We start from the raw sequence: 117,035 nt of genomic DNA on the forward strand, positions 1-117,035 counted from the left end.
CCTATGGGGTGCAATTATTGGGTTGCACTAAAACATCAAATCAACTAATAATTCAGCGCTGCCAAAACAATGTTCCACAATTAATTATCAATGATTTTCGCTACGTAACCTACGAAGAGCTACACTATTACCTCGAAATCAATGTATTTACGAAGTGATTCGCGTTAAAACATGAAATAATGTTGCTAAATCAAGCAATTCAGCTACTAGACAACACGCAAGAAATCAGAAGATTGAAGCAAACCAAACCACATAAACTTGTATCGGTCTTACTATTAACTTCAGCTTAAGTAGTTTAGTTTTATTTTAATATTCTTGTGCATTAATTCAAATAAAACAGAACAGTAGTAATAAATTATTTTGTAAATTAAGCATATCTAATGTAAGGTGTAATTAATTTTAAAAAAATTATTGCAACTTGTAAATTAGTTTGAATGGTTATGGAATAGGTTGTGTTGTATAAACCATATTTCCACTATTTTAGAATATATCAGCAAAAAGCGTCTTTATCGTAGTCAGAAGCTTCAAATATTTTAGATAGTTATCAATAGTTTTTTTTTCAGATTGTTGTATACCATCTTCGCAAAAGCTTTAGGACTAGATTATTTAACTATAGATGTTGTTACTGTCAACATCTGATCTTTTGATCAAGATTAATTTTTGTATATTATCTTGAAAGTCGACTACCTTACATAATTATTTTAATGCTTTCTTCTTACTAAAGTAGATACGGTCTTAACAATTGGAATAACATGCAGTTTTTCATATTGTAATTGTTTTTACCGTGGTAATACATAATTTTGTACCAGATCTTTTAATAATTATGTTGACAGTTTTTGAACATATTACTCACTAGTTTTAAAGCTAGATAAAATATTATCAAGAACTTTCCGATAGCCTTTATAAGATTTATTGGTTACCATTATTGTTATACCATTTATTGGTTACTGGAAACATTCTATGGTTAATAGAGTGCTGAATATCTTTTTTTAATGAAGATAAACACTAAAATTAGTTTTATTTTTTAACGATTATTTAAGTTTATGAAGGTAACAGGTCAATTAAAAAGTCTCCGGCCTACTATAGTAAAACATTTTTTTGACAAAATTAGTGTAGATTATATTGAATAATTCCCTTCAAGGGTGATACACAGATTATAGCGACCCTTCAACTTTTCCATACCATTTTTGTAGTACGATTTCCCTTTGCTTCAAAATAGGTCTCGGTTTCGGCGATCACCTCTTCATTCGACGAAAATTTCTTCCTAGCGAGCATTCTTTTGAGATCTGAGAACAGGAAATAGTCGCTGGGGGCCAGATCTGGAGAATAGTGTGGATGAGGAAGCAATTCGAAGCCTAAATCATGGATTTTTGATACGGTGCATTGTCTTAGTGAAGCAGCACTTTCTTTTTCTTCAAATGCGGCCGGTTTTCGGTGATTTCGTTCTTCAAATGGTCCAATAACGCTACGTAATAGTCGCTGTTGATGGTCCTTCCTTTTTCAAGGTAGTCAATGAAAATTATTCCATGCGCATCCCAAAATACAGACGCTATAACCTTACCAGCCGATTATTGCGTTTTCCCACGCTTTGGAGCAGGTTCATCGTGTGCAGTCCACTTGGACGACTGTCGATTGGACTTCGGAGTGAAATGATGGAGCCATGTTTCATCCATTGTCACATATCGATGCAAACTCGGGTTTATTACGATTGATAATCTTCAAACACTGCTCCGAATCATCAACTCGTCGTTGTTTTTGGTCAAATGTGAGCTTGCGGGGCACCCACTTTGTACAGAGCTTTCTCATACCCAAATATTCGTGAATGATAAGATGTACATGTTCAGTTGATATCTTTAGAGTGTCTGCTATTTCATTCAATTTCAATTTACGGTCATTCAAAATCATTTTGTGGATTTTTAAATGTTTTCGTCGGTAATAAGCTCTTTTCATCATTTCACCACGTCTAAACTTAACATACCAGTCCTTGATGGTCGATATTCTTGGGGTAGCGTCCGGAAACTCGGCGTATACATCCATTTTTTTCACAATAACAAAAGTTGCTTCACTCAAAATGCTATAATTCACGAACTAATGATCCGACAGCTGTCAAATTTATACACGCATCATTTGAGGGTTAGAGCTAACTAAAAACATATGGATTTAATTCTAGTAACGCCATCTATGTGTCCGACCGGGGACTATTTTATTGCCTCTTATATATAGACGAATGTAAGTTAAAAATGTGAAAGGGTCTTGAAAACAAAACTATTGATTCACTTTAAACACAATCAAAGAAGGAAGCGGCAACTTGTTGAATGCCGATACAAGACGATACTGAGGGTTTTTATCTTTTAAAAAACAGACCAAATCCATCTCACTCGTTCACCTTTTATTAAAACTTATCACTTTATCACTGTATTAAAAGATCATATGGTTTCATTATCTGGTGTCTATATCCTCTTTTGGTGTCTAAGAGTTGCAAAACTTCGATATTAATATGAGAATGGAGTCTCTCCTTATATTTCCTTTCGATTCTCATGATTTCCCGACGGACAATCGGTATGTAAAGGTTTCCATATAAGTAATCATTCCTATCGTCTCTAGGAATTTCTTCTGAAAAATTTGTATTTTATTTATGTTACTATTCACGGGCATGATCTCAACACTTGGATACCACAGGTCCATATCGGTTTTAGATTTTGCTTATATAACAGCAATTTATTACGTGCGAATAACAAATTTTATTCCAGATGATGGAGGTATTTTTTTATAATCCACATCCAGCTATTTTAATTGTTTTAATGAGCTTCTTCCAAGAGGTCTATCTCACAATACTTAACATAGTGCTATGATGGATGGATGGCAGATAATTCAACATGCACCGATTTTCTTTGGTTAATTTTAATTCTCCACGTCTTGATATAGTTTTTATTAATAATATTGTTATTCGTATGTTACAGTAAGTTTTGGTGACTTCTTTGCTCTTGTGTCCAACAGTGAGTATTGCAATAGCAAATATTGGTGATATTTTCCATTTGTAGAATATTACATGTTTAGAGTAGGTAAAAGAGTGACACCAATATACTTTTCTATGGCACATCTGCTTTAGCTTCTTTTATTGTAGAATAGACTTCCTCTTGTTCGACTCTGAACATTCTATCTGAGATGTCCGGAGGGTTGTCCAAACGTGTCCACGGGTCAAACCTTGTTGAAGCATTGAGCAACATCTAAGGATGTGTCTGATGGCTGAGCAGATTTCTTATCTTCGAGGGCTTTTTAATAACGTCTGTAATCCTATGTATATAATTTATTTCAATCTTTTCATTAGGAGTTTCTCAAATACCTTCTGATTCGTGTTTGTCGAATGTTTTAGTCTCTATGTTGGAAGATTTTAATTCACTTGGCCGTTTCCTTATTTTTTGGTTCATATAACGTTTTAATCATGTTCCAAATCCTCTTGGTAGATTTTGCTACACTTGTTCGGTTATTAAATCATAATCTGTTATGGATTTTTTTGGGTTGAAATCCTCGTATAATATTATTCATTTACTTTGAATGAATTGAATTTGAATTTCGGTTCAGTTGGAAGGCGTTAGTCCAAAACTCACCCTAAGCAACGAGTTAAACTTGAAAGCTCATATAGTAAATATTTCATTTTTATCTCACATGAGCAACATTAGCTAAAATATTACTTCTTATCTTGAAATAAGTTGGCCTTGATATATCTTCCAAAATTTGTATAAATGGATTTGTTGCGTCTAAACTATATATATTTGTTTGTGTTGCTATTCAGCGAAAAAATGACCAGCCGAGTCGCAGTCGCAAATAAATTTTCAAGAAGATGAACGAGACAGAAAAACATCCGTCAGCAATATTGGATTTCGAATGAGCGTTGTTATCACAGCGGCATCTTTTTGAAGGTTTTAGACTAGTTCGGAGGTTTTAATCGGCAACTGGTGATAAATCTTAAGTAATAAATTAAATATATTGCATATATAACAAGGTCACTTTGTTATAAGAAATAAGGATATTAAATATTAACGATTTTATTTTTTAACTTATATACTAAACTAATTGAAAAAATCGATGTTATTTTTTAGCAACGGTTTTTGGTGTAAAAGTAAGTTATTTTGGTATATTATTTTCAAAATTAATCTTTAATTTTATCAGAACTGGGATTACCGGCAAATAAATAACTTAACAGCAACCTGAAATATATCCATGTGAACAATATTATCATTAATTTTAACGGCATTAAAAATGTTATGCATTGTAGATATCTTGTAGCGATGGTCACCTATTTATGTGTGGGGCTTAGACTGCACCTCTCAACACATTTATGTCTCTTTCTCAATATTTCTTTTTTGAATTTCTTCTTCTATATATTAGTACCTAGTTTTTTGTTTGTTTTGTAAAAATTGTTTTTGAAAATAGTATGTCAAAATGATCGCACAATAACTACTAGAGCATTTAAAATAAATTAACATATTATATTAATTAACATATAAATTATTAAATAACATTAATAATCTTGAAAAATATCGTTCCAAAATTCTGCTATATTAATATACAATATATTGTTATTTACAAGCAAACTACCAAAAAAATCATAAAACTGTATATATTATATATAAACCTATGTAAGTATAAATTGGGTACATTTTTGTGAAGGTCGCGGCTAGGACGACAGAGCCTGAATTTTAAAAATCAGTCGAATGAAACTAGCAGAACCAAAAATAATAACTAAAAGTACACGACTGAAACAGTCGATAGTAAATAGTAACTAAATCAGTCGGACCGAAAATAGCGGCTGAAAACAGTCGACTGAAACGGTCGATTGTAAAAAGTAGTCAATTATTAAACAGTCAATAGTCGATTTCACTCGATAGTTCCCAACACTATTTAATAAATTATATATTCTAACCGTTGCTTAATCAAAGTGGCCGGTAGTTTTAGTCAATACTCAAGATTTTTAGTTACAAAGTAACCAAAAACAAAATCGATTCTTTGTGATAGTGAAGCTATTGATTACGGTGACAGTGGCACTTTGTATGGGAACACAAAATTGTTGTTTTTATTATTTTCCTTGCAATTATTCAATATTTTCTCACTTGGACTTCCACAAATATTGCAAAATCAAAATTGGCTCAATTGATTCAGCCAATCTCGAATTTTCGAGAGATGAATATCAATTAATTCTTATATATAATATATTCAAAATAACAGTGAACTCACTTGATAAAGATTTAATGTTTTGCCTGCCGCAATTTGTAAATTCGTTTTAGAATCAGACAATATCTTCCTTCTCATTTTATTCTAGTTAAAAAGAGACATGATTGGTGAGAATGTTGATACGTTCGGACATGTAACCGATACAGCCTGAAAGAGTCATTCAATTGTCAAATTTATGCAAAATTCTTCAACACGTTAGTGACAAGAGGTTATAAATTGGCAGACGTTGTTTTAACGCTTTGCTTGTTTTGATAAATTTCAAGTTGCTGCTTATTATTACCCTGATTGAAAATGTCGAAGCCAGACAGAACAGATTGCGTCTCTAATTAGTTACTTCGAACAGGAATGACATAATAGAGGCCCTCTCTTGCCAGTAAATTCCGCTAAACATTTTTATTATAAAATGTTAAGTTGGTGCGGTTTTTATTGAAAATATTTTTAGTGCGTTGCAGCTATACTGAATATTAGTATGGACATGTTCACTGAAATATCCCAAAAATGAAAAAATAATCTTGGATTCACCGAAAAGAAGATTTCCTCATACAAAGCGGGACGACAAATCAAGATAAGCTTGATGTTAACTCTATCAGAGATGGAATATAGTTTTTTCGAAGTTTTTTCAATGCAAATATAATATAATACAATTATTTTAGAGGCAATTGTTAGTCTGAAAAGTATGCATAGAAAGCTTGGAGTTATGCAGCTCTTTAAGGGATGTAGAACATCCTTTCATACACTGTTATGTAATATAGGACTTGATGGTGTAAAGATAACCTACCAAGAGATGGAACTTCGAGACATTGCCTTTAAAAGAATACAATTTTTAAAAACGTATAATAAAATTAAGAAAGACTTATTATTTTAATTTGTGTATTTTGATATGAGTTTTGATGGATATTTCAGAATGGGACCAATATACCCAATGGTCACTCATGGCAAGACGATAATAAGAAGAGTTTTAATACAACAAAAGTTGATGGAAAAGGTAAACATTACAATAACAGTTGATTAGGTTGTATTAGTCTTAACATTTATTAATAATTCATTGTAAATATATTGTTCTTCATGCTGGAAACAGGAATAGTTAATAATACCTTCGCTTTGAATGAATTCGGTTAGACATATTGACCAAGAAATTGACAAATGATTGAATGGTGAACAAATGTTAGATAGATTGGACATTAACAGCTTAATTATTCTCTTGAATGAAAATCTCTGATTATTATTTATGAATGCTGACAATTTTCAAAACATGGTGATGAGGATGGAAACAACTAAAGGTGAGTAAATAATTAATGTACGATAACTGTAGGAAATCTTTTGTAGTGTGTGAAAGATTTATGTGCAGAATATAGATGAGCATTTGCTTTATGTGTTTTAGGAGAGAAAGAATACTGACTGTTTTGCAAATATGGCAAATGCATTAGGAGAATGTAGTTAATCACTGCACTGAATCTAGTTTTATCAAGAAAGATGTTACAGGTAATGACATAATAAAATAAGGAGCAATACAGTTATATCAAAATGAGTTTGCAAGGAAACACTGTACCGAAGGAAACAATAACTAATCATAAAAGGTAAATATGCTTCCTAATGAAACTAAAGTATATTACCTAGATATACAATTGTTAATTAGGTGTTAGTGAATATATACTAGGGCATACAACTTCGTGTTTTATTGAACGAACATAAATTATGATATATATGAAATTATACTTTTGGATATGTTATAATTTATATCATATTGTCATTTTTTCTTGTTATTGAAACTGATACGAGACCAACCAAAATAAGCGAAGAGGAACACATCCGAATTTATGTGATACAGCGTTACCACATTCATTTCCCTCGCTAAAATTAGCTTATCCCGTTCAGATCCTGATCTGGAGTAGATAAAGCGATCTATTTGGATGATCATTAGCGAACTTGGCTCAGGTAGATGGGGTGATGAGATGCGGTAGGACGACGCCCGTCGCGCCTCATAAATCGCCGCTCTAATATGAATTATTTGGCGCAGCTCACGTGCGGCTGCCGACTGGTCGAAATGTGGCATGGCGATCTTCGCCATGGATCAAACGTCGTCCGACTTACCCGTCTAATTACCGACTCCCGCCGATCGTTATCGGTAATAGATGAAGACGGGAACTAGGATCCAGATATCAGTCGATTATTTTTAAATTTTAATTTATAATCTGCGGAATTTCTCTCCGCGATTTTTTCAGTTCATAGATGTATTTCTTTGAACAATATCTGTTATGTTTAATGGGTAAATATTTATTGGTGCTTCATAAACATAACCTGTTTTATTTAGCCCGGTCAATGTAGGTATTTGAATTTGCCAAAATAGCCCGAAATCAGACATATTATTAACATAATTATTAGAGTACCGGATATTAAAAATGATCAAAATGAATGCGCTCGATGCAACGATGAAAAAGCTGAATTATTCGCAGAACATTTAACTAACGTGTTCCAACCGAATGATATAGAATCTTAAATAGATATAAACGCCAATCATCTAGCTTTAAATTTGATTTCTGCAATGGAAGTTGCCACAAAAGTTGACAACAACCTCAATCCAAAAAAGGCTCCTGGAAGTGATGATATTTCACCAGGGCTTTTAAAAGAGCTGCCACGAAAAACAGTAATCATGTTGACATATAACAGGTCAATTGAAAAGTCCCCGACCTACAATAGCAAAACACATTTTTTTCCAAAATTAGTTTTTTTATCAACATAATTCCCTTCGAGGGTGATACCATTTTTGTAGTACGATTTGTCCTTTGCTTCAAAATAGGCATCAGTTTCGGCTATCATCTCTTCATTTGACGAAAATTTCTTCTTAGTGAACATTCTTTTGAGATCTGAGAACAGGTAATAGTCACTGGGAGCCAGATTTGGAGAATACGGTGGATGAAGAAGCAATTCGAAACCCGATTCATGGATTTTTGCCATCGGTTTCCCTGACTTGTAACACGTTGCATTGTCTTGGTGAAGCAGCACTTTCTTTTTCTTCAAATGCGGCCGTTTTTCGGCGATTTTGTCCTTCAAACGATCCAATAACGCTTTGTAATATTCGCTGTTGATCGTCTTTCCTTTTTCAAGGTAGTCAGTGAAAATTATTCTATGCACATCCCAAAATACAGACGCCTTGCCAGCCAACTGTTGCTGTTTCCCACGCTTTGGAGCGGGTTCATCGTGTGCAGTGCACTCGGATGACTCTCAATTGGACCTCGGAGTGAAATGATGGAGCCATGTTTCATCCATTGTCACATCGATTCAAAAACTCGGGTTAGGTTTGATCATCTTCAAACACTGCTCCGAATCATCAACTCGTCGTTGTTTTTTCGTCAAAAGTAAGCTCGCGCGGCACCCACTTTGCACAGAGCTTTCTCATACCCAAATATTTGATAATATTTTCAGGGTTAGGGTTAACTAAAAAACATCAAGACAAGTAATCTATGTGTCAGGCCGGAGACTTTTCAAATGACATGTTAGTGGATCTATATTTTACTTATTATAATACACTGACAAAATAAACATATTATTAGTGGTGGAAACAAATGCATCACCAGCTTCGAGAAAGACTTGTTCTAGAATATATATAAAATTTTACATCTTCCGACATCTTTAAGATGTTGCAAAACTATTTTATGAATTTTCATGAATATAATTAAGGTAGGTTTGATGTCATGTGATGTTTACTAGTAAATTTGGTTTAAATCTATTGTAGCGGCTTTGAGGCATGTCGAATTTTACATCGTGGTATAACGGTCAACAAAGTACCCAGAAATATAATCCTAGATGTTGAACACGGGCGGGGTGCCAGCAGCGGCAAATAGAACACGATAACGATTAGCTGGCAACCCCGAGATATTTATCTGGGTGTCATTGAAGGGTATTTCGATCATTCAGTAACCGACCATCGTTTGGTTCAGACATGACACCATCGACTGTATTTTGTATTTTCCACACTTTTATATTACTTCAATAAATAAAGGTCACATAATATAAACACCACTGTTTCATTTAGTTTTATCTCCATTCACCGAGCCATCTAATTTACCCTATATCTACCATTTTTAATATGTTTTTCTTTGAATATGTGTAGTGTTTGTTTCTGGATTTTGTGAATGCGGATCGCTGATGTTTTAAATCATTACTATTTTGGTTAATTTAAATTATTTGGTTAGTTATTTATTACATTTCAATAAACGTAATAAGTGAGATAATTCGTCTACTATAAATAGAAATTCAAATGGTATATTGCGGTTGGTCGATTAAACATAGTTTATTGATGGTCAAAAAGATTCTTGAAATTGGATAGTGGTTTGATAAGTTTTGTAGACATTTTTTTACCACAATATTCCTGGTTAAATATTACTTGGAAAAAAAAAGTTCAGGAAATATTTTGGGAAAAATATGTTGTCATTTGATTTCTATCAATTGTCGTTTTAAACATTCCAGAAGTTTGCTAGTATGTACCATTTTTCATTAAAATGTGGGCATAACGGTAGTGTATTTGCTCATACTGACCAAAAGCAGTCAATAACAGTTAGTAATAGCCATTCTAAACGATTATAAATCTAAAAGTTGGCTTATAACAAAAGACTTAATGTATTGAGGAAGATAATACTATTATTAGTATATATATTTCATATCATTATGGTATCTATTGATAGTTGAAATCAATAAAAAAACGATTTTACTGTGTCACAAGCCGATGAAAATGCTTAGGAATAATAAGAATCTTGATAGGGATCCACCGTATTCTCCAGACCAGATTGCTAGTGGTTATTGGGTTTTTATAGACCACGAAAAATGTCTCAGGACTTTTAGTGATATTACTGGTGGTTTTGCGAATATGAAGGGCCCTGGCAGATTGTCAAAGTGAATCATTTACTCTTCAGCTGATCCATTAACCTTAACAATAGGGTGAAGTCTGCTTAGAGAATTGTAATACACACCGAGTATAATAAAAAGTGATGTTTATGATATTTCAGATTGAAATACGTGTAGTTATACTTTAGCTGACGAGAATAAGTGCTGTAATTAAACATTATGAAAGAGATAATAAGTATAGAAGAAAAAAGTAATATTGAAAAGTAAAATAGCGGAAACTATTATATCGGGATATAGAATAATTAATATTTGAGGAAGTAAAATAATGAAATGGAGGAGATGAAAAAGTATTATAGAGACAACAAAATCTCAGATAGTGTCCTTGAATAGAGGTGTAATAGATTGAAAATGTGGAATCGTTACGAAATAAAATACATGAGGAAAGACAAAAAAAGATAGTTAAGATCAATTATATTAATGTTAATTTTAAAAGCAAGAACAATAGAATTACTGAAAAATAAAACATATTAATGTAAAAAGATGTAAGATATGAATCCAAAAATATCTGCACAAATAAACGAAAGAGATCTAAAAATCATTCAATTCAATATATGAATTTTGCGTTGCGATGAGACAACAATCTAATTATATCACTTGGCGGATACCCTATTTCTCAAGCAGAATCATCGAAATATCATGACATCTAACTCGATGGCGGTTTAAATTGAAAACATCACATTAGAGCAGATTAGATTAATGAATTGTACAGGTTAGTCTAAAGACACTCCAACCATATTTGATATATTGAATTGAATATTAAAGAGATTGGTTCATCGGTCAATTATAAAGTTTTTTTTAATTTTGAAATTTAAATATGTTAATTTAAATATATAATTTTAAATATGTTTAAATACTGTTTAAATATGACACTAAAACATCAAACCAACTAGTAATCCAATGCTGTCAAAACAAAGTTCTTCGATTAGTTACTAGTACTTATCTCTTCGTAACCTATGAAGAACTGCTCGATGACCTTGAAATCAAATGGATTTAAGTATGGTTACAAGATCACAGCAATGTAGAATCAAACAAAACTGAAGCGAACCAAATCACATGAACTTGTATAGTGTATAAGTGTCTACTATTGAATTTAGGTTCAAGCAGTCTATTCATTTTAATTTGCGAAATACATAATGATGTATTTATCTCGCACTAGTTTTGCTTCTGAATTAATTAAAATACAACAGAACAATAATAATAAAATCACTTTCAAAAGATTACGCATCGAAGCTGAAAAATATTCGCAGATTGGGATATGCTACGTCCATTGGAGTGATATTCTTAATATCAATCTCAATATTCAACTTCAACTCCAACATTTAATTCGATTAAGTACAACAGAACAGTAGTAATAAATTAATTTTATAAATTAAGACTGTATTAGACATGAGGGAGAATTCGAGAGATAATTATATAAAAGCATAACGAAGATAAGGAAGAACATAACGGAAACACAGACGATAAGAAGAGAGAATACTATAGAGACATAAAATTAAAAAATAAACAAAATAAATTAAAAGCATTAGTGTGATAAAAATCTCGTAAAAATTGTGTCATAGAATAAAATATTAACTAATCAGAGACTAATTAATACAAAAGATCTATAGTCTATTCAAAGTTATTTTGTACATACGTCATCTAAATCGGTGACGTCAAAACGTCACAATGTTGCCGCATCAACTCGAGATTTAATTCAGTTTGGCTTTAACATACAACAACATTCTAATCTAAATAAAATAATGTTATCTAAAAAGAAAAATATTATCAAATATAATTTATTTTAGCATTATAGTACATCTAAAAACCACAGTTAATTATCTAGTCATAACAGTTTATAGGTTAGAGTTATAACCTCTTATCACTATTGCTTTCAAGAATTTTGCATACGTCTGACAACCGGACGACTCTGTCAGACTCATTCGTTTACGCGTTCGAACTAATCTGACAGCATTGCATCTCTTTTAACTAGAATAAAATGAGAAGGAAAATATTGTCTGATTCTAAAACAAATTGATAAATTGCGGCGCACAAACATCTTCACGGCGTGTATACAAAAAAACTTTGAATAGAATATAGAAATAATCTTTACAAGTGGCGATATCACTATATGGCGAACTAAGCTGTGATTCTTTCTACGAATAATTAAATTAGTTTGATGAGAGAAAACTTATAGCTAACAATTTTAAGATAAGTTCTTTATGCCAAACCTGGTCGAAAGACTTGTTGATACCTAGAAAGAGTAAAGTTTTCTAACGAATGGAAAAAAGATATTGGTAAATATCTTCTTCTATATATTAATTGGCTTAGCGAATATTTTTCCTCTCTTTTTAAGGAAAACGTTAAAAGTTATTTCGAGTAATAATTTTTAGGCCTAAATTTTGTATAATATATTTTTTTATAACATCTTTATTAGATACGCTTAGTACAATCTTAATTTACAATTAATTTATTACTACTTTTCCTATGTACTTGGATTAATTAACAAGCAAGACGAGAGTGCGAGAAAATACATCAGTATGTATTCCTATTTTTTTTTGTATAATATGCGCTATAAATAAATAAATTCCAATGAAAAACCAGGAATAACCGTCAGATCAGTGGCCCAAAATATATAAACACATACTTTAGGCTCTGACCGACGCGTTGTCAGCTCCTACTTTTTTTTGTTCCAAAATGACCAGCTCAGGAATCAAATGGTCTTTTGCTGATCTCGCCTTGCGGGCGACAGAGATCCTGGGTTACGATTGGAATTGTCGTAGTGGGTTATCTACCGAGGTTTGTCGATGGGTAGGGACTTTATGAAGATGTCGTCGTGTTCTAAGGCGCCTAGGGAGAACCTTACACTGAGCAAGTTCGTGAAACTCTTCACGAAAGGGATGCCTGATTCGAGGTGAGTGTTGACTTTCCTCATAAACCATGGGGCACTGAATAACGCGCGGACTTTTTGGATTGGAACACTTGAAGTAGTGCATGTTGTCTCTCAGATACGTACCTGTATCATAACTGTGCTCCGAAGAGACAGACTGGACGGACTAGCATTTTGCACGGAGTCGCTTTTTGGGGTATTAGGACTTTTTCTGCAGAGGAGTGTGAAGAGTAGACTGTACATGCCATTGCCTTTGTTATAGCGTGCTGTATTTGGGCTGACCATTGGAACCTGCGGTCGAACTGGAGACCGAGGTATGATACCTTCTGGAGCTAGGGGATAGGGACATTATCGATTTGGAGGCGATAGGCGTGGAACGCCTTCTGGCGGTTGAACGGAATATCCCGAGTTTCGCTCAGGTTTATCTGCAGTCACCAGAATTTGTACCATGCAATCGCCTGGTTCACTTGGACTTGGAGTCTGTCGCGAATAGCGTCGGGATTGTAACCGGTTGTGAAGAAAACTGTGTCATCTGCATAAATTGTTGTGGAGTGGGAAATCAACCATGTAAAGGTTGAACAGAGCAGAGCCTAATGGAGCATCTTACGGGATACCTGCGGATGTTTGTTTTCGAGAAGAGACTGCGTCACCGATCCTCACTTGAAAGAAATTACCGTCCAGGTGTGAATCTATTAGGGAGATTAGGTCATTCAGTTGACCAAGTTGTTTTGCTTTGAATATAAAACCGTCGTGCTACATTTGATCGAAAGTTTTGGACCGATCTAAAATGATTGGCCCCAGTTTTTCGACCTTTTATCAATGCCTGGCGCATTGTTTCTGTGACGCGAGCAGCTTGATAAAGGCTTGAGTGTTTGGCACGGAAACCGAATTGTTCGTTCGGGATTAAGTTGTGTGCGTATGTGAGACTAAATTTGGAAAGCTCCTACTCTTATACGGTAGCTCATTCGTCGTTTTCGTTGTACGTAAATCATCTACAATTATCCTAAATCTTGAATTTGAAACGATATTAAATGGAGAGTAAGTTTGTTAACACATGATTAAAGGAAGTTATTTACTTTTAAGTTACTTTTTATTATTTAAAATTTTGTGTTATTTTTGTTTATTGTCGTATTGTTAGAACTACTAAAGAGTCAGAGCAAGTGATGATAAAAATCTATTGAGAATGGTATCATCACGTAAAATTATATTTTGAATTTTTTATAGAGAGAACAAATGACGTGTCTGCTTTATCGGAAGGTATATACAGCTGTGAAAGAAAAACCTGACATATGCGAGAATTTTATCAAAACATAGGTTCACGAAATTCGAGACTAACAAGAATCGTCTGTTCTCTTTGTTTATATAATATTTAAAATTTCGAAATCAGCTTTTGATTTAATTTGATGTCTGATGAACAGAGAACAGCTAAGAGACATTGTTCTTGTCTAAGGACTGATATAGTTGATATGGTTCTGGAGATATAATCATTGTACTGGAGATAATTCTAAAGATTACTAAGATTTTTCTGTAAATGTTAGTGGTATTTACTACTGATACCTCTCAGGTTTCACTAACCGAATATTGCAGGTAATAAATATGTTAATTTGTGCATCAAGAGTTAAAGTGAATATTGCAAAGAATATTAACAATTATAAAATAGCGTCATAGAATTTTAATTCCTTGATTGTTGGTAAGTTTTTAGTTCCTATGTGGGACATAAGACAAAGAAGAAAGCGGTAGATAAACGGAAGAAGCCGAATTAAAAATGAGCTGTCTTCAACGGCGTGATCGAAAAGTAGAATAAATAAGCAACGACGTTTTTATTCGTTTAGATTTTTAAAAGGTTAAGAAATTATTTTTTAATCAGTCTGGTGTATTTATTGTTTTGGCATATATATTTTAGGTGAAAGAGTATGGATTAAATATATAAGACTATATGAATACATAACGGGTCAATTGAAAAGTCGCCGGCCTACCATAGTAAAACACTTTTTTTTTGCCAAAATTAATTTTTTTTAATTCAATATGAGGCCTTCAAGGGTGATACACTGATTATAGCGACCCTCCAACTTTTGGATACCATTTTGAGGTATGATTTGTTCTTTGCTTCAAAATAGGTCTCAGTTTCGGCGATCACCTCTTCATCCGACGAAAATTTCTTCCCAGCGAGCATTCTTTGGAGATCTGAGAACAGTCGCTCGAAATAGTCGCTGAGAGCCAGATCTGGAGAATACGGTGGATGAGGAAGCAATTCGAAGCCCAATTCATGGATTTTTGACACGGTGCATTGTATTGAAGCAGCACTTTCTTATTCTTCAAAGGCGGACGTTTTTTCGGCGATTTCGTCCTTCAAAGGGTCCAATAATGCTATGTAATAGTAGCTATTGATGGGCCTTCCTTTTTCAAGGTAGTAAATGAAAATTATTCCACGCGCATCCTAAAATACAGACGCCATAAACTTGCCAGCCGACTGTTGCGTTTTCCCACGCTTTGGAGCGGGTTCATCGTGTGCAGTCCACTCGGATGACTGTCGACTGGACTTCGGAGTCAAATGATGGAGACAATTGTCACATATCGACGCAAAAACTTGGGTTTATTACGCTTGATCATCTTCAAACACTGCTCCGAATCATCACCTCGTCGTTGTTTTTAGTCAAAAGTGAGCTCGAGCCCACTTTGCACAAAGCTTTCTCATACCCAAATTCTCGTGAATGATATGATGTACACGTTCAGTTGATATCTTTAGAGTGTCTACTATTTCATTCAGTTTCAATTTACGGCCATTCAAAATCATTTTGTGCATTTTTTAAATGTTTTCGTCGGTAACAACCTCTTTTGGGCGTCCACTGCGCTCACCGTCTTTGGTGCTCATTTCACCACGTCTAAACTTAGCGTACCAATCCTTGATGGTTGATTTTTCTGGGGCAATGTCCAGACACTCGGCATGTGGCTCAAGCCAAGTTAATGCTTCAACTGTATTTTTTCCTTTCAAAAGCAATATTGTACCAACATGTAAAATTCCTTTTTATCTATTTTTTTTACAACAGAAGTTGCTTCACTCAAAAATGCTATAATTCACAAACTAATGATCCGACAGCTGTCAAATTTATACATGTATCTTTTGAGGGTTAGGACTAACTAAAAAACAGGTGGATTTAATTCTAGTAGCGCCATCTATGTGTCTGGCCGGGGACTTTTCAATAGACCTGTTAAATGAAATACTGAAAATATGCAGCAGTTAAACTGGAACTAACTACATAATTTGCATAGATAGACTAGATAGGACAAGTAGAATTAAATATTAATTATTAACAGTAAATTTCTAAAGGTTTTGAAGCATTAATAAATATTAAGGTGCTTGACGACTAATGTTATAAAATATATGTTTATATAATATTTTATTCTTTGCAGTTTTGAAGAAAAATCAATAGTTAATTTATTGATTTTAAACACATTCCTTCAACATACATTTTTAAATTTAAAAAAAAATATCTAATTGTGTTCCTTATTGTTTTAATATACATACAAATGTCAAATATCAATTTCAAAATTTTTTTATTGATAAATTCTGTTTTAATATTATTTTATTTATTATTCCATATCTATGGTTACCAAACGAAAGTAAATAATGATCATGTATAGTTATTGTAATATTTAATGTTTTAAAGTTGTTACAGTTCTGAAAATAATCTTATATACTTATGAAACTTTGTTATAACGGTCACTGGTGTAGTAATCTAGACTTATCAATGCTTTGTTTATTATCGATAGTTAATTTAAGTTAGATTTAATTAAATGTCATTAAAACATTCTATTGAGGGTTAGTTCTTTAAGGGTTTTAGTAACACATCATTTTTAAATTATTCAAACTGTATTTATTTAAAAAATTGTGGTGGAATTTCTACCACAGGGCGATCACTAGTAGTAATAAAAACGTAAAAGGTCATCGATGACGGTCGATCGCGAGATATACGGGTTTCACATTCGTGTTTATGTACGCGTATTAATTAAATTAGCATCATTATCTACGTCGGCCGGACACCACGTAACAAATCTCCCGATTTCATCGAGAAAACCTGCAGAGAGCGGCAATTAAGGCACGAAACAAAAACGAACTGACCAATCGAACTGCAAAGGCGGACTTAAGACGGATCTCGGCCGAACCATTGGTCCTTCGCGGTGGCTCAGACGCGACAGAGACCGTCTCCTCTATTTCCGTCCCGTTCTGGCAGGCGGCGGCACGTCGGAGATCTGGTGCACTGCGACGTCGGTTTAAAACACTCAAAAACCGTCGGTGAAAGACGGTCTTTCATTCCCGTTCGAGTCGCGGTAGGCGCTGCAACGAACGTCACTGTCACAGAAGCTTCAATTGTTTACCTACTACTACTATTACAACCAGTACTGGATCAACAGGTGATACGCGGGTTTCATTCATAAGTTGATCGTGCGATAGTAATAAAGGGCTCAGACAATATGTTGTCGCGTGGTACGACTGCGCCCTCGGTCAGCGTCGTAAAGGGTTTGACGGATAAGAATTCGTCGGCGGATAGCACCACCAACGAGCAACAGGGTCAGACGCTGGACAAAAGTGAAATCAACGATGCGGTTACCAAAGTTTTACAAGGGTACGATTGGACTCTGGTTCCTATTGCTTCAAAGTAAGTCACGTTTTTTATTTATTAGTTATTTTGAACAAGTTTCATACGACAATCTTTAACCAACGTTCTAAAAACGTAGTTGTAGATAGTGTCGGTAATATGACACGAACAACAAGAAAGATGATCAGATTGATTGTCGAAATATTCCAATTAGCGGCCGTGGCCGCCCAGATTGTTTAAATTAAATTTGAATAGTTTTAGACGAAGTCTATTAACTGTTTAGTTAAAATATTGTCGCTCAGATATACTGTGAAATGCCCTGTGGTTCCCGAAATTCGACCACAATTTATAAAGTTAATCATGTTTCTCTTATAACAGACTAAAGAGAATTACTTAAAAATGAGCCGTTAATATTACCAAAAGTTGTTTTGAGAATATTTTCAATATAAGATCCGAAATATATTTAATATAAAACATTAATTGCAGTAACATGTTTGTATATTAAAATACTTTTTTTAAATGGCAATTAATTAAATCTAATTTCCGTATAATCAACAAAGTATTAATAAGTTTAAATTATTACATGAGTTGGATTATTTTTGGAACTGTAACAACTTTACACCATTATATGTCCAACCAAATATATGTTTATATGATTTTTATTTCCTTTTATGATATAATCATAAAGATGGAATATTAAATGAAGTAATACATACATATTATACATATTTTTATGACTTCATTTGTGTTTTAATATAATTTTTATTTTTATACCTATTTCTCTCCTAAAATATATACTGAAAAACAATAAATTTAATAAAAAACCAAGCTTATTTGATAAAAAAATAATTTTTGACATTATTTAACATTAATAAATATTTTAAAATAAAATTGCATCGTTTTTTAATTTATTTATTTCAAACTTTATCCAAACTATATTCACTTTATCCAGTATTTTGGAATCTCAATGTATTTATCTGATGCAAAAATTAATATATTTATTACCTTCAATATTTGGTTACGGCTTTACTTTACGTTACTAGTCGTTTCCGACTAATATACAATTTGTCTTTATGATAACTTAAATCTAGGTATATAACTAGGAGGACTCATCGGCCCTATCTCAGTCTCTGGTGAAATAATGTTTATACACATTACTGTTGTAATTTTTATTAAATGCACCTCACTACAGAACACTTCACAAGATCAGATGGTTTGATTCGTTGGAGTCCGTGTTCTGCTCTGATGGTATCCAAAAGTTGCAATACTCTTGACTGACTGTGGGTATCTGAAGGTCTCGATATAGGTAGTCAATTCTGCAGTATTTGGGTGCGCCTACAATACTTCTCAGAACTTTGTTGATTTTCTTCCAATTAGCCAATACATTTTCTTATATTTCAATTCCAGTTCTTTTCTTTTCTTCTTTATATGTTCCATCCAGTGAAGTTTTGCATCAAGATTCATTCCGAAACATTTAGCGTTGTTGCTATATGGAATGATAGTATTATTTAATGTTATTGGTGCTTGTACGGTTTGATCGTAGGTGAACTGCACATACACAGATTTACTTTCGTTATTTTTTTGTCCAATTATTTATATTGTCACTTGCCTGTTGTAATTTTCGTGTGGCTTCTTCACTATTGTCTCCGAAAGCTATAATAGCGGTATCATCAGCAAATGTAGCTATCATAATATTCATAGCATTGGCCCAGTACATTTCCTTGTAGTACACCTGCTTTAGCATCTTTTATTCTAGAGTAAGCTTCGTCTTGTTTAACTCTAAACATTCTGGCTGTAATGTACGATTTTAATAGTTCGGTTGTGTTGTTTTGGTAACATTTTCTGTAGTTTATGAACATGGCCTTCGTGCCAAATCTTATCGAAGGCTTGTGCTACATCTAAGAATATAGCTGAGCTTACTTTTTTACTTTCGTAGCCTTTTTCACTAACATGTGTTATTCTGTGGACCTGGTCAATTATTGAATGCTTATTAATAAACCCAAACTGGTGTGTTGGTATTGAGTTTTTTTATCCATACTAAATCTACTCTACTAATGAAACCTGAAATTGATTAAAATACCAATAAAGTTAATACCAATAAAATGTACAGAGAAATCTTAACACATTTATATGTTATGTCTCCAGCATCTTATCAGATACTTACCAGTTCTTAAGAAAAACCAGTTTTTCTTAGCTGTTTTATTTTTACCGAAAATCCGAAGAAACTGCTTGCCGAAAATCTAAATACCTTTTATATAGAGCAGCTTGTTATTCTAGAATTTTGTTAATCAATATGTCGTATTTTTCTTCTACAGCTGAATATACCATCCGATAAAATGGACACATTAATTTATTGTCCCTACAAGTAATGTAAAACGTAACTTTAAATGATCATGCTTTTCTTAATCGTTAAATAATAACTAGCATATTTCGTTAATAGTTCCAATAATGCGTGAATAATCACAAGTCATGCAAAATCTTAAACAACATTGCTTAAAATTAAGGTCGGCTAGATCCAATGAAAATAGAGCCTAAAATATTTGTTCATATATTATGTGTCACCGATCTGACGACTCTTCCTGGTTGCTTGATTTGGGCGCATTTCGTTTTATTGGAATTTAGTTATTTGTAGGGCATATTACATATAAATTTTAGGCCTAAAACTTCTTTCTTCCTCCGCATAAGCTTTAACCGTGCCAAATATTTAGTCTCTCGGTGTTCCTGTTTTTTTTCTCAAAAAGGGAGCCAACATTTATTCATTCGTTAAGTCGATTAATACATAGGTAACGGCGTCAATATGTTCAACAGATTGTTGGAAAAACTTGAAGGTAACGTATTCGCACATTTACCATGTCTTTTTTGATAATAATTACATATCTTACTTGCTAGAAGTTATCTTAAAGTATTCGTTAAGTATTAGTTTTTCTCAGACGTTAAAATAATTCAATTTATTTTGTTTTATATTAGAAGCAGTAGTTGGTGACTCCAATATTTCATCATCATTTCGAGACATCATCATTTTCGACTCCAGAGTGTCAATAAACAAAATATCATTTGATTTTTGACTTCTTTAGTACTAAATTACATTTAATTTAATAATGATATTTATATTTACGCAAGTACTACATATTTTTATATATCTTGTTTTAAGTCATGTTATAGCAATCTTTAATTTGTCTCAGACGTTATAATAATTTATAATATCATTAGTCGATTATGTTACATCATTCAGCTCATGTTATGGCGGACCCAAAAACATTTGTTGTTAGAAATAGTTATTTTCGGCTTCAATATTTAATCATCATCTTTTAATTCTTCGAAACATTATTTTTAACCGACTTCGAAAACGAGGAGGTTCTATGTTCGGCTGTATACTTTTTTTTAATGTATGTTCGCCAATTTTTTCATCAATTATGGGTCTTTAAAATCGACTTTCGAATTCTTTTTTTATTCAAAAGAGTGCACTTACGAGGTGGTCACATTGGAACCAAATTAGGATCTGTTGGGTGGAGGGGGGCGGGGAAATCTAGGGAAAAGCCCGAATTTCAAACACGTACAAAATTATCACATGTTTTTTATCTAAAATAATCAGTTATTTGGGTATAATGTTATTACTGAGCTGATGTGGCGAAAAAGCAGAAGTCTTTCAGTGCAAAAATCATTTAATTTGCTTTTTAAGCACCAACTAGAGCATATGAGACCTTGTAGAAATATTTTAGAGAACTGCTTCTATCGTCAAGTCACCTAGGTATCGGACCCCGGGGTCTGAAGCGCTCCATATTTTCATTGTTTCTTTATTCCTATTTTTCCTTATACGGGCTGCACCTTTACTTGACCTACTCGTTGTAATATTAACTAAAATAACTGCGTAATTTATTGAGTAAATATCTAACGCTAAAAAGAGAAATAAAAATGGCGTTAAAAATCTTAAATATTTTTTAGTTTTTAGTGAGTTCCTTGTTTATTTTTTGAAGTCGGTTTAATTTTTTTTGTTAAAAATATTTAATTTGTTTTACTATATCTACGATTCTTTACTGCGACTACAATTTTGGCACGCATCATTACAAGCAGAAATATTATTTTAAAGATGTAAATCAAAAGTGGACTTTGAATGAATCGCGTCAAATCGCGTCATCGTAGTGATGATAATTCTTTTATGAAGTAGTCATAATATGTATGCCATATCTTTATTCAGCACTGTGTAAACAGTAAATAAAATAAACTACGTTAATAATACCGTATATGTTTTTAATAAGATAAAACTACGAATAAATATTAAGTGCCAACATCGATACAAGTTGAAGTTAAAGCGTGAAGAACATATAGTCAGGTTGCATTTTGGAAGCCCCCCCAAACATAGTAAATAAACCGTGGGAGTCTACCTGCTCTATCGCAGTGCAAAGAACCTGCTATTTATTTTTCTCATGCTAATTATTTGACGGTTCAAACTAACCGCCGGAGTAATATATAGTTCAGTTCCTGTTTTGTTGAATACACCTGTTGAACGACTATGTTATTTGCATCCTTCCATCTAAGAAGATATTTGGGTGGCCTTGTTCTAGCAATGTCGGCTACCGAGTAAAATATCGATATTTCGATATATGGGAGAATAAAAATTATAGCTATTTTTTTACAATATATATTGATATTTTTTAACCGACTTCGAAAAAGAAGGATCGAGGGAAACGCCAAACTTTCAAAGGCACGTACAAAGTTTTCACATATTTTTTATCTAAAATAATCAGATATTTGTTTATAATGTTATTGCCGAGTTGATGTGACGGTCGAGCCGAGCTCAAAAAATACTAAAATAATAATATAATTTTGTGGCATATACAAAAAATTAAATTTATTTAATTTTTTATATATAAATTAACCCTTAAATTTAGGTACCAAATATACTAAACCTTTAAAATAAATACATAACACAAATAAGTATAGCCGACTTGGTGGTGCAGTGGTAAAGGCGAAGGAACGGTTTTCCTACTGTTGCGATAGCCGCGGGTTCGAATTCTGCTGGGGTATGGTCGTAAATGTATGTTTGTGATTGTTTAAAATTTGTGAATGTTCTAGGCAAGAGGGTAAAATCAGATAAGAAAAATGATCCCAGTCACGCCAGTAAACAGGCTGGGTAAGAACGGATGTTTTCTGGGATGATCTCTAAAGTTGGTCACTCGTCAGTCGGTAGGCTTAATGCTAAGTACCGTGCTTCGGAGCCCACGTTAAACTTTAGGCCCAGTACAGATATACCCATAGTTGGTAAAAGGAGACTTTAAAATATATACGAAAAAAAAGAAATATTAATAAATAAAGCATTAATTTTTAATGTAAGAAAAGAAGTTACTAACAGAACAAATAAGTATCAATTTAAAAGGTTTACTAAATAAAATAAATATTTAAGAAATGTATCTATTTTATTGAAAAAATATCAAAAAATATCCACTTAGAAAAATATCGATATATCTATATTTTTTCGGCATCCCTAACTTGCTCGCGACGAACATTTAATTGAGGGCGTGTTCACTGTTATTTTGATTGATTAGTAGTTTTTAATCGTTCTTCAAGCTATTTGATTGAAACGACTCTTTTACCCACAATATTATTTATGTTATTTAATCAGATCAAGGTAATATTTGTATCAGCACCACGATATCTTTCAGTGTGAAATTTGGGTCATGCATTTGTATTGATTTATTGAAACATTATTGAAAAACTACAACTATGTGTGTTAAGTAATACATTTGATGTAGATAAAATATTATTAGGTTACTGAATTGAGATTTAGATAAGTCCTCAACAGATTACCATAGTAATATATGAACAAGTTGGAATAATCATTATTGTAAGTAACCTTTTTACACATATATTTTCTGTAATGTTGTTTATATAAGAAGAACCTACTGCTAAAGCCCACTGAGTGTTTGCCGATGTGTTTTAAAAGCCCACTGAGTGTTTGTGATTTAGAATTAAAAATATTATTTAATTGTAATGGTTAGAACGGAGAGCTCACTCGCTGAGGTTGCGGATTCAATACCCAACAAGGTAGCAATTTTTTATTCTAGTTTGATTGGAACATTTGTCAAATACCTAGACTAGGTAGGGGACCCCAGGACTTCAAAACGTTTCTTGTCTTCAACCATTGTTTCTTTATTCCTATTTTTCCTCACACGGACTGTACTCTTAGTTGGGTTATCCATTGTAATAATCAATAAAATAACTACTTAATTTATTGAGTAACTATCTAACACTAAAAAGAGAAAAATAAAATATTTTTAACCAAAACATAGAACCGACTTCAAAAAATTAATAAACAACTCACTAAAATATAAAAAATAATCAAACTTAGATTTTTAACACAAATGAAACGTTTTAAAATAAAATATGTACATCAATCAGTTTTTCAAATTTGGGTCATGCATTTGTATTGATTTATTGAAACATTATTGAAAAACTATAACTACGTGTGTTAAGTAATACATTTTATGTAGATAAAATATTATTAGGTTACTGAATTGCATATTGAGATTTAGATAAGTTCTCAACAGATTACCATAGTAATATATGAATAAGTTGGAATAATCATCATTGTAAGCAACCTTTTTACACATATATTGTCTGTAACGTTGTTTATGTAAGGAGAACCTACTACTAAAGCCCACCGAGTGGTTGTTGACGTGTTGATACAGTTTTCTGCGGTAAACATATTGGTGTGGTACATATTCATTTGCTGATCAAAAAGCTTTTCATTTGTTTATTGTTTAAAAATAATCTTGCAATGTTTGTGACAAGTGATGGAAAATTAATGCCTTGTTGATTTTAAGCTTGTCGAGTTTGAACTGAATTGAATAATTTTTTTTGATACCATCTTTATTAGATATGCTTAGTATAATCTTAATTATAAATTAATTTATTACTACATTTCATTTGTACTTGGATTAACAAGACGAGTGCGGGAAAATACATCAATATGTAATCCTCAATTATAAAATTATAATAACTTAAGCTATAGTTTACACTAAAGGTATACGCTTCATATAAGTTCGTATGGTTTGGTTTGTTTCAATCTTCTGATATCCTGCGCGTTGTCCAGTAGTTGTATTGCTTCCATGTTAGTACGATTTAGCAATCTTCTTTTGTCTTAATACGAAATCTTGGATAACTTCGCAAATCCATTTGATATCCAGGTCATCGTGCAGTTCTTCGTGGGTTACGTAGCGATAGGCATTGGTAATTAATCGAAGATTTTTGTTTTGGCAGCGTGAATTGAATATAGCAAGAAAATTAACTGAATTAGAATTTTCTTATTTGTAGGGCAAACCACGCAAAAATTTTAGACCTAAAACTTCTTTCTTAGTATAAGCTTTAACCCGCTAAATTTCATGCCTCTCGGTACTCGCCGTTTTCCTCAAAAAAGGAGGTAAAATTTTCTCTAAGCCGATTAATATATAGATAATATACAGATAACGGCTTCAATATTTTCAACAGATTGCTAAGAAAACTTGAAGATAACCTATTGCCGTATATAGCATATATTTTTTATCATAATTTAATATCTTGCCAGGAATCATTCAAAAGAAAAAATATTGGTTGTTGAATAAAAAGCTTTTCACCTGTTTATTTTTTAAAATGAAACTTCTTGCAATGTTTGTGATAAGTAATATAAAATTAATACCTGGTGTTAAAAATTACGTTTAAAAGTGTCCAGTTTGAACTGAATTGAATATTGAAAGAAAAATACATATTCATCTACTAAATACATTTTATAGTATTGTTCTGACAACGCGATTTTATTTATGTATACGCAGTTAGCTGTTGTAAAACCTGTGAAAATTAAATTGATTTGTTCTTATATTTTACAATCACTACTATTCACTCCCATCAACGATATATGCTCAGAGTGGCCATCAGTTTTATTCTAGGCTTTAAAAACATGAAAATTACAAAATATCAGTAATTTTTTTCGATATGGAATAGAAATTGTTTTAATGATGATATGATGCACCCCAGTAGTGTGAAAAAAGTAGTAGAAAATAAACTAATTGAATTATACTAATTCTAAACTAAAGACAAATACTAAAAGAACTAGAAAGAACTAGAACTACAAGTAGTAGTGAGACGTTTTACGACTTTCTTTATGAGAATTAAAATATAAAATAAAATTTTAATTTAGTTTAAATTTAAAATATTATTTGTTTTCATTCGGCAATTCTTTTTGTTTATATCGGTTGTATGTGTATATATGTTTTAAATTTATTGTTTTATATTATAATTGAAATGGCCTCAGAGAATTTCCAATTCGTTATTTTAATATTTAACTACTGCTAAGAAAAATGTCTTTTTACAGTATGTAGGTTCATATAAACATAAAACGTAGTTTCATAACAACACTGAAGTGTAAACTCATCTTTTTGGGCGATTTTATTTCTATGAAATGTTATAACAACATTTGGTTTATTAATTTTGTTTTGTTTAATATTCCTGTTAGTTAAGTAGCAAGAAATAGTATAGTTAGAAGTTAAGTATCTGTTCTTGATGTTCTTATACATTTTGTTTGATTACCACATCTGCAACCATATATATCAGCATCTAGGTCTTCCGTTTTTATCTTATTAAAAAACTCAGGTGCACTCACTGTTTTTTTAGTTTGATTATATTACTTAGTTGTAATTAATAATGTTCTCAAGCCGATTTCGTTGCCACAGTGGTCAAGGCGACAGGATAGTCCTCCTACTGTTGACATAGCCGCAGGTTCGAATCGCGTTCGAAAGCCAACAGTGGAAATCTCGATAAGGAATAACCATCCCATTTATGCCACTAACTAGATTGGGTAAGACCGGATGTCTTTTGGGATGGTCTGAGTTGGTCACAGGCCAGTCGGTAGGCTTAATGCCGAGGGCAGTTCAGGTAAACCGTCGTTTGTAAAAAGGAGTCTTAAAACGTTAACAAAAGTGTTCTCAAGCTTATATCCAAATTCTAGTAGACTATATTGCTTTGCAGTAGTTTTAGTCTGGTTTTAGTGGCTTCACACCATAAAATGCGATGTTTGTGTCCGGAATCCACGGAATAGGGGTATTTTTTTATAGCAAAGATTTTTCCTCATTGTAATAGTTTGTAGGTTAGGGCCTTCGAGTACCCGAGATACCTTTGTCCAACTATACCAAGGAATGCTTTGAGTGACGGCGAAACGATTGCAAATCCTGTCAATATCAATCTGATTAGACGATTTCAAAAGAGAACAGCCTTTTCATCTCTTCGGAATGCTACCAACTGCGCCAGTATTTACAGAATGAAGTAGAGACTCAACAACAACACCCTCCAATTTAGCTCCGTTTTTCCTGTTGGTGATTGCTACGCTCTCAGTAGAAAACAACATAAGGGATTATCTCAAATTTTTCATAAAATATGTGACCGTTTGTTATTTGCAATCCCCACCGCATGTAAGAGGACTGCAGAAATACCACCGTGGCGCTACGCACATATGACTATTGGCTTGTCCGTGCAAGCTCTACATAAAGATGCGGGCGGCTTTTCTACATCGCATCATCTTTTCCGCCAGATCTATACTGAAAGCTACTTTAATCATTTGGCTGTCTACACGTACACGTACAATATTCGAGATATAGGAAGACATAAATTGATCATCTTCTCTCGACTAAGAATCGGGCATTGCAGACTGACCCATGAATATTTTCTAAAAGGGGAAAGACATCCTATGTGTAACGAGTGTAAGTACGGGCCCCCCAGACAGATACTTGGAATGGCGGACACCATGGAACATTTGGTCCAACTGAAAAATCTGAATCAACTAATCAACTACCTTGCAGCCGCGGATATACTCCAGCTTATCTAGCCTTATCAAAATTATGTTAAGTTTGTTTATGCCATTCTATGTAATCATGTTAATTGCATTGTCTGCTTACATACTTTTGTCTTTGTTTACTTAAAATTTTATTCATACTCTCTATGTTTATACATCTTGCGTTCTGTTATTAATTGTAATTAAATCTGTACTCGGCCCTAAATAGCCCAAGAGGCTGATGGGTCATAAAACAAAAATAAATAACAATTAAAGAACAACAACACCGAGATGTTAAATCACTCATATCGTCATTCAGTCTAAACATAGTCTTTCGAATACAGTCTTCGTTAAAGTCAATTTCTGTTTAGACAATAGTGAGTATACAATAGTCAATGCGTAGTGCTGTGGCCAAAATTCTTAAAATAAAATTCCGTAGTTAAATAAATGGTCAGTACAACTTTGACTTTTAACTTCCTTTGATGTGGTTTCTTCGGTCTGGATTTGTTTATCTATAGCGCGATGATCACTTGATTAGTCGACAGTTTCGGGATAGACAGACTGCGTAAATCCATGCCGCATCTCCGACAATGATGCGCTTCATGACGTCTTTGTGACGAGTTTACGGTTTCTTTATCACGTTTTTTTATCGAATGATTTGGGTGTTTTTGGTACCAAATAAGAGTTGGTTAATTTATTTGTTGGTCTCTTAACGGCTTTTGAGAATCATTTTTTTTATATAGATAGAGGTATTGCAATGATGACTAGACCAGAATATTACTTTATTTATTATTTTAAATATTAGGGTAATTTAGAACCAGTTGTAAAATAAAATTCAAAGTAACTTCTTTTCTCACATTAAAAATTAATGCTTTATTTATTAATATTTCTTTTTTTTATATATATATTTTAAAGTCTCCTTTTACCAGTTATGGGTTTATCTGGATTGTGCCTAAAGATTAACGTGGGCTCCGAACCACGGTCGTCAGCATTAAGCCTACCGACTGGCAAGTGACTAACTTTAGAAATCATCCCAGAAGACATCCGGTCTTACCCAGCCTGGTTACTGGCTTGACTGGGATCATTTTCCTTGTCGGATTTTACACTCTTGCCTAGAACATTCACACATTTTAAACAATCACAAACATACATTTACGACCATGCCCCAGCAGGAATCGAACCCGCGGCTATCGCAACAGTAGGAGGACCGTCCCATTGCCTTTACCACAGCGCCACCAAGCCGGCTTTATTAATATTTCTATCCTCTACTGTTTACCAAGTTTTATGTCAATAGTATCGCAGAATTTCGAATATTCTGCAATAAACTTTGCCACAGTTTGGGATTAGCCGCCACCATTCGGGCTTCGGACAATATTATTAATCTGCTATATGTCAGATTGCTTTCTGTGATCTTGATCTGTTGTCTTTTTCGGAGCCTTTCAACACTGTCCTAGTCTGGAAGTGCCATACAGAAGGATTAGTAAGATAAGCGTTTAGAATTTTAGTCTTGATTGTGAGCCGTGATTAAATATTTCTCTTTTCTATACTCTTGCAGCTTGGCCGATGCGGCTTGTTATTTCAGCAATAGATGTTGCCGTTTTTTTAGTAATTCATATAATTATCTCACAGCAACATAACATTATTGCAACAAACTTGTATTTAACGTGAAATAGCAATGTGGTAAGGATGTCGACCGCCGTGAAAATTATTGATATCAATATTGATATTGTACAAAATATATATCGATATTTTTAAGACAAACTAAAAATATATTCACATTCTCTAAACATTTTAAAAAGTAAGAGGTTTAAGGTTTTAAAATGTTTAAGATATATCTTTAGCGCGCATTTAAAACAACACTATTTCAAACAATTTTTTTCTTTCACATCCACTTTATTTGCAGATGTAATTTATATTCCCAGTAAAGTAAATATAGTCCGTTCAATAAAAGTTATGTTGCCGCATCAATTTTGAGTTTTAGTTCATTTTGGTTTTGACATTCAACAAAATTCTAATCTAAATAAAATAATGAAACAAAAATACTGTTTTCAAATATAATTTATTTTAACATAGTATATCTAATACATATATTATCGAAGGTCTTAAACTACAATTGTTTATAAAGTTATAATAGGTTGTAAGTTAGTGTTGTGTTTTACCATACTTCAATTGAACTCTTTTCTACACTACCTATGAGTTAGAGATCTAGGTGCATTTTTTTATGTAGTGGTATCCCCTAATCCACCCAATTAACAATTGCATATCCAAGTAATGCATTTTACTTTCAATGTGTTATAATGTTTCGAAGGTGTTATTAACCATTCCTTTTTCCAGTATGAAGAATAATAGATGTTAATTAATTTTGAAATAAATGTAGTCATCACATAAACCCCAATCAGTTGTTATTCCAATGTTTACCTTTTTCCATCAACTTTTGTTGTCTTAACACTATGTTTATTATCATTTTGCCATCAGTGACCCAATATACAGATTGAAATAATAAGCCTTCCTTGATTGTATTATTTGCTTTAGAAAATAGTATTCTTTTAAAAGCAATGTCTGGAATATTACATCTAATATTTTGAAAAATTTTGCAGACTTTTGACAACCCAACGACTTTCGTAGACTGATTCGGTTACATGTTCGAACGTATCAGACAGCATTGTATCTCCTTTTAACTAGAATAAAATGAGAAGAAAGATATTGTATGGTTGTAAAACGAATATACAAATTGCGGCGGGTAATATATTGAACATCTTGATGACGTGCTTTCACTGTTATTTTGGGTGTACGTAAAATTGTCATAAAAGGGTTTTTCAACCCTAACTTTTTTCTTCTCTAACAATGGGACTTGGCATCGGGACCGCAAATTTATTAATATGGGTCAGTTCTAGATCCCAAGTCTTATAAATATTTTTTGGTTATTGTATATGAATATTACATATTCAGGTTGTGGCGCTAAGTCACAAAAAGTTCCACAAATCTATTAGAAATACACACAATTTCAAAGATAAAACGCTACCGACAGTTAGGGCCAATTAACGAATCTACCTTAATTAGTATCGCTTTCGAATGGCGGCTCTTCACAAGCGGTGTTAAACCCATCGAATTGTGTGTATAAATATGGCGCGGCTTTGTTCTATTTAAAATTAAGTGGTGATACTTAGCACTTCTTTCGGCGTTCCGACTAGGCTCTAACGGGATTTTGTTTTGACTCTCTCTATTTGCACACGGTATTTGTCTAATTTTTTTGTTTTGTATTGTCTAATTTCTGGAAAAGAATAGATATGAAATAACTAAAAACATTGAGGTACTATATAACTTTGGGAATATGTTTAAGTTTAGATGCATTAAAAAGGCTTTATAACAAATATGAAATTTATTTTAATTACATCTTGCATACTCTAAAGTTTTTTTTGTACATACGTCATCAAGATGTTTAATGTATTGCCTGCCGTAATTTGTAAATTTGTTTTAGATTCGGACAATATTTTCATTTTCACTTTATTCTAGTTAAAAAGAGACACAATATTGTCTGATTAGTTCGAACACGTAAACGAATGAGCCTGTCAAAGTCGTCCGGTTGTCAGACGTATGCAAAATTCTTGAAAGCATTAGTGATAAGAGGTTATAACTCTAACCTATAAACTATTGTAGCTGTAGTTTTTAGATGTACTGTAATGTTAAAATAAGTTATATTTGATAACATTTTTGTTCAATTATTTTATTTAGATCAGAATTTTGTTGTATGTCAAAGCCAAACTGGATTAAAGCTCAATAGTTGATGCGGCAACATTGCGACGTTTTTTGCCACAGATTCAAATGACGACGTATGTGTACAAAACTTTTGTTATACTATATATTATTTTTTTGTCTGATCTGTTTCTTATATATTGGCTAAGTAAACTTAATGAAAGTATTATGCAGGGTAAAAAAAATTAAATGTGGAATGTGTGATAAAATTGCCCAAGATTTATAAACTTACCGTTATTCTATAAAAGAAAAAATGTTTCTACGGAAGTATCAAAGATAGGTCCATAATACTGTGAGAAACCATTAATAAACAGTAAAGTGAAGGAAGTGGTGACAGAAATTCGTCAATTAAGTTTGAAAGGGAATTAGTCGAATAAGGCCTTATTTTGCTTTGGCCAAAAACTCTACAAACACCAATTAACCACCTTGTTCAGCTGACCCTGCTCTGATTTATTTCAAAGTATGGAATGCAATACAATATTTGTTTATATAACAAACATTTTGGTTTCATTTAACAAATACCTTATGAATATTTTCTTACGTTAAGAATATAGTAGTTCTTCATGTATCTTCTTGCAACTTGTAAAGCACTCTAAATATCCACATTATTCTTATTATAATTATACGCATTATTATGCTACCTTTACATTTACCATTACATAACATTATTATATCATCCAATTCAGTTTCTAAAATATTGATGAGAAATGTCATGAGTATCATTATGAAACCATTCGAGAAGAGATTTTTCTTATGATAGCTGCGAAAACAACCTCAACAATCTGCAAATGGTAATAAAACAAGGGAGCCTATTTCTTTTGGTATTTTTAGATATTTGTGTTAACATAATCAGAGGTAGTAGAATAGTTCGGCTTAGAACTTAGGACATTCAGATAAAATTAGTAATAAATGGCAATAAAAAGCGTCACAAGGTGGTCAACATAATTTATTTGTTAATAACTGGCTGAATGGAACTTTACCCATTAATACTCTTTCATATTATGAATATTCATTTTTTTTCTGGAAACTAGCAAATTTAAAGAATGTTGAAACTGTACAATGCTCACAGACCACAACAGATCTGATGTTATTGTGGTGAGGAAGAAAAATTAAATAATCCGAAAATGAAGTAATAGCATTTGTTGGGAAAAAAGTAGTTTCACATTTCTGATACGAATTTATCAATTTGAAATTCCGATGAGTGTGTCGTTTTGTACGCTGTTTAACTTTCTGGGCTAATATTTCTGAGCAAATTATTGACAATGAAACCAAGAGGTCTTCATAAGACCCTTTTGAGGTTACATTTACATCATTAAAAGTATTTTGCAGAGATCAACAGTAAAATAAATGGTAGTTATATTCTGAATTTATTAGATAAATATAATGTGTGGTCTAGAGTTGTTGTAATAGGAACTGACGTCTTTCTTCCTATTCTTCTATATATTTCTTCCTATATAATTTTCTTTTATCAACGATTCACAGATGCAAATTCAGTCAGTCTTAGGCATATAGTTCAAATCTGTTTTATGGCTGATGTTCAGTTCCGCAACGATGTCGCGGGATCAAATGTATTAGTCTACTTCGATAGGTTTTAAGAATTCTACCGTATTTTTTTTTCAATGATTGACCGACCAAAGTGAGGTTTCTTTAACATAACATTAAGATTTTTGAAAGCATAACGAGCAAATCAATTCTGACACAGGCGTCCACTGCCATTGGTAGCATATGTTTCCTAATAACGAGCCAGCAATGGACGAATTGCGTACGGCAATAAAAACATCATGAAGGAAAGTAATAATTTTTAATATTCTGAAAAAATCTTTCACATGGTATAAACTTTCGAATATCATATAAACAAGTCTCATTTTATTTTCAACGAGCTTACGAAGACATAACATTAAATCCATACGTTTTTTAGTTAGCCCTAACTCTCAAAAGAGGCGTGTATAAATTTGACAGTTGTTGGATCATTAGTTTGTGAATTATCGTATTTTGAGTGAAGCAAGCAACTTTTGTTATTGTGAAAAAAATGGATAAAATGGAATTTCGCGTGTTGATAAAATATTGGTTTTTGAAGAGAAAAATACAGTTGAAGCAAAAACTTGGCTTGATGCTGAGTTTCCGGAGACTGCCCCAGGAAAATCAACCATCAAGGATTGCTATGCTAAGTTTATAAGGTGGTGAAATGAGCACCGAAGACGGTGAACGCAGTGGACCCCCAAAAGAGGTTGTTACCGACGAAATATTTAAAAAATCTACAAAATGATTTTTAATGTACCAGAAAATTGAAATTGCATGAAATATCAAACACTCTAAAGATATCAACTGAACGTCTACATCATATCATTCCGAATATTTGTGTATGACAAAGCTCTGTGTAAAGTGAGTGCCGCGCGAGCTTACTTATGACCAAAAACAACGATGAGTTGATGATTAGGAGCAGTGTTTGAAGATGATCAAGCATAATAAACCCGAGTTTTTGCGTCGATATGTGACAATTCAGTCATCAGAGTGGACTACACACCATGAACCCACTCCAAAGCGCGGGAAAACGCAACAGTCGGCTGGCAAGGTTATGGCATCTATATTTTGTAATGCGCATGGAATAATTTTCATTGACTACTTTGAGAAAGGAAGGACCATCAATAGTGACTATTACATAGCGTTATTGGACCGTTTGAAGGACGAAATCGCCGATAAAGAATAGAAAGTACTGCTTCACCAAGACAATGCACCATGTCACAAGTCAGTGAAAACCATTGCAAAACGTGCTCCAGCTCTGGGTTGATGAATAAATGAATGATGATGGCTCATGTACCGTGAGAACATCAATTGAGATATGATTGAGTATGTGACCAGGATAAGTTTGAATAAATATCAAGGGATAATTATTTTGGGAATTATAGCTATATGAATGGAGGTAGGATGAAATAAAACGGCAATAATTGCATAATGTGATCGTTATTTATTGACGTTATATAAAATACAAAGAGATAAAAAAGTCAGCAGCGCAGTGTTATCTAAAGAGACACTTGTGTAGTCGATGGTGACTGAACTGAACGACGGTCAGTGACTGAATGATCCAAAGTACCCTTCAATGATATTCGAGATCAACGTTTCAGGGTTGCCAGATCTTCAGTATCGTTCACTGGTCGTCGTTACTGGCTGGTCCTATTTTGTACATGGCCGATTTCCCAGTCACCTAAACAATCTAACACATCATTTTATGCAGACGACACAGCGTCTTTCACCACCAGATACAGTCCCGATGCCATTCGAAGTCTATCTCATGGCTCTAGTGTCATACCTCGGTCTTCAATTCGACCGTAGGTTCCGATGGTTAGCCCAAATCCAACACGCTATCTGCAAAGGCGATGGCATGTTGCTATACCCACTGCTCTACAGAAAAAGTAAACATCCCATACTCCAGAAAGCGACCCTATAAAATGCTGGTCCGATCAGACTACCTTCATAGAGCACAGGTGTGATCCAAGTACGTCTCCGACAGATAACTTGCACCACTCCAAGTGTTCCAATCCAAAAAAATCCGCGTGTTACTCAGCACTCATCTCGAATCAGGCATCCCGTTCGTGAAAAGCTTCGCCAACATGCTCAGTGTGAGGTTCTCCCTTGGTGCCATTGGCAAACCCTTCCGAAGCGACATCAGCAAAAGACCAATTGGTTCTAGCTGGTCAATTTGATAAGATGTAAAATTCGACATGCCTCAACTATGCCTTAGCTACAGTCTAAATCACTGTTGGTGACAGTAAATCTAAAAGGAGCCACTGCTCAATTGCAACCGAATGTGGAATAAATTACGAATTCAACTATTCGTTCTGTCCCAAATTGTTTTGTGGTCTGGAGGGCGACTAACTGACTGACTGACCATCGCGTCAAACGAACGCGAGGTCGCATATGCTGATTACTCATTGGTCCTAGCCTACCATAATTGCGTTATCGTATATGATTACAGATCATAATTCTTTTAAAAAGAAACTGCTGCTATGTTATGACGACGCTACTTGCCACAACAACCGCAATTTATCTCGGTGACTAACGAATTATGGAAATGTTTTCAGAAGTATGTATCTATATATATTTATGGAAAGATAAATATATATACTGTGCGGTTTTCTGACTAAATAGTTATTTTTTTACCTGCCGGCTTTATATATAAACTCACCGCATACCCGCACACCCAACTGTTGTGTGCGGCCATCTTTCTTTTTATAATTTCATATTGTGTTGTGTCATGGCTGATTTTAATACATTTGATATCTTCATATGTTAGGGTAATAACTTAATTTTACTGAATGTTGATCAAGCTTTTAATTCAACACCAAAAAAATAATTTTTTTTAAATAAGTAATAAGTAACCTTAATTGTTTAAAATATATTTATCAAACATGCTCATTTTTACTGAGCTAAAGGTTATTGCGCTTTAAAAATAGAGATTCGATATGGTTATTTATGTCATATTTTGATGATTTTTGTCCTTAATAACCGACAAGAGAAAAGTCAACACTGGCCCATTGAAAATTCTATGTTTGTGGTGATCAATTCTTCAGTTTCATCTCGCATAAGACAGTTTGAACTATTTGTTTAATAATTGATTACAAAAGAAGCTTAATACTTCGGTCTCGCTGAATGAAAGAAGCATGTAGAAGACATACAAATGAATGGAGGTGAGTCTGTATTGATGCCTCTGAAGGTCAAGGAACTGTTTAGTGTATTTTAAATGAAATTGTTCATCAAACTCTAGTTGTCAGAATCAAAGCATGCCAAAAAAGGCCAAACAAATATGTCAAAACCATTGTCGTCGAGTTTGCGTCTCTTAATTTGTTTCTTAAATACAGACTGATTGTCGCATCTTAAAAAGACAGTCATTCCTAATACGAGCTCTGACAGATACGTGTAGAATTTTCCTTAAGCATAGCACTTCAAATACCTCAAGATTGCAGATATCAGAGGGTAACAGTGTCGAAGTTTCAGATACATACAGCACGATTGGCAAGATAAACGTTCGGAAGTGACTGGAGGTTGGTTTTGATAGCATTTTGTCTCTTCTACACGCGCCATCTTAGAGAAGTAAAAACTACTTCAGGTTGTTCTATTCGGCTTTTTACTGCAACAATGCTGTTTTGTTTTCCTTATTACTGATTCGAAGTATTTGAACTGGACCCCATTGAGATTTACAATAGCAGCCGATCCGTCAGTTGTCTATACTTTGGTCTTTTCCTTATGAATTCTCATTGCGTTGAAATGAGAATAATATCATAAAAATGAGAAGAAATTCTAGGAGATGATAAGATCTAGAAACTTCATCGTCTTTATCAGAGAATTTGTGGCATTCATTATATCATGAAGGAGTTGGTAGCATCTCTTAAGTTATGCCTGCTTTTAGAATCTTTTCTCATAATTGCATCTACTATGTTCAAAAGTAGTGGAGACGTTATCTCCTTGGAGAACACCGGCTGGGATCTAAAGTGAATTTGTCAAGTCATTTCGTTTATCTTTTCAACAACTAATGCGATTCCAGCAGGCTACTATAAAAAGGTCAAAATTGAAAACTACAGGAAAAATGTTGACCTCAGTCACGACCACACATGGCAGCGTTTCTTTGGTGTATCCATCGTATAGCCTGCACCTTGCTCTGTTCAACTTTTATTTGTTTCGATCTCTATAAAGGATTATTAATGCTCTAAAACCTGCTCCAAAGGAGAGAGAATTCTAGAAGTTGATATAATATAGAATTTAGGTATATTATAGAGGTTGATATCTAGTTCTTGATATAATTTGGTACTGGAAGAAGTGACGAAATGGTTTCAATTAAAAGTGATTATATGTACAATAATCATCGATTATTGTATTAATTGTTATGGATAAATTTGCTATATTAAATATATTAAATATATTTGCTATATACAATATACTATATTAAAACTGAAATAACTTAGATTATTATTATTATAATTCCACCAAATATCGAAATACCACTCTATTTATAAATTTAATTAAAGATAGCTCATTGGTTTGTTTAGCCACCGTCTGATATCAATTGCCGATACACCAGATCACCACAGAACTATTTCAGTTAGCTGTAGTGGTAAATTTCAGTTAGTCATTATGATAATCAGTTCGGGATTTTCCCGTAGTTTTCTCCTAGTCAGCTTTTGATAAAAGGTACGACTCGTTGGCCAGCACGAGTGCAACTCTGTGCTTTTAACTGCGATTTATGCTGCTAATAATATTTATTCGAGTTTCTTCAATTATTTGTTTTATTCGGATAAGTTGTTTATATTTATATTTGTCAAATGTGCGACTCAGCAGTGCAATGTTATCATAATGTTCCTGTAACTTTAACTAGATTTATATATATATGTATATATTAAAATTTAGTTAAAGCTACATGTTAGTACAATACGCCACTAATTGTGTACGCAGATTGGACTGTATTTAGATTTTATTATTAACCTTAGTGGTTCTACAATCTGCCCGATAGGCAATAAGTCTTTAAGGTATCTTATAAGGCTCGGTGAATGGGGGTAAAATTGAATGAAATGAATTGAATGTGGTGTTTACATTATGTGACCGTTATTTATTGATGATATAAAATATTAAGGAAACACAAATAAATGATCGGCGCTGTGTTTATCTGTTGACGAGGCTTAGGCAGTCGATGGTGGCAAGTCTAAACCAAACGATGGTCGGTTACTGAATGATCGACTGATGTCTCGGGATTGCCACTTATTCGTTAACGTATTCTAGTTGACGCTGCTGGCACCCCGCCCGTGTTCAACATCAGGGAGTATTTTCGGAGTATTTTGTAGACCGTTATTCCACGATGTAAAATTCGACATGCCTCAAGGTCGCTACAAGTCTTTCTTACAATAATGATCTCCTGTGTAAAATATCTTATTCTAAATCTTGCTCTAAAATGTTTGAGTATAAACGTTTCAGTTTACACCCGTCACTGTTATCACTCACATTTAGATGGTTGGTATCTTCATTAAGGAACACGCACTCTTTCCAATCCCTTAACACTTTGAATTATAGTTGTTGTGGATTATAGAGAGGTGTCACGCTATATAACTTCATTAGAGACGTAGCAAGGAACATTGCTACAGCACACAACACACTTGGAATCGTTGAATGATTTGTATATTATATTTGCTAGAAGCACCTCATAGTTGCTTATCCGTATTTTTCCAAGCTAGACGTCGACTTAGATGTATGCCCAGATATACATTGCACTTATTCGGGGGACTTGATAGAAGGTAGAAGTTACACGGGTATACTTTGTTTCATTGGCTTCAATACCCATTGTAGGGTCGGAGTTTTGAGGATTGCTGTTTATCGTGAGATACTTGTGTTTTAGTTTGTTGCCACCTTAGCGATGTTTGTGGTCGGTGGATCAGTAGATACGGGAGATACGAATATTAAAGTGACGTAGTTTTGGTTCTACTATTGATGACCATGTAGTGTTCTTCCAAAACGGGAAGATTGATATTGATGTAAAGACGGTTTCTAATTTTTTTTGTTATACTTGTCGGAGAGGTGTTTGATTCTATAGGCGACGGCTGAAATCTCTCTGTTTTCATAAACCTATTTATAGCAAACAAACACTAAATCTTTACATTTGTTCGCAGGGCTGCATCCGATAAACGAAAGCTGCACGTCAAGAGACCCATGAACGCTTTCATGGTCTGGGCCCAGGCGGCTCGAAGGAAACTGGCCGACCAATATCCCCAGTTACACAACGCGGAATTGTCGAAGACCCTCGGGAAATTATGGAGGTAAGTGAACGTGGCTCGACTTGAACCTCGAACGACGACGTATCCATCAGCGTATCCATCCGCCCATTAATGATCTTTTGAAGTGACCAGGAAGTGTTTTTCGCGTCCGAGAAACCTTCCTCAACGCGATGATTCAGCGTAAACTGGTTATTTTTGATTGATTTTTAACACTTTCGTAAATGGTTTTGGCGCGGCAGTACCTCGAACAATGGCAATGTTATTGAGATAAACTTGTGTTTTCAACGCTCGAGGCTACGTTGCCACATTGTATTAAAATAGTTTTCCTTGTAACTGGTATTGGTTGTCAATTAATTTCTGCGCCATAATATGTTATACAATTTATTTAATTTTATTTGCTTTCGAATAAACGTTGTTCAATGTATGCACATAGATACTTCAAATGTTAATTATATATCGTTCTGATCTCATCAATTTTCTAATTTAACCATTTAAGTAACTAAACTTAAGTAAATTTAATTAATATAATTAATTCTTAGAATCTTTTTTCTTTGTTATTCTATATAGTGTCTTTATAGCGTGTTTAACTAATATTTCCAATTTTTATTTCCAATCCTTGTTCAGAAGATGATGTTTTTTAAAATATATTTATTACATTGTTACTAGTCGTTGCCGACTAACCTACGATTTGTCTTTACATTAACTTAAATTTGTGTATATGTAGGAGGACCCATCGGACCTATTTTAGTTTCTGGCGTAATAATGTTTATGCATTAACACTACTGTTTTTCTGTTAAATGCACCTCACTACACTACACTACACAAGATCAAATGGTTTGATTCTTTTGTGATAGTGTGTGTCCTGGTCTGGTATTATCCAGGAGTTCTATTACTTCTATGTTGACATGAGAATGGAGTTTTTCCTCATGTCTCCTTACAATTCTCTTGATTTGACAGTTGGTATCTGAAGGTCTCGATGTAAGTAATCAGTCCTGTAGTATCTTCGTGTACGAACAGTATTTCTCAGGACATGTCTGGCATTCATAATTGTATTCCATATGTCCATATAGGTTTCAATATTTGCTGATATAATAGTAATTTGTTACGTAATGATGATTGCAATTTTCTTCCAACTAACTAATACATTTTCCTATATTTAAACTCTAGTTCTTTCCTTTTCTTTTTTTACATGTTGTTTCCAGCAAAGTTTTGAATCAATGTTCATTCCGAGATACTTAGCGTTGTTGCTATATGCAATAATATTATTATTTATTGTTATTGGTCGTTGAGCTGTCTGATTATACGTGAGCTGCACATGTATATATTTGTTAAATTCATTTGAAGTCCAAGCCAGTGTTTGTCATGGAAATATCGTCTCTTCATTACTTTTCAACATAATGGTGGATGCAATTATGTGAAAAGTTTTAAACACAGACATGGTGTTAAATACGATCTAATGTTTGCTGATGATAGCGTTATATTCGTTGATTCATGGTGTTTAATAAGAATTAACCAAGAATAGACCAAGGTATTGACAACTGACGGATTTCTCGCTGTTGTAAATTTCAACGGGTTCTAGTTAAAGCAATTGCGAGAGTTCTAGTACTTGGGCTTAATAATCTAGGAGTAGATGGTGGCATCTATTGCTGAAGCAATAAACAGAATCGGTCAAGTTGCAGGAGATTTAAAGTCTCTAAGATTGTGTGCGTGGAAGAGATGACGTATCAATATCATGATTAAAATCTGCCTCTTTGGAATGGTTATTTTGCCAATCGTTCTGTATGACTTCGAGGCTTGAACACTGTTACATTTTGACATTTGTAAGCTTGAGTTATTTTAAAAGCGATTCTTACGAATTTTTCAACATGTTTCTCTACGAGATCATATTAGAAATAGTCTTTGGCACCCTTGACCTGAGTCTTAAACAGTGGCATATTGCTTAAGCGTTGATAACGATGACGATAGTAGCACATTCATAGGTCCAGTAGGCGTACCACAAATAACAGCAACACTTTCAGCATCACGTACGTCCCTTAAAATTAATTCACAGTATTAATTTAATAATAACTTTGTGTCGAAAGCATTTTAGCATTCAATCTGTAAAAGTCTGCTGATATATTATATGCCTAAATTTGTAATATTATATATAGCTATAAAAATTATTTTCTTCTTCATTAATGTGATCTATTTTTATCAAAGATAAACTGTTAGTATATTAATCAATGAACTTGTTATCTTTCAACTAGTTATCGTGTCTATTTCGTATACATTTTTTATAATGTAATTAACATTATATTTTTGATAATACATAAATAGAGTTCAGTTCATCCGAAATTATTCGGATTTTATAATGAATATTATGGACTAGGAGTGTTAAAGGCATTGTAATTGATTTAATTGTTTTTGATATTCTTTTGACTACCTGTATATTCTTGAAGTACTACCTGTATTGTATCTTCATAGAGCGCCGGTGGTATTTGAGAAATACCGTCTCTATTCGGCGTCGAATATACTGGCAAGTGCAGTTTGTAAAAATCGTTTTAAACTCGGAGGGGATTTTTACCATTTGATGCGTCGAGACATGTAACCGAATTCAATTTGTGTTAAGTTTGTGTAGAAGGACCCCCTGGTCAAAATATCGTCTTATTCAGCTTAAAAGTTGATTTGGTACATGTAACATAGAACTTTTCCGCAGTTGGAGCTCTGACCTACTTCCTATCAATCATATTATATCATATTAATCATATTTTATAGCTAACATATAATCATCAATCATATAATCATCCAATCCAAATTAAGCTTTTATGTACTTCTTTGATGAGTCTCACGACTGGTCAGCTTATAATTTCCGTTCGCACAAGCGCTTGTTATCAGTTTAACCGATTTTTTAACTATGGTTTTGTGAGATGCACAGTCACATAACCAAAATTGATTTTTGAAGGGAAACAATACAGTTGAAGCAAAAATATGGCTTGAGTTTCCGGACACTGCCCCAGGAAAATCAACTATCAAGGATTGGTATGCTAAGTTTAGACATGGTGAAATGAGCACCGAAAATGGTGAACGCAGTGGACGCCCAAAAGAGGTTGTTACCGACGAACACATTAAGAAAATCGACAAACTGATTTTGAATGACCGTTTGAAAATTGAAATTGAATGAAGTAGCAGACACTCTAAAGATATCAACTGAACGTGTATATCATATCATTCACGAATACTTGGGTATGAGAAAGTTCTGTGCAAAGTGGGTACCGCGCGAGCTCACTTTTGACCTAAAACAACGAGGAATTAATGATTTGGAGCAGTATTTGAAGATAATCAAGCGTAACAAACCCGAGTTTTTGCGTCGATATATGGCAAAGTATGAAACATGGTCCCATCATTTCACTCCGAAGTCCAATCGACAGTCATCCGAGTGGACTGCACACGATGAACCCGCTCCAAAGCATGGGAAAATGCAGCAGCCGGCTGGCAAGGTGGTGGCGGCTGTATTTTGGGATGCGCATGGAATAATTTTCATTGACTACCTCGAAAAAGGAAGGACCATCAACAGCGACTATTACATAGCGTTATTGGACCGTTTGAAGGACGAAATCTCCGAAAAACGACCACATTTGAAGAAAAAGAAAGTGCTGTTTCAACAAGATAATGAACCGTGTCAAAAATCAGTGAAAACGGTGGCAAAAATCCATTAACTGTGCTTCGAATTGCTTCCTCAGTCACCGTATTCTCCAGATCTGGCCGCCAGCGACTATTTCCTGTTCTCAGATTTCAAAAGAATGCCCGTTGGGAAGAAATGTTCGTCGAATAATGAAGTGATCGCCGAAATTGAGGCCTGTTTTGAAACAAAGGACAAATCATACTACGAAAATGGTATCGAAAAGTTGGAAGGTCGATATAATCAGTGTATCACCCCTGAAGGGAATTATGTTGAATAGAAAAAACTAAGTTTACCAAAAAAATATGTTTTACTATGGTAGGCCGTGGACTTTTCAATTGACCTGTTAAAAAGGTTTCCAAACTTATTGGTAAAGTTTTCAAAACTTTTTATTTTTGATGTTTATTATTTATGACGTTATTATGAATTATAAAAAGCCTGATTAAAATACATAAATAACAATATATGCAATAATGTTAATTAGCTAGTGATTAATGATGTAAGTTACTCAATTTTTTTACGATATAAAATGCTAAATTGACCATAACCCACTTGATTAATTTTCAATTACAATGATCATCTCTCACGATGCCAATGGTAATGTCTTGATGCGAAACCTCCGAGTCGGTCGATTTCAAATAGAACAAATTGAAAGTTATATTGTTGTTCTTAAGGCACGATAATTACATTTCGTTAATTTAAAAACGTTTATTTTTAGTGGGATTAAGAAATCAGTGATATTGGAGGTCAGTACGAGAGGTTATACAGATGGGGCCCTTATCTCGGTCATTGATCGACTGTGAAGAATCTCCTGCGTTGTCGGAGATATTTATGCGCTCGAAAAATAGAAAATATTATTATTTCATCGTTTAGTTTCCGAAAGGTGAAAGCCGGTGGGTTTGTGACTATAAGGTTTTGTTGTTTTCATGAAACAACATTGTGGTGGAGTATTTTCAAGTAGAATAGAATACATTTTGCTCACTTTACATTTTGTGTATAAAGTATGTTTCATCTTTTGGTGATAAATCATCGTTATTTGTAAATACGAAACGTCGAGGGAGAACATGAATGGATCATTTGGTACCTTTAAATTGATATTAATTAAATACGTTTAATTCAAAAAGTAAATTCACAAATTACAAAGCAGTTTTATTTGGGAGCAATGCAAATTCTGATGCCATAAAAATGAATTTAGCGATTTTTCGTTCAAGACTACTTGATAATTTGAAAATTTGAGGTTTTAATATACATGTCTTCTGATATATTTTTTTATAACATCTTTATTAGATACGCTTAGTACAATCTTAATTACAATTAATTTATTACTACTTTTCCTATGTATTTGGATTAATTAACAAGCAAGACGAGTGCGAGAAAATACATCAGTATTATAAAATTATAATTATTTATTAATTATTAACTTATAGCTATAGTTTACACTAATATTAAACACTAAATATTCACACAAGTTCGTATGGTTTTGTTCGTTTCAATCTCCTGACATCCTGCGCGCTGTCCAGCAGTTGTATTGCTTCCACGTTAGTATGATTTAGTAATCTCCTTTCGTGTTTTAAGGCGAAATCCTGCACAACTTCGCAAATCCATTTGATTTCCAGGTCATCGTGCAGTTCTTCATTGGTTACATAGCGATAGGCATTGGTAATTGATCGAAGAACCTTGTTTTGACAGCGCTGTATGACTAACTGATGTGAATTTTTAGTGCAACCCCATATTTGCACCCCATAGGTCCAAACTGGCTTTATAATTGTATTATAGATCAACCTCTTTGATTTCAGATCAAGTTGAGAGTATCTTCCGACTAACCAGTATAGTTGTTTTATTTTGGTTCTGACACATAGATAGCGCCACTACAATTAAATCCATATGTTTTTTAGTTAGCCCCAACCCTCAAAAGATGCGTGTATAAATTTGACAACTATCGGATCATTAGTTGGTGAATTATAGCATTTTGAGTGAAGCAATTTTTGTTATTGTGAAAAAAATGGATAAAAAGGAATTTCGCGTGTTGATGAAATATTGCTTTTTGAAGGGAAAAATACAGTTGAAGCGAATACTTGGCTTGATGCCGAGTTTCCTGACACTGCCCCAGGAAAATGAACCATTAAGTATTGGTATGCTAAGTTTAGACGTGGTGAAATGAGCACCGAAGATGGTGAACGCAGAGGACGCTCAAAAGAGGTTGTAACCGACGAAAATATTTAAAAAATCCACAAAATGATTTTGAATGACCGTAAATTGAAATTAAATGAAATAGTAGACAGTTTTAAGATATTAATTGAACGTGTATATCATATCATTCACTAATAATTGGGTATGAAAAAGCTCTCTGCAAAGTGGGTGCCACGCGAGCTCACTTTTGACCAAAAGCAACGACGAGTTGATGATTCTGAGCAGTGTTTGAAGATGATCAAGCTTTTTGCGTCGATATGTGTCAATGGATTAAACGTGGCTCCATCATTACACTCCGAAGTTCAATCGACACTCATCCGAGTGGACTACACACGATGAACCCAATCCAAAGCGTGGGCAAACGCAACAGTCGGCTGGCAAGGTTTTGGAGTCTGTATTTTGGGATGCGCATGGAATAATTTTCATTGACTACCTTGAAAACGAAAGGACCGTCATCAGCGACTATTATATAGCGTTATTGGACCGTTTAAAGGACGAATTCGCCGAAAAACGGCCGCATTTGAAGAAAAAGGAAGTGCTGCGTCACCAAGACAATGCACCGTGTCACAAGTCAGTGAAAACGAAGGCAAAAATCCATGAATTGTGCTTCGAATTCTCCAGATCTGGCCCCCAGCGATTATTTCCTATTCTCAGATCTCAAAAGAATGCTCGCTGCTATAATCAGTGAACCCTCAGTCCCTTGAAGGAATTGGAATTATGTTGAATAAAAAAACTAATTTTTCCAAAAAAAAAAATATTTTACTGTGATAGGCCGGGTGCTTGACTCCAATTGACCTGTTAATTTAATTTGAAAAACTATAACGTGCCAACTGTTTCTTAAATTTTAATTCCTTTTTGTTTTTTATTTTCCTTCTTGATAGACAAATGATAAAGATAAATAATTTTTTTATATACCATCAGAAATGTCCATCAAGCGTAATGAAATACTTATTATTTAAATTCCTTTTGGTCTACACTTTTATCAGTTTGGTAACGTGCTCTTGAAACTAAAACGTATTAGATGCGAAATGACCCACAAAACCGAAATCGTCTTTCATTCATCACGATACAATGTATTTGGCTATTAAGATAAAATTCATTCATGAATGCGAGTAAACAGAAAAATAAATTAAATTTTTATTATTAATTAAATAGATAATTTGTTTTTTGTCACGTTCGAGTCGAGATAATGCTATTCCGCTGAATTTAATAACATTGCAAAATAGGTCGGCGCTTCTTTATTTTAATACTAGCCATGTCTCTGATGATGGGTGGTGCTACGTTGCATGTAACACATACTTCGTTCCAGTATATCGTTCTTAATCGTTTGAATTCTAGTTATAGTCTATTCAAAGTTTATTTATATATGTGTCATCGAAATTTGTAATGTCAAAACGTCGCAATGTTGCCCCATCAACTCTGAGTTGTAGTTCAGTTTGGCTTTGACATACAACAAAATTCTAATCTAATTAAAATAATTAAACAAAAAAATGTTGTGGAATATAATTTATTTTAACATTATAGTACATCTAATACATATATTATCGAAGGATTTAGAACTTACTTATTAGAAGGAAACTATAATGAAGAACACAGGTATAATCGTTTGTAGGTTAGAGTTGTTTTATTAACGTTGAACTCTTTTCCACACCACCCATGTGGTAGGGTTTCTTTTGGGTTGAAATTTTATATAAGAAGGTAAATAGGTTTAAGAAGTAAATAACAGTATTCAGTGACTCGGATTTAGTTAATATATTTCTTTGTATTTTAAAAATATATGTCGTTCAGTAATAAACAGCAGTTAATATTCAATGAATTCCTTCTACCTGGTTGGCATTTGATTCTTGTTAAAGTATATACTGACTTCATGCACACTTGTATGACCTAATAAGTTATATTATATTAAATATAATTTTCTATATTATTAGGTAACTGAAAAAGAAAACATAAAAACTGAGGACTAATATACACAATAAACAAAACAAATGAGGCCTAATGTTAATTGTTATCAACAGTGTTACTTGCCTCTATGTTACGTCAATTATATTCTAGACATAATCGAAGGTACTTAAAATATTAAATACTTTCGTTAGAATGATCTTATTGCTGTGAATAAGTAACTGAAGTTCATACTGTACTGACTGGTTCTCGTTTCACATCTTTTTTTTCTACTTTGGAACGAAAATACACACTCTGTATGGAGTTTTAATATTAATAATTATATTAGGGATCGTCACACCATCTCGATATACATTATAATGTCTAATTACAATTCAACATTATTAAATAATGTTGTAAGACCTGTACCCATACAAACCGTCCAGTACAACCAAAACAACTAAGTCATGTGCAAACTTTCGAGCGCTTTAGCGCGCATTTAAAACAACACTATTTCAAACGTAATTTTTTCTTTCACATCCACATTATTTGCAGAAGTAATTTATATTCCCAGTAAAGTAAATATAGTCCGTTCAATAAAATTTATATTGCCTCATCAATTTTGGGTTTTCGTTAATTTTGGTTTTGACATACAACAAAATTCTAATCTAAATAAAATAATGAAACAAATACTGTTATCAAATATAATTTATTTTAACGTTATAGTTATTGAACTACAATTGTTTATAAAGTTATAATAGGTTGTAGGTTAGTGTTGTGTTTTACCAGATTTCCATTGAACTCTTTTTCACGCTACCTATGAGTTCTAGGTGCTTTTTTTATGTAATGGTTTCCCCTGGAGGCCTAATCTACCTACATAACGATTATATATCAAAGTAATGTATTTTAGTTTCATTTGAGAGCATGTTTACCTTTTTACGTTTAGTTCTTGTTTACTTCGATGGTGTGTTTATTGGTCAAGTCATTTTGGTATCATATGGTATATATTTTATTTATTCTGCTACTATCTGTGTACACCATTCTTGATAAAATTAATCACCGAATGAAGTCTATTGCATTTACCATATCTACAAAACAGTTTACCCTAATGTTTTCACGCCCTACAATACCACTTTCTACAGTTATATTCAATTAATTATGTGCATCCCTTTAGTTGTTTCCACCCCCATCACTCTGTCTCGGGAATTTCCAGCATTGCACAGCATTATCACTTACCCTGAAAGTTTTCTTCAGTCAAAGTGACTGAAGAAAACTTTCCGATTCATTGTCCAATTCAATCACTAAACTGTTAATTTCTAATCTGTCTAAAACATGTTCACGATTTCCATCAATTTCTTCCTCTGTATGTCTTATCGAGTTCATCCAAACCCAAGGTGTTATGGTTGATAATGATTCCTCCCACATATCCAAACAGTTCTTGATGAAATATCCCTCGACCAATATGTGTATTATAATAAGTTTTTGCTGCCCCCATATCAACTCTATTCGATTGAATATACAGTGATAGGGAGGAAGTCATTTTTGTTGAGTTGAAAGTATTTTTTGGTGACATTTGTTATAGTGACCTGGGTACCTTTAATTGAGTTGCTATATAATTCAAATTGTTCTATCCTCTTTAATGTATGAACAAATATTGTGTTGATATAGTATTGTTATCAACGAAAGCATAACAGCGATTGCAGAATTGTTTATTTAGTTCAGAATATTCACTACGGTTTGTAAGTGGGCATTTCATTTCATAGCAACAGAAGCACAAAACAGTTGAACAAACATGTTCAAAAACAGTTAACTTGTTATTCGATGTTAAGTTAAGGGAGAAAGATATATAGTAATTGTGGACTATAATAATGTATATGTGGTTTATATCTGAATATCTTTTAAACAATGCACTGCAGTGTACATGCTTCTAGAAGAATCTCTAAAGTTCTTAGGGAAGGTCAAGATAATTGTGTAACTTTAAAGCTCATTAGACACACAGGTTTATGCTTGCCTATGGTATTAATGCGGATGGTCAAGGTTACGGTTACGAGGCGTTGTTTTTTGAACAAACGTTGATTCTTTACTCTGCTGCTTCACTCACATATAAGGCTTGGAAACTATATAAATGCCTCGTCGTTGATCAACCAGCTTGGAGATAACATCAGTTTTATTGTTATTTAGAAATCAGCATACTGAACAACATTTCATGATATATTTCACACTGTAGTTTCGTACGGCTTGAGAATTGATGAGAACACTAAAATATTGACAATTGACGTATATATTGCTATGTAATGGATCTAAGATGTATTGAAACCAGTTAGAGCAAGTTCGGAATTTCCAGTATTCGTTCATGTCTCTCTCGGAGATCAATTCAGAAATGAAGTCATATGTTTACGATGCGCTCCAGTTAGTACACGGTTGAGAAACAAATTCAGAGACACATATTACAGTATGAACTTGAACACTCCAATGAAAGGTATACGAATTCTTCATAGACTTTTGTAGCGAAATCGATCTTTTGGTATAAGACACACTGCTTCAAAAAAAGGTAAAGATCAAGATAGTCATGGAAAACAGCGGCATATTGATTCAGAAGTGGACACTCTACCCGAACACAACATAATTAATAGACAACACCGTCATTTTAACATCTTACTATTGTTGTTCATAGTAAGAGAAGAACAAAGTAATAGAAATATGGTGGAATCTAAACAATAGCAATGGAGAATCTCCAAGAATTAAAGAAGCAGACCGAGTAATTTTTTATTTGTGTTCGTCATACATGTCCCGTTTCTTCAAAATTATTTTCTTGAAATTTCTTCTACATTGTGAGATCGATACGAGAATGTGCAACATCACTGAACCGAGACGTTATCAATTTCATTGTCGCGTTTTATCTGGGATTCTTAATTACGAGGGAGCGTATTCTACTGAGAAAAAATGACCAATTAAAAGCAGATACGTATAACCTCCAGTCCGGCATGGGTCGATATCGCGTTTTTGTGCATATATATCATTGAAATTATTACTAATAACAATTTCCTGTTTATTTTCAGAGCTGAACTTATATCCGACACTTGGACCTTTTTTTATTTCTTTATTGCTGCCCGATAAGGCAACAATGAATTGTGAAGTATTAATCTTTGTTTGTTCGAAGTTTTGTCGGCCCTGATATCGACGTGCACGTGTACGTAGGTTTTTAGGTCTCGAGTGTCAAAAATAGTTGAATTGAAAAGGGTGAAGACGGTGGGCTACGGGAAAAGTACGAGTGTATGTATTCGAATATTTGCTTAAATATTTGTTTCTTATTTTGACAGCAAACATTGTGCGAGGTAAAAATGTTTACTTGGTTAGTGTACCGGATGTAAGTGAAGGGTCCGCAGTAATGAAATCAGTTGTTTTATTACTTTTTTAATAACCTTGGGCTGTGTCGAATTTTTACTGATCATCGTATCGAGATGACGGGAAGTACTAGTTGGTTGTATGCATTTCTGTTTTGTTAATATTCGTTTGAAATTTTTATTTTTCGTCCCATCGGGTGGTATTGTTCACACCATAATTTCCTTATTTTCACTGCTTAACCAGTTAGGAATTTTTCCTTAAGAGTGTTTTAAAAATCCAAATTATTATAGGAGTCAGAGCTGTTTTAGTGAAGCGGTATCTAAAAATTAAATTTTAAACGCGGTTTTCTCGAAACTGATTTTTTTTGAGATGGTTAACATGATACCTTAAGTTCTACTCGTCAGATTTACTTGACAGTTGGCGTGAGCGTTCTCTATACATTCTTCTATCGCTCTTCATTATATATTTAAAAACACTGTCATTTTAAGTTGTTTTGTACATTTGTGCAATTTGTAAATTGGTTTCAGAATCAGTCAATATTTTCCTTTTCATTTTATTGTAGTTGATAGGAGACAAAATACTGTCTGATTAGTTCGAACGCGTAAACTAATGAGCCTGTCAAAGTCGTCCGGTTGTCAGAGTATTGGAGCTGTCATGAGCAGTCATTATTAGTCTTCTCTTAATTCTTATTTCTCTTATTAGTTAATTAGTCTGTTCTGCATTTTTCTTTTCCCAGATTTAAAAGAGCTAAATATATCAAAAATAACCTTCTGAAATCTCAATTCTTCAAAGAGCAATAACTTTTGACTGAGTAAAAGAAATATAGTGCGTTTTACATGGAATATTCTTGTATTTGAAACGCGAGTAAGTATTAGTGAGATATATACGATATTTTATATATAAGATTAACTTACCTATTAAGACTGATATAAAATGGTACCAAATAATCTGTTAGAAACAATTTTTTCAATACAATTCAACAATTCTGAATATTAATTAATTTCGGTGAAGGCGAAGACAGATTTACACCAATCTTTAGCCTTTATTTTGATTCAGAATTATGGCTGTAGACCCAAGTTATCCTTAATACTCCCCAAAATCTGTTTAATTATTTTCGTTATTAAGTAGTTTTCAAAGTCAAGCAACCGCACTGGTTTGTCGGGATAAACTCTCAACCTGATCTAAAATCCAAGAGATTGGTTTATCAGTCAATAATAAAGCCAATTTGGACCTATGGGGTGCAAATAAGGGATTGCACTACTTTTACTTTTTTTTGAAGATTTTACTAAGCATATGTAATATAAGATGTAATTATAAAAAAATTAGGTCGTTTTACATTTTGTGACACTGTTGAAATGCGTCACCCACCGTACAGGTTGTGCAAGATGAAATGTTGAAATGTACTGTTAGAAAAATAGGTGCGTCGTGAATAACAATATGATTTAATTTTAAACATTATTGAAAACAAAATTGCAGGACTCTATCTTTTCTTTATTTCCTCAAGTTTTCTTTGTCATTATCAAGTCTTTTATAGATACTACAAAACAATTATGCCTTTCCCCTGCAATCGGTAGGGGTTTATGTATAATATTATTTAAAAGACAACAAAATCATCTGTTACATAATATTACACGAGTGCTGGTGTCTTCAATTCAAAATAACGTTAAATTTGTTTCGTCATTCACACAATCACTTGAGTGCGTTCCGTGTTTGTATTAACATAAGATTAACATTTTATGTATTTGCGGATATTTGCTGATGTTGTTTATATATGTGCTTTCTGTGAATTAGGTGATTGTGATTTATATCAAAATAAATTTATATAAGTTCTTTACACTGTATCGTAAAATATATTATGTCAAAAATGTAACGGTTATTGATCAAAGAACTAAATAACTCCTTAAAAGAATTGTTAAGGTTTTTTTTGTACCTTGGTACAACCTTTTGCAGTTGTTTTTGTTTTTTTAAGTTCATCTTAATATTTCGTGATTGAAATAGAATTTTGTCACATCGCAGAACAACTGTTGCAGATATTTTATCAAAAATATGTGCTCATGAGTTAAAGAATGTGAAATAGTTTAGAAAACAAAACTATTAATTTATTTCAAAAATCTGTTTTTACTTAACGGAAAGAGGAAGCGACTTGTTGAATGACGATACAAAGCGATACTGAGGGTAAAAACAGGTGAAAATCACACCGGCTTTTATTTTTAAATATTTCACTCGTAATACCATTCAAAACGGATGGTCTCTCAGATCTCAGTATAGTCCGTGGTCAGAACATATATAATGTATATAATGCATTAAGAAACGGTCTAGTTGAGGTCAAAGAGATTTGCCTTAAATTAAAATTTGTTAAACTGAAGAAAGTTAGGACTGAAAATCTTGAAAAAAAGATTGAGATATTTTAAGATGGCAAATTCTTTAAGGGAGGCCGCATTTGTGGAAAGATAACTCTTGAATTTTGCATCATATTTACGCAACATTTCATAAGGTAATTTTTTTAACTGGAATCTCATCAAATATCGTCGAACAACTACTGTATTCACCTGATATTGTTTCAGTCGACTTCATTATCTTCCTAGAAATTCCGGTTACCATTTATGGCACCTATTTTTAGTCAGAAGAAGACATAAAAGAGATTCAAGATTTTCTTAATTGGCTCATTTTGATAAAAATACAATAAATCTTCATTTAAAAATGAATGTTTTACTACTGTTCTGTGGTTTTTGGCATTAGTACACAAGCTAGATGGGTACGGGAATAATACATCTGTATAGCTGTTGTTATATATCGAAATATTGGATTATTTCGCAAATCCATTTGATTTCGAGGTCATCGTGCAGCTCTTCATTGGTTACGTAGCGATAATCATTGGTACTTAATCGTAGAACTTAGTTTTAACAGCTTTGAATTACTAGTTGTTTTGTTGTTTTACGATAAATCATTCTCTTTGATACTAGATCTAGTTGAGAATACCTTCCAACTAAACAGTACAGTTGTTTTGAGTCTGATCTGCTCTGCTTTTAGTCCAACACGGCGTTTTCAATTTACCAAAACCTACTATTCAGGTGAATGCCGTTGAATGATTCTGCTTGAGGAATCTGGCATCCGTCAAGTGTTGTTATTAGGTTTTTGTAATTTCGCCACAACGCCAAATTAACATTGACCGATTTGGGGCTTTTAAGCTGTATTTTTTAGCGTCTAGTTCATTTGTAGATCTTGTTAACTGCTACTTGTACTTCTTCTACAGCCTTATATAAACAATTTGGATAAATATGTCTTATGCAATACCACTTCAATATTTTTAACGGAATTATTTTTTCTATGATCCGAAATTATTCGTAAACCAACAAATAATAGTAACTAAAGCCGAATAGATGGAAAATCTATTTTTCGAAACATAAATGATACATGGCTCGACAACGTTATAAATAAAGAGTCTTGGCATAGAGCGGTGAATTTCTCAGAGACCATTTAGATGTGCGGCAAGCAGAACGTTTTATCAACGTTATTAATTGGTTTTGGCATATCCATGATTGCAATCTCGAACATTTTTTAAATTAGCATTTGTTTACTGTTGGAAACAGGTTCATCGCCGTTCTACATGACGGCTAACATATTAAATCGTGTTAAAATAGCTCGAACGTTATCCATGTATTAACGATCTGATACCCCATCTTTATATTTTGATTTATTTTTCTAGCCTAATTTCCCTTCATTAAATTCGTTTTATTTTTAGTTCTGGATATTTTAAATTATTAATTCCAATTCAGTTCGATCTAATTCATCTCGTTTAAGTCTATTCGAGAGTTATTAGATGTGGGAGTCAGGATAGTAAGATCTGAGGAAATGTTCAGAGTTAAGACCCATTTATTGGCCAATAATATTCAAATTAATTATTAATACATTTAGTATAGTTTAAGTCCAAGTTGTTTCCGTTTGGCGAGTATATGTTTCTTCCAAGTTAGGCGTCGATCTAGGTGCATACGAAGATATTTATCCGCTTGCGGGAGTTGATAATTATTGATATAGATTGGGGGACATGTTCTTCTACGTAGCGTAAAAGTTATATGACTGGATTTTGTTTCGTTGGCTTTTATGTGCCATCTCTTCAGCTATATTTGAATTTGATTTAGGTGTGTTTGTAGGTTCATTGATACTCTGACTGAATCTTCATAAGGGGCTAAAACTGCCGTGTCATCTGCGTCTTTGCCGCAGTAGTTATTTTTGTTGTAGGAAGATAAGCTGTGTACAGAAGATGTATACAAATGTAACTAGAATATATGTATAAATGATATAAGTATATAAGTAAAAACAAAGGCTAAAAGCACTATTCTACGCAATATAATCAAAATATTGTTCAACAGCTTTTCCCTTTTTCATATTTATCTAGTGTCATCAATTTTATGAGATCTATTGTAAGGATATTTTCTAGTAATATTATACTGGGAACATATTTTTAATGAACACCTAACCCAAAAAGTTCATTTTCTTTACATTTTGCTCAAGAAAATGAAATAATGATGAGCGCTTTCAATGATTTTTCAAGTATATTAGTTGAAGGATATATATTTGTGACCCCATGTACCATAATAAATTCAAAATATATCTAAATGTATCTTAGTTAAGATTCCTTAAGAGAGTGTAATGAGTTGGAAATTCATTCAATATAGGTTCTATTAAGGAAATAAATACCCTTAAAATAGCAATTGCATTTTTAACTCATGATACTGTAACAAATATTTTCTATAACACTTTAAATTGGCCAATGACATATTGTGATCGCAGCGCTCTTTTAACACTTCCCTAACGTCGAATTTCTATTTTTTCTATGCTGGGAGTTGCTGATACTAATACACAAGTTTCCAGTATCTGCACGTCTTCGAAAGATTTGTTGTCCATCTAGTAATTGAACTTTCATTTTCCTTCCCCTCCATGTATTCCATGGAGATGCAGCTTTAACAGCAGATATTCCTAGTCATTATGTAGTATAGTTTTCGTAATACCTTGGACGCTAAAAATAATAATCGAAAAATAATCTTTAGTCCTATAGTAACCTTTTGAATATACCATATACCATGTTTTATAAAAGGTTATGAATTAAATGCATTGCTTAACAATTATTTAGATATTCGTGAATATCCTATTTGGATCTTAATTAATAATAATTGATTAAAATCAAGTCTGCTGAAGGCCTTTTTGGTAGTCATCATTTGTTATTTTTTTAGAAACATAATTCTAATTAATTTCTAATATATAATTTGGGTTTTATTCTCTATTCGCAATATTTTAAATATGTTTCTCGATTCTTTAGCTGATAATTTCACGTAGTTAAATATTCTTAAGCGTAATTTACCTAAAGTGCTGTGCCAAGTTATTTTGTTTATTGTGTATTTGAAGATAAATTAGTATTATTAGATGTTAGTTTTATTTTCCAGTGAAATGTAATAAAACTATAGGCATCCGAGTAAAGAGTAATTGTAAATATACAATCTGTACCCAGTATATTTACTGTTTTTAGTTTTTTACTTTTAGGTACTTTTTTCTTAACCTGGAATGTTCAGTCTTGGATCTGTTATTAAGCTAATAAATTATATTATAAAAATATTATATATATATATATATATATATATATATATATATATATATATATATATATATATTATGACCTATATTTGCAATATTTATTCTTTGTTAATTTTAGTATTTTTTTTTAATGATAAATAACACTATCAATATCAATTCCAATAAATAATTCTCCTAATTTATAAGTTTCAACCATTATCCTAAAGTTAGGTAAAATATGGGATGTAAGTGTGATTTTTACATAACAATATTTGTTTGTCTTATATAATCAACCGAAACAACACAGGGAAGGGTAGGGAGATAATATATGCACATTGAATCTACAGCATGGAATTTCAAGGAAGTTGGTGTCTATATGCAAACTGATTCATCAGATATATATCAGGCAAAAGAAAAGAAAAGTTAGACACTCACCGGAGGGGATTTTTTGAATCAGTCACAAGGTCGCCTGAATACAAACGAGCCATGTTTATTGCATCATTTTAACGTTTATTCTTAGCAAACTGAATAAAATGATTCAACTGTGAATTTGATAAGATATTTGGATGAAGGTAGTGAAATAACTTCGAATATGTTATGTTGAAGACCAAGAGATTTTTCTATTAGAAAAAAATACCAATTTTTAACTAGACCAATGAAAATAAACGCGCGACAAAGTGTGTCATACACAAGCGAAATCCTGACGTATTCTCAGCCTCAGTCATGCTGCCTAATGACCAGTAATGACCGACGGGGTCGCTATCGGCGCATCGACGTCGTGCGCCGCATTACGCAGTTGGTCGGCGTCTTTGATGTGCCTCCCATGGAGGCGCGGCCGTCTCTTTGCCGGTAGGGGGCGCAGCGGGCGACCACCGGTACCGTCATGCCCCGTCCCAACCCGTATGGTGAGCTATTGGATTTCAGCTATTCGCGATTCCGTTTTCGTATGTTCCCAGAAGGATGGTGGGTGCCACGAGATCGGTCAGTTGAATAAATAAACATAACGTAATACACGAGAAATTGTCTTAATTCTTCGGCTTGAATTAAAGTTAAAATTAAAATTATTTTAAATAATTACATCGAGATGTTTTGGTTATGTTACTGTGAATGATGAAATGTTAAAATGGCTTTGAATTTTTAATTTTACTGTAGGAGAATAGATAGTAGAAGTTATTGAACAAACTGTTGATCCTTTGAAGCAAGGGGAATTTTAATTTCAATTTCGATCCTCCTTTATATTGCAGATGTTATTTATGTGATATTTTTTATATATTTTTAAAATTAGAAAGTTTGAAGCTGTAGTAAAATGAAACAACAATGATTTTAATATCTTTCTGGAAGCAATCAGTGCATCTAGTAGTTTCACTTTGTTGACAAGAAGATCTTTTTATTTTATTAATATATAAAAATGTGATATCACATCATTCATTATCATCTTGTGTTTTGTAAAGATATCCTGTAAGTTTAAACATTAGATAATATAGAGTAAATATATCTTAAGCTGTATATATTAGCGATGTCGGCCACCGACAGGAAAAATATCCACATTTCACAAAAGATATGTCGATATTTTTAATGAAAAAAATTAAAAAGTAGCGATATTTTTAACAAACCTTTAAAGTTAAAGTACTAAAATGCACTAAATCTTCAATATTAAGTATCAATTTTAAAGACTTATTAAATATAATTAAATTAAAATGTACAAGGAATTAAATTTTTGAAAAAATATCTATATATCGGCTTAAAATATCAATATTTTTTAAAAATATTTATTAAAGTAAAGTAGGTTATTTGTGGTAATGTACACTTTTTTGCAAAGTAACTGATGTTATAATCTATTCAAAGTTGTTTTGTACATTTGTAAATTTGTGACGTCAAAACGTCGCAACGTTGCCGCATTAACTCTGAGTTTTAGTTCAGTTTGGCTTTGACATAGAACAAAATTCTAATCTAAATGAAATAATTGAACAAAAATGTTATCAAATATAATTTATTTTAACGTTATAATACATCTAAAAACTACAGTTAATTATACAGACACAATAGTTTATAGGTTAGAGTTATAACCTCTTATCACTATTGCGTTCAAGAATTTTGCATACGTCTGACAACCGGACGACTTTTTCAGGCTTATTTGTTTACGTGTTCGAACTAGTCAGACAGCATTGTATCTCTTTTTATCTAGAATAAAATGAGAAGGAAAATATTGTTTGATTCTAAAACGAATTTACAAATTGTGACAGGCAATACATTAAACGTCTTGATGACTTATGTACAAAAAATGAATGTACTTTGAATAGACTATATGTAGCTAAACCTAACTGCTGTCGATTTGATACTCTTATGGTAGTGAGATAATGAGCAGATTAGGATAGAGCATCTCATGAAATACTAACGTAGTAAGAAAGATGTGCACCTATATTAAAGCTTATATAAGTAAATGGGCGGTTTCCTAATTTATTTTCATATACCTGTTCGATTCAGTTATAAAAAATGGTTTTAATTTGTTGAAACATGAGCATGCACTTACATAGTAGCTATTTTAGGCACGAAAGTTTGTGATTAAAAAAGATTACCATTCTACTTAATTCAGGATGGTTTCTTCTTGTGCAGTCATCCATATAGAGAAACCAGAATGTAATCTGGAAACTCGGATCTCGCGAGATATCGGGTATTTCTTGGAACAACTGCGTTGTTTTTATTCGAAAGATGAAAGCAGGATAAAACATGCATGTATGTGGTTAAGTAAGTCACAATACAGTCCTTTATAATAATTTACTCATCCTTTGTTCTCTTACACTCATCTTTTGCTTCGGTCCACCATCTCGCTAACCCAGCCTATCCACAGTTAGTGCGGCTTGGGATACACGCAAAAAAGGTTGTTTCAGAGCCTCTTATAATTCCGTATGATTCTGAGCAGGGTTTAGCCATGTTTAAATGAAAATGAACTGAATAATGTTGAAAGGAATCAAAACGATTTTCATCTGAGTGGACATCAAATGGTGACAGGCCTATTTTGAGTCAAAAGATAAGTAGTTCTACAAAAGTGGTATTAAAATGTTACAGTGGTGCTGAAATCATTGTGGGATAGATTAAGACAATTTTGAACAAAAAAATAACGCGTTTTCTTTGCTACGGCCGTGACTTTTCAGCTCATGTGTTTTGTTATATTTCAGTGTATTGTACGCTTTGCTCTGTGACGCTGTGTTATTAATAATATATACAAAACATGGTCAAATCTCTTCGGTGGACAGGAATAGTGAGCGAAACCCTATGTTAATTAGCGGACAATATAAAACTACCGCAGCAAAAGGGACAATAGAACTCAACACTCTTTTAAGTAATAGTGTTTCGATAAAAACAGTACGAGGAGCTCCATATAGCTGACATACATACTAACGCTACGCTGAAATAGAAATGTTGTAACCTTCATAAAAGCTGTACACTTGATTAGAATAATACGGACAAACGCATCAAATGTAGTCGATAGCGATTTCCATTGATGGTTTTATATTATTAAATATTGCCCAAGAAACTACTAGCGACCGATTACGAGCAATGGGGAAATCCAAAAGATGGGAGGCCCGACGAATATTATAAAGGCTTGTGACTAGATAATATAAAACTACCCCAGCAAAAAGGACAGTAGAACTCAAGACTCATTTGAGCACTATGGTTTCGATAAAAACAGTGCAATGGGAGCTCCATAAAGCTGACATGCAAGAATTGTGGTTACGATCAAGAGAAGTCAAGATCAATCCCAAGAAAACTTGGCCATCGTAATTGCCCGAGGGCGGTAATATCGTGGTATTCAGCTGGTCTTTTCATTCACATCACTGGCCGGATTACTGCGAGTGAATCTCTCAACTTCCTCATTAATGAAATTCTTATTATGACTAACTAGTATATTGCTGGTAAATACTGCCACATTACAAGATGATAATATGCCCATACACACTGTCTAATATGTTCAGTTGTCCTAGTACCAAACATCTTTCCTAGCGATTACAATCGGCAGACCCCAACATAATTGAACAGTCATGAGGTGTCTTGGGGCAGAGAAGGAGGAGCATATTTCCATCTCCAATATTAGTGAAGCTATTGGTGGGTGGTTTGGTAACAAGAATGGGTCAAAATTTTACACAACTTTTTTAAAAGCAAATGTTGGCAAAATAAAAATAAATAAATAAAGCAAAATAAATATTATATATGTATATGTCAGGTGTTCATATTATTTTATCCATTCTCTCAAAACATCTGAAAAACAAACAAATATTAGATTGTTAACGATGCCTTATCAACGGGCCTGGGACATTTGGACTAATCTCAAACTGGTCGCAAATGAATCACAACGATTTTATTTACCCTAGTATCATAGGAGGCCGGGTGATCTCAGGATTTGAGTTGGCCAGCGCAGTTGCACGTCGATAAATCATCGCATGTTCGAAACCTGAGTCAGCGATACTGGCCTCGAACAAAGCGAATTTGATATCGAATCCTGCGACTGATTAATAAAATGCGAACGCGCGATTAAAACCGTTCCGCAGGAAAAAAATCGCCACTAGTTCAGGAATGCCTAAAAGTACGTGCGACAGCAGGAAACGTAAATAACAATAACGACGCGAGATTATACGTTATTTGTCATCCGAGAGTCGCACTTATCTCGGGCATATGCTGCTGGCTATGCGTTTCTAGGAAAAGGCACTAATCGAATTATATGTATCTGGGGCACATTGGGTCTTAATTATGCGCTTATCGAAAGAAAAGCGTATTAATTTTTACGATTTTAATTATATTCAGCAGTCTGTAAGACCGCGCTGCAAAAGTCCCGAGATAATGCAGATAGTGCAACGCGACGGACTTGGAAGTCGCAGTTGGCGGCGGCAGTTTTTTTTTTCGTTTCGGTTCGTTTTATTCCGCTTGCATGTAGTGATGACCAAGCTTCCGTCCAATGATGAAAGAATCTTTCGTTTATTGTAAGCCATTAGTATCGATTTAAATTTGCCAAGGAAATATTTAAGTATCTTGACAATTGGAAACGAGATCACAATTTTCGTTCAGTTTTAACTGATTTACTTTACTTTACTTTTCATCAATTAGGTGACTAAACTTTTTATAATATCGGGCGCTTCTAAAATCTAACACTAGCACGAATATTAAGCCTATAAATTAGTTTTGTATTGTCCATCGATAGCTGCTACTTTTTTCTATCTTGCTGACAATTTACGTATTCTATCTAAAAAAAAACTATGTATAGTCTATTCATTTTTTTTAGTAATGGATCATGGATATTAGTGACGTCGAAATATTGCAATGTTGCCGAATTAACTTTGAGTTTTAGTTCAGTTTGGCTTTGACATACAAAACAATTCTAATTGCTACTGTACTCAACTCTGACATAATGAACGTACAAGAGCTGATGTGTGATGTATGACATGTGCACACGGTACAAAGAGAAGGTAATGCACGACGTATCACTGTATGTCCTAACACAAACAATAATTGCGTGTAATGAGATTAAGGGAAGTAACGCGCGAGCCCTTGCCACTAAATTCTCAAATAAATAAACAGTTCAGTTGCTATCATGCACTCACTTATCCAGCTCCAGCTCTGAAGAACGTGCAATGCGTACAAGGGAAAAAGCCAAAAGCAACACGCTAGATACGCTGCCACCAAGAGCCAGCAAAAACCACTTTCGGTGGCGTTTATGTATTCTTTAAGTTATCTATAGGTCGTAACTACACATCAGTAAGTTTGGCCACTTTGGCGTTAGTTTTTGGTTCGTAAAATAGTTATAATTTATATTTACAATTGCAATCATAAAGCTATTATCTTTGGTTTGCCATCATTTAAGAATTATGGGGAATATACGACGATTCAAAGAAATAATAAAATAGAGTAGAATAAAATAGATAACATTAAATGGATACATAAATAAGTAAGTAGAGGATAATGAATAGAGAAAATATAAAGAAATAAAACTGTCCATGAATCCACCCCTTTTTGGTTTCCTCATAAGAAGTGAAGCACTGCTCAAATACGTCACGACTCGTAGTGTGGAACAAGTAGTAATCAAAAGGAGAAAATTAAGAATACAGCAGACCCATTTTAATATTTCCAAGTATATTTTCACCGGTTTTGTGTGATTCATATATGATCTGATCAAGCGTTGTTATACTGAAGATTAACATTGTTGTGTCTTTATTCGTATTCCGGCCGATTTTTTGGACAATACTCGACACAAACGCATCAATTGTAGTCGATGACGATTTTTGCTGTTCAGAACTCTCTATTTGATATAAAAATCACCAATTTTAAAACGTCTAAACCAATATTCGCATGTTGAAATGAACGAATAATGGTCGCCGTAAGCTTCACACAGCGTTCAATGACCTTTAGCCGCCTATTACTTCAAATTAACAAGTAAAATTTTCCGCAAATGCGATTTGCTCTGTACAAATCAAAATATTTTTGGCGCACTGAAAAAATGTTTATTTTGACGAAATGACACATACTGAAAAATGAATTTGAGGGAGTGAGGCTTCAACATGAAATTGATTACAAACGTACCGGATGTGGTTTAATGTACAGCACCATCTGTTGTACATTCTTCAATATGAATTTATTGGCCGATAAAAAATACTTAGTTATTTTTTTATTATTTAATTATTACATTGTTACTAGTCGTTTCCATTTAACCTACAATATGTCTTTATGATAAGTATACCCATCGTCCCTATCTCAGTCTCTGGTGAGATAATGTTTATACATGTCACTGCTGTATTTTTATTATGCACCTCACTGCACAACACCACACAAAATCAGATGATTTGATTCTTTTCAGTCTGTGTCCTGTTAAGGTGGTATCCAGAAGCTGCAATACTTCAATATTCTCATGAGAATGGAGTCTTTCGTCATGCCCCTTGTAATTCTCTTTATTTTTTAACTGACTGTCCTATAGTATTTAGGTGCGCCCACAATACCTTTCAGGACTTTGTTCTGAAAAATTTGTATTTTATATATGTTACTCTTTGCAGAACATCCCCATAATTGAACTCCGTATGTCCATATAGGTTTTAGTATTTGCTTATATAATAGCAATTTATTATGTACTGATAATTGTGATATTAAAAAATTCAGCAGTGACATGTATACACATTATTTCACCATTGACTGAGTTAGAGCCGATGGGTCCTCCTGGTTATATATCTAGATTTAAGTTAGCATAAAGACAAATTGTAGGTTAGACGGAAACGACTAGTAACAATATATTAGTTAAATAATAAAAAAATGTACTGATAATTGTGATTTTCTTTCAATTAGCCAGTACATTTTCCTACATTTCAATTCCAGTTCTTTTCTTCTTTATAAGTTCCTTCCAAAGATGTTTTGCATCAAGATTCATTCCGAGATACTTAGCGTTGTTGCTGTATGGAATGGATAGTATTATTTAATGTTATTGGTGCTTGTACGGTCTGTTTATAGACTTAGTTTTTTGACACATAGTTCAATTTTTCATTTAATGGAAGTCATTGATATCGATTTAATTTGCCATGTAGAGTGCAATTTATGAATTCAATATAATGATTTGAGTATGTTTACATATTGAATAGAAATGGCTCTAGCTTCTTCATCTTGGCCCCCGAATATTCTCAAAATTCGAACGCATTTATTTGTTAAAATCTATATGAAGTTATTTGGGAAGATTTATGACAATTTTGGTTCAATATTGTATTTAACTGAGCGATTTTTCAGTTCGATCAAAGTTTGTTTTTACGCATTCTCGAATATAATTCTGCACTCTTTAGAATCGAATTTGAACACTTACATTAAATATGTAAATGAACCGAAGATTGTTAATTTCGCAATAAATTATAAGCGTGCCAAATAATGTAAATCATTTAACCTTTTATATAATAAAATGAACTCATTTTTTCAAACCTTAGTTCAGTTTACTTTTTCGTTTTTAACTTTCTCTTATTTTCTACTCTATACCACCATTTTATTTGACCATAGATCCAATGATTGAAGAATATGTTATATTTGGTACATTGTGACTAATTGTTACCGACTAACATAAAATTTCGCTTTGGTATAGCTTAAATCTAATCATTTATCTGGGAGACTAATCAGAAGGACCATCAGCCCTAACTTAGTCTCTAGTCTAATAATGTTTGTGTTTTAACACTACTTTTTTACACAAAATCAAATGGTTTGATTCTTTTGAGTGTGTATCTGTTCCGATGTTATCCAATAGTTGCAGCACTTTGATATTAACCTGATTCTGCCTTCATTTTTCCTCTTGATTCCGTAACTGTCGTTATCTGAAGGTCTCAGAGTAAGAAATCAGTTCTATAGTATTTCGGTGCACCGACTATGCTTCTTCGGACTTCGCTTTTTGTGGAACACCCCATAATTGGATTCTGTATATCTATATAGGTTTTATCATGTGTTTGTATAATATGTATGATTTTCTTTCATTTAGCTAATATCAACGAAGTTTTGCATCAGGATTCAACCCGAGTTACTTAGCGTTATTGCTATATGGAATGATAATATTATTTATTGTTATTGGCGTTTGTGTGGCCTAATTAAAGGTAAACTGCACATGCACAGATTTACTTTGGTTAATTTTTGTTTTCCAGGTTTGGGTCTATTATATTGTCATTGGCCTGTTGTAGCTTTCGGTCTTCTTTTTCGCTTTTGTCTCCGACAGCAAGAATCGTAGTATCGTCAATTAATGTAGCCATCGTAATCTTTTTTATTTGTCCTATATCACATGTGTGAAGTAGTAAAAGTAGGTAAAAAAATGGTCCCAATACACTTTCATGTAGTATACCTACTTTAGGTTTTATTGTAGAGTAGGCTTCCTTATGTTTTAACTCTGATTTTCTGTTGCTTATGGACGGAGCCGTCGTACCAAATTTTATAGAAGTATGTTTAATTCATAGACAATTTTTCAATGACACCTGTTTTAATAAACCCAACCTGGTAAGTTGGTATTAGGGTTTTTCTCAGTATTTCTTTCTAAATAAAAATTAGTACAAATGTATATATTTAACTTTGTAATTAGTATTTTTACTTACACGAATTTGTAAGTGTTATTAAAGAAATATATAATTGATTAACGGAAAACATTATTGAATATATTGTAATTATTTTTTATAACGTCTTTATTAGATATCCTTAGTACAATCTTAATTATAAGTTAATTTATTACTACATTTCATTTGTACTTGGATTAATTCACAACTTACTACAGCTACTTGCTTACACTTAGCAAGACGAGTGCGAGAAAATAGATCAATATGTATTCCTCAATTATAAAATTATAATAACTTATAGCTATAGTTTACACTAAAGGTAAATACTTTATATAATTTCGTATGGTTGGGTTCGCTTCAATCTCCTGATATCCTGCGCGCTGTCCAGCAGTTGTATTGCTTCCACGTTAGTATGATTTAGTAATCCTCTTTCGTGTTTCAAGGCGAAATCTGGGATAACTTCGCAAATCCCTTTGATTTCCAGGTCATCGTGCAGTTCTTCGTTGGTTACGTAGCTTTATAATTGTCTAACCAGTATTGTTGTTTTGTTTTAGTTCTAATGTGTTTTGCTTTTTGTCTAATATGATGTTAATATTGTAATAATTAATAAATAAAATTATTTCGCGTTAAATAGCATTAAATTTTGATCTGCTAGGCGCCGGCACGAGATCTTATGTGACTTTTGAGAAAATTTTTAGAATGTCACAATGTTTATACGTACTTACCGACTTTGACCAAATTTAGGGTGATATGACTGGACTATTTGATTCATTGGGACCTAAACAAGTATATTCGTTTTGAGAATAATTGTTAATTACTAATATAGTTAATAGTTACTGTCATTTCATATTACTAACGTTCTGTTTCTGTTCTTTTCAGGGTGCTCAGTGAAAACGATAAGAAACCCTTCATCGAGGAGGCCGAAAGACTGCGCGTCATCCACAAACGCGAACATCCGGATTACAAGTACCAACCGAGACGTCGGAAACCCACCAAAGCATCAGACCCGAACCAGCAGATGGCCCACGGCCAGAACTCCGCCTTCTCCCGCCCGCTCAAGCAGGAAGATTCACCGTGCAGCCCGAGGAGTCACAGTTCCACCAGCCCCTCCACTTGCTCCTCTCAACCGAACAGTCCTCAAATCAACCCGCATCAATTGCTGAAGTCCTGCGATCCGCACGCCTTGGATTTGGACACTTATCACAGGTTGCCGGATTTGGATGACGGGAGCTACGCGATTTACGGAGCCGAAGAAGGTTTGGACAGCAGCGATCTGGATCAGTATTTACCGTCCGATGTGCCGTATAATTACGCTAGTTGTCATAAAAATGCTCAACATCAGGAGGAGAGCAACAATAATTACAAAGCAAAAAGACTCTGTACCGAAGGGACGGTACCACCTCAGGAAAGCTTTGACGAATCTCATTATAACAGGTATCACGAGCTGCAGTCAACGTCTGTCATCAAAAACGAACGATACGCCCATAATAATTCCTCGTCATCTTATCCTTACCAATCAGGTATTGCACCAAGCGCATATTACGCTGGCAACAGTCAGTACGTGCCTTCTTATCAGTATATGCCGCAAAGATCCTTATTTGGTGGTGGTTCCTTAACAGGTAACTTTAGTTCTTTGGAGGGCAGTGCGGTTACAGACACTTGGACCAATCCCTACAACTTATAAAACGAAATCTGTGATTTTAAGAATCTGTGAATCTGCACAAACGATCTACCAAATCATTTTTACTGTATTCGTTTATATATTCAGTTAAAGAATTACCGAATCGTTAACCAAACTTCACATGAGTGATCACTGACATTCTTTGACAAAATGTTTAATGTGTCATTATAGTTAATTGTAAACAATATAAATAATCAGCTATATGATATAAAATGACACTGCCTAAGAGACAGATCGATACAGAATGTATTTTTCGACAATATATACAGTTTTAACTAATATCATTGTTATAAAAAATGATCTTGTTTAGATGCATGTAAATTTGAACAAAACTTGATAGTTTTTCCTCGACAGTAAAAACATGGAATCTCATTAAAAAGTGACAGATTGATTACGACCAAACTGATTTTTATGGTTCGCTATAAAAGTTTGTAGCGTTTCCCTAGTTTGTGTCGAATTTAAAATAGTGGAAACGTTTTTTTTTATTTTACGAACTCTGTTCATTTATTTCCTTTATTATTATTATGGTTTATTATTACTTCAGTTAGAATCTCTATATAGGTATTGCGGTAACCTATGACTTAAGTAATACACTGTTTTAAGTGTATATCTATATTATTAATTAGTTGTTTAAGGATTAGATTATATTGTTATTATTAAAAATGTAAATAAATATTTTTGTATTTCCATGATATTTGTGTTTATTTTTATATCATTTACATATCACATCACTGTGATAAGTAAAACGTAAAAATTCCTCCCCTGGAACTATAACCGATAACATTTGTTGTTCTTTTCATAATGATAATGTCTTATCAGATATCATTGTTTCGTAGAGACATTTTTACTAAAAGTTCTGTTCTTGTTGTTGATCGCCTTATTTACCTGATTTGGTTCCATCAGGTTTTCTGCCTCCTTTTTAAACTTAAGGAATATATTTGAGTTGATTGATTAGAATAGATCGAATAAGGCCATTTCAGAAACCCTGTTTGAAAGACTTATATTTTTTTAGTTAAAATTAAAAATTTCAAAGAGTTAGGGAAAGTAGAAAACCAATTTATCACCAGTCTATAACTTCTATTTCTTAAAATTTATAGATATACTCTAAATAAATTACGAGAAAGTATTATATAAAGTTGTTGTGAAATGTTTCGAATAGAGAATATAAATAATATATTAACGTTGAAATACTTCTTAAGAAGGTCTATTAAAACAGCGACGTCCCGACAATAAGCGTTGTCTCTACGACGTCTACGTTTATGCATTTTACTTGTCCATCGTTCAGTCTTAAAAGAAACCCTTGCACGTGGCCCTGTTTCTTCGAATATGCAGTCCATAGCCAGTTGTGTAATATATCATAGATACGCCTTCTAATCTTTCTAAATCCAAATTGATATCCTAACCTTTAAACGATATGTATCAATTAACGTTGTGAACTATCGACTGAAAACAGTCGATAGTCGCAAAACAGTCGATAGTTAAAAAAATAGCGACTGAAAATAGTAATTACTATTTTCAGTCAAATGCACGGTTTGACTGTTTATTTTTTACATTCGTGATGTCACACGAAGATGCACGAATTCTTGTCTGTATAAAATGTGAGATAGGAAAGGACGGAGATAAATGCTTGGAGCAGTTAACTTTAAATGTTTTTATATTTCCAATGGTAGTATAAGTGAGACAGAGATGTATATATATTCATTCTCGTAACTTTAAAAAAGAAAAGAAAAAAAATTACTAATTTCTATTATCATGTAACTAATAATATAATTTTAAAGGAAGTAGGATTACTTTTATACTGAATGTTCTGTGGATGTGTAAAAAGGAATGGAATAATAACACCACAAATGTGTTATTGTGTTTTAATATATTAATTGTTATTTTTAAATAACATAGCATAATAAATATAAATAGTACAATAGAACTTAAATAAAAGCTAAGAACTAATTGTTTTTAATAACCATAACTACTAAATAAAATTATATATTATATATATATATATATATATATATATATATATATATATATATATATGTATATATATATATATATATATATATATATATATATATATATATATATATATATATATATATATTGAGTATAGAGGAATATTTTACGTGTAACTGATATAATTCAGGTAGCTTCATATTAGGGGTTTGCTAAAAATCCAATGGGTTTTCTAAACGCCCAATAAATGGAATTTCCAAATACTGCTAAATCTGTAAAGTTGCTGCAGTACTTGGATGTAATTACTTCTTTCATTCTAGCCATTTTTTTATCAAAATATCTCCAGATGTCAATACATCCTTAGTCAGTAGTTCAACATATCGCATTAATTTCTAAAATTGCCAGTCTTTTATTGATGACAGTTAATAGACAATTTTGTCATTTTTTCCCCATTCACTTGTTAATATCCTGGATTTGATGGAATGTGCAGTCCTCTTATTAACCATATAATTAAAAACATTGTTGGGATATCTTTCACCAGATAACTCGGTGGTCATTATTTCAATGGGTTTTAAAAGTTGAACACATAAAAACTGTGGTGCTCTTCTTAATAGTCAACAAAATATGAAAGTAGAAGAGTTTTCCTATCAGAAAATGTATTTATTACAAATATTTAATATACTTTATTCACCTATTTATCGTTAATGCTTTTAAAAGAAATTTAACAACTGCTACTGTAAAAACTCTTCAAATCTTTTGGATCTATGCAATTTCTGAAACCGTTGGAACCCAATTTTAGTTTTCAAGATTTTAGGACAAAAGTTTCGACAAACAAGAGCTTTGGACAAAAATCGTGAAAGTTTATCAAAAAAATATTACTATTATACCAATCCAAAGTATTACCTATTAGGCCAGTTAAAAGTATATTACTATTTATCATTTACAATTTAATTTTTTTGCCCTCGAAAACTAGCGTTCCAAAATGCTGCTATATTAATTTACAATATATAGTTATTCACAGGCAAACTATAAAAAAAAACATAACAGCACATATGTTACATATAAACATATATAAGCATAAATTCGGCGCATTACTTTCAAGGTCGCGGCCAGAACGTTAAAAATCAGTCGAATGAACTAGTAGAACCGAAAATAGTAACTAAAAGTAAACGACTGGAATAGTCGATAGTAAATAGTAATAAAATCAGTCGGACCGAAAATAGCGACTGAAAACAGTTACTAGTAAAAACAGTCGAACCAAAAATATCGACTGAAATAGTCGATAGTAAAAAGTAGTCAATTACTGAACAGTCGATAGTCGATTTCAGTCGATTGTTCCCAACACTAGTATCAATCAATATTTCATGACAATAGCATTTAAATTAAACTTTGCAGTGATTTCTGTAAAACAGCTATTGTTGTTAGACAATGCGGCGTGTCACATTGAGTATTGGGTGTTCACGGATAATAATGCTTCATGGGAAGAGGTTTGGATTAAAATAATAGGTGCTTTTTGAGACTATTTTGAAAATAAAAAATTTTGAAAAAAATAAGAAAATAAAAATTTGAGGAGTTCTGGACTGCATTTATCCCTGAAAGGGTATATAAAGCGATATGCTTATTTGAATCACAGGTCCTAAAGCAAGCCAAATTAAAAATGTACAAGAAATTTATTGTTTTTCATATTTCACTTGACCTCCTCCTAAACCTTGTTCAGACTAGAGGTGTTGGTCACCGAGAAAATATCGATATACCGTTTTCGATATTTTTAAAAAATATTAATATTTTTTAATAAACCCAACCCAATAATAAGTACCAATATAAACACATTTTTAAAATTACAAATTGGAATTGTGTAAGTTGTGTACAGGCCTCCAATGAGTAACACGTTAATAAAACATTCAAGAAAATGCCAATTAAAAGGTTAAGCTAAAATTTGAATGCTAATTAGAACAACCTGAATTTTAATATTTTGATATAAATTTTAAGAATGTAGTCTACATAGTAACAGGTTAATTGAAAAGTCCCCGGCCTACCATAATAAAACACATTTTTAGGCAAAATTTGTTTTTTTTTAGTCAACATAATTCCCTTCAAGGGTGATACACTGATTACAGCGACCCTCCAACTTTTCGATACCATTTTTGTAATACGATTTGTTCTTTGCTTCAAAATTACCTCTTCATTCGCCGAAAATTTCTTCCCAGCGAGTATTCTTTTGAGATCTGAGAACAGGAAATAGTCAGATCTGGAGAATACGGTGGATGAGGAAGCAATTTGAAGGCCAATTTATGGATTTTTGTAATCGTTTTCACTGACTTGTGAAACGGTGCATTGTCTTGGTGAAGCAGCACTATCCTTTTCTTCAAATGTGGCCGTTTTTCGGCGCTTTCGTACTTCAAATGGTCCAATAATGCTATGTAATAGTCGCTGTTGATGGTCCTTCCTTTTCCAAATTAGTGAATGAACATTATTTTATGCGCATCCCAAAATACAGACGCCATAACCTTGCAGGCCTACTATTGCGTTTTTCCACGCTTTGGAGGGGGTTCGTCGTGTGCAGTCCACTCGAATGACTGTCGATTTTATTTCGGAGTGAAATGGTGGAGCTATGATTCATCCATTGTCACATATCGGCGCAAATACTCGGGTTTATTACGCTTGATCAACTTCAAACATTGCTCAGAATCATCAACTCGTCATTGTTTTTGGTCAAAAGCAAGCTCGCGGGGCACCCACTTTGCACAGAGCTTTCTCTTTTCTTTCGTGAATGATATGATGTACACGTTCAGTTGATATCTTTAGAGTGTCTGATATTAAATTCAATTTCGATTTACGGTCATTCAAAATCATTTTGTGGATTCTTTTAAGGTTTTCGTCGGTAGCAACCTCTTTTGGGCGTCCACTGCGTTCACTGTCTTCGGTGCTCATTTCACCAGGTCTAAACTTAGCATATCAATCCTTGATGGTTGATTTTCCTGAGACAGTGTCAGGAAACTCGGCATCAAGCCAAGTGTATGCTTCAACTGTATTTTTTCCCTTCAAAAAGCAATGTTTTATCAACACGCGAAATTCCTTTTTATTCATTTTTTTCACAGTAACAAAATTTGCTTCACTCAAAATGCTCAAAATAATTCACTAATGATTCGACACCGGTCAAATTTATAGACGCATCTTTTGAGGTTTAGGGCTAACTAAAAAACATGGATTTAATTCTAGTAGCGCCATCAATATGTCAAGCCGGGGACTTTTCAATTAACCTGTTAGTTTAATATTTTAGTGTTTTTTACATTGAAGTTTTAATATCCGGAAGTTTAAAATTCTGCTAAAGAACAGTCTTGAATGGCTTCATTGTTTCCTCATCGAATCTTTTCAATATGCAATAATAGCATAGAAACCTCTTTCTCAATTCGTTTAATAAAAGCAAGGAATGCCATTCAAATCGATATACATTAAGCCTGTGTGTAGAATATACATATATGTTTTCATGGCTATAGTCTTTTTATATTACATATCGTCCTTCGTTTATTATGATCAACATAAAATATTCTAAAGCATATAAACTAAGATTGTGGCTTATATAACGCACATTTTGTATTTTTGACAGCATTTACCTATGTTTCAACACTTGTAGCGCCACTTTTATGTTTTGTACCTGTGACATTCAATTGGTTGAATTTTTTTTTAAATATAAACAGGTTTAAAAAAAACAGGTTTAGGAAATCAGGAAAGTTTAGCCACTACTTGTAAGACACACTAACACTATCTGCCGGCTTGGTTGGCGCAGAGATAAAGACGACAGAACGGTCCTCCTACTGTTGCGATAGCCGGCGATTCGAATCCTGCTTGGACATGGTCATACGTTTATGTTTGTGTCTTCTGAGATGATTTTTAAGTTGGTCACTAGTCAGTCGGTAGACTTAATGTCGCGGACCGTGGTTCGGAGCCTACGTTAAACAGTAGGTCCAGTCTAGATAATCCCTCGCTGGTAAAAGGAGACTTTAAAATATAAAAATTTTTCTTTGTTTTTTTTTATCAGTTTTTAGTAAAACTATCTGCAGTAAATCCTCTAGAATTATTTTATAGGACTGATAAATTCATTTAAATGTATAAAGCGATTAATTAAAAATACGGAATAAATATACCAGATCATTAGATACATTCGGTTAGCGACAACAAACAGAAAAATATGTATCGAAGAGGAAAAAAAGAGCCCCGTAACGAACGTGGCCGATGGTTTTTCAGCCGTTGTCAATTTCGAGACTTTATTAAGTCTCCATCGGACGAAACATAAATTTTAATTTGTGAAAGTCATCGAATCGTCGTCGATGCTTCGAGTCGTGATGGCGTATACCGCCGAAAGTAAACAAAACACGTCGAGCCCACACACTTGACCCCTCGCTCCTCCGCCGGATCCGTGTCACTTCATCAACTCTTTTTCTTCGCCGGTCTGAATGGACAATCATCATCATCATCGGGGTGGCCGGATTCCTTCTGATTTCACCCGTTTCCATCCACGAGTCCTTCACCACCTCGCGACGCGGCACGGCACGACTCTCCAGCGTGATTTATGCGTTCTCAGTATTAATATCCTTGGTTTATATCATACGTGAATTAAATTTGAAGAATTGCAAGATTAGATTTTTTTAGAAAAGGGTTGTTGACTAATGAACTATTGTCATAGACCACAGGGAAGTGAACAAGATGTAGTATATAAATGGTTAGTTGAGAGCATGCGCACTTAAATTAAATTAATAATATTTCAGTTTAGTTATGTTATGTAGGACATAATTTCGTTGCTTACAAACTGTTATTTCGTTCAAAAGTTAATTCAACGACATTATTTTTCTTTGAAAAACAATTGATCACAATGTAATTGCGATATCAATATTTTAAGAAAATTAGTGAAGTTGAAAACTTAACTTAAAATTATTTTTAACAATAAAATTGAACCGACTTCAAAAAATAAATAATGAAGTCACTAAAAATTAAAAAATTATCAAACTTAGATTATCAACGCAATAAAAAACATTAAAAATAATGTACATAATAATCGTTGTAATAACTAAATAAAAATAAACAAAAGCCTTGTTTAACCTATCTACTACACATATTTTATATTCTACTATGTACACATAATTTAGCTTAATACCTAACAGGTCAATTGAAAAGTTCCCGGCTTGTCATAGTAAAACACATATTTTTGGCAAAATTAATTTTTTCGGGTTTATTACGCTTGATCATCTTCAAATACTGCTCCGAATCATTAACTCGTCGTTGTTTTTGGTCAAAAGTGAGCTCGCGCGGCAACCACTTTGCACAGAGCTTACTCGTACCCAAATATTCCTGAATGATATGATGTACACATTCAGTTGATATCTTTAGAGTGTCTGCTATTTCATTCAATTTCAATTTACAGTCATTCAAAATAATTTTGTGAATTTTTTAATGTTTTCGTCGGTAACAACCTCTTTTGGGCATCCACTGCGTTCACCGACTTCGGTGCTCATTTCACCACGTCTAAACTTAGCATATCAATCCTTGATGGTTCATTTTCCTGATGCAATGTTCAGAGACTCGGAATCAAGCCAAGTTTTTGCTTAAACTGTATTTTTGCCCTTCAAAAAGAAATATTTTATCAACACGCGAAATTCCTTTTTATCCCTTTTTTTTACAATAACAAAAGTTGGTTTACTCAAAATACTATAATTCACAAACTAATGATCCGACAGCTGTCAAATTTATACACGCATCTTTTGAGGGTTAGGGCTAGCTAAAAAATATATGGATTTAATTCTAGTAGCCCCATCTATGTGCCAGGCCGGGGACTTTTAAAATGGCCTGTTACCAAATATGTTACTTAATAGATAATATGGACAAAGGTTGCACGTTGTGTTTTTTAGAAGTATTGTCAAATAGCCAACCAAAAAATATACAACAATGTGCTTTTTTTCCTCAGAGCAAAGTCCTCTGAAACTGAAAATATAGATCTAAATGGCGATTCCTCAGCTTCTGGTGATACATCTTCCGTTAAAGAAGACTGTCATGTTCTTCTTCATAATCTGATCAATCTTGTTTAAGATTTCCTAAAGATATATAATGGGTTGGAAATTCAGCCAAAATAGATTTCTTTAAGAAAATAAATCCTCTTAAAGTAGCGTATAAATTTTGAATTGTTGGTATCATAACTAACATTTTCTCAACAGGACAGTAAAATCTGGCACTATTTAAATATACAATAGCACTATTCCAATATTAAATCTAAACTAGGTGCTTTTGTGGTCTCAAATTGTAACAGTTTTAATTAGTTTAATGTATGATGTTGAAAATATGAATAAAAGATAAATAAAGAAAACAACTAATAACAGCATCGTCATATTCATATATTATCTAAGTATTTCCTTTTAGTTTATGTAATATTTCCGTTTCATCTGTATATTTTAATTCAATATCTGGCGGTTCGAACCTCATTAAGAAGATCTCATTTAGAAGGTCTTGTTCTTTGCATTCATCACAGTATTTGCTAAAATCCTTAATATTCTATAAAATTTGAAAAATCTCAGAATGAGAGGATAATAGCTCCAATTTTTTTATGTATTGCATTGAAAATAAACAATTAAGTTTTTAGTCTTTTTCTGTAAATTTCCAATTCTGGGTTTACAAGTTACTGACCTTCACTTGCGTAGGAAGTTTTTTTTACTTTTCGAAAAACGAGCTCCAAAACCTTTGAAACCTAAATCTGTTATCTGTACAATATTTTCTTTCATTATTTTAAAATGACAATCACGTTATTCAAACTCAAATTTGAATGTCTACCGAAATACATTTTCTGCATTCACATAATCAAGTAGATTGACTACACCAAGATATCGCGAAAATCGATCGAGGATATACCAAGTATTTTGGACAAAGGACAAAGTCATGATGAGCAGTTGGACCCTAATACGAAACAGATCCCAAGCAGTACAAACGACTCTAAAAGAATATAATGAATTTATTAAATATTTCGGAAATTAGAACTAATTAAAAAAACTAAAGACAAGTGAGTTTCTTTGTAAAGTCATTTTGATATCACTGTATTTCTTCTTGGTTTGTTCTGTTACTACCTGTATACATCTTTCTTGATAAAACTAGATTTAATCACTGCATTCTCTCTAATGCATATCTGTAAAACAGTGAGTATTCTTTCCAAGACCAAGCTGTTTTCGTCTAGCTACTGTTAGATTCTTCTTGTTAGAAACTGGAGAAGTGCCCTCGACAAGGAGGGGAAAGATAATGATCCCGTGTCCGTAGACCTTTGTTAACACTCTGGTCTTTCAGATCAATGGGGTACATTTGGTTCCCTGATTTGTCCTAAATCTCCAATAACATAAACACTAATTCAGCACAAATGGGACTTAGGGTTAATATAAACATCCTGTCGCAGATATATTAAATAATGTGATCTAAGATGACGTAATCAATTTGATTTGTTATATTATATTAACGCTAACAGCAACTATAGTCTATTCAATGTTTTTTTGTACATATGTCATCAAGATGTTTAATGTATTACCCGCCGTAATTTGTAAATTCGTTTTAGAATCAGACAATATTTTTCTTTTCATTTTATTCAAGATAAAAAGAGACACAATGCTGTCTGATTAGTTCGAACACGTAAACCAATGAGCCTGTTAATGTCGTCCGGTTGTCAGACGTATGCAAAATTCTTGAAAGCAATAGTGATAAGTGGTTATAACTCTAACCTATAAACTATTGTGGCTGTATAATTAACTGTAGTTTTTAGTTCAATTATTTTATTAGAATTTTGTTGTAGGTCACAGCCAAACTGAACCAAAACTCAGAATTGATGGGTGAATATTACGACGTTTTGATGTCACAAATTTAGATGGCGTATGTACAAAATATCTTTGAACAGACTATATGTTCTTTTTCAAGTTCAGGCGCCTGTTCAAGATGCATACCAGGATATTTTGCATTCTCGGTTTGGAGAAGTTGGCAATTATTGACATTCGATGATGGGGATATTCTTATATGAAATCAAAATTAATAATAGAATAATAAAAATAATTGAAATAAGGGACTGAATAAAATAGTCGAAATCAGATAGGATTCTGCTGTCGCAAATGTGCAAACCTTCGAGAGCTATCTAATTAAAAACACATTTTTGAGCACGAGCTTGGCATGCATCATAGTTCCCAAAAAAATAATATTCGTGATAGAAAAACAAACGCCGCCGAAAACGTCAGAGGATCGTCTTTTCTTTATATAAAAACGGCACCATTGGTAACCCGAACCTGTCTCGAGACTATGAAATCGAATCCTTTTAAAAACACTGCCCTCTTTTCACTAATAGATAGCAAATGATTTTGTTAAAATGAAAATTGCTGGTAGTATTTTTCTATCTCCATATTTTTAATAATATGGAACTGACAACAGTTTTTTGACACATGAAACTAGTTCATTATTTCGTTGATTTGATACAAAATAACTTGGGATAGACTATATTTAATGTATTATTTTGTAATCTTATTCTTCAGATGCGTTATTAACCTTTTTGTTAATGTTCTTTTTGTATTTTCTTGTTTCTTACTTTTCTGTATCTTTACGTTTTTAATTAGAGCTTATTTCTGTTCATTTTCTTCTTTTAATTGAATTAAAATTATTTCAAAATATTTAATTATGTTTATATATTTTTACAGGTTTTTCGAAAAATGTAGTAATATTTTTTAAAATGATTATTTTCTTATATAAGTGGAAAATAAATTAAATTAAATTTAAATCAAATATACTGTTATTTTCGACATAATATTCCTCACTGAGTCATATGCCATCAGTGAAAAGCTAATACAGTATGTTAAAAAAATGACTAAATGGCTAAACATGTTTTTATTGATAGTTTTTAACCGAAATAGGAACAAATGAGTTACAGTGGTGCTGTTTAGACTGTGCATCAAAATATACTAGCGCCACTGCCAATGCGGTTTTTGAGGGTTAGGGCTAACTAAAAAACGTATAAATTTAATTCTAGTAGCGCCACCTCTGTGTCAGACCGGGGACTTTTCAATTGATCTGTTAATTTTGGTGGACTTTTTGTAGAAAATTTTATTACGTTTCTTTCTTTTGAAAATCAAACAGTTTTTCAACCACTGCATCTGTAGATTTTTTATTCTGTATCTGTATTTGTATAATTTTTCTCAGGGTCAATAATAAAAATAATTTAATATTACATAAAGATATAACATGTAGACGGCTTTGAATTTGTCACAAAGTTAAGTAAATATTGTATTTTCTAACTGGGTCCTTGAAAGTAACTTTTACCTTACGTTACCCCTTTTTAATAGTTAATAACATTTATGTTTAGATAAAGGTGTATGTGGTACGATAAGAATCCAACGATTTATTTTTCTCATTGTATGAGATCACCGCAAGTGACTTGGCCTCCCCATATATTCTCATTCTACCCCTCCGATTAATAGTTTGACAGTTGATTTGTAAATATCTTACTCAGCTATCAAATATTTTTTAAGATTATTTTAATGGCAAGCAAATAGAAGGGGTGAATGTGTATAGAAGTTGACTTTTTTTTTCGAACGGGATTTACACTTGATATCAATGTTACAAGTCAAATAAAGGGAATGGGTTTTGTTGCTCTTTGGTGCTCTTTTATCGGAATTCCAGTTCATGGAATTTTCATAGCATACCGCGTTTTAGCAAGTATTTCAGCCAGTCACGTTTTTAATCAGTTTCATTAAAAATGTTGTTGTAGATAAACGTTGGCATTGTTCGCCATTTACTATAAAGTCAATTATCCAGTTATTCAAATATATTTTAGATGTGAGTAATATTTTATTAGCGGTGGTTTTAATACAATACATTTTAAAAATAAACATTGAATTGAATGCAGCTATTCACTGCTGCCCATAACTGCCATCTCTTAATAGATTACTGTGATATTTTGAGTAAGCTGCATCTCTTAGTCTATGTTTTGTAGTCTATACAAAATGATAGTGAATTCACGTTATCAATATTTTTAATGTGATGCTTATCGATATCTGTAAATTAATTTTAGAATCAGACAATATTTTCCCTCTCATTTTATTGTAGTTAAAAAGTGATACAGTGATGTCTGATAAGTTCGAATATGTAACTGAATCAGCCTACAAAATGCGTCCGGTTATCAAATGTTTGCAATATTCCTCAAAACATTCAGTAAAATGCGTTAGAGAGGTAAGTCTTTGTACTGTTAATGTGTTGGTTTTTATTGGAACTATTTTTCAGCGTTTTGAGACTATTCTGTGACTAAAATACCTTAAAAAATTAAAAACGATATAATCTTGGATTGGCCAAAAAACCGTCCTTATACGAAGCGGGTGACTAATCAAATCTTAGCTATATCAGAGTTCAATTTATGAAATATGTAAAAACAGTGAGTGTTTTTTACAATATAAACATAATTTAATGCAATTACTACAGAGCAAACTGTTAATGTGGAAGATATCCATAAAAAACTTAAAAATATGCAGCTCTTCCAGTAATGTAGAAATTATCTTGTTATGTAGTCGGGAAATATAGTATTTAAATTATGCAAAGATTAAGAAGCAAAACTATGAAGAGGTATAATGGAACTTCCAGGATTTGTTTTTAAATCAATACAATGATAAAAGCAAAGAATACATTCAAGGAAGACTTGTTATTTTAATTTTATGCATTTAGGAGTAGATAAGTAATACGAACTGGCAGATATGACGAATGCTTTACGGAGAATGTAGTAATTAAATATGATTTTATCAGGAAGATGTACACTGACAGTAACAGAAGAAATTAAAGAGAAGTATAGGCGACTAAAATAAATATAGAATTCAAAATGATTTGTTAAGGAAACACTCTAACAAAGGAAACACAAACTAAACGCAAAAATAAAATACAATACATCCAGAGGATACAACTATATAAAAAATATGCCCAAAACTCTACCTCATAGGTGCTGTGGAAAACAGTTTAATGTAAATATAATAAAACACAAATTTAACCTACAAACCATTGTAGCTGTATAATTAACTGTAGTTCAAGTGCTTCAATAATATATGCATTATATGTACTATAGTGTTAAAATAAATTATATTTGATAACAGTATTTTTGTTTGATTATTTTATATCGATTTTAATTTTGTTGCATCTCAAAATCAAACTGAACTAAACCTAAAATGCGGTAACATTTCGACCTTTTGACGTCATAAACTTACATGATGTGAATTTACTTTTGTGTTGAGTGAACTATACATTAATTAACAGTAGATAACCTTTTGAATTAAGAAAAAAACTTTTACCAAAACCAAGGGAAGTCTTGATAAATACTATGGGAACTCTGTACCATCAATTTCAATGGCCCAGAAGTGTTTTACTGACTTCCATTGTGGTCGTACCAGCATAGGTGACGCTGAGGAAGTTCAGGTCTTTCAAAAGAGTTAGATATTGTAAAATTAATGGAATGGTATTGATTGTTGATACTGAGGATGTAGCCATCTCAACTGAAGAGGTACATAAGGGCTATCCTGTGACCTTTTGAAAGGAGTGATTGGCAACGTTCAGCTCCGATGGGAATGAGCTTTTGGGTTATCTCGTAACCGAGTGAAGGCTAAGTTGTATCTGTCGGTTGACAATAGTTCTAGTACCAGCACTTAGTGTCACTCATATTAATTATGCCTTTGGGACATAGTTTTGGGCAGCATAAACTATGTTCTTTCAGCTACTAATTTAAGCGATTTGTTCTGGCTTGTTTAGGAGCAGCTTCGTCAAATCACGTCAATATGTACAAAGAGCAGAGAGAGAGTCTTTAGACATTATCAGCAAGCTTTAAATATGCCGAGAGCTAGAAAATTATTCGATAATGATTTGTTAGCAACGAGCTACGAAGACATACAAGATAATGTTAGACATCCTTAAAGAATATATTGGAAATTGCATGCTAAAATCCTAATTAAATAATGAAAATATACATGCTAATAAGGAATTATCCCAGGCAATCTCCCATTAGAATATTTCTATGTTGTAAGAAGATATTTTTGATCTTCATTAATTTTAAGCTTATTGATATTTCTAGGGAATGAATATCAATATGAATATATTTTTTCAATATATTTTCCATTTAAAATTATTTGTCAAACTATGAGATTCTAAAGAATTGGCGTGATTGGCGAAAGAGTATCTTTAGAAGATTTTTTTCTCTTTAAAATTAAATACCATATCACTTCTAATTAAATTTTTTTACTAAAACACAATTCTCGACATCCTTTAGAGATTTATCTCAGTTTGACATAGATTTGTTATTGTTTACGTCTACTGCGTGAATATACCAACATCTTTCGGCTTGTGGCATCATAACGTTCGAACTATTTTCACTTAATTTTTTCGTTTTTTTTTATTGTTTGCTTGTTTATGCTGTACTGGTTGTCCCTTCTATTTAGGCCCATGTCATTAGCAGCTCGTGAGGCGACGTGAATTGATTCGGATTGAAATTGGTTTTTAAGGGTTTTCGGTTCCACGGCCATAAACGGAACCCTAAAAATTATGGGCAATAAAACATTGTGGACGGCACGACATACAGCCGAAGGCAATGATTAACGGTTTAGGACTCGTGCAGCCAGTAAACGTTAAATGACTTTTAGACTTTTTCATGAAAACTACACCAGACCAACTGTTAATTGACCCGGTTATATATATATATATATATATATATATATATATATATATATATATATATATATATATATATATATATAATTAAAATTTATTACTTAACATTTTATTTGAGAAATATTATGAAAGAATACTGTTTTTTATATATCATTTAAGGGGGTATCTATTTTTTTACTAAATAATGACATTTCAAGATTACGAGATTTCAAACAGTTATAATAGTGACGTGGAGGATAATAAGAATGTTGCTTTGAGCTTGACATGTCATCAACTCTTATAATGTTTTTAAAGAAAATGAAGATATTTTGTGATTAGTAAAGACTCTGCTATTGGCTGTAGTTTTCTTGAATTACTTGAATATCTATATTTGGAGCGTAGCGATCCCTGACCCATATATTGGGCATCCTTAAAAATTTATATTTTCTGCAGATTTCTCAGAGAAGCAAGTTGTCATAGCTTCTTCACAAAATTTTTAGAACAGCTTAGGTTGTTTAACAGTTGTTTACATTAATACTTCATATTTTTACCAATATATTAGGCCTATAAATTAGTTTTAAAGCGTTTATTTTATAATTTTAAGCTCTATTGTTGAAAATCGGTACAGTATATTTTACTCAAATTATTGTCCATCGATAACTGTTATTTCTTGCCATATTTCAGGAAATTTGCGGATTCCATATTGAAAGAACAATTTATCTTTTGATGCCGTTTACCAATTGGCCCATTTTTTGGTATCCAGGTAAGAAGCGAATCGAGCAAAGTCTGAAGAATAATTATTTATCCGTTTTAAAGTTTCCAAGTATGTTTTCATCGGGTTTGCAACGTGTGGTCGAGTGTTGTCATGGTGGAGAATAATATTGCTGTGTGTTCCATTGTAGTAGATAGTCATCCCCATTGATGGTTTCATGGAGCAATACCTTCATAACCTCGTCTTCAAATTATTTTCGCTCTCCAGAACACTCTTTGTTTTCGGTGTCAAAATTACCACTATTAAAACATCGAAAGCAGTATTCACCTGTTTAAATTGATGGAGTGTGGTTACTATAAGCTTTACATAGTATTCAATGGCATTCAGCTGGATTTCTCATCAAAACATTCAGACATTTTCAACACAGTAAAAATATATTTTGTTCAAATTTCGACGAAATGACACATGCTGAAAAGTGAAGCTTATAAGTGAGGCTTCAACATGATGTTCACAACATCGCAATGTTGCCTCATCAACTCTGAGTTTTAGTTCAGTTTGGCTTTGACATACAACAAAATTGTTATCAAAATAAAATTCTACAGTTATATTCTATTAATTATGTGCATACCTTTAGTTGTTTCCATTCTCATCACTCTGTCTCAGGAATTTCCAGAATTATCACATATCCTGAAAGTTTCCTTTAGTCACCTTCACTTTCCGAGCCACTGTCCGAGCCACTGTCCAAGGTCTAAAACATGTTCATGATCCACCATTTATCAATTACTTCCTTTGTATGTTTTATCCAGTTCATCCAAACCGAAGGTGTTATGGTCGACAATGCTTCTTTCTACATATACAAACAGTTTTTGATGGAATGTCCTTCTGGACTAGCATGTCTATTATAATAATTATTTTCTACCCCCCATATCAACTCGATTGGATTGAATATATATTGATAGGGAGGAAGTCGTAATAATATGTGATAATATTGATTAGCGAACTGATTTACTGTTTTTATTTTTTCGGGCTTATTTCTAAAAAAAGTAAATTGCAAAAAACTCAATGAAACATTTCATTTATATTTCATTTACATCTAGTAAGAATTTGAAATAGTTCAGTCCTTAACATAGTCTCTTCAAAACTCAATTCGTGCTTTGAGAGCCATTCCTTCATTACAGTCTTTGTGATGTTGGGATTTTTTCCACCAATGTGCTATGATACGGTACACTGTCCAAAATAATAACTGATGATTCCTCCAGTTTTTTTAATAATTGATTTTCAAACCATAACAAAAACATGTTATGGTTCATTTCTCCATGGTAGTCGCTCTTTGATTTGGAGGAAAATACTAATTCTGCACCAGAAGTAAAACCATTCTTATTCTCTGCATCAATAACAATATATCCGCAATTAATTATTAATAAATATTACGATAACAAAACCTAATCAAATGCTATTGTAACTTTTACCTTTTTCCATCAATTTTTGTTGTCTTTATACTTTGTTGTTACTGTCTTGCCAAGAGTGCCTCAATGACCATTTTGAAATATCCAAGTTTCATCGAGATACACAAATTCAAATAATTTATTTTCCTTGGTCTTATTTTATCTCTTAAAAATTGAATTATTTTTAAGGCAATGTCTGGAAGTTCCATTAAATTTCTTCGAAGGTTATCTTTACACCGTTTAAATCTTATGCCCTGTAAGAGTGTATGAAGGGATGTCTTATATCTCTAAAAAAGCTGCTTGTCCCTAACCCTTTTATGTATACTTTCCAGACTAACAATTTTCTCTGAAATAATTTTATTAAATTATGTTTATATCGATAAAATAGTGATATGATCTATTACGGAGCGATTTCAAATTTATCAAAATAATCAGAGCGCTAAAATAACGTTTTACGGTTTATAACCTCTGGTAATTATAATTAATATTTTGAGTAATTTTGCGTACACAACTGGACACCATCCGGTTGTCAGACGTATGCAAGATTCTTGAAACCAACAGAAAAATCGGTAGTTTTTAGATATACTATAATGTTAAAATAAATTATATTTGATGTGACAAAAGTGTTATTCAATTATTTTATTTATATTATAGTTTTTTTGTATATCAAAGCCAAACCGAACTAAAATTCAGAGTTGATGCGGCAACATTGCGATGTTTTGACGTCACAAATTTTCATGAAGCATATATAAATAAACTTTGAACTATAGTAACAACGTCTCCATTGTAAATCCGTTAAAATTAATTAATAGACCTGATAGTCTTCCTTTCTTTAATATGCCCTACACATTTTTCTCAAGTGTGATATTTAAGGATAAATTTATTCAGACATTTTTGATATTTAAATGGCAATTTAAAACCTCGATGATGATGATGGTGATTGTCTAGATTAAGAGTTTTACAGTTTTGTATGTTTTAAAATTCGTAATTTTATTTTTTGGGTTATAAAATAGGTGGTATAAGGTTATGTAAAGAATAGCACGTTGGGTAACTAACCTTTTAGACTTTGTAAGCACAAACGAGAAGACATGACTCTATTATTGAAATTCTTAATGAACGTTTAGACTTAATTTTTAGGAACCATACGATTTCTCTGAAACCTGCGAGAGTAAAAAGCGTATTGGTTGGAAACTACCACGAAAAAAGGAAACGCCATCACCGTCGAGTGCCAGGAACAGGAGGGCGTTGTCGTCGGGCAGTGTAGCGTTGAAATCGCATTTATTCCACTATAAACCGTTAAAGGCAAATCGACTCGTGTTGATATGCAAACTGCTCGACATCAACGGCCCGTGACATGTAGGAGAATCACTCGGTGATTTACAGGATAATATTACACGTCGAAAAACTGATTTCCTGCCATTTGATTACTAATCGCCGCATACAGTGAGCCATGGGTGTGCAAATATACAAAATATTATACAAATATTAAACGATTTCGTTCTATATTATGTAATATTGAGAGACATTGTCAAAAATTAATGATATTTATAAACAAAAATTTAATTTTTTTTATTCTTTATATTTATTTAATTCTCATTCTTTTGTTACTTAATATCATTATATAAAAGTAAATTAATCTACTTAAGCTAAAGATAAGAATACACTAAAAAAGTTCGTGTGGTCTAGTAGCTGTACTGCTTCCATGTTGCTGTGATTTAGCGACCTTATTTCACGTTTTAATGCGAAATCTTAGATCACTTCGTGTATCCATTTGATTTCGAGGTCATCGAGGCCTTATGATTAACTGATAAACCAATTTTTTTTAAATTTTAGGTTCTTCTTAAGAGTATCTTCCGACTATCCAGTAGAGTTGCTTGAATATGAGTTTAATCTGCTTTGATTTTTGTTTAACCTGATGTTTCTAATATAACCTACCATGGAGATGTATTTCGAGCTGTTTAGCTAATTCTGCTTGAGGAATTAGGTATCCTTCAAGTGATATAATTAGGTTTTTGGACAGGTTTGGAAATTACAAATAATGAGTACTATAGGTAACTATAGTACTGTTTAAAACAATACCTAGGTCCATTTCCGTAGTTTTCCGTTCGTTTTTTCGTCACCTTAGATGATGCATACGTAATTAAAGAATGATATTGTTGATATAACTAATACTTGTTAAGACATAATCACTACTAAGCATAATTTTGGCAATAAATTAAAAAATTGCGATATAGCATCATTCAAAAATGAATTAAAACAGATTCTTGACACAGTAAAATGAGATTTAGATACGCACGCTTCTTTCTGCACCAAGTTGAAGGCGCAGATTCGTCTATTTCAGAAGAATCTGTGGAAAAGTACAAGTTACGACTTTTAGTTTTCAAACCATTCAATTTACGCCCTTCCAGAAAGAAAATCTATTTTCGTACTCCAAATTATTATTGGGGATTCTAATGTGGAGTGATTTTCGCTGACTCTTGATTGAGGTAACGGTTCCATAAATTCAATTATGTATCTTGATGGTAATTAAATATTTACCATTAAAATTGTAATTAGAGGTTGCATCTTGGTTAGGAACTACTCTTCGACATTTGGATCGATAGTTATGCGGTCTGAAATGAAAAGAACGAACATTCCTGTATTTAGGTAGGAGCTCATAAGAGACTAAAGAGAAACAACTACATAAACATGACATTTCAGAGTAAAGTACGGGGAGCAGAAAGAGTAAATCGGTGTTTTCTTCTTGGTCTAAGTTAATCAGCTAGTTCTAGGAATTTTTGTTGATTTGACATGAGGTTTTAAAAAGCTGGACAAGGAAGGGAAAGGATGGGAAGTACTTTCTTGCTGTTAGGGGGATTGGCACCTGCTATAAGACAAGAGGGTTGTATGAATGCTTTGCATCCATGATGAAAGGATCGCATAATAGCCTTAGAAATGCTTCTATCAGAGGAATATGGGATTCGAGAAAGTTTGACAGTTCCTAGTGAATCGTGATATATTCAGGATAACTCGGATTATTTTCTTCGATTGGATCATAAATCTGAATATTAGTTCAAGCATTTTTTGTCCGGTAAGAAGAATGGATACGACCATAGTACATTTTATGCACAAGGGGGAAAAAAGAAGATAGTCCATTTCTTTTGTTTATTTGAATAGATCATGTTGGTCGAATTGTAGTAAAGATGCCGGAAATATCGATATATCGCCATTGTTTGCAAGAAATATCGATAATTTGGCCGATATTTTTTTGACCGATATATCGATATTTTTATCAACCGATCTTTTTCGATATTTTAAATTAAAGATAGTTTTTAAACATTACAAAAACATTTTAATTCTATTTAATAAACCTTTAAAATTGGAATTTCATTTTAAACGCTTATTAAGCTACCTTTCATAATAATTAGAAGATATATAAAAAAATCGAAATATAGATATTTGTCTCGACGTCCGACACCCCTAAATTATAGACCTAGGTTGGTGGCTTATTACTGCCATGGAATTGGAACTTTAAACGCTAAAACTTTGAACTATTTGACGGCTAGTTTCATTTGATTCAGCAGCTTATTTTGGTGTTTTACCCTGAATAGAAGATGCGATGTAAAGTTTGTGTAAAGAGAGTGTGCAAAAGGGGAAATAAATTCCTACTTGAAGGGTCCTACTTTCTAAGAATGATGAACTTTTCAAGAATAATAAACGAATTATCCATATTAGGTCTTCGGCTGAGCCTAGGTTGACTGTAAAGAGGTAAAGATGTCTAGAATTTAGTCTTGTAATGTTTAAATTAATTTCGGCTGAACCAGAATTGTTCATCTGGGATTATACTGCCTAGTTTTTGGCTTTGTGCTTTTTCAAAGACTTTGGAAAGGTAGCTGAATCAGCTGATCGGTTTGAAGTTTGACGGATTTGGTTTCTTTCTTGGGAATCATGGCTGTAAGCTCGTTTTTTAGATTTTCAATTGTTATTCCTTGTGTACCTTCCGTGCTCTGATTTTTTTTATTCAGTTTTAATTAGAACTAATCTAGAATAAGATTAACGAGCAATATTTTCCGACTAAAATCTTAAAGCTGTGGCGACCGCCACGACCCTTTAGGCCACCACCAATTCACCATCAACAACTACAAAGGTTGGCAACGCCGGTGGATTGGTACCATGCAGTTCTGGAGTATAAAAGGCCATCACGACGACGTCTCGCTCTCTTCTCTTATCACCGTCCCCCTGTAACAGTACCACTTCCACAGCGCTACCGTACTTCCTTCACCTTAACCTAATATCCTGTCAATCCTTCCATCGACCACATGTATCAATCGCAAGTTGAAATAAACAACTTTGATTCAATCAGTGTTTTTAGTTCCCGTGCAAATTCCTTCCAAAGATAGTAGTGAGTGTTCTGATAAATTATCGCAGCGGCAGCCACACATTTCGACCGACCGACCGACCCGACGAACATTCCTACAATTGGTGACCCCGACGTGATCAAAGTGCCTAACAGGTAAATCAACTCAACATAAGCCACTCGACAGGTGCTTGACACGTGCATGGAAGGATAGCACGAGGAACGGAACTCATCAACATCACGTGGTCGACGACATCCCACGAGACTAGCCTGATGGACGAAAACCACAGAAGCCCATCATGTATACCAGCAACACATGAGCACCCTCGCAACACGAAACGGGACACGTAACACATTTACAGGTACCCTCAAACAAAGCTAAACGCCTCAAGACGAACGACGTCCTGCTACAGCTCCGATGGCAGCTGATCCCGTAAAACTCCTCGCTCAGGTTGGGATCCCCATCTCATCAGCAGTCCCCGGGCGTTTGTTTGCGTGATTGCGGGTGCATTCCGGAACTTGCACCACATATAGGTACGTTCCACGGCTGTTCCACTAGGAGGGGAGTTATGTGGCGACCGCCACGACCCTTTAGGCCACCACCAATTCACCATCAACAACTACAAAGGTTGGCAATGCCGGTGGATTGGTACCATGCAGTTCTGGAGTATAAAAGGCCATCACGACGACGTCTCGCTCTCTTCTCTTATCACCGTCCCCCTGTAACAGTACCACTTCCACAGCGCTACCGTACTTCCTTCACCTTAACCTAATATCCTGTCAATCCTTCCATCGACCACATGTATCAATCGCAAGTTGAAATAAACAACTTTGATTCAATCAGTGTTTTTAGTTCCCGTGCAAATTCCTTCCAAAGATAGTAGTGAGTGTTCTGATAAATTATCGCAGCGGCAGCCACACATTTCGACCGACCGACCGACCCGACGAACATTCCTACAAAGCTAAGGTGTTTTACATAGTTTGACCCATTGGTGTTCAATCATTTTTGTTCATTGTTGGTTATACCACATTGCACGCACTGTGCTCTGCTTTTAACACACTGTACTACACTAGCTCAAGAGATTGGTCCTTTTAAGTCATTTCACTATTCCACATTGGTAAAGCAATTCGACGATCTCGATTTTTCTCAACATTTTCCACGCCTTTGTCATGTATCACCATCTTTACTACCAGGTATAGGTCGCTATTTCTTATATACCAAGGGGCATTGATAATACCAAAGTTTTATGCCGTATGCCCACACAGGTTTTGGTAGCTGTTTGTATATAATCAACTTATTTCGTATTAATAGTTCAGAGTATCTACCTAATAGCCAATATAATTTCCTATATTAAAGATTCAGCTCTTCTCTTTTCTTCTTAATGTGCTCTTACATTTTATTGGTACACCAGCCTTTATTGATCATAATTCAGAATATTCTTCGCATCTAATGCGAAACATTCGTTGATATAATGTTTTCACAGCAAGTTGTGTTGCTCGGGCAGAAGTTGTTGAAGCTTATGTTCAAGTCCCCGATACCAGATCTTATCGAAGGCCTGAGCTGCATCCAGGAATACTGCTGAAAATATTTTCTTTTCTTTTAGTGCTTTTTCCAATTGATCAGAGAGTAATGCACCTGATCTACTGTTGCGTCTTTTTGTCTAAAACCAAACTGATGCAGTGGAATTATGCATTCTTCTTCAGTAGTAGGTTTCAAAGTCCTTAGAGGAGTATTTTTTCAAAAATTTTAATATGTCCTTTTCTCTGATGATCATAATTATAATTATATTTAACCCGTTATGTCTTTCTATATGACTTCAACATAATAAAAATATTGATAAAAATCGAGATCGTGATTTGTATTGGTTAAATGGCGATTTAGCTTACAAAACTAAATATTTACGGTACGACGCTACTGATTTTAATAGTGGATCATAACTACATCAGAAGAAAAAGACATCAGCGGAGAGAGGGAAAGAGAAAAAAATCCCGTCCAGTTTCTTTTAAAACATCCGATTTCCTGTCTCTGGACGATCGTCAATTATATTTCACCGCACACAAGTTAATTTCCACGGCCACTTTATTAAAATATGCGAATCGTGTCCAGTCCGAGAATTTAATGATCTCTAACCTGCGCTGATAAATTTAAATTTGGATCATTTCCACGCTGCATCTCAATCTGTCATCTCGGTATGTCTGCCGGGCGACTGGGACGGTGCTGCCCGCTCGGCGTCTACACTACACCGTCTGTTTGATTAATCGCGAGTGGTATAGGAGGTTGTTTTGGTAGTTGGGTCGTCCGTTTTGTTCTGTGAGGAAAATAAACAAGCGAGATGTTAATAATAAACCGGGAGTCTTTAAATCGCGATGATGATTTAAAGCGGTTTTTAATGGGTGGTCAACTAGGGTTATATTTGCAGGAACAAAAAGGCCGGCGTCTTGACTGCAAATCATATAGTTTCTTAGAGTTTCTCTAAGAATAACTTATTGACATTGATTATAGACGAATGTTATTGTAATCACAATTGTAGTACCTCGTATATTTTCAAGATAGTGACCATTATATAGTTTTTCTTACAAAATATATCACAATAATTAATACATCTGACATTACAAGGTGCAACGGAAAGTCATTACCGGTTTTTTGAACAAAAAATATATAATTTTCAAGAAAATGGAAACATTCATTTATTGAAAATATTTGGGCATTTGATTCTATACATCTTGTCCATCTTTGAAATAATTTATGAATGATTTGTCAAAAAACTGTTTGTCCATTGAGCAAAACTATTCATCCAGCCATTTTCTAACTTCTTCAAAATCGTCGAAGTGCTGCTCTGCAAGCGCTTATTCCATTGATGCGAAAATTAATAGTCAACCGGATTAGGATAAGAGAGTTTGGTAGACGCGACAATATGTCCCATCCCTAGTACTTTCAACGCTTCCTTGACTGGTTTTGCTTTAGGAGAGGGTGCGTTATCAAGCTGTAAAATTACTTTACCATGTCTTCGGGTCCATTCTGGACGTTTTTCGATGAATGTACGGTTCAAATCAATTATTTATTGTCAATAGCGATCATTATTAACTGTTGCACCAGGTTTCAACAGTTCGTAATACACTATGCCACTCTTGTCCCATCAAACGGAGGATTTTCTTGTGATCAAAGTAGTTGACAGCCACAAGTATTTTGCTTACTATGACATATATAATTCAATCACCAGTTCTCGTGTTAGCAGGGTTCACTCTTCAGCATTTGCTAAAAGTATGTTATTATGGAACATGACACATAAAATATTGTCTTGGGCATTAGTTAACATATTCCAGTGTAAGATGGAATCCTCTTTACGATTCTATAGTCTACATGTAGCTTATGAGAAGTAAATTAAAGTTGAATGACTTAATAATAACTTTCACGGTCATAGAATAAGATAACTTGGAGTAATTCATTGAACATTTGAAACCAATAACCAAGGCAACAATTGTTACTATGGCAAACTTCTACCTGCTATAAGAATAGGATTAGATTAGCTGCAGGATTGTAATTTAAGAACTAAAAGAGAGTTTAGAAAGAATGGGAAATTGGTACCTGAAATAAATGGGACCAAATGTGATTCGAAATTTTAAACATTACAACCAAATTAAAAAAAAACATTAAATAATAACAGGAGTAGCAGTACTAGTAAGGAATATAATCAATTCATTGTTCTTGTATACAGGAACAGTCATCAACCTTAAAAATGGAGTTAGAGTTAGTCAGTTTCCTAAGTCATAAACGCAAAAAGCTTAGCGTCCTTGAAGGCCATCCAAATATAAAAAAGTGGGTTCATCCAATATAACACAAGTTCGTGCTCTTGTACATGGCCTATAGAATTGTATCTTTATCTTAAATAAAAACCGTTTTTGTTTATTATTCCCTTAGCCAAGCAATATTTTTTATGGATTTCTGGTGAAATCTTACGTTACGTGAACGTTATTCGATTGACCAATCTGAGAACTTGTTCTATTGTTCCGTGTCTGTTATAGAAACTAAATTGATGTTCTGGAATAATATTTCTTTTTTCTGTTTGATCCTAATAATGTACATTTTCCTAAAAACCTTAGATATCACAGGTAACAGGTTTATAAAATGATAAAGAAACAGTTTAAATAGTCACTTAATGACTGTATTCTAAACAAAATGCGACATAGTGTTTTGTAAATTGTGTTTTAATTTTAATAAACAAATCTATTTTGTCTAGTTCTGATTACAGTTGTTTGTTTAAATGACCCCAACATTTTCTTTTTTCTTTCTTTTTTCATTTCTTTTTAACCGACTTCAACGAAAAAGAAAAGAAGAAAAAAAAGAAATATTTATTCAATAAAATACGCGATAAATACGAATATATATATATATATATATATATACATATATATATATATATATATATATATATATATATATATATATTTAAATATAAAGAGATAAATAAAATATGTTTAACAGAAAAATCATGCCCGGAACTGACTTCAAACTGATCAGTGGGTATTAATTAAAATAATATTGTAAATATATAGATAACTTTAGTTAGGTATTAAGCTAAATTGTACGTATATAGTAGAATATAAAATTCATATAATACATAGGTTAAATAAGGTTTTTGATTATTATTATTTAGTTTTATGTGTTAAAAATATTTTATTTTCTTATCAACATTGAAAGTGAATAATTCCCTTATCTGACGACAAAACTTATTGAACTGCCCATTATAACTATTTTAAATATCTTCTACTATAATATCGGAAAATTATTAAACGTTTGTATTATTTTACGGCGAATATTTCATTATTTCTTGACAATTCGATGATATGGAGGCAAGATTGTTTGATTTCCCTACAAACTTACATATAATACTCGTTAAAGCTGAACAAACTTTTATTCCAGATAAAGTGGTGTTTAAACACGTGCGAGATCACCTGCCCCATTTTATATCTTAAAACCACTGAAAATATGTTCAAGACGTAGCGATCCGATCAACTATTTTAATTTACATTGGAATAAACTTCGTGAATAAATAAAAAAAAACGTCACCAGGACCGAAATTAGTTTCCGCCTGTTTAATAGTGTAACAAAATACGATTCTGGAGAGTGTGTCGGGTCGAAATGATCGTTATATCCTTTATTTATTTTGGTGGAGGTCAAGTTCTTGTCGTAAATCTTGTTAGCTATTCGATCGGTTATTAGTCTAATTTATAAAGAAATATCTTACCGCTTATGTTCTTGGTGTGCTGTATACTTTTAAGAGTTTCACTGAACAGTGTCCCGCGTATATAATTGAGTAAACTATTATATTTTTGTATATTTTTGAACTATTTAAACTAAAATGAATCTACAATCAACATACCTACGTTTAACAGTTGACTTAATATTTACTTTTTTCTACAGTGAAATAATTATTCTTTATGTATGAATTTAAAGAGAAAATCCCTAAAACTAGTGACATTTATATTATTAACATGATATTTCTTAGAGAGCAACAGGAAGAAATATACCAGCGTTGGGATCTATGGACTTAAAATAGCAGAAACAGACGAACTAGTCAATAGCAAAAAAAACTTGTGTTGTGTTCGTAATTTAATTTTGTGTATAAGTCACAAAATTATATTATTATTTCTATATTGCTTAGGCTCGGCACCGACTTCAAACTGATCAATTGGTAGTAGTCAAAAGAATATTGTAAATAGATAAATATATTTTGGTAGTTATTAAGCTAAATGGTGTGTAGTAATGGTAAGTAGAATATAAAATACGCGTAGTAGATAGGTGAAATAAATTTTTTGAATATTTTTATTTAGTTATTGCAACGATTATTATATACACATTTTATTTTAAAAGGTTTTTTTTTGTGTTCGAAATAGTAATTTGATTACTTTTTACTTTTTAGTGATTTCCTTATTTATTTTTTTGAAGTCGGTCCAATTTTTTTGTTAAAAATATTTTATTTTCCTCTTTTTAGTGTTAGATATTTGCTTAATAAATTACTAAGTTTCCCGTATGAGGAAAATAGGAGTACAGAAAGAATTAATGAAAATAAGGAATGTTGCAGGCTCTGGGGTCCGCTACCTAATCTAGGTAATTTGACAATTAGTCAAACTAGAACAAAAAAAGTAACCTCAACAAAAAAAGGAAACCTCCGCGTGGGAGTTCGACGTCCAGACCATTTCACCACAGAAACTCGTTTCTTCGACGTCTAATATGATTTGGTTAGTGCTTAATAAGCAAAGTGACTGACTTTTACACTGAACTACTTCCGATTTTTCGTCACATTAGTTCAGCAACAACATTATACACCAATACCTGATTATTTTAGATAAAAACGTATGTGAAAATAGTGTATGTGAATTGAAATTTGAGGTTTTCTTTCCATTTCTCACCATTCCCCTCATCCTAACTTGGTTCAAATGAAAGCACCTCTGAAGTGTACTATTTCGAATTTAAAAAGAATTTTGAAAATCGTTCCATAATGGACAGAGAAATCGGCGAACATACATTAAAAAAATATACAGCCGAACATAGAACCTCTCCTTTTTCGAAGTCGGTTATGAAATGAGGGTGACCGTTTTAACAAGGCCAAAGCTGAATGAAAATTATATTAAAATCGTACTAAATATATTTAATTTTAACTAATTAGTCCGATGTATGATTGAAAGGTGCGTCTACTGTAATTAATCCTAACTTATCTATTTTATTGTTCATTTTAAATTATCTACTGTTTGTTGCGTCTTCGATTTCGCCACAGACGTTTGTGTGAAATTTTTTAACTTTTCTTACGTTATACATGTCCAACTGTGCAATAATTCATAGCTTTATTGCCTTTATTCAGAGCCATATTTATTTGGATATAAACTTATATTCTATGGTTAATATTTAAACAAATAATTGCCTATATTTCAAAATAGATATTTTGGCCTTGCAACATTTAATTTCCACTTATCTACAAGGTAATAAATACAAGCAACTACAAGGTAATAAATAAGTTTCAAGTGCAAACATTGTAATTTTATTGAGGATGCTACTCTTTCAACATGATAAATGCATTTCAGTAAGATTCATGTATCATACATGGTTTGAGTTCTATATTTTAGGATATGATAACCAAGGGCATTTAGTCAATCACAAACAAATGTCACAAAAAATGGTTCATGCAGATGCTTTGAATAATTAGATGTTTTTGAATTTCAGTGGAAAACTTTAATTTTTGTTTACTTTATCTAATTATAATGTTTAAAAAATAAAGTGAATAAAGATTTATATCTAATTAACATTATAGTGCGTTTATATGTGTTTTATTAATATATGCATTTGATATATGAGGTGAAATAAGCAAAACAACACAACAGAATCTGATGAATTAAGAAATGAGGTATAAATAATTGTAAATTTAAACTGTATGCACAAACAATAAATGCTTCAGATAATCTCATTATCAGCTGCTGCTATTATTACAGCTACAGTTACTTTGATTTTTTTTGTTATTTTCTTATTGAGCATTTTCAAAATTTTTGATCAGGTTTGGTATGAATGTGTTATATTTAAAATTGTAAACTATGTAACAGTAATAATATTTTAAATAAAATATTTTTAACAAAAAATTTGAACCGACTTAAAATAACGATAAAAAATAATTAAGGAACTGACTAAAAAGTAACAAAAACTTTATTTAACCTATCTACTACACGTATTTTATATTTTACTATATACACAAAATTTAGCTTAATACCTACCTAAACCTATTTAACTATATTTAATATTATTTTAACTACTATCAACTGGCCACTTTGAAGTCGGTCCCGAACCCAAATAGTTATATTAAAATAGATTTGTTTTGTTCGTAATTTAATTTTGTGTATGTCACACACCATAGAAGTATTTTAGCCTGAAATATTTTTACCGCTAGTCGTGTGATATGGTTAGTGCTTAAAAAGCAAACGGAATGGCTTTTGCAATGAATGACTTCCGATTTTCTCCGTCACATCAGCTCAGCAATAACATTATACAGATGTATCTGATTATTGAAACTGACTTTGATATTCGATCCTGACGTGGTCTCAATGAGACTACCTCGGAAAGAGTGTTCTTCGAGTAAAAAAAGAATTTTGAACGCATGCGGCTTACGAAATCATCTAAACAGGTGTGTCCTTCACAGTATGGCCATTCACAACATTGTCAGTACATTAAAGTTTACAAGCAGATCTTAGCAAATCTTTAAATGAAATAATCGTATGATCTCAGCTGACTTGACTTGAACTTGACTCTCGCAAATGTAGGGGACAAATGAACTAAAAAATAATACAAGGCATTATTTTACACCATCAAAAAGAGATTCCGTTCAGATACGAAGAGAAAAAGAAAAACAAGCCAACAAAACAGAAAATAGAGAATTCTTTGTAACAAGATTGTAGTGGTTACAAACAACCGCTCTACAAGGGAAATGATATACGTAATGTACTTGATACTTTCCAAGCCCAACTATTCCAACAGTTTCGAATATATTTTCTTAGTCATATTGATTTTTTAAAACCAAAGTTTAGTGAAAATTGACTGAATTGATTCGTGAATGAAAAATCGTTTTTTTTTGGTTGATTAATTTAGTTTCTGTCATATAAACTTTCACAATCTATAATATAATAATCGTAATGGAGAAAAAACTTTGTTCTATTTATGTTTTGTCAATGAACACGATGCAAATTATCATCTAGTAACTTGTATATTGAAGGAAGAAGAAGAATTTCGCAGTATATTCTGGTGTATACAAACAACTTTCCTTTAGAGATCACATTGTTTTGTGTGATAATATAATATTAAGCTACCTTGTATTTTGCAGTTTATTTTCTAATAGCGACGCAATAAACCTGTGATTTCATGATGGCTGAAATTATTTACAATTTATTTTATTATCCTTTTGCGTCGTGTAAATTTTATGTCCTTGCTTATGTCACTATCAATATTCCCCTATCCCTTCGTACTGTTTACGAACTACGCAACGTTAGACTGTTGTATTAGGTGCTTGCATGTATTATCTCTTTATCCCTATCTATTATCTCTATTTCATCTTTTTTTTGCAAAATATTATTACTTTTTCGTCTACAGAATGACCACTGGGATCCAATTTTCGTACTTCTTCAGCATTTCCATACCATGTACCAGTCAAGCCATACGTTATCGATCTGAATAAGTGAAAGTCAGGAGAATAGTGTCTAGTGAGTACACTATGTACCTCACAACGTCCTATTCGAGCTGCAACAATTTTTTGACAACGTTTTGCAACAGGCTGAATGTTGTCATGCAAGGGAATGAGTTTGTGTCTATTACTCGCCATTGCTGGTGCCTCTTACAACAATAAGTCATTTAATTTGTTCGGTTATAATTTGTCTAGCTAATACATTATTCCTGATCTCATCATATGCATAGTAAGAATTTATTCCCATGAATGCTTTGGCATCATAGACATGCGGATGACTCTTTTAGGCCAACCCATGGGATTGTCCTTGTAGATCCAGTTTTCATCGCGTCACATTAGTCCGCAAATAGGTTCACCTTGATGCTTGAAATTGTGAGAAATAGCATTTTCTCTTTTTGGGTCCTTCCTAACGCATATAAATGTACCATTCATGTATCAGTATAATCATATCATTGAAACCAATACCGATAAAGGAGATATAATGCAACATCACTATTTGTTTCTAAAATATTTTGTATTCATCTGTACACACTGAATAACTTAGTAATACTAATGCCTTCTGCAGAGAAATGTCTAAACTATAAAAATTAACGGTTAGTTTAGATTGTTTATAATGACAATTGTAGATATCGCTGACCAAAATATATGTAGACCCCCATTATCTAAAAACTATGTTGGAGAAAATGTTGATAAAAATGTTTGTAGTTTTCGATAATTTTAAAAAAATATCAATATATCGTATCGTATATATAGCCCGTAAAATTAAGTACCAATTTAAAATGTTTATTAAAAATAATTAAAAGGTATTTTATAATGTTTTAGAAATATATGTAATTTAAATATAGAAATATATCGGCTTACAAAAATATCGATATATCGATATTTTTTTGTCATCCGTAGCTTGAGTACCTTACGTTCCAGTTGTTTACAATATTAATAACATTACATTGATTATTTCGTAAATATAGAACTTTACTTCCGTAAAACAGTCTTTAAAATAATTTTTATTAAAACATTTAGTTGGTAGTTAAACACGTCTCCATTCCATAGAGTCGTCAATATCCCATGTGTAACTTAACGAATCGAAATGGATATGTTTTTCTTTAACTATCGAAAAGTTTTATGTTACGCCTTTACGGTATTATTGGGCTTAAGCATTTTGACGCCAGTGATTGACAGGTTTTACCTGCTCGCTCGAATCAATGACGGATTGCAGGATAGCCTTTAAAATTTGATATGCCGATTAGCATATGGGAGAATTGACGCCGACATGTTTAATTTCGGAGTTTTATGGCTTTTCGGTCATTTCGTCTAATAGGATGCGGGTCTGTGTTTTTTTAACTATTTCGAAACAATTTTTTGGTGGAGACATTTGACAGTATACAGGGCCACGGGGATATTTATATCGTTTTTTTTTAAATTTCTGTTTGGTATCTATATTTGATATTATTTCTGAATACATATAGAGATTTCATAGTTGATGAGGGTTCTAGTAGAGTTTGATTGATTATAGTTGACCGCTATATCTATATCTATATGTCTGCACTAATTTTAGTTTATTTATTATCAATTTTAGATCTAAACCGATCGATAAAAACTTTGTTTTAAATTTTAGATTAAATTTATAAACAAAAAAGTTATTTTCGGGTTTTCTATGCATAGATTATTAATCGGGCTTAGCGTTAGCGTGAATAAAGTCGAATGAAAAAAAAATGGGCACAGTCGATAGTCTCAAGACATTGAAATTAATTAGTCTACAAGACTATAGTCCATTGTGGTTTTATTTACTTTAAATTTTTTTTTATTAATTTAATGTAGTTTTAGTTACTAATTAAAACACAGTCGAATGTATTCTTTGAATGCTTTACCATTCACGATAAAAGAATAAAGTGTATTCCTCTTCGTGTCAATTTTGAGAGAGAAAAGGACACATAATTGGCCTGTGCTGTGGAGATCAATTCATTTTAAATAAAATAAAATAAGCAGGTGGCAGAGTTTGGAATAGTAAAAAGCAAATTGAATAGATACTTTAGACATTTTGATCATATTTTAATAATATGTGAATTGATATTGTTAAAATGTATGAGAAGAGAAAGGATACTAACTCTTTTGTAGGTATGGCAAATGCATTAGAGAGAATGCATTGATAAAATAAACAAACAACTTTCCTTTAAACATCACATTGTTTTTTGTGATAATATAATATTAAGCTACCTTGTATTTTGTAGTTTATTTTTAAAAGTGAGACTGTAAATATGTGATTTCTTGATGGCTGAAATTATTTACAATTTATTTTATTATCCTTTTGCGTCGTGTAAATTTTACGTCCTTGCTTATGTCACTGTCAATATTCCCCTATCCCTTCGTAAACAGTACTTACGAACTACGCAACGTTAGACTGTTGTATTAGGTGCTTGCATGTATTATCTCTTTATCCATATCTATTATCTCTATTTCATCTTTTTTTTGCAAAATATTACTACTTTTTTGTCCACAGAATGACCTTCACTGGGATCCAATTTTCGTACTTCTTCAGCATTTCCATACCATGTACCAGTCAAGATATACGTTATCGATCTGAATAAGTGAAAGTCAGGAGAATGGTGTTTTAGGGTAAATGATGTGGCTCGGTGAATGGAGGTAAAACGAAATGAAACAATGGTGTTTACATGATGTGACCGTTCTTCCACGATGTAAAATTCGACATGCCTCAAGGTCGCTACAATACTCCCCTGCCAGAATTTTACATAAAATTATTCCAAGTAACAAAAATACAAAAAATGTGTGCAAAAATATCAAATACAAAAAAAATATAGCAAACAAAATGTGCTGTGTGAAAAGGGCTTTGAAAAATATGGTAAATCGAAATGGTTGTAGTTGTATGGTACGGTCGCGATCCGGTACGGCTGTTGATATCTTCCGGCCCTACAGATACCGTTGCTTCATTGTTGCTTTGGCACTTGAATGTGGTCCATCTACGACGTTGAAAACAAGCTATTTTTCGGACAGGGCTCCCGTAATCGACGCTGTGGGAGGATCGATTGTTCGACGACGTGGTAGCTTATTTTCTTCGACCACTAGACGTTAGCAATTCTGGTACCTCGGCGAAGACATGACGAGTCTACGGTGACTGTAATCGGTACCTAGCTTCTGGAGCTGCTCTGTGACTAATCTGTAGTCACACGTTATGGTAATTCAGAAAAAACAAATAACGACGGTATCCGACCGAAGCTGCCCAAAGCCTATCAAATCAAAATGTCTGCCATTATGACGGAGACGGCGAGCGAAGGAAGACATTATGATTTAAACATAGCACCGAAAGAAATGTTTAGCCGAGATGCTGAGGATTAAGTAGTGATGAAAAAAATATCTATAAATTCAAAAGATTGCGAAAGAAAATGTTGATATAATTTTTAAAAAAATTAATTGGAAATAATATAATGAATAGGAGTAAAATGAAAATGAATCTTGATGGTAAAATTGAAAACGAATCGAATTAAAAATATTTAAAATTTTGAAACAGAAAATATAACGGCCACGTAAAATACACCATGTTCCACGTACCCTCCATTCACGAGTCCAAACCCAATTTTGCGAAAGATCACGTCGGGGTCACCACTTTAGGGTAAATGATGTGGCTCGGTGAATGGAGGTAAAACTAAATGAAACAGTGGTGTTTACGTGATGTGACCGTTATTCCACGATGTAAAATTCGACATGCCTCAAGGTCGCTACAGTGTCTAGTGAGTACACTAAGTACCTCACAACTTCCTAATCGAGCTGCAACAATTTTATATATAACATATATTACAAGTAGATTAAATACGTACAATTGTCGTGAAATGGTTTTTCAAAATTATAAATTATTAAATTATTACCATGCCTATTGGTATTATCTCCATACAGTGGTACAATTCAATGACAAAAGTATAAAAATTCAACAAAAACGCCCAAGTTTGAGAGAGTATAGAATATTTTACGAGCAATTTTAGTAAAAAGAATAATCCTCAACCACCTTTAACTATTTAATCGTTTAAAACGTGGATTACTTTTCCCCACACCTAATCTTATCTACCCAACCGTTATCCGTATTTGGTTAAAATATTTGTACACTTTTAGATATTTATTAACAATGGGCCGGAGCGTATATAAAGCCGGCGCTCTTGAGAGCTGTTAATTTTTTATGCGAGACTGGAGGAGAAACAAGCGGGCCGAATCGCTTCGGCTCTTGAGTCGATACGATGGAGTGCCGCTGATAGACCCGACCCAGGTCGACCTGACAAAACTGACGTCTGAAAAGTCTCTCACTCACGCCCACCAGTGTGACCATTGAATTTTCTGACATCCGCGATTATTCGGGTCACTTTTTTTGTGATTCGTTTGCGGATGGAAACCTCCACATTGATTACGAGATACAATATCGAAATGAATTGAGCGGTTATCGCGTTTGATGACCTTTAAAGAATATCGTTCTTTTATAATCGATTTTTATTAATGATATATTTACAAGTAACAATGAGATAGTAATCTGCATCAATCTAGGTTCCTCAATACATACAACTACTTCAGAACTCTCGATATTACCTCAAAAAAACTAGCGATTAAAATATTGTAATCTTAAATTCACCCCACAAGACTAAAAATTTATCTAGTAGCCTGTAATTAATTTTTTTTATAACATCTTTATTAGATACGCTTAGTACAATCTTAATTGTACATTAATTTATTACTACTTTACAATTTGGATTAATTCACAAGCAAGACGAGTGCGAGAAAATATATCAATATGTATTCCTCAATAGTAAAATTATAATAACTTATAGCTATAGTTTACACTAAAGATATACACTCTATATAAGTTCGGATGGTTTGGTTCGCTTCAATCTCCTGACATCCTGCGCGCTCTACAGCAATTGTATTTGTATGCAAATGTATCCACGTTAGTATGAATTAGTAATCTTCTTTCAAGTTTCAAGGCGAAATCTTGGATAACTTCGCAAATTGATTTGATTTCCAGGTCATCGTGCAGTTCTTCGATTTGAATTTTTAGTGTAACATCATATTTGCACCCCATAGGTCCAAATTGGCTTTATAATTGTCTTATAAATCAACCTTTTTGATAAAGAATCGAATAATAGTGAACAGTAGTGAATATTTATTGAGTTCAGTGAGAAGCCCATTTTCCTCTGTCTAGTTGGAATTCTAAACATATACTAACTTCAGGCACATTTGTGCATTTGTAATATTATTTGGTAATTAAAAAATTCTAACTTATTACTAACATTATTAGGGAGTCATATTTACCGTAGTGAAAACAAATAAGGTCTAACCTCAAATCTTGCCAATAGTGTTATTTACCTTGATATTATGTTAATTACACTTTAGACATAATTAAAGGCACTTGAAATAGTAAATACTTACATTAAAGTGATCTTATTGAATAAATTACCGACGTCCAAACTATACTGGCTAGTTCCCGCCTTGTAAGAATTAATTACATTTTTCTACTTTGGGAGGAAAAGACACAACTTGTTTATTGTTATCGATGTATAATTATATTAAGGGCCCTCAGACCATCAATATTCGTCAGAATTCTTTTGCAGAAATAACTTTTAATCCCAGTAAAGTAAATACATCGAAAAAATTGATATATTTGATATCAACCAAAAATATCGATATTTTTTTGACATCCGTAGGCTAGAGAAATATTTTTGAAGAACTAATTTCGAAATTAAATTCTAATCTTTAAATTAAAAACAAATTTTTGTGCCGATATATCAACAGTTTGATATCTTTCTAAAAATATCGATATATCCTTTATATAATCTCGATTTTTTTTAGTTGCTGTAAAAAAATTCGATATCTTCAGTACATCAAGGAATTCGTAAATTATTTGAGTTTGGTTTATTAATGATAGGAAAACACTTGGGATAAAGCACTTTGAATGATAAATAAGGAATGAAATTAACTGTTTTAATAATGAAAGGTAATATTTAAAACTGGATATCTGTCAATGTTGGTTACTATTAAACCTGGGCTTTTGGTAGGATCACAAATATGTGGTTTACTACGAACTGCTATTACCAAAGGAAATATGAGGGTATTTTGGAGAAAAGAGTTAGAAATATTCTGAAAAACGTCATAGATAATATTTCAGAGTCGCAACGCTCGTTGACATCTTTCAAAATCAGCTAAAAAGTTGCAAGAATGTTCGTCTGGTCGGTCGGAATGTGTGGCTGTCGATGCGATTGTTTGTTCGAATACTCACTACCATTTTGTGGAAGGAATTCGCATGAGAACTGAAAACATTGGTTGAATAAATACTTGTTTATTTCGATATTGAATGATACATGTGGTCGACGGGATAATGGACAGGATATTAGGTTAGGTAAAGGAAGTACTGTAGAGAAGATAAAAGAGTCATCGTGGTGGTCTATTGTAGCAGGGAACCGCATGGTACCAATCGACTAACGTTGCCAACCTTTGACTTTGATGTAGGTGAATGTGTGGTGGCCTAAAGAGTTGTAGCGGTCGCTACATCACTCCCATCGTCGACCATGTGATGTTGATGGGTTCCGTTCCTCGTGCTATTCCTCCATTTACGTGTCGAGCACCTGTCGAATGGCTTCTGTTGAGCTAGTTAATCTGTTGGGCACTTCGATCACGTTGGAGTCACCAATTCTAGGAATGTTCGTCTTGTCGGTCGGAATGTGTGGCTGTCGATGCGATTGTTTGTCCGACACTCACTACCATTTTGTGGAGGGAATTCGCACGAGAAATCTGGTTGAATAAATACTTGTTTATTTCGATATTGAATGATACATGTGATCGATGGGAGAATGGACAATATATTAGGTTAAGTAAAGGAAGTACGGTAGCGTTGTATAAATGGTATTGTTACAAGGGGGTAGAGAGCAAGACGTCGTCGTGGTGGTCTCTTATAGCTGGGAACCGCGTGGTACCAATCCACCAGCGTTGCCAACCTTTGACTTTGATGTAGATGAATGCATGGTGGCCTAAATGTTGTAGCGGCCGCTACAAAATATTTAGGAACTCTGAAATATGCCTAGGAATGCCCATCAGTACTGTTCTTGAGATATTTTTTGAGTTTCTCCGGTTAATTTGTTAATAGAGATCATCAATGGGTAAATAATAAAAACTGCTATGAGTTTAGTACAAGTCTTAATATTAAATAAAGGAATAATTTCTAATATCTGTTAATACAATTATATTCAACTATAATATTAATTTAATAGCAACTATAATTTTATTCTATCGCTTCTTGGTTATTATTACAAAAACGAAGATAAAACACCAATGAGTATTTATTGAATAACTCCAAAATGTATATACAATAGATTTAAGTATTTTCCCCAAAACCAGGCAAATTTTACTGGAATTACTAGTCGCGTCGTCGTGCTGCCGCCTTATGCTCGAGTTTATTGCATTTCTGGTTCAACAACGACGATTTACGACCGTTCCTTTTTTGGTTTATTACTTTTTTGGCGATTATTAGCCTTCGAACAACTACCTCAACACAAATTAATTTTATAGCGCTGGATAAGATTACGTTAAATGTACGGAGCGGTAGTCAAGTGCGAGCTTTTGACATTTTAAGTTCGGAACTTCAAGATCTGTTTAATGAAATTTACCACCCATGTCGCTCTAGCATTCCTGACGCTGATTTAAAACATTTTTCCTTGGCCAGCTGTGATATATTTTAATGTTTATTTTTAATGACATATGAATATTATATAATATGTGCTAGTAGTAAATATAAAATACGGCCGAAAAGTCTCTAATCTTTAGAATAAATACATTTAATGTTGGATCAATATGTTATTTATCTTTTGCACACTGTTTTTATAACTTTGTGTTATATAATTGTGTAGGCGCAGTACTACTTTTTTAAGGAAGTTTTTTTTTATTAATCTCTTAGAACTTCAGCAATCTGCCCGTGGACAATAAGTATTATATGATTTCCGTTATATAATGTAACTATCGTGACATGTAGAAGATACCTCAATCTTATTCTAGATACTATTCTAACTTATTTTAATGACTATCCTAACTTATTCTAGATATTATTATATCACACTCTATGTGTCTATTAATCAATTCGTATGGTAGTTTGTGTTTGAGTCTATGCACTACACTGTCATCGCTCAAAATTAACTGTTTGGCGAGTGCATCAGGATGCACTAATAGTCTTCCAGAGTACTTCGCACTAGCACTTCGAATCACGCTCGTTATGCTAAGGGGATATCGCGCTGAATCAATTTGTTGAATACGTAATATGGGGCACGGCTATGTTAGATTTGCTAGTTGTACCCCACAGTTCAATACCATAGGTCGAAATGGGCCTAAGTATTACAATAACAACAATAACAATACAATAATAACCTAATAATAACAACAGCAATTCAATGTTAATTCTCATTGATTTATCCATATATGCTCCTTGTATTATTTATCTATTATTTAACATCTATTATCTATCTTTAGTGGTAATATAGCGATAATATAGAATAGTATAAATTAAGGTGGTTTGCACGAGAAATGTGTTTTTTGGTTGGGATATTTACATACAGGTGGTTTCGTCTTTCAACGGAGGCAGCAATTTTTTTTATTCTAGTTTGATTGGCAAATTTGTCAGATCATTTAGACTATGTAGCGGACCCCGGGTCCTTATTTTTAATCGGGCTAGCCATTGTAATACTAATTAAAATAATTGCGTAATTTTTGAGTAAATATCTAAAACTAAAAAGGGAGAAATGAAATATTTTTAACAAAAAAATTGAACCGATTTCAAAAAATAAATAAGGAGCTTACTAACAACTAAAAAATAATCAAACTTTCAACAATTATTTTTTTATATTAATTATTATATTAATTTTTAATATAAAAAATAACGTTTTAAATTAAAATATATACATAATAATTGTAGTAATAACTACATAAAAATCAACAAAGAACTTATTTAACCTATCTACTATACGTATTTTATATTCTACTATATACACACGATTTAGCTTAATACCTAGCTAAACCTATTTATCTATTTACAATATTATTTTAACTACTACCAACTAATGAGTTTGAAGTCGGCACTGAGTTCAAACAGTGCAAAAATAATAATACAATTTTGTAACATATACACAAAATTAAATTACAAACAAATTTAATTAATTTTTAGTAATCTCCTTATTTGTTTTTTAAGCCTTTTCAATTTTTTTGTTAAAAATATTTTATAAAATTATTCTTGTTACTCTGTTATGAGATAACACGTCGATTGAAAATTCGCCGGCTTGGCACATAGATGGCACTACTAGAATTAAATCGATATGTTTTTTAGTTAGCCTTAACCCTCAAAAATGCGTGTATAAGTTTGACAGTTGTCGGATCATTATGAGTTTATGAATTATAGCATTTTAAGTGAAGCAATTTTTGTTATTGTAAAAAAAATGTTTAAAAAGGAAATCCGTGTGTTGATGAAATATTGCTTTTTGAAGGAAAAAAATACAGTTGAAGCAAAAACTTGGCTTGATGCAGAGTTTCCGGACACTGCCCCAGGAAAATCAACCATCAAGGATTGATATGTTAAGTTTAGTTGTGGTGAAATAAGTACCGAAGGGGGTGAACGCAGTGGACGCCTAAAAGAGATTGTTACCGACGAAAATATTTAAAAAATCCACAAAATGATTTTGAATAGCCGTAAAAATAGTAGTAAATAGTAGACACTCTAAAGATTTCAACTGAATGTGCACATCATATCATTCATGAATATTTGGGTATGAGAAAGCTCTATGCAAAGTAGTTGCCGCACGAGCTCACTTTCAACCAAAAGCAAAGACGAGTTGATAATTCGGAGCAGTGTTTGAAGATGATCAAGCCTAATAAACCCTAATTTCGATAAATTCACCCCACAAGACTCCAAATTTGTGTAGTAGCCTGTAATAAAGAATCGATTGTTTTATAACATCTTTATTAGATACGCTTAGTACAATCTTAATTATACATCAATTTATTACTACTTTTCATCTGTAAAATTATAATAACTTATAGCTATAGTTTACACTAAAGGTAGACACTCTATATAAGTTCGGATGGTTTGGTTCGTTTCAATCTCCTGACATCCTGCGCGCTCTACAGCAGTTGTATTGCTTCCACGTTAGTATGATTTAGTAATCTTCTTTCGTGTTTCAATGCGAAATCTTGGATAACTTCGCAAATTGATTTTATTTCCAGGTCATCGTGCAGTTCTTCGATTTGAATTTTTAGTGTAACATCATATTTGCACCCCATAGGTCCAAATTGGCTTTATAATTGTCTTATAAATCAACCTTTTTGATAAAGAATCGAATAATAGTGAACAGTAGTGAATATTTATTGAGTTCAGTGAGAAGCCCATTTTCCTCTGTCTAGTTGGAATTGTAAACATATACTAACTTCAGGCACATTTGTACATTTGTAATATTATTTGGTAATTTAAAAATTCTAATTTATTACTAACATTATTAGGGACTCATATTTACAATAGTGAAAACAAATAAGGCCTAACCTCAAATCTTGCCAATAGTGTTATTTACCTTGATATTATGTTAATTACACTTTAGACATAATTAAAGGCACTTGAAATAGTAAATACTTACATAAAAGTGGATAAAAAATGGATAAAAAGGAAATCCGTGTGTTGATAAAATATTGCTTTTTGAAGGGAAAAAATGCAGTTGAAGCAAAAATTTGGCTTGATGCAGAGTTTCCGGACACTGCCCCAGGAAAATCAACCATCAAGGATTGATATGTTAAGTTTAGTTGTGGTGAAATAAGTACCGAAGGGGGTGAACGCAGCGGACGCCTAAAAGAGGTTGTTACCGACGAAAATATTTAAAAAATCCACAAAATGATTTTGATTAACCGTAAAAATAGTAGTAAATAGTAGACACTCTAAAGATATCAACTGAATGTGCACATCATATCAATCATGAATATTTGGTTATGAGAAAGCTCTATGCAAAGTAGTTGCCGCACGAGCTCACTTTCGACCAAAAACAACGATGAGTTGATGATTCGGAGCAGTGTTTGAAGATGATCAAGCCTAATAAACCCTAATTTCTTGGTCGATATGTTACAATGGATCAAACATGGCTCCATCATTTCACTCTGAAGTCCAATCGACCGAGTGGACTGCACACGATGAACCAGCTCGAAAGCGTGGGAAAACGCAACAGTCGGGTGGCAAGGTTATGGCGTCTCTATTTTGGGATGCGCATGGAATAATTTTCATTGACTACAGCGACTATTGGATAGCATTATTGGACCGTTTGAATGACGAACTCGCTGAAAAAACGGCCGCATTTGAAAAAAAGAGAAGGTGCTACCAAGACAATACCGTGTCACAAGTCAGTGAAAACGATGGCAAAGATCCATGAATTGCTTCCTCATCCACGGTATTCTCCAGATCTGGCGCTCAGCGATTATTTCCTGCTCTCAGATCTCAAAAGAATGCTCGCTGGGAAGAAATTTTTGTCGAATGAAAAGGTGATCGACGAAACTCAGGCCTATTTTGAAGCAAAGGGCAAATCGTACTACAAAAGTGGTATCGAAAATTTGGAGGGTCACTATAATCGGTGTATAACCCTTGAAAGGAATTATGTTGAATAAAAAAAACTAATTAAAAATGTGTTTTACTATGGTAGGCCAGGGACTTTTCAATTGAACTATTAAATATGATTCACTTTCGATGATAAATTGCGGATGAATTACGACCAAATGGCGATCACTAGTAAGTAATTTGCATTAAAATAAAATGTAAAATAATCTCGTGATATGTTATAATATGACGAGGTGATTACCTTGACTCGCGCTTCGCGATTTAGAGAAAGACCGACCGACCCTCCCCAAAACAGGGCCAGGGCTCTTAAAACGGTCTTCGAGCGCGTCACGAGGACTCTTAAACGTCCGAGAGAGACCCACGGCAACCAGTCCGACAGTTTCTTGAAAAGGAATCGCAAGTCATTTTGCTGAAAGTTGGTATAATGCGAGTGCATACGTTATGTCATATTTCATTAAACTTAATCAATCCGATTCGACTTGGTACTCGATTCCTTTGTGATTACATTACGATTTTCATTAATTGATGCTTTGAAGGACACGTCTAAATATTTGCCCGTCATAATGTATAATTATATATCCTTTTGTTGACCGTGGCGCATTAGCATATTCGGTAATAAATAATGTTAAAATAATATCTGACGTATGTTGAACGTGTCACTCTGCCGGCGATCTATGACAATAAGGCGAATTTAATATTCTAATTCAGTGACGCTATACGAATTAACTCAACATTTTCTGTGTTAGTTAGGTGAAACCTGGATACGATCTAATAACCAGAAAATATTACAACAACTATCAGAGAAGGGGGATAATATTATTAACATTCATATTGAATGCCATATTACGTATTAATTATTTTCCTAGCATCTGACAAATAGCTCAAATAATAATTATTTTTAAACCAGGGAAAACGCCAAAAGATGTCACCCCATACTGGCCTATAAGTTTATTATCGATAATCTAAAAAATTTTTGATATCTGACGTATGCTGAACGTGTCACTCTGCCGGCGATCTATGACAATAAGGCGAATTTAATATTCTAATTCAGTGACGCTATACGAATTAACTCAACATTTTCTGTGTTAGTTAGGTGAAACCTGGATACGATCTAATAACCAGAAAATATTACAACAACTATCAGAGAAGGGGGATAATATTATTAACATTCATATTGAATGCCATATTACGTATTAATTATTTTCCTAGCATCTGACAAATAGCTCAAATAATAATGATTTTTAAACTAGTGAAAACCCCAAAAGTTATCACCCCATACTGGCCTATACGTTTATTACCGATAATCTCAAAAATGTTTGAGAAACTATATATAAAGTGGCTTAAATATATAATAGAAAAAATAAAAATCATTCCAGAACACCAGTTTAGGTTTCGCAATAAACATGGAATAATAGAACAAGTGCATAGACTCGTCAACAATAAATATGGACTTAGACGCCAAAATATATTGTTCAACTGCATTCCTAGACATATCTTAGGCCTTGATAAAATATGGCATACGGGATTGCAGGTTAAATTAAAAAAACTTCTCCCTCATCTGGATTATAAGTTACTGAAATCTTACCTCAACTTGAATTCTCGAATTTTCTGGTTTCGAATTTTACATCGTGGAATAACCGTCCACAAAATACCCAGAAATATAATCTCAGAAGTTGAACATGGTCGGGGTGCCAGCAGCGCCAACTGGTACACGAGAACGAATATCCGACAATACCAATAGTTTGATTCGTTCAGTGACTGACCATCGTTCAGTTTAGATTTGCAACCAACGACTACCCAAGCTTCGTCAACAAGTAAACACCGCCAGCGCTGCTTATTTTTATCTGTTTGCATTTTCCACTTTTTATACATCAATAAAAAACGGTCACATCATGTAAACAACCACTGTTTAATTTCAGCTTTCCTCTATCCACCGAGCCATATAATATTTACCCTAAAACTGTAAATCAAGGCGATAAACATATCGAATTGTATGTAATAAATTCAGGAGTTCCGCAAGGTAGTGTATTCGGTCCATCCAAAAACAATAGTCATGTTGACATATATATTTAATGCCTGTTTCAGAATGAATCGTGTTCCGGAATGTCTTTAAGTTGCTCGAATAATTATGCTTAAAAAACCTGAGAAACCGGCAGTTGGATCTTACAGACCTATTTCACTGCTACCTGCGATATCAAAATTATTTGAGAAACTGCTGTTAGAACGTATTAAACCATCGATAAAAAAAACAAGATATCAAAACACCTCACAAGTTTTTGACCAGGTATGGCATTTGGAATTAATATACGAAGTGAGTAAATTGCTACCGCGGAATTACTCTCGACTGCTGGAATCATATCTTTTCGAAAGAAAATTTAGTCTCACATGAAGGGGCATTCTCAACACTTAAACCTGTTTCGGCTGGAGTTCCACAGGTTAGGAACCACTCCTATATCGGCTCTATATTCCAACAACAAAAGAAACGTTTTCCAGCGACATAGTTATCATGGCAAAACATGAACCTCTGAAGTAGCGATCAACAAGATCTACAAATGGACTAGAGACTGGAAAAGACTGCCATGTAGCTCCAAAACTGTCCATGTGAATTTTGTGTTGCGCCGAAGTGACAAATACCTTTCCAGAATCAGTCAAATACCTGGGAGTATATCTCGAAAGTTAAACTGGAAATATCGTGTTAGACAAAAAAGGCAGATTAGACTCAATGTCAAGCAACTGTACTGTTTGGTTGGAAGATACTCTTAACTTGACCTAAAATCAAAGAGTTTGGTTTATCTGTCAATCATAAAACCAATTTGGATCTATGAGGTGCAAATATTGAGTTGTAATAATACATCAAAATAACTAGTAACGTAACCAATGAAGAACTGACCTCGAAATTAAATGGATACACGAAGTGGTCCAAGATTTGGACTTAAAATATGAAATAAGGTTGCTAAGTCACAGTAACGTGGAAGCAATACAGCTACTGGACAACAAGCAGAAAACCAGACAATTGGAGAAATAATCCCGTACTCGCCTTACTTGTGTATTAATCCAAGTACAAACGAACAGTAATGTAAGATGTAATTCATAAAAAAAAATCGGACATTTCCAGCGTACTGACAAAATATTGTATTCACACTTTGATGAAATTACACATACTAAAAATTGAAGCCTGTCAGTGAGGCTTCAAAAGAAGTTGGTTACAAATATACCCGATACGATTTAATACATCACCTGTTGTAAATCCTTTATCTCTAAACTTACTTTATAAGCCTGATGCATCGCTGATCAATTTACATGCAAGTACCTAATCTATTTGTCACTAAATGCTACTATTAACAAAACTGAAAATAATAAAGTCCGACTACGAAAAAAATTAAAAACGAAAGGGTTTCGTCTTGCTTTTAACACGACACTAAAGACTGGTACGCTCTGTGAAAGATGGACATCGGTCTTTTTAAATGAAGCGGCCCTTTATGAAACCGGATCCATCTTAATCCGTTTATACGATACAGACAGCCCGTAAGTGTTTCCTGAGTTTAAGAGATTTCAGTGGAAAAAGAAATTATAAAAACATAATCTGGAAATCAACAATCTCCGGTCGAACAGGCACGAAATCCATACGGAACGTATCATAAACATCGGTGCTTCTCTCGAAGGGTTTCGTTTACATTTTTTTTTGTGTTACTAATGAACGGGGGCTAATTTAACTCACATTGTAAATGGATAATTAATAATTAAATATTAAGCGACTGAAAAAAGAATTCGCGTTTTGTAAAAACTAGTGATCGCCCACTGATCGAAATTCGACAACAATTTATTAAGTTAGTTCGCTCACAACGGAGTAAAGGCAATAATTTATAAAACATTTTTAACAAAAAAATTGAACCAACTTCAAAAAATAAATCACATAAATAATCAACACACAAGAAACATTTTAAAATAAAATATGTACATAATAATCGTTGTAATTACTAAATAAAAATAAATTAAAAACCCTATTTAACCTATTTACTACACGTTTTTCTACAATACAATATTTTTACAATAGATTTAGATAGATACTAAGCTAAATTATGTGTATATAGTAGAATATAAAATACGTGTGGTAGATAGGTTAAATAAGGTTTGTGTTTATTTTTATTTAGTCATTACAACGATTATTAGATACATATTTCATTTCAGAAGGTTTTTTTTTGTATTAAAAATCTAAGTTTGATTATTTTTTATTTTTTAGTGAGTTCCTTATTTATATTTTGAAGTCGTTTAAATTTTTTTGTTAAAAATATTTTTTTCTTTTGGTGTCAGATATTTACTCAATACATTACGCAGTTATTACAATGGATAGCCCAAGTAAAAGCTCGAACCCTTTGAGAAAAAATTGGAATAAAGAAACAATGACTGAAAATAAGGAACATTACAGGCCCTGGGTCGTTACCTAACCTAGGTGATTTGACAAATGTTCCAATCAAATAAGAACGAAAAAAGTAGCTGCCGTGTTGTAGATCGACCCCACGATTTCCTCGTGTGAGCTTAACATTCTAACAATTACACGATAGAAACAGTTGCCTACAACGTTTCTAACACTTCCCATATGATATGGTTATTACTTAAAAAGCAAACTGAACGGCATTTACATTGAACTACTTCCGATTTTTCGTCACATCATTTCAGCAATTACATTATACCCAAATATCTGATTCTTTTAGATAAAAAATAGTGAAAATATTGTACGAGCCTTCCTCGATTTCCCACCCTTACCACCATCAGATCCTGACTTGGTTCCAATGGGACCACCTCGAAAGTGCACTCTTAACTGCAATAATTTTGCAAATCGGTCCGTAGTTGACGAAGAAATCGACGAACAAACCTTTAAACAAAATACAACCGAACATAGAACCTCCTCCTTTTTTGAAGTCGGTTAAAAAAGGCAAAAGTGTAAAATTGAACCTAGAATTAGAACTATATCAATGCCTTTCATCATAGCTCATAGCTGGGATATTTAGAAATGTATCTCTTGAGTTTGAGAAGCTATCCATTGGATTTTTTTATGAGAAAGATCATGCAGGTTTTGATGTCATGGGAATGATGTCACATATGTATGTTTTAACTGGCTGTCAACTTTCAGTATCGCTGATGCCGATCCATCTGCCGTTTTCTCAGTATTTGGATGAAAAATCAAATAATATGACGGATACCCGAGACAACTATATCATTAGTAAACACAATGTCGTCATCACGGAGCCAATTATTAACGAACATTACAAAATATATACTTATTCAACATTTTAAATAATTTTAGCAGCGTTATTACGTTATATACAGAAGTCATTTTTAAGTTATTTTATCAATCATTGTTTTAGTTGTTGTTAGTCTGACTAATTTGGGATTATTTAGAGAAAAACGTAAATATCCGTTTGAGATAATAATGTTGCAAAATCAGTGAAAACATATTTAACAGGTCAATTGAAAACTCCCCGGCCTGACACATAGAAGGCGCTACTAGAATTGAACCCATATGTTTTTTAGTTAGCGCTAACCCTCAAAAGATGCGTATATAAATTTGACAGCTGTCGGAGGATCATTTGTTTGTGAATTATAGCATTTTGAGTGAAGAAACGTTTGTTATTGTAAAAAATGGATAAAAAGGAATTTCGCGTGTTGATAAAATATTGCTTTTTGAATCGAAAAAAAAAACAGTTGAAGCAAAAACTTGGCTTGATGCCGAGTTTCCGGACACTGCGCCAGGATAATCAACCATCAAGGACTGGTATGCTAAGTTTAGACGTGGCGAAATGATGAAAAGAGCTTATTACCGACGAAAACATGAAATTGAATGTTGAATGAAATAGCAGACACTCTAAAGATATCAACTGAACATGTACATCTATTCACGAATATTTGGGTATGAGAAAGCTCAGTGCAAAGTGGGTGCCGCGCGAGCTCACTTTTGACCAAAAACAACGACGAGTTGATGATTCGGAGCAGTGTTTGAAGATGGTCAAGCATAATAAACCCGAGTGTTTGCGTCGATATGTGACAATGGAAGAAACATTGCTGCATCATTTCACTTCGAAGTCTAATCGACAGTCATCCGAGTGGACTCGATGAACCCGCTCCAAAGCGTGGGAAAACAGTCGGCTGTCAAGGTTATGGCGTCTGTATTTTGGAATACGCATGGAATAATTTTCATTTACTACCTTGCAAAAGGGAGGACCATCAACAGCGACTATTACATAGCATTATTGGACCGTTTGAAGGACGAAATCACCGAAAACGGTCGCATTTGAAGAAAAAGAAAGTGCTGTATCATCAATACAATGCACCGTGTCATAAGTCAGTGAAAACGATGGCAAAAATCCATGAATTGGGCTTCGAATTGCTTCCTCATTCACCGTATTCTCCGGATCTGCCCCCCAGCGACTATTTCCTGTTCTCAGATCTCAAAATAATGCTCGATGGGAAGAAATTTTGGTCGAATAATGATCGAGGTGATCGCCGAAACTGAGGCCTATTTTTGAAGCAACAATAGATTGTAGGTTATAGTTGAGGTAAAATTCTGGGCGCGTTTTATACAATCCACCTCAAATCACTTCAATCAAAGAAATGTATTTTACTTTCATTAGAGGGCATATTTATCTTTTTACATTTAGGTCTTGTTTCCTTTGTTCATGTCTCCCTAGTTTCTTTTGTTACTGCATATTTAACAAATGCATTCTTTCTATCGCATTTCCCATATCTGCAAAACAGTTAGTATTAATTCTTTCCTCATAAAATTTAACCTAATGCTCATGTATATTCTGAAAAATTACACACACATCTTTCACATTCTAAAATACGATTTTCTACAGTTATCTATTAATTATACTTATCTTTAGTTGTTTCCCCTCTTATCACTCTCTGTTGGTAATTGTCAGCATTGGGCCATCAGCCCACAGCAAAAAAGGGTCATTCAGTCACTGCCACTTTCAATATCAGCATCACCGTTCAAGTAAATTACCAAATTGTTAATTTTTTCTTCTATTTGAGTTTGTCCAACACGAAGGCATTTTTGTAGACAGTACTACACTTTTTTCTACAGTATATATTTTTCAAGTAATCATATCATGTCATATTATCTCCGTGTATCTATACTACCTACTACCTAGTACTTTGTTCTAAAAAGCTTGTATTTTATTTATATTATTTTTGACGGAACATTCACATAACTGTATTCTATATCAATTTAAGAATTTCCTTATACAACAACAATTTATTAAGTTAACATATTATTCCCTTTTTATTTTTTGCTTAATGTGTTTTAAAATCCTAGTAACCTTAAGATACGTTACAAAATGGAATTACATTTATTTAACTACGAAAAGCCATTAGGGGATAGAAATGTTAAGTTTCCCTTTCAATCAACGACAAGAGAAACATAAAAAATTAAACGGCCGAACAGGCGACGTTCGACAAGTAAAATCTGTTTTATGGGGCTGAATTTACGTGTTTCGACTTCCTCAGATTACGGCCTATAGTAGTAGTTTCGAATAAACATTGCCCAGACCTTATTATCAGCGAGCAATTAAAACTATTTTACAACCCTCTAAAAATCGATTTGTTTGTACCATGCGGTGTTTTAGTGGTTGGGAATTTCGGAAAGCAATATATTTTCGATTTTTTCAAAAATAGTTATCGTCGCCTTCGCCATTTTCTAGTAATCTGCTAATAACCTATTTTATATACGTATGTAGTATAATGTATATAAGTATTGAAATAATGATATCCGATTTTATTAAATCATGCATTTCATAAATAAATACTATATATATTTATGTTAATTAGCTCTATGTGTTTTTGACTAGTGTATAAATTTGACTTTCGAAATTTCCTTCTCCATATTCATTGTAATGCAATTTAACAATATTTTAAAAAATGTTAAATATATAAGTCTCAGGATAGTTATATATTGAGATAATGAGAAATAGCAGATTAATATACAATTTTCCGTGACTTTCCAGACTGAGATTATTAATAAAACAAATAAAGTTCATGACAGAAAGGTGAATGAATTTTCATAATATAGAATAAATATATAATAATAATATAGAATAACTTTCTTTTTAATTTTTCTACTTAATAAAACATTATATTGTTAAAACCCGCATGTTGAAAACATTTTTAGTTAAACATCTTAGACGTTATTAAAAGGATACTTTGTTATACGTATTTTCAGGTCGTTTGAGTCAATAGTCATTTGCAAAATGGAGTGTGAAAAACCCTTCACATATTAGAACTAATTTAATTAACGCTCTGGACCTATATTATTTTTTGTGTTAAATGATTTCAAACCTAAGTGAAAGTATTACTAATTAGAATGTGTTAATAGGTTTCAAAGATCACTAAATATATTATAAATTATATAATATTAAGTGTTTTGGGAAACTCCACCATTTTGTCGCAAATAATAGAAAAATTCCTTCACCAAAATGAAAAGATTAAATTTAATTAAACAAAATTAGATAAATTGTTAACTTAAAAAATATGTTATATATCAGTAATTTTTACCAATATTGTCTTATAATACCTATATAATATAGCCTACCTTCACGAAGTCAAATGTACAAAAGTCTAGATCAGTACTCACAAAAACATATACACAAAACAAAAAAGTTTATAATAGAAATATATGAACAAGAATGTGTAATATTTTTCAAAATTTTGGCTGTACTAATTTCCAGAAAGAAACTGTTTATGAAAATTACAGAAACTAAAGGTAGTTTAGAAATGCAGAAGAATAGATGTAAAAAAGAAATGAAATTAAAATTGGCGACTTTT

The 117,035-nt window shown here is 33.0% G+C and overlaps 1 protein-coding gene and 1 long non-coding RNA gene across 3 annotated transcripts; both read left to right on the forward strand.

The window, feature by feature from the left end:
* The first annotated feature begins 5,808 nt into the window (after nucleotides 1-5,808).
* Nucleotides 5,809-6,432, forward strand: LOC143199187 (uncharacterized). 2 transcript variants are annotated; one of them, XR_013006372.1, is made up of 3 exons: nucleotides 5,809-6,063; nucleotides 6,136-6,217; nucleotides 6,311-6,432. It is a non-coding gene; the product is annotated as an uncharacterized LOC143199187 (long non-coding RNA). The 2 variants fall into 2 exon arrangements; XR_013006371.1 differs by having other exon boundaries at nucleotides 6,136-6,343.
* Nucleotides 6,433-17,293: 10,861 nt separating this feature from the next.
* On the forward strand, nucleotides 17,294-66,959 carry LOC143199184 (transcription factor Sox-9-B). Its single transcript, XM_076409009.1, has 3 exons — nucleotides 17,294-17,658; nucleotides 38,797-38,943; nucleotides 65,464-66,959. The coding sequence occupies exons 1-3, from the start codon at nucleotides 17,474-17,476 to the stop codon at nucleotides 66,266-66,268; spliced, it is 1,137 nt and encodes a 378-aa protein (XP_076265124.1). The 5' UTR covers nucleotides 17,294-17,473; the 3' UTR covers nucleotides 66,269-66,959.
* Nucleotides 66,960-117,035: the final 50,076 nt, after the last annotated feature.

The sequence above is a fragment of the Rhynchophorus ferrugineus genome, unplaced genomic scaffold (genome assembly GCF_030347505.1).
Source record: "Rhynchophorus ferrugineus isolate W39M unplaced genomic scaffold, kcgeb_rfMv2 rfM6, whole genome shotgun sequence".
NCBI lineage: Eukaryota > Metazoa > Arthropoda > Insecta > Coleoptera > Curculionidae > Rhynchophorus > Rhynchophorus ferrugineus.

Bases quoted from the DNA above. Each gene is read 5' to 3' on its own strand.
- LOC143199184 (XM_076409009.1), top strand. From the start codon at position 17,474: ATGTTGTCGCGTGGTACGACTGCGCCCTCGGTCAGCGTCGTAAAGGGT. The intron at 17,659-38,796 runs GTAAGTCACGTT...ATTTGTTCGCAG, and splicing joins CTGGTTCCTATTGCTTCAAA to GGCTGCATCCGATAAACGAA. The intron at 38,944-65,463 runs GTAAGTGAACGT...TGTTCTTTTCAG, and splicing joins ACCCTCGGGAAATTATGGAG to GGTGCTCAGTGAAAACGATA.